Source organism: Gopherus evgoodei, chromosome 6, assembly GCF_007399415.2.
Source record: "Gopherus evgoodei ecotype Sinaloan lineage chromosome 6, rGopEvg1_v1.p, whole genome shotgun sequence".
In the NCBI taxonomy this organism is placed as follows: Eukaryota; Metazoa; Chordata; order Testudines; family Testudinidae; genus Gopherus; species Gopherus evgoodei.
Window position 1 is genome coordinate 67376608 of NC_044327.1, and position 144179 is coordinate 67520786.

General features: G+C 40.5%; 1 protein-coding gene across 15 annotated transcripts; it reads left to right on the forward strand.

The window, feature by feature from the left end:
• Positions 1-26792: 26792 nt before the first annotated feature.
• PJA2 (praja ring finger ubiquitin ligase 2) lies at positions 26793-105017 on the forward strand. Of its 15 annotated transcripts, none has more exons than XM_030565692.1 (11): positions 26826-26872; positions 35276-35383; positions 64895-65095; positions 69213-70269; positions 81955-82140; positions 89179-89364; positions 92170-92281; positions 99438-99479; positions 103041-103155; positions 103479-103600; positions 104345-105017. In XM_030565692.1, the coding sequence occupies exons 2-11, from the start codon at positions 35338-35340 to the stop codon at positions 104471-104473; spliced, it is 2196 nt and encodes a 731-aa protein (XP_030421552.1). In that variant the 5' UTR covers positions 26826-26872; positions 35276-35337; the 3' UTR covers positions 104474-105017. The 15 variants fall into 15 exon arrangements, 14 of the variants coding, with proteins under 14 accessions (XP_030421555.1, XP_030421558.1, XP_030421552.1 ...); XM_030565693.1 differs by having other exon boundaries at positions 26833-26851; XM_030565697.1 differs by lacking the exon at positions 35276-35383 and adding an exon at positions 49161-49209 and having other exon boundaries at positions 26833-26851.
• Positions 105018-144179: the final 39162 nt, after the last annotated feature.

The window sequence follows — 144179 nt, forward strand, 5'->3', positions numbered from 1 at the left end:
TCACAAAGGGGTCTTTAACACCTAGCTACCATTTCAGGCATCCAAGACCAACTTTTAGGTATCACTGGTATTCACAAAACAAACAACCACTAAGCTGCCACTTTATCCTGTAGGTGCCTGAAGTCCCCTAAACTTCTGTTGGTGGATATGCAGAAAGGTGTTTAAGTCCTGATGCCACTGCTCAGCACCTAACTCATGCCTAAGCCCTGGGGGGATTCACAAGCTTAGCATTCACTTATTGGGCCCAATCTGTTTAGGCTGTTCAGACATTGCCTAACCTTCACAAAACATAGCTGGGGCAAGTGCCCAATGGTTAGAGCACTCACCCGGGATGCAGGAGACCCAAGTTCAAATCACCATTCTGTGTGATTCAGAGCAGAGACTTGAACCTGGGTGTCCCACCTGATATCTCATGGCTTTAAATACTGGGCTATAAGAGGGTATTCTGGGGTTGGAATCCCTCCTGTTGAAACTGTCCCACTTTGACAGTATGAAATACTTACAATCACTCAATGAGCAAGAGAAGAGTGAGTATAGTCTACTGGTTAGGGCCCTCAAGTGGGAGATTTGGGTTCAAATCCCTGCTCTGAATCAGTCAGGATGAGCCTTTGAATCCAGGCTCTCTACAGAGTGTTCTAATCATTGGGCTTACGGGGCAGTTCCACCTTTTTTTGCTCTGTTTTTCCTTGAGAAAAGGGCTGACCTGGTTTAGACACTTAATTCTGGGTGTGAGTTCATGGCTGTGAATCCGGACTAGAGTTAGGCCCCTCCCTCTAGCCCAAAGTTAGTGTCTAACTCCATTTATGGGGCAGGACTTTGGCCACACACTGTTCTTGGCATTTCTTATTGGCTAGCTTAGATAAGCTAGCTTCTCTGAATCTGTTTTTTTTTTTTTTAGGCATGTACCGCTCCCCAATGCAGTGTATAGGGACTCTGGGCACCTAAGTAGGGCTTGTGAATTCCACTAGGTGACAAGGCTCCAAAAACACTTACACTCCCTTGTGAATCTAACCCTTGGAAGCTTCTTCAGTTCCACTGCCCCCTTTGGTACTTTGATTCTCTTGTCCGGCCTATCCCTGAACAGAGACTAGTAGGTTATACTCAATTACTACTTCATTGTGTCACTGAGGACCTGAGCAACAGGCAGAAGCCTCAAAAGTGTAAAGCAGTTAAAGTCTTTCCCTCCAGGTATTAAGGCAACAGTAAAGAGTCACCTACTGAAAGGTATTGATGAAAGCTTAATGATCTGATTGGAGCTTCAAGACATTGGTACCACACCTCCTATGAGAAGCACTAGCACAGAATCATCTTGATTCACTACTGTTTAAAGATCAGGGGGGTAGCCGTGTTAGTCTGTAACCACAAAAACAACGAGGAGTTCGGTGGCACTTTAAAGACTAACAAATTTATTTGGGCATAAGCTTTCATGAGTAAAACTCCCCACTTCTTCAGATGCATGAAGTGAAAATTATAAGATACGATCATAAATATATTAGCACATGGAGAGAAGGGAGTTACTTTACAAGTGGAGAAACAATGTTGATGAGGCCAATTCTGAAATGGTTGTGGCTGAGGATAAAGTCACAAAGCTCAGCCACCAGGTGTGCTGTAGCCTCATCAGAGATACTGTTCCTGACATCTTGTAGTCCATCGTCGTGTGGAATATTGGTGTAATATTGGACTTCAAAAAGAAACTGCAGAGCTACAATTCATTTGCAAACTTAACACCATTAATTTGGGCTTGAATAGGGACTGGAAGTGGCTGGCTCACTAAAAAAGCAATTTTCCCTCTCTTGGTATTGACACCTCCTCATCAATTATTGGGAGTGGACTACATCCACCCTGACTGAATTGGCCTTGTCAACACTGTTTCTCCACTTGTAAGGAAACTCCCTTCTCTTCACATGCCAATATATTTATGACCGTATCTGTAATTTTCACTCCAGGCATCTGAAGGAGTGGGAGTTTTTACCCACAAAAGCTTATACCCAAATAAATCTGTTAGTCTTTAAGGTGCCACCGAGTTCCTCATTTTTATTGTTTAAAGAGTAGTAGGTCATGTATTGTGATTTGTCTTCTGGAACTTTCAGGGAATTGAAACTCTCAAGCCTCTGTACATCCAGTTACGCTGCCTCCTGAGTCTGAGACATTGACGGATATGGGCCTTTGGGTACTTGGGACATTACTTGGGACAGATATCAAAGCATCCCCTCTGTAGGTTCTGAGGCTTCAACACAGTATCATCTTCTAAGGCCTGTCATTTCCACACTTTTGTTTCTAAGCATAGAGGCTTTGATGCACTCACCTCATGGGACAAATGTGCCGGCAAGGCTTTGTTGTACCTCTGACTCCAAATACTTAGGCTTCCATGAAATGATGAAGCCCCGACACAGCATTATTTCTGGAGTGAGGTACAGATGGATCTTTATTTCTAAGTTTGAAAGCTCCAATACGCCCTTACTGCTTGAAGCCAAAGCTCCAGCACATCTTCCCTTCTAGGTATATACACACATATATCTTTACTTCCTTTCTGAAACAGCAATACACTTTGGTTTGTGGTCCTTAAAGCCCCAGAGAATTGTAGCTTCTTGACTCCAATGCACTTTCCTTAATTTGCTGTCTGCTAATGAAGTCTGATACAGGTGCTACAGTCTAGAACCAAGACACATACATCATTCATGCACTGAAGCTCCAGAATAGCATTACTCTGGTTTCCAATGAGAGAGACTGTAAATGATGCTGGTTACAGAAACTGAAGCACTGATGTGTTTCGTCCCAAACACTGTGTTTCAGTCATAGTGTAGCCTCTGACCACTGAGATGCCAGCCAATGTTGTCTTCTGGCATTGTGGTTATGTGATGACATTGGCTCAGGAGGTCAAGGCATTCCACACAGCTTGGTCTCCAGCAAGGGATGCAGTGTTACCTCCCAAAGGTCATGCCCCATGTAACGTGCTTGATTCAAGACTGCAATATTTATCCCCTCCTATTACACTTGTAGTGCATACATCATGTCTAGGTGGGTTTTAGTTTGGGGGGACATACACTTACAGTGTTTGGTTAATATACAGCTAATGGCTCAGCACTTATGGTTAAAGGATTGAGGTCCTAGCTTCTCATTACACCCTAACTTTGTGAAGTCCAGTAGGATTTGGATTTTTGCAGTGACTATTGTACTGTTTGATTTCATTTGCAAATGCAAACGTTTAATCTTAGCCACAAACCTTTTACTGGTGGATTGAAGTGGCATCCTATAGGATATCCTGCAGTATTTTCTGCAGTGAAATGGTGAATGCAGGTAAAATATCTAAAATCCATTGCCCATTAAATCCTGCTTAGGGCAGGATCAGTCTCTATCTTATATAAACTCATATTTGATGTGTACGGTATGTTTGATCCTATGGTGCGTAACAAAATGCATCTTGGAAGGATCTCACTTTGCTGCATAGCCAGTCCTGCTGGAATAATATTTTTGCAAAGAGTAGGCAGTTTGTCAGCATGTGCTTTCATGCAGCTTCTAATTTAACTGAGCATGAAAGAATTGTCAAGTCATTTCAAGTTACAAGCCTAGAACCTTTTGCTATCTTGGCCTTCCAAGTTGTCTGTTCTTTAAATTCCCCAAATGGAGTGTTTTTTCAGTATATGGTCACTGATTGAATTTAGCTGAGTAGACATTTTCACAAGTCTTGCCATCCTGGCCCATTGCTATTTGCACTGTTTGAATTTTGTCCTTTTCTTTTCCCAAACTGGCTGATCTGGCTTTTCAGTTTCTATTAAACAGTCTGAAGCCCAGGTTGTGGGGTTTGTCAGACTAGCACAGACCAGCTCTGATCTGCCTGATCTCTTCTGTGCCGAGGCAGTGGAATTATTTTCTTCTTGCCCTGAAGACTTCTGAAGGTCTTTGCAGATTAAGGTTGTCTCTTTAGGGAAGAGAGTCAGAGAGCAGTCAGTGGATGTTGCCTCTTCTCACTCAGCACTTCTAAGATTTAAAGTTACTACTGAGATATTGGCTCATCTTTGATATGTCCATCTGATTTTGTCACTCATTAATAGCTGGATGTTTTGGAGCACTGATAATCTCAGTGGTTTAATGTAAGATGGTTTATTTTGTGCTTTAGCATTATCATTTCTCCTTCGAAATGGGAGAGTTAAAGTACATGTGGAGGCATTACTGGCGGCCTCCAGGATTTCCTCCAGACATGGTTGACTGTTGGGCCCATTGGGGATTAGTGCAACCTTGAGGTTCTTGATTCTGCACAGATTTGTAGTATGAAGGAATTAAAGGAAATAGTTTTTTCAGCATTCTGGTTGGGAACAGCTTGAATCAAAGCCTACAGGAAGCTGATTGTTAATGACAAGTTTCAGGGGTAATTGAGAATAGATTGCCTGTTCTATGTCTTAAAAGTATGTTTGTGTTTACATAACCTTATATCAGCCATGATGTTGTCAATCACCATTTCTCTACACTTGCTGCCTGTCAGCTCTTCAGAACAGGGGCCATCTTTTCTTTCTGTTTGGAATAAACACTAAGCACATTATGAGTGCTATTGAATGCTTGCCATGGGATTCACACCCTGCATTAGAGCTCCTACAGGTTATCTGAATCTCCGGTGCATGTTGGTCTGGCTGTAGTCACTTTTAATCTGCTTAGAGGTTCAGATGCTTGTACAGATCTGGCTATCTAACTCTCCCATTTACTTGGTAAATAAATGGAAAGAATCTCACTATTGATATTGATGGGAGATTGATGTTGGCAGATTTTTCTGCTGTTCAGAAATAGATGAAATGTTGTTGCGCTGGAGACATCCCTGGACTGTTTAGTTTCCAGCAGTGGGACTGTTGAAGATGCCAACCACCATTTTAAAAATGGAGGAAAACAATAAAAAGAGACCTAAACAACGGTGAGCAGTTTACATGTTAGAATAATTGTTTAAAATGAGATTAGGATTTTGTTTCCTTATAAAATGACTTGGATTGAAGGGACACACTGACCAGTCACAGAAAATTATAAGATAAGACGCTATGACAGTCAGATTTTGTATGAGTTCCTCTCTCTGCCAGGAAAGAATAGCTAGCAGTACATAATATGATATACAAAATAGGCTTGTAGAAGTTGTATACAACTTTTAGATTGAATCAATGCTCTCCTGAAATCCTGCACATTGGAGAGTATGATCCACAACCAGGAGTGCCTGGTGGATATTTACGTTTCCAAAAAAATCAATATCATTTTTGAATATACAGATAAGCCTACTACCACTCAAGACATCTTGCTAGTTTTGTTGATGGCCAATTTAACATTTTCAAGTTGTTATATACAGCAGCCATATGAAAAGCAATGGCCTTTTTTCTTCGAGATTAAGCAATATTGCAAACTAATTTGCTACTTAAATCAATAAAACGTTATAGCATCTATATATGGAACAGAATGGGGATGAATAGTTGGATAATTCCTATTGTAATCCTTAGATACACCTTGACTGGTGAAAAAATCAGCATCCATGTCATTAAACTTAAGAGTCTGCATTTTGAATTCTCATATCTTTTGTTAATGAAAATACTTTCTATGCCCATTTTTAAATAAATGTATATTTAAATAAACAAGGAAGTCTTAAATTTTACCTTCTCACTATGTAGCACCAATTTCTAAATCCATTTACTTTTTAATGCACCAAAATGAATTACCAGATGTTTCTGAAAAATCATCTTCATCTTTAAACTTTCACTGCAAAGGTACTAGTGTTCTTTGCATTTTTTGAAATTAAAAGAATGAACAAAAAGTTGGGGGGAAAAAGTAATATTTCATTTTCTGTCTCCATCCCCCCTGAAGTGAAGATATCTTCAGCAACTTATTACAGAATGTCTCCTTGAATAATTATCTTTACTATAAATAATAAATAATAATTACATAATTCATGAAGGGGAAACAAGGTCCTTTAACTGGTTCACTAATTTTATTTTTCTTTTGACAAGATTTTTAATTTGTCATAAAAATAACATCAGTGATTAAATGTAAGCAATTTAATCACAGAATTATCAATGTTTACAATTGGCATGGAACTCCTTTGCCTGCAGAAATTTTGACATCCTCTTCTTTTCCCCCAAATTAAGTCTGTTAAAAATTCTCAGTTCAATGCCATTAAAAATAATAATTCTAAAGTTCAGGAGAAAAAATGCTGAAGTGTTGAGTTGTAAAAATCAAAGAACTGCAAGATGCTGTCACTGCACTGGATTTGAGATTCCTTGCCTTCAAAAAATGAGCAGTAGAAGTTGAGAAAAGTTTGAGCCACCACAGCTGGAGGTGAAAAACCAGCCTCATGTTGACATAAATAAATGCAACCCTCCCCTCCCACAAAACAGACTATTTTGAAAATAGTCTTTGTAGTCATACGTGACCCATTAGTATACCTAACAGCTTGAAAGGCCAGATTGCAACAATTTTCTATACCTTTATATTTACTTTTAGTCATTTTAGGAGCTAGTCTTTTCCCCACAGCATGCAGTAACTGAAAGAATGTCTCAGGTACTAGAACCTCTGCCTTCTTTGAGAAGAGATCTTTCATGAATTCAAGTAGGGAAGGAAAAGGTATCTTTGAGATTTCATCTGCTGCATGTTCAAGGGTGTCAGTACATTTTTGAAGCTCTTAAATACCATGGTCCAAAATTTGCTCTGTTACACCAGTGCAACTCCTATTTACTTAAAGCAGAGGAAGACACTTCACTGTCAGGAATAAATAAACCTCACCATTGGCTCTACTGAGGACCTGCACTTGTGTAACAGAGCAGAATTTAGCTCAGTATCTACAAATACAACTGACTAACCAGTTACAACATATATCTGTATCCAGCACATCAACTAATATGTCTGAGACACACCTATATAGTTACTATCCTGTTCCTAGCATGACCATGAAATAATGCCCTGATATGCCAGATACACAGATCCTCTGCACTGGTGCAGACTCTAGTAGAGGGCTCCAGAAGGTAGAAAATTTCCCCGGGGAGATGTGCATCAATTCAAGGTTCTTCAGAGCATTCTGATCTTGGTCTGCTGCCCTCGTACTAAATCTTCAGGGGTCAGCTGGTTGGCATGCACCTTCATCAGAAGTTCACAGCGCATTTAGCAAAGTAGATCTAATTCCATTCACCTCAAATCTTCTAGGTAGAAGAAGAGAATGTCCTTAAATCTGTGCACTTTGAGGCTTCATCTTTCCTGTCCAGAGAGAATGTCTTGCTTGGGAGAAGGTTTCCTGTCCTGCTGGAGAATATGGGGCTAGGGGAGACAGGAGCGGTGGGAGGAGTGGGACTTTGCAGGATTGGACTAAAATTATTCTGTCTTCTGGCTAGGATAGCTCTTCTCTCCTGGGCAGGATGTTTCCAAGCTTCACTTTTTAATTAAGTCACTAAAGTAAATGCATAAAACACAAAAGTAGCTATCTAAGTATACCATGATGTTGGTGTCACTAAGCATAACCCTACGTAACTCGGGAGGGTGGAAGGCCACAAGAGTATGGAGCCTTCCTGGTTTTAAGCCTCAGCAGACAAAAGTCCCTCCATGTTTGAACTTTAATCGACCTAAAAGGCCAAGTGTAACAGCTGTTATCAGTTGCAACAGTTCTAACTGGTCTAAAGCAGAAATAATGAGGCCTGTGCACCTTTAGCAGAAGGACAAGATAACTTGCAGAAGGAAAACTTACTAACAAGCTGCCGCGGCCAAAATTACTTAATGCACCTGCGCTTACGTAATTGCTACAGGGGGAGGAAGGAGGAGGAGGAAGGGGAAATGGGGGATTGCTAGTCAGTGAGAAAAGTTCTCATGAATATAAAGGAACAGACTGCTTGTTTTAGGTGTGCTTGATCTAAGTCAATCTCCCTGCACCACTTTGAGATCTCAAATAAACTTGGTTTGCTTCTCCACCCTGGTGTGTTTATTGGCGCGGCACACCAGGCAACGGACCCCCCCGCTGTTGCTTGGCCTCAGGCAGTTATCTGCCGGCAACAGTTCTTGGCGCCCAACGTGGGGCATCGAGGCTAAAATTAGCCTTGCCTGGATCCCTTCTGGTGGTCGACGGATTGCGGCAACGACCGATGCCCAGCGCGCACCGGTGACTTCACCGGGGGCCTCGGCGGAGACGCAGTTTGACTGACCCCAGAGGGCACAACGGTGCAACGCGCTCGAGTAGTGGAGAAGCAGTTGAGGGCGACGGTGAGGAACCGGTCCCTTGGATAAGGTAGAAACAGTCCAGTGGTCTGGATTTTTGCCTGTTATGACCTGGGGACGCCCAGTGTCACCCTAGGATATGGGGCAGGGACAGAGTACAGGCAGGGCATGGTGTACACCCTTAGAATGCATTCTAGCGAATTGGGAAGTGCTTGGATCAGATCCACTAACTAAAAGCAAACTAAAAAGTTCTGTACAGTAGACTGGCCTCAATATCAACTAGAGGACCAGAAAGGTGGCCACTGGAAGGATCACTTAATTATAACACGATCCTCCAATTACTCCTGTTTTGTCAGCAAATGGGTAGCTTCTGAAGCTGTTTGTATGGAGAGCTCTTGTAAAAATACCCCACTGTAGCTCCAGTTCTTCCCTCTGTCTAGCAGAGTGCAAGGATCCAAAAAGCAGGTTAGGGACAGTGCAGGGACAAAGGAGGGACATGTCTAGAAAGGGGAGACCCTATGTCCTAGTGCACTCTCTCCCTGTTGTAGCTAAAAAGCAAGATCAGATACAGAATGGTACTGGGGGCCAGTGTGAGTGACTGTTACCGGAAGACACCCAGAGTACCCTGTGAAGCAAAAGCTCGTGACCAGGACTACTCTAACGCAAGCCCGGTAACTAGTGGATCTTTAGGAGGTCCGACCCATGGTGGGCTGACTTGGCCTGGCATCGTCCGGTGAGGAAGCTGCCTGGGTCTAGGAGTGTGTGTACCCATCTTCCCTTCCCCTTTCCTTTCCGTGTGGGCTACTGACAGTCTGATCATCTCACTGGATGCAATCAGAGTAAGCGGCGCCGTCTCCCAGAGACTAGCCGACGCTCTTTGCTGAAGGGAGGTGTAGGAGGGTCGTGGCCATCCTCGTTAGCCTCTCCTGTGTGAGTACCCTGTAGGGAAAAATCCTTAGTTTATGAGCCGCTAGCGCGGACAGGGCACCCTCCCTGTGTGTGTAAGTGGAAAATGGGAGGGGGGGCAGTCTAAACATTCCACTTCACCCCCTAGGGTACCCCAGCATATTACATGTACGTACATTATAGTTCAACAACCTGCAGGTATTTAAAGAAATGAAATATTTACACGCGTGAAAATCCATCTAAACAATGCCCACTAGAAGGTACTTCAATCTAAATAAGATCATACATCTAAGAGGAGCGTTTAATCACCAAAAAGCCCTGACACAGGGTGAGCAAATTTGTCTATTAAGAAAAGGAACGGGTTAATTTAAAAATCATCTTGGCCTAAGGATGGAAGGGGGGGATTGCTCTGCGTTCAAGGTCCAGAATCAAAGCAGACTATGCTAAGTACAAAAAAAAACTGCTTTCGGCCCCAGCTGGCTGTAAAGAAAAAAAATATAGACAAAGGCGAACCAAAAGCAATACAAGTTACAGAACTAAGATTACATTTGCAAAGCTTAACTGTCCAGTAAGATCCAACAGTGTGCCTTTGTGACCCCGGAGCCAGTGTGGCTTGGTGACACTGAAGAAGCCACAGGCAGCAGACCTGGACTGGAATCTCTGAAAGAGACGCTGCAGAAGATTCCAGGGTGCAAGAGAACAGCCCTCCAAAAAGCGGAAGCATGTTAGAAATTCTGGACAAGCTGTATACAGGATACTCTCCAGTCCACCTCTCCCCCCTTCTCTGAACATTATACACAGAAGTGGCCAGTCTGGACGTACGTGTGTGGGTATGAAAGGGGCTTGGGGCATTAATGTTTTCCTGAGTGATGAGGGAGCGTTCCCAACACTCTCCGTTGTTGTTTTATTATTTTATTAATAAACCTTTAAAATTCAGTTATATGGTGTGTTTTCTTTATCTTCCCCCAACGATCCTGTAGTGTCAGCCTGATCACCTGACATGAGGGATAGATTGGTAACAGAAATTTGTCACAGTTTGGTGAGCAATTAAGAAGGGGGGAGCCCTGCAGAATTTACACCATCTATTTGTTTTACCCTTGTTATTTTGCGTTTGCTTTGCTTGGTACTGTTGGTGTTATATGTTAAAAACTCCATGAGTAAAAGTGAGTCCTAATAGAATAAGAAAACGCTATCTGGTTCTGGTTCTGTTCTGTTTAACCGGTTACTGTTGTTTTTTTTTGCTCTGTTCATTTGGGCATTAGGAGTGTGGACAGAACTGAACCTCTTGTTCGTAATTCCTCGGAGTGGAAGCCATGTGTGCAAAAAAGTTCTGAGGGTAAATGGAGATCCTTCTGTCCCGTCCCCTGTAGCGGTCAGTGTATAAAAGTGAAAAAGTCTGGCTTAGACTGTAATTCCCTCTGCTCTCTGTGTAATTCTCTTTTCTGTTTAAGTGTCAAACAGATGAATAAGTCTCTGGGTAAACCCTCTAAGAATAGTCCTTTAAATTATATGTTAAGTAAATGGCCTTTGCCCAATGGGCCATGTGTTTTTGTCCAGGTGGCAAGCCTCATGAAGAAGGACTCGGGGAGTCTTGTAAGTAAAAATGTTTAAGAGAAAAGACCAGGAGGGGTGGGGGCTAAATAAGAAGCCCACCCTCCTAGCTAAACTAGTAGTGGAACAAGTTGGTGCCCATGGAAGGGACGGTTCAGCAAGAAAAGCAGGATCGGGCCCAGGCAAGCAGGCAACAACAAAAAAAAAATTAAAAAGCAGGTTAAAAAACTTTAAAAGTGTAGTAAAAAAAAAAGTCAGTAAGTGTAAGCATGAAAATTTCAAATACCCAGGACTTACTTAAAATGGTAATTTAAGTTAATAAAAGTAGCTGTTGAGAAACAAGCAAGTAATTTAAAAAAAAGTAAAAAGTTAACTCTGTAGTTGCTAAAAAAAACGGCAGTTGAACTTTGTAAAAATGCTAAAAAAAAAAAGTTTTTGGTGTCTATAAAATGTTTGTAAATAAATTCAGGCAAAGAAGTTATTGAATTGCAATCATTTGGTGTGGCTATAAACAATTTAGTTAAATTAGCTAAAAAATGTATACAGTGTTATGTAATTAAAAACCTGGGCTGCCTATAAAACAAATACAAGAAACTATGGGGTAATTCCTCTGTTTTGCCTGAAGCCAACAAAAGTATTTGTATATTTCAAGTAATAATTGTCTGCCCAGAAAGGGTGGGTAGACCTCTTGTTTTTTTGTCTTTCAAATAATCAAAAAAAACTGATGCCAGCTGAACAGCATTCAACATACCATGCATTTACTGGCACAATAAAAATTATGTTTTGTGTTCTATGTTCTGTCTTGTGGTGTTTGTCTTGTGGCCGAAATTTTTGTGTTTAATATTTTTATAAAATAGTCTAGTTTAAAATCAAACAAAAAAGTTAAATTAAAATGCAAATATTTGTTTTGTTCAATTTAAAATACAAAATGTTTAAATAAATCAAAAAAATATAATATACTAAAGTCTAATGCATTTCCTTAAGTTTAAAAAAAAAATTTCATTGGCCAAACTGTTAATTGCAAAAATTGTTGTTAAAATTTGCATACCAACAGTCTTTAAAAACAAAGACATAAAAAGTTAACCCACTCCCCATATTGTACATGGAATCTTTCTGGCTACCTCAGATTTCTAGCCAAAGGGCTGGGGATGGTGCAAGGCTATTGAACTAAAAGTTGTATTAAGTTAACTCCTCAAAGTGGATGTGCTTGTCCTGGCTTGTTGCTCCAAAGCTCTGTAATAAAGTTATTTTAGTAAAAGGGTGTGTGTGGCATATATTAAATAATAAGACTAATTACTGTATAATAACAATGTTTATGTCTTCATTGTTAAAAAAAAAGTATATAAGTAAAAATAAAAGTTTCCTTTGCAGGTTAAAAAAAGCCAAAAAAAAACAAAAAACAAAAAACTAAATAAATTAACTAAAAAAAATAAATAAATAAAATAGCAAGCTCAGGCTATAAATAAAACACTGACTCCATTCAAGGACACTGCTCACAGTTAAAACTTGGCTAACAACCAGAAAAAGAAGAGCTTGGATTTGCCCACGCAGCTATGAAATTTGCAAAACATTGCCAGGCACTAATGAAATGTGTTAAGTTTCTTTTCTCACAGGTAAAAAAGCGCTACCCAAAGACCCTAGCAGCCCTGCCACTCCTTGGAACCAGGAGACGGAATTAATGTAAAGGTCCACCAATAAAAGACTGCTTTGGCTCCATGCTGAAAAGGCCCTTATTAAGTCCTGCTACCTACCAACACCGCTGTAAAGTGCCAAAGACTGACTGCTTGAACCAAAGATTCTCACTGCAAAAAGACCCCTCCACCTCGGAAGAATTCTCCTACTAATAATTAGCCTATTTCACCTTCTAGCTCCACTGTGCCTTCTGGACAGTAAAAAAAAAGTACAAAAATGCTGCACCACAACTGTTTTAAAAAAAAAAAAAGAAACACTCGCTCCACTGAAATTGCCAAAGTCCAGAAATTCCTAACTAAAAAGGACATTAAAAACTAACCCTGGTAAAAAACAAAAAATTATACACTGGTAAAAGGACATTTGTGGGACCCATGTTTAAAAATGTAATATTAATTAAATTTTGGGGTTTATTCTACAGGCTGAGCCCTGTGTTTTAAATAAATCCTTCAGCATATATATCTCTCTCTAATTAAATTTTAAATAACAAGTACCCAAAAAGTTTGTTCTGCTACTAAAAATTTTACCCGTATTAAAACCATTCCAGTAACTAATAATGTATGCTATTAATAAAAATGCCTTTTAACAGTACCTAAAAATAGTTAAATAACAGGTGTATTATAGTACTACACCAAAAAAAATAGTATTAAATATAACTAAGGCTAAAAAAGCATTGCAGTAAAATCTAGTATGTTTAAAAATTCGCAATTTCCTAAATGACCAGCTAATGGCCATTTGAAGTAATCTTAAGTACCAGACTTAGCCCACTGCCCTTACAGACGCATCAAGAATATCATCTGATCTGTAATCATGGAGACATACTTGAACACTTCCCGGGTGGAAGTGTGGCTTCCCAGGGCTGGGTGTGCGCCCTTATAGGGGATGAATGCTGTACTTATGTCCCAGAAAGCGCACAGGATATTAACAAGCACATCCTGTCAGCCAAACAGGCTTTTAAACAGTAAAAGGCCCAGGAAAAAAAACCTACTCTTTCTGATTCCCTCTGGGGCTGGTTACTCAACCTGGAAAAACTAGGAAAAGGCATTGTTCACCTCCTGCTCACTGGTGTGGTGTTGTGTATTGTTACTCTTCTCTTGCTTGCTTGCTGTAAAGCACTCCAGCTCCCTAAAGCTTAATCACATGTTATCCTTTAAATGTAAAAACACTCAGCCAAAAGTTTGTTAAGTATTCTCAAAGGAGGGAGTTGTTGGTGTCACTAAGCATAACCCTACGTAACTCAGGAGGATGGAAGGCCACAAGAGTATGGAGCCTTCCTGGTTTTAAGCCTCAGCAGACAAGAGTCCCTCCATGTTTGAACTTTAATCGACCTAAAAGGCCAAGTGTAACAGCTGTTATCAGTTGCAACAGTTCTAACTGGTCTAAAGCAAAAATAATAAGGCCTGTGCACCTTTAGCAGAAGGACAAAATAACTTGCAGAAGGAAAACTTACTAACAAGCTGCCGCGGCCAAAATTACTTAATGCACCTGCGCTTACGTAATTGCTACAGGGGGAGGAAGGAGAAGAAGGAAGGGGAAACGGGGGATTGCTAGTCAGTGAGAAAAGTTCTCATGAATATAAAGAAACAGACTGCTTGTTTTAGGTGTGCTTGATCTAAGTCAATCTCCCTGCACCACTTTTAAATCTCAAATAAACTTGGTTTGCTTCTCCACCCTGGTGTGTTTATTGGCGCGGCACACCAGGCAACGGACCCCCCCGCTGTTGCTTGGCCTCAGGCAGTTATCTGCCGGCAACAATGACATGACATGATCCAGCTCTTGAAATACATCAAACTCTAAGACTGAAACTCATTGACAATTAATTCAAAATTATCACCTAAGTCAAACTTTTGCAAGGTCTTTCAAATGAAAGAAGAATTGCCAGACTCAAACTGGAAAACTGCTTATTGTTGCTAAAACACCTTTAAAAAAAAAAAGAAGACTCCCTTAACCTGTTTAAAAGAACAAAGACTCACTTAATCTCTCGCTCAGTAAAAAATAGTGTAGCCGCAGTCATTTCCCTCAGTTGTACTCCTCAATAAAAAAAATGAATAATTCATTTTAGGACCAAATTTACTTCTGGCCTGTACAACCCTGGTGGTTACATGAGAACATGATTGAAAGTACAAAGTCTTGAAACTCATGACAAAAAAAAATTGTTATATATGTTTAAGAACTAGTCCTATGTCATTTCAGGTTTAGGGCTTATGTCCACAATTAATTAGTGAAAACATTAATTTTCTTAGTTATGCTTATAAGATATAGAATATCCCCAATTTATTTTAGGTAAGGAAAAAATCTGAATTGCACTATCATTTGTAGCCTCACACGTGAACGTTCTAAAGATGACAACAAACTCTGTCTTCCCCATTTTAGCTGTTATCATAACCTTAATTTAGGATCTTTTCCATTCATTTTTAAAGGCCTGCGTTGAGTGCCTGGGATTTACAGGTTAAGAGATACAGCAGTAACTGCAACAAGGGGAAGAGATTAAAAAGTGATTAATTGTTTTTAAACAGGGTTTTTAAAATTGAGACTGAAAAAGTTGGTTGTGTCCTTCAGATATGTTGCAGTTAGAGAGAAAAAACAGAAACAAAACAGAAAAACCAGACACATCCATAGCAGGCATTAAGCACAAGAAATGCAAGAAACTATCTGGGGAGAGTCACAGGGGATACTGTGAGCAGTACTGCCTAGCCTATTTTCATGGTTTCCTAGTCAAAAACACATGTAGCCTGTTCCTTTTTTACCACATATATCCTTAATCCTCAGTTACCAAATTTACAAGACATAGTATAAATATGCAGAAAGAGGAACTTGTCACTCCTCCACCCAGCTCACTCTAAACTCCTCTTACTTCCTCTTCCTCCCAATTATATATCTTCCACATTACTAAGATAATTACTTCATTAGCCCAACAATTGCCACCAAGTGTCACTAAACCGCATCAGTAACAGCGGATTGACTCCAGTTAAGCCTATAGCCTTCTCTGTGCTGCAGCAACCTCAGTGACTAGCGTGCTCAAGCCTACAGACTTCTAACTCATGTAGGTGGCTGGAGCACATGTGTCATGGTATAATTCCCCACTCTGAACCTTAGCGTTCAAAAGATGGGGCACCAGCATGAATTCCTCTAAGCTTAATTACCAGCTTAGAACCTGTAGCGCTGCCACCAGCCAGGAATCAAGTGCCTGGTACACTCTGGTCCCCCCAAAACCTTGCCCGGGGACCCCCAAGACCCAGACCCTCTGGATCTTAACACAAGGAAAGTAAACCCTTTCCCCCACCGTTGCCTGTCCCAGGCTTCCCCTGGAAGATCACTGTGATTCAAACTCCTTGAATCTTAAAACAAGAGAGGAAAATGCATCTTCCCCCCTCCTTCTCTCTTCCCCTCCCAGATTCTCCCTGAGAGAGACAGTAATCCTAACACAGAGAGAAATTAGCCTCTCTCTCCCCCTTCCCTCCTTTCTCCTCACCAATTCCCTGGTGAATCCAGACCCAGTCCCCTGGGGTCTCACCAGAATAAAAAAAACAATTAGATTCTTAAACAAGAAAAGCTTTTAATTAAAGAAAGAAAAAACAATAAAAATTGTCTTTGTAAATTTAAGATGGAATATGTACAGGGTCTTTCAGCTATAGACACTGGGAATACCCTCCCAGCCTAAGTATTCAAGTACAAATTAAAATCCTTTCAGCAAAATATAAATTTGAACTCCTTCCAGCCAAACATACCTTTGAACTCCTTCCAACCAAATACACATTTGCAAATAAAGAAAACAACCATAAGCCTAACTCGCTTTATCTACCTAGTACTCACTATTCTGAACTTATAAGAGCCTGTATCGGAGAGATTGGAGAGAAACTTGGTTGCACATCTGGTCCCTCTGAGCCCCCAGAGTGAACAACAACCAAAAACTAACAGCACACACACAAACTTCCCTCCCTCAAGATTTGAAAGTATCCTGTCCCCTGATTGGTCCTCTGGTCAGGTGACAGCCTGGCTCATCTTGTTAACCCTTTACAGGCAAAAGAGAGGTGAAGTACTTCTGTTCTATTAACTCTTACTTATCTGTTTATGACACGCCCCCCAAATCACACTGGCAGTTTATGACACGCCCCAGTGGAACCACACTGGCAGTGATTTCTCCCTAGAACTCTAGAATAAACAGATCAATAAACACATGCACCCTTGCATATGCTACTAATTATGTACAACTACAAGATTTTTCACATTGTAAGGACAATTTTTAACCAGTTGATTTTGGGAAACTTTCACGGGAGAGTGCATTAACTTCTTGATCTGTTGCCGCTGCAGACGTTCCCGGGATGTGGAGAGATTCACCTCTTCCACGTCACCGTTACTTTTCCCTTCATAGTAGACACCGTCAGGCCACTCAGCGTCATCTCCTCCCTGGGCTGTAAACTGACAAACCTGTAAGTCTCTGGAATAAAAGGGCTTGAGAGAATTAACGTAGTACACTCTGGGCTTTAGGGAGGAATTGGGAAATACTATGAGGTAGTTAACAGCTCCCAGGTGCTCTCGGACTGTGAATGGCCCTTCCCATGATGCTTCCATCATATGGGCCTGTTGCACCTTCAAGACCATAACCTGGTCTCCTACCTTGAAGGAACGCTCTCTGGTATGTCTATCATACCGGGCCTTTTGCTCTTCCTGAGCATCCTTTAGGTTTTCTTTAGCGAGGGCTAAAGAGTGTCGGAGGGTGTTTTGTAGGTTGCTTACAAAGTCCAGAATGTTAGTTCCTGGAGAGAATGTAAACCCCTCCCATTGCTGCTTCACCAACTGTAATGGCCCTTTAACCTCGTGGCCATACACAAGCTTAAACGATGAAAACCCTAAACTGGGATGTGGTACAGCCCTGTAAGCAAAGAGCAACTGCTGCTACACTAGGTCCCAGTCATTGGAGTGTTCATTCATGAATTTATGGATCATGGCCTAAAGTTCCATTAAACCTTTCCACCAGGCCATTGGTTTGATGGTGGTACGGGGTGGCAACCAAGTGATTCACCCCATGAGTTTCCCACAGTTCTTTCGTGGTCCCTGCCAGGAAATTTGTCCCTGAATCCATAAGGATATCAGAGGGCCAACCTACCCTGGCAAAAATGTCTATTAGGGCCTGGCACATAGTTTTAGCCCTAGTGTTGCCTAGAGCTACTGCTTCCGGCCATCGGGTAGCAAAGTCCATGAAAGTCAATATGTACTGCTTTCCTCTGGGGGTCTTTTTTGGGAAAGGACCCAGAATATCCACAGCTACTTGCTGAAATGGGACCTCTATTATGGGGAGTGGTTGGAGAGGGGCCCTGACCTGGTCTTGGGGCTTTCCCACTCTTTGGCACACCTCACAAGACCGGAAATACTTGGCAACATCCTTGCCCATCCCTTCCCAGTGGAAGGACTTCCCCAACCTGTCTTTGGTTCTGTTCACCCCAGCATGGCCACTGGGATGATCATGGGCTAAGCTTAAGAGCTTCCCCCGTACTTAGTTGGAACCACCAACTGTTTTTGTTGATGCCAGTCTTCCCGGTGTCCACCAGAAAGAGTCTCCTTATATAAAAGCCCTTGTTCTATAACAAACCGGGATCGGTTAGAAGAGCTGAGAGGCAGTGGGGTGCTCTGTGCCGCCACCCAAGCTTTCTGAAGGCTATCATCTGCTTCCTGCTTAGGCTGGAACTGTTTCCTGGAGGCTGGAGACACCAGTTCTTCCTTAGACTATGGACTTGGGTTTGGTCCCTCGGGAAGCGATGTAGGTGATGGAGTTGTTTTCGTGGCTGGTGAACCGCTCTCCGCTGGTGCACCAGGTGGTATTCCAGGCTCGGGCTGAGCCTCTTGGGTATGGTTATCTGCTGCTTCTGCCAGTTCAGGCTCGCTGGCGCCCTCTGGCGTTGAGGTTGAAGATGCGTTTGCAAGCGCTGGCATCAGTGCTAGCAATGGTTCTGGTGCTGGTTGCGTTTCCAGGTCCGAGTCTGGGACTGGAAGTACTGTGACTGTTGCAGTCGTTGGCAGGGGATCCGGGTCCACTACCTCTGTCTGGGTCTCTGCTAACACAGACGGGGCCCCTGTGGACGGCTCAGGAACAGGGATGGGTCTGGAAGCTTGCCTGGCTTGGCTGCGTGTAACCATTCCAACCCTCTTGGGAAATTTGGCCAAGTGGGTGGGAATGGTTGGCCAAGTCTTCCCCCAGTAGCATGGGGATGTGATAATTGTCGTAGACTGCAAAAGTCCACATTCCTGACCAGCCTTTGTACTGCACAGGCAGTTGAGCTGTAGGCAAGTCTACAGCTTGTGACGTGAAGGGGTAAATTGTCACTTGGGCCTTTGGGTTGATGAATTTGGGGTCCACTAAGGATTGGTGGATAGCTGACACTTGTGCCCCCGTGTCTCTCCATGCGATAACCTTCTTTCCGCCCACTCTCAAAATTTCCCTTCGCTCCGAGGGTATTTGAGAGGCATCTGGGCCTGGGGATCTTTGGTGTGATGGTGGTGTAATGAACTGCACTCGGTTGGGGTTCTTGGGGCAGTTGGCCTTTATATGTCCCAGTTCATTACACTTGAAGCATCGCCCAGCTGACTGGTCACTGGGCCGAGGTGGGTTACTGGAGATTGGTGAGGTGAGAGAATAGGGCGGCGGTGGCTTTCCTTGGGTTGTAGGTGGGGTCTTGGGTTGCCCTCGGGTATAGGGTTTATTGTCGGTGGGCCCCCTGTGGTACTCGCTCCCCTTGATAGTACCTCTTTTCTTTTCTGCCACTTCCACCCATCTGGCTCCAATCTCCCCTGCCTTGGTGACAGTTTTGGGCTTCCCATCTAGGATGTACCTCTCTATTTCCTCCAGAACACCCTTTAAGAACTGTTCCAATTGTATTAGGAGGTGCATGTCGTCCAGAGATTTAACATTGGCTCCTGATATCCAGGCATTATAATTCTTCCCAATGTGGTAGGCGTGTCAGGTGAATGACACATCTGGTTTCCACCTTAGGGGTTTGAACCTCCGAGGGGCATGCTCAGGTGTTAGCCCCATTCTGATTCTGGTCTTGGTTTGAAAAAGTTTATAATCATTCATGTTCTCCTTAGGCATTTCAGCTGCCACCTCTGCTAGGGGTCCACTGAGCAGTGGCCTCAGCTCTATCATGTACTGGTCTTCTGTGATGCTGTACCCATGGCAGGTCCTTTCAAAATTTTCTAGGAAGGCCTCTGTGTCATCACCTGCCTTGTAGGTGGGAAATTTCTTGTGATGTGGAACAATAACTGGCGAAGGGTTGCTAGGATTGGCTGTGTTCTTCTGCTTAGCCTGTTCTAATGCCAGGGCCTGCTGGTGGATCTCCCTCTGGAGTTCTATCTGTCTTCTGTGGGCTGCCTCTTTGTCTTCTTGTTCTCTTTTCTGGGCCGCCTCTCTTTCTCTCTCAGCTCCATTTCTTTTTCTCTCAGTTCCATCTCTTTCTGTTTTATTTCTAGTTCTTTTTGTTTCTTTTCCATGTCTCCCTTGTGGTCTGCGTCTTTGATTTGTGCCTCTGCCTCCAGTTTTGCCCGTTCCTGTTTCAGGGTGTCCTTGGCAGTCATTGTTTCTGTTTTCTTGTGTTGGGGCGCCCTCTGCTGTTTACTGCCTGAAAAGCTGCTTCTTTGTTGCCTCCTTAGGGTTGCTTAGCAACAGAGTCTTTTCTTATAAGTAAGTAAGATAGATAACTCTTACTTATCTGTTTATGACAACATGACTTATGAGGAGAGGCTGAGGGAACTGGGATTGTTTAGTCTGCAGAAGAGAAGAATGAGGGGGGATTTCATAGCTGCTTACAATTACCTGAAAGGGGGTTCCAGAGAGGATGGATCCAGACTGTTCTCAGTGGTACCAGAAGACAAGCTATACCAGTGTTGGCAAACTGTAAAAGAGACAGAAACCTCAGGTGTCTGTCAGAGGTAGATGCAACTCCCTGGTTAGAGCTGTAAGGAGTGCCTCTCAGCCTGTCTCTCCCCACAGGGTTGCCAACTTCCTAGTTGCACAAAACCCCGAATACCCTAGCCCCGCCTCTTCCCTGAGGCCCCACTCCTGCCCCACCCCTTCCCCGAGGCCCTGCCCCCCACTCACTACATTCCTCTGCCCTCCATGGCTTGCTCTCCCCCACCCTCACTCACTTTCACTGGGCTGGGGCAGGGTGTTGGGGTGAGGGTTCTAACTGGGGGTGCGGGCTCTGGGCTGGGGCCAGTAATGAGAGGTTCAGGGTGCAGGAGGGGATTTTGGGCTGGGGCAAGGAGTTGGGGTGTGGGAGGGGGTGAAGGCTCCGGCTGAGCAGTGGGCCCTGGGTTGGGGTTGGGTGGTTTATAGCAGACTCCCACCACAACATCACCCTTGTTGCTCACACTTCTAAACTTAATCCAGAGACTCTCAGGTTTTTCTGCAGTTTCATACCAGAGCTCTGAGCAGTCATACTCCTCTCTTACATACAATGCAACTTCCCCACCTTTTCTGCCCTGCCTATACTTCCTGAACAGTTTATATCCATCCATGACAGTACTCCAGTCATGTGAGTTATCCCACCAAGTCTCTTTTATTCTAATCACATCATAGTTCCTTGTCTGTGCCAGGACTTCTAGTTCTCCCTGCTTGTTTCCCAGGCTTCTTGCATTCGTGTATAGGCACTTAAGATAACTTGCTGATTGTCCCGCTTTCTCAGTCTGAGACAGGAGTCCTCCCCTCTTGCACTCTCCTGCTTGTGTTTCCTCCCAGTATCCCATTTCCGCACTTACCTCAGGGCTTTGGTCTTCTTCCCCCAGTGAACCTAGTTGAAAGCCCTCCTCACTAGGTTAGCCAGCCTGCTTGCGAAGATGCTTTTCCCTGTCTTTGTTAGGTGGAGCCCATCTCTGTCTGCCTAGCTCTCCTTCTTGGAACACCATCCCATGATCAAAGAATCCAAAGCCTTCTCTCCAGCACCACCTGTGTAGTCATTCGTTGACTTCCATAATTCAACGGTCTCTATCCAGGCCTTTTCCCTGCACAGGGAGGATGGACGAGAATACCACTTGCACCTCAAACTCCTTTATCCTTCTTCCCAGAGCCATGTAGTCTGCAGTGATCCGCTCAAGGTCATTCTTGGCAGTATCATTGGTGCCCACATGGAAAAGCAGGAAGGGGTAGCGATCCGAGGGCTTGATGAGTCTCAGCAGGCTCTCTGTCACATCGTGAATCCTAGCTCCTGGCAAGCAGCGGAGTTCTCGTTTTTCTCAGTCACGGCAGCAGATAGATGACTCAGTCCCCCGAGGAGGGAGTCCCTGACCACCACCACCCGCCTCCTTCTCTTGGGAGTGGTGGTCGTGGAACCCCTATCCCTAGGACAGGGCACCTCATGCCTTCCAAGTGATGGAGTCTCCTTCTGCTCCCTTCCTTTAGATGTATCATCTAGTCCACTCTCCACATTAGTACCTGTGCAGAGAACATGAAAACGATTGCCCACCTGTATCTCCATTGCTGATACAAGGATGCTCCTCCTTCTTCTTCTGGAGGTCACATGCTGCCAAATTTCTTCACCGTCCCTCTGTCCCCTCTGTGCAACCTGCTCCGATTCTTCAGAACGTTGTGCCCGTAGAAGCATATCCTGATGTCTGTCCAGAAAATCTTCATTTTCTCTTATGCAATGCAGGGTCAATATTTGTTTCTCCAGACCTCGAACCTTCTCTTCCAATATGGAGACCAGCTTGCACTTTGTACAGACAAAGTTGCTTCTGTCCTGTGGAAGAAAGACAAACATGGCACAACCTGTGCAGGTTACAACAGCTGAACGCTCACCTTCCATAATTTCTTCCTTCTAGGAGCTTCCTCAGCTGTTGCAGCAACTCACAGAAGCACACAAGATGAAAGTCTCAGTGGGCTCTCCCAAGGTAAACTCCCTCTGTTAGCCTCTGCTGTTTGCCACTCAGCTGGTTCGCTGCTGACTGCCTTCTTATAACAGTCAGACCCACTCAAGGCGCACCTGGAACAAAGCACTCCCAATTTACACTTTTCAAACAAACAATCAAGCACATGGTCAAACTGTCAAACTGACAAATTGTCACTGCAACAGACACTCAGATACTGCTGTATGTGTCTGTGTGCTAATTGTGGAGGGGCCAGGGAGGAATGCAGCTCTGTGTGTGTGTGTCTCTGAGGAGGGGTGGTCTCTGTCTGTGTGTCTCTATGGAGGGTTGTAGCTCTATGTCTGGGTGCAGCACTAGGGGAGGAGTATAGCTCTGTAGAATGGTGTGTAGCTGTGTGAGTGACTCTGGACAGGGGTATAGAGCTGTGCAGTGGGGACTCTAGTGTAGCCCTGTGTAGCTCTTGGGGAGGAATGTAGCACTGTGCATCTATGTCTGGGGTTCTCAAGCTGGGGGTCAGGACCCCTCAGGAGGCTGTGAGGTTATTAACTGAGGGGTCACAAGCTGTCAGCCTCCACCCCAAACCCTGCTTTGCATCCAGCATTTATAATGGTGTTAAATATATTAAAAAGTGTTTTTAATTTATAAGGGGGATCACACTCAGAGGCTTGCTATGTGAAAGGGGTCACTAATACAAAAGTTTGAGAACCAATGATTTTTGTCCAGGGAGGGGTGTAGTGCTGTATGTGTATGGGTCTACACAGGGGTGTATCTCTGGTGCATAGCTCTGGGGGAGGAGTGTAGTAGCTTTGTTTGTGCATGTTGCTCTAGAGAATGGTGTAGCTGTGTGTGTGTGGTTCTAAGGAGCATTATAACTGCATGTGTGTGGTTCTAGGGAGGGGTGTAGCTTTGTGTGGGGTGAGAAAGACTCTAGGAAGGGAAGTAGATCTCTCCTTGTGTGTAGCTCTATCTTTGTGGCTCTGGGAAGGTGAGTAGCTCTGGGTTTTTCTACATTTAAAAGGCTGCAACGGCACAGCTCCATTGCTGCATTGCAGTAGCGCTTCGATGAAGACGCTACTTATGCTGACACTCAGGAAGACTTCTCCCATTGGCATAGGTACTCCACCTCCACGAGAAGTGGCAGCTCAGTTGACAGGAGAATTCTCCCATTGACCTAGTGCTGTCTCCACCAGAGGGTTAGGCAAGTTTAATTGCGTCGCTCAGGGACACGGATGTTTCACACCCCTGAGCAATATAAATATACTGACCTTACTTCTTAGTGTATACAGATCAGGCCTCTGTGTGAGTGAGGTTCTAAGGAAGGGTGTAGTTCTTTGTGTGTGGGGGAGAAGTGAAGCTCCCTGTGTGTCTCTAGGGAGAAGTGTAGGTCTATTAAAATAAAAAAAAAATAATAATGGCGGATTTCAACTATCCCCATATTGACTGGGTACATATCACCTCAGGAAGGGATGCTGAGATAAAGTTTCTTAATACCTTAAATGACTGCTTCTTGGAGCAGCTAGTCCTGGAACCCACAAGAGGAGAGGCAATTCTTGATTTAGTCCTAAGTGAAGCACAGGATCAGGTACAAGAGATGAATATAGCTGGACCACTTGGTAATAGTGACCATAATATAATCAAATTTAACATCCCTGTGGTGGGGAAAACTCCACAGCGGCCCAGCACTCTAGCATTTAATTTCAGAAAGGGGAACTACACAAAAATGAAGAGGTTAGTGAAACAGAAATTAAAAGGTACGGTACCAAAAGTAAAATCCGTGCAAACTGCGTGGAAACTTTTTAAAGATACCGTAAGAGAGGCTCAACTTAAATGTATACCTCAATTTAAAAAACATAGTAAGAGAACCAAAAAAGAGCCACCGTGGTTAAATAACAAAGTAAAAGAAGCAGTGACAGGCAAAAAGGCATCCTTTAAAAAGTGGAAGATAAATCCTAATGAGGAAAATAGAAAAGAGCATAAACTCTGGCAAATTAAGTGTAAAAATATAATTAGAAAGACCAAAAAAGAATTTGAAGAACACCTAGCCAAAGATTCCAAAAGTAATAGGAATTTTTTTTTAATACATCAGAAGCAGAAAGCCTGCTAAACAACCAGTGGGGCCACTGGATGATCAAGATGCTAAAGCAGCACTCAAAGATGATAAGGCCATTGCAGAGAAACTAAATGAATTCTTTGCATTGGTCTTCACTGTTGAGGATGTGAGGGAGATTCCCAAACCTGAGCCATTCTTTTTGGGTGACAGATCTAAAAAACTGTCCCACATTGAGTTGTCATTAGAGGAGGTTTTGGAACAAATTGATAAACTAAACAGTAATAAATCTCCAGGACCTGATGGTATTCACCCAAGAGTTCTGAAGGAACTCAAATGTGAAATTGCAGGACTACTAACTGTCATCTGTAACCTATCATTTAAATCAACTTCTGTGCCAATTGGCTGGAGGATAGCTAATGTGATGCCAATTTTTAAACAGGGCTCAAGAGGTGACCCTGGCAACTACAGGCTAGGAAGCCTCACTTCAATACCGGGCAAATTGGTTGAAACTATTGTAAAGAACAAAATTGTCAGACACATAGATGAACATAACTTGTTGGGAAATAGTCAACATGTTTTTTGTAAAGGGAAATCATGCCTCACTAATCTACTAGAATTCTTTGAGGGGGTTAACAAGCATGTGAACAAAGGAGATCCAGTGGACATAGTGTATTTAGGTTTTCAGAACCAAAGGTTCTTAAGCAAAATAAGAAGTCATGGGATAAGAGGGAAGGTTCTCTCATGGATTGGTAACTGGTTAAAAGATATGAAACAAAGGATAGGAATAAATAGTCAGTTTTCAGAATGGAGAGAGGTAAATAGTGGTGTCCCCTAGGGATCTATACAGGACCTAGTCCTATTTAACATATTCATAAAGGATCTGGAAAATGGGGTTAATAGTGAGGTGGCAAAATTTGCAGATGATATAAAACTACTCAAGATAGTTAAGTCCCAGGCAGACTGCAGAGATCTACAAAAGGGTCTCACAAAACTGGATGACTGCGCAAGAAAATGGCAGATGAAATTTAATGTTGATAAATGCAAAGTAATGCACATTGGAAAACATAATCCTAACTATACATATACAATAATGGGGTCTAAATTAGCTGTTACCACTTAAGAAAGAGATCTTGAAGTCATTGTGGATAGTTCTCTGAAATCATCCACTCAATGTGCAGTGGCAGTCAAAAAAGCGAACAGAATGTTGGGAATCATCAAGAAAGGGATAGATCATAAGACAGGAAATATCATATTGCCTCTATATAAATCCATGGTACGCCCACACCTTGAATACTGTGTGCAGATGTGGTCGCCCCATCTCAAAAGAGATATATTGGAATTGGAAAAGATTCAGAAAAGGGCAATGAAAATGATTAGGAGTATAGAACAGCTTCCGTATGAGGAGAGATTAATAAGACTGGGACTTTTCAGCTGGGAAAAGAGGCGACTAAGGGGGGATATGGTAGAAGTCTATAAAATCATGAGTGGTATAGAGAAAGTAAATAAGGAAGTGATATTTACTCCTTCTCATAAAACAAGAACAAGGGGCCACCCAATGAAATTAATAGGTAGCAGGTTTAAAACAAACACAAGAAAGTATTTTGTCATGCAACGCACTGTCACCCTCTGGAATTCCTTGCCAGTTGTGAAGGCCAATACTATAACAAGGTTCAAAAGAAAGCTAGATGGATTCATGGAAGATAGGTTCATCCATGGCTATTAGCCAGGGTGGGCAGGAATGGTATCCCCTAGCCTCTGTTTGCCAGAACCTGGGATTGGGTGACGTGGCATGGATCACTTGATGATAAGCTGTCTGTTCATTCCCTTTGAGGAAATGCCATTGGCCACTGACAGGGGCTTGATGGACCTTTGGTCTGACCCAGTATGGCTGTTCTTATGTTTTTATATCTCTGGCTCTAGGGAAGGACATAGCTTTGTGTGTATCTCTAGGATAGAGTGTAACTGTGTTGTGGCTGTTGCTCTGAGTGGAGGGGAGAGAGAGAGAGAGAGAGAGAGAGAGAGAGTGTGTGTGTGTGTGTGTGTGTGTGTGTGTGTCTTTAGAGAGGGGTATAGTTGTGTGTGCATGGTTCTAGGAGAGTGTAGCTCTGTGTGTATCTCAACAGAGGGGTGTAGCCAGGGGTGATAGGAACAATTTTTATAGTGGGGGTACTGAGAGCCATTGAACCAAACTGTAAACCATGTGTATAATGAAAATGCTGCAGCACCCTTAGTTCTAGCACCTATGGGTGCAGCTGTATGTGGCTCCCGGCAAGAATGCAGTTCTCTGTGTGTGGTTCTAGGCAACAGTGTAGCTCTGTGTGTGTGTGTGTGCGGGCAGCTCTTGGGATGAGGGTGGCTCTGGATGGACGCGTGGCGCTGTAGCGAGCGCTGTAGTTGTATGTGTAGCTTAGCTCAATCTTTTATTTCCCTCACCTGAACCCTACAACAGGCAGCGGCGGGGCAGCCCCATGGGTTCCAATCCCCTCCCCCTCTCCGCAAGGATTGGCTGGTGGCTCCGCAGCGCGGGCAGGGATTGGTCGGCTCTGGCGGTGTAGCGGGACGGGATTGGCCTGGCTGGTTCTCACTGAGGCCGGGGGTGGGGGGCAGGCTTTGGTGCCGGGCCCGGCTTGGAGGAGGCGGGTGAGTCGGGACCGGGGAGGGGTAAGTGCAGGGCCCGGGCCGGACGGCGGGCTCGGGGGAGCGGACCCCGCTGCGCGGTAGCGTGGCTGGCTCGGGAGGATCCCGGGGCGGTTGGGCCCAGCGGCTCCGTACCGCGGCCTGTCACGGGGAGCCCCGGCCCCCGGGCTGTGGTGGGCGCGACCCGTCCCGGTTCTCCGGGGGTCTGACCCCTTTGCCTGGGTGCCCGGTGCGGGGCAGGAGCGGCGCAGCCCGGCCCCGAGGGGAGCGCCTGGGCCGGAACCGCCCCCTCGGGACAGGCCGCCTCCCCTGGGCTTGAGGACGGGTCTCGGCTGCAGGCCTAGCCAGGCTTGTGCAGGCCCAGGCGGGGATCGGCCAGCGCTGCTGGCGGCAGGGCCTGGGAGGCGCGAGGGGGTGGGTGGGGCTGTGCATGGTCCAGACAGTAGGAGTGGGGTACCTGGGGGATGCGGTAGCCACCGGGGCAGGTGTGGCCCGTACAGTGGGAAATAGGTGTGAGGGGGGCGCCTGGGAGGGTGGTGGGGAGCAGGGTACATGGGGGTGAGCTCCGTACTTAATGTGTGCCAAGGCTGAGCCCTGGAAGCTGGAGGCTTGGCAGTTCATAGCCCTGGCACCTCTGGGCTTGCTGCATCAGTGTTAACTGTAAAAAAAATTACTTGAGTCACAGCACCTTTTTCATTACCAATTAAGCACTGGGTTGTGATGTCCGGGCCACAGTCAGTGAACACATTTGGGCCTCCATGTTGCAATCCCTTCCCTGTGTGCATAACTTTGGGTGTGTGAAGAGTCACTTTAATCAAATGGGGCTGCTCGTGCAAGTAATGTTAAATATAGGACCATAGACATAGAGGGCTAGAAGGGGCCTTGAGTTCATCCAGTTCTTTCTGCACATGAAGTATACCTGGACGTCTGCAGGATTGAGGCTATAAGCAGAAGCACATTCATAAATGTGAAGGCTTGTATTTCTTCTATATAAATCCATGGTATGCCCACATGTTGAATACTGTGTGCAGATGTGGTCACCCTGTCTGAAAAAAAGATATATTGGCATTGGAAAAGGTACAGAAAGGGGCAACGGAAGTGATTAGGGGTATGGAACAACTTCTATATGAAGAGAGATTAATAAGACTGGGATGTTCCAGCTTAGAAAAGAGACAGCTGGGGTTGGGGGGACAATATGATAGAGATCTATAAAATCATAATTGATGTGGAGAAAGTAAACAGGGAAGTGTTATTTACTCCTCTTGATAATACAAGACCGAGGGGTCTCCAAATGAAATTAAGAGGCAGCAGGTTTAAAACAAACAAAAGGAAGTATTTCTTCACACAACGGATAGTCAACCAGTGGAACTGTTTGCCAGAGGATGTTGTGAAAGCCAAGATTATAACAGGGTTAAAAAAAAACTAGATAAATGAATAGAGGTCTATCAATGGCTGTTAACCAGGATGGACAGGGATGCAAAACCATGCCCTGAAGTGTACCTAGCCTTTTTTTATTTCCCCAGAAGGTGAATGGGTGATGGGATGAATCACGCAATGATTTCCTAGACTACAGAACATCAGGGTTGGAAGGGATCTCAGGAAGTCATCTAGTCCAACCCCCTGCTCAAAGCAGGACCAATTCCCAGACAGGTTTTTACCCCCAGTTCCCTAAATGGCCCCCTCAAGGATTGAATTCGCAAACCATTGATCTAGTAGATCCAGGTGGTAACTGGGTCAATGGAAGAATTGAGGTGTCTGTATTGAGGCATAGGTTGACTTAACTATATTTCTCAGGGTTGTGAATTTTTTGTAGACTTCTGGGCTCGGGCTGGAGCCCTGGCTCTAGGATCTTTTAGGGTGGATCCAGCCTGAGCACTAGGACCCTCTCAGGGCCCTAGAGCCTGAGTCCTAACCTAAGACTGGAATTTTGCACAGCAGTGAAACAGCTCCACAACCCTAGCCCCCCGAGCCTGAGTTGGCTGGCACAGACCAGCCGCAGGTTTTTCTTTGCTGTATAGACATACCCCAAGTGACTTATAGTTGAATTAAAGATATTTTAAAATAAAGAACATTTTGAACACGTACATAATATCAGAGCACATACCACTGAAAGTGTTGTCACAGACGTGAGTTATACATTAATATAAATATATACGTCTTGCACAATCTCTTCATATTCAAGGATGAAAATATTTAAAAAAAAATCATCTATGTGATACTATATAGTTCACAGAGGAGCCAGGTTTCTCAGGCTTACTGACTTGTGTGGGTTTAAGGTGCTGCTCTATTTTTAATGTCTGCAAAGACACCAGTTTTCTGGTATGAATCTTGAACTGTGTTATATACACTTATCCTCCTAAACTGTGCTACCTTTGGGGCTGAAATTGTGCTGCATGTGAATTTCTTTTGTTAAATTTGTTAAGATTACATTTGACCATCTTGGGGGAGGAGATATGGTGCCTCCCAGCAGTAAAGAGAACTTTCAGATTTTATTTTTGTCCTCTGATGGCTTTTTAAAACTTCCGTACTTCATGGACTCGATGTTCATTTAAGACTAGTGATATGATTGAAAAAATGGTTTAAAAATAAGCTGTGTAAATATTCATATATTTGTGATGCAGTACACCAGATATAAACCATTTTGTTTACTTGATTATACAAGTATATATTTGAATCAGAGATCATATAGAAGTTTTTCCCTAAAACTGTTAATGCAAGGTAAATGTTTAAAAATCAACACACGTGAATGAAGAAAGTGAATTGTTTTTACTGAGGCCATATTGCAGAGATAATAAGGCAAGTGCAAATAGTGTGCAAGTGATAGAGATGACTATACGTGCAATGTGTCCAAGTTATTGTTGCTGTAGGAAGCATTGCTTTTAGATTTCTTGACTTAAAATGTCACGCTTAACATTATATTAAATAGAGCTCTTTCACAGGTATTGATTTTTGTCTATTTTGCTAATTCAGTGCATAAACAGTTCAGTGAAGAAAGTATTTGTCATTATTTTGCAAATCAAATCAACATCAAAACAAGGCACATTTTTGACCCAGTTTTATTGTGCTAGGTCAGTTGTGGAGTTTTCCCATGAAAAGGACCTGTTTTTTTCTTTTATTTTCCCACAAAAAGAATTCAGTATATTAACTGAAAAGTGTTTGATCTAGTGTACTAGGTTAACTCAGAGAATGCTTTGATGGGTATTAGTAGCAACAGTTCAGGCTGGCACCATCATCGCTTTTTATAAATACACTACTTTGCGTGGAATCAGAAGTACTTATTGCCTTGTGGGTCTTTTTTTAGGGGGGCTGGGGAGGGTGGTTTTGGGTGATTCTTTGTTCCTTTTGCTTTGGCCTGGCGTAGTCTTGAAAGAAATTAATATTATTATTACTTTATTTTGTACTGTGATAGGACCGAGAGGCCAGGACTCCATTGTGCTAAGCGCAGTATAAACATATAATAGACTGTGATGCTTCCTAGCAGTATCCAGAATTGTGAGGTACCACCCTATCATCTGCCCTTAGCATGAGGAAGCTGTGTCTATGCCTGCAGAGTGTCAGCTCCTTGACTTCACTGACCATGGGCAGCATATGCAGTCTCCTCTTAGCTTATGCAGGCTCTGTTATTCATCTGCAGGTTAGCAATAGGCATGCTCCAGCATCTGAACCTTCTGAACGTCCCCTTTGATTGTCCAGCCGCTGGTTCACTAGACACTTGGAGTTCAGAGATTCACTATTCCCAAAGGAATGGTACCCCTCACTTTACCAGCTACACCTCAGATCAGCACTCCATTTAACACACAACACTTAGATTTTTACAGGTGTCTATAGCGAAAACAAGTATTTGACAGCATACAGAGATTTGAGAAGTAGCAAATAAAAAATTTGGAAACAAGTGGTTAACTGTAAAATAAAAAACATAACACACATTCTAAAGCCTGGACTTAATTAAGAAGATCGTCTCCTGTCTAATGAAGTTTAGTTCACCCAAAGTCTTTGTAGCATTTTCATAGCAAAACCATGCTCTGAGGTGTCCTTAGCTTCTGTTTCCCAGAAGCTGGGAATGGGTTAGAGGCAATGGACCACTTGATAATTACCTGTTGTGTTCATTCCCTCTGAAGCACCTGGCATTTTGGGCACTGTTGGAAGACAAGATACTGAGCTAGATGGATCATTGGTCTGACCCAATATGGTCATTCTTATGTTCTAACTAATTTAGCTGTGACCCTGCTTTCTTAAGACAGAACACGTTGACAGTATCCTAGGTGAAGGATCTAGGGTGTACCTCAGTACCTCCAGTTATGCCCCCAAAATCCATTGTCTTTACTTGTAAACAGGATACCCCTCTGCTGCATTAGTGTTTCCTGCAGTTTTTTCTCTTGAAGATGTCACAAACTCTTGATTATCGTTCTGCTCTATCTGTGAGGGACCTCCATTGTGAAGCAGACAATATCACACATGTGACCAGCCAGAGAGAGAGAAGAGTCTCTTCCCTCCTACCTAAATGGAGCATGTTTATCATCTTCTGGTGACCGGTCTTAATTTACATATCTTAAAAATATAATTTCTGGTTTAGATACTAAACTTCTTAAACATTATCCATCCATACATTTAGAAATGATTGATAATCAGTGGGGTACTTCATATGCCACATTTTGGTGAATTATTATGTGTATACTTGAACAGAGGATCCCTATAAAACTCTATACCTTCCTGTTCAGGGCCTCTGCCAGTTGTCACCAAGATATTCCTGGGTCACAATGCCTCTATCCTGAAGAGTTTATAATGTAGGTAGATTGTTATTTACAATGCAAGATAATTGAGTTGTGAACATATGATTTACGTTTTAATAAAGTTTTATTGCAATACTTCTGAATAATGGTAATGTTTGCTACAAAATAGAAGCATAGGAAATGTGTATACACTATTTTATTTATTTATTAGAATGCTAATAAAAACCCTTCTGTGTTTTTCTGAACAGATTAAGGGCTGAAAAAAATCTGTAATACAGTCCATATGCTAGTATTGGCCCAAACTTCACCAACTTTATTACTCGCTGTGTTCCAGCATTATAGTCGAACAGTCCCTGGAGTTCAGTTTAGGATCTACTTTTTGTTAGTAGGTGAGCAAAATGTATTTGAAAGAAACAAATCTAATTTGTCCTGAAACGACTTTTAAATTATTACATATACAACTTTGAACATGTCAAAGCAAGGCAACTCAAAGATGGAGGTAGGAATGGGAACTCCACAACTTCTGATTACATTCTAGGCTCATGCTTTGCCATGGTATTTCTCACCTTTTTAAAAGGTGCAGCAGCATGATGTAAGGATGGAACTTTTTATTCTGTTTGAATCTTCTTCCTTTTGGTGGTTCCAACAACCTTAACTTTATTGACATATGGTATGTGGTCTGTCAAAGAAATGACCAGAAACATTTGCAGTAATGCCTTGCTCAGCTGATACAAGGACAATTATTGGAACTGTCAGTCATATGCTGACCCTTTAGCAGTGAAGTTGAGCAGCTCCTACCAGAAGCTTTGCCTTGGCAAAGAGAAGACTAGGCAGTAAGAGTGGTTGTTATTGTCTGATTCTTTTAGTCAGTTTTTTTCAGTTAATAGCAATAATTTCTAAACAAATGTTACTTGATATTAGTGGTTAGAGCTTTATTTTATGCTCTAAGAAAGCACTAAAAGTTGTAGGTGCTGACACAGCATGCAAGTTGTATTCTGGCATAGCTAAGTAAAAGAAAACTCTGAGGTAGAGCTAGAAGACATGGTCTGGAACTCTAGATCTAAACCACAAGTACAGGATGGGAACAAACAATGAGTATAGGTAACTCACAGATGGTTAAATATCACCAACACAGGCATGGTAAGTGCTAAAATGTCCTAATCTTTTATTAATTAATTTAACATACTTCAAAGATGTGACAGAACTGGAGTGCCACGTAAAGTATTAAGATGAATGTTCATGACAGTGGGGAAAAATGTCTCAATCTTCTCCTCCCGAAATTTAACTCTTCTGAATCAATGTTAGCATCTAAGAGGATTGTTCAAATGTGAGAAACTTAAAATAGATATTAGACACCTTATCTGAGGCCTCAGGTGTCTGACTTAATCAAATTATATAAATTCAAAGTACGAGCTCAGTTCAAATGAGAAAAAGTAGCAAGTTTTAAGAAAAGCTCTGTGCAGCAGCCCCTACCACCTCCAATTCCCATAAACCCAGAAGGAAAAATGTAGCAATAAGAAATACACAAGAAAGTCTAAGAATTCTGTTAATATTTTATTAATGTATACATAACAATCACATGATTGTGTCTTGTAACTCAGTCAAAATTATATTCTGCATTATTGGACTTGGCAGTCTTATACTCTTAATGGCTGCGTTAATTTTATTTTGAGCTCTGACTTTTGAAAAATAAATAGATATTCTCAAGTATAAAGAGACTTTTATGCCCATTGGATATTGATTTTGGAGGTCTTCCCCTTCAAATTTTAACTTCTGATAGGGAAAGTTCAACAATTTTCATGAAAATTCTTCTACGTAGCACCTTAATCCGCACCAAGTTCGCATGAAATGGCAAATGAAACATTGACTCAGCAAAAATATGCAAGGTTGTTTCAGTTTTTCGATTTGTTCTTTTCTGTATGTATCTGCAGATCTGAAAGAAAGTTATAGGTGCTTGGATCGCACTGGTTATGTATGTATACCCACAGATGTTTTTACTTGCTTATTTTCAGATATTTTGTCATGTATATAGCTTTTGTGACTCAACATCTTTAAATATTTTAAAAAATAAACAGGATTTTTTAAAAAGCAAAGATATAAATTGATTATTTTATACCATTAATTCATCCTGAAAAATGGAAGAACTGTTTCAGTCAGAATTGGAACTGTCAGGGTAGGTTACAGAGTAGTAGAGGCTTTTTCTTTCTGGATATTTTGTCTTCGTAGGGGAAGTAGGTACTTCAGAGTTCCAAATGAAATATCATCAAAAGTAAAGGAAAATGCTTCTCAGCCATCTACAAATAGCCTCTTACCTGATTAAATGAAACAAACAGCAGAAGCCATAAAAGGAGAGTAGAAGCTATCCCAACAAAGGTCATGCTACATGTATGTTACCAGGCTATAAAGCTTTGGGCATGTTTACATTACAAATGCAAGTTGACCTAAATTAGGTTAACTCACAGCCACTGCAGTAATTACTACAGTGGTTCATATCCACAGTACCCCCCGTCTGTTGGTGGTGTGCATCCTCAACAGGAGTGCTCCCATTGACTTAAGAGTAGTAGCATGGGGTGCTGAGAGACTGGGAGCTCACAACTGGGAGCCTGGCTTTGGTGGGGGGCTGAGAGTTGTGGGGGAGGGCAGCAGCCATGGAGAGCTGGGAACCTCTGAGCAGCAGCTGAGTAGGGAGCACAGGCAGCATCTGGGCCTGCAGTGCGAAGCTGGGAGGCAGCTGGACTTTGGGGAGCAGGGCTGGTGCAGCCTGGCTTAGAGTGGTAAGCCTGGGAGTAGTCATGCTTTAGCTGGAGCCATCCACCCACCTCTGTGACAGCCCGGCTTTCTTATCAATTTCAGGACTCCGTGCTGGAGCCCTGAAATTGATAAGAATGACAGCCAACAGCCAGTATAAGTAACGCAGGGTCTACATGGACACTGCATCACCCTAACTATACCGACATAACCCTTACACTTCTTCTGGAGGTATGTTGGTGTAGAAGGGCACGTGCATCCCGAGGAGCATGTGTACACTGACATAATTATATCGACATAAGCTGCCTTATGTTAACCTAACTCTGTAGACCAAGCCTTTTTGAACAGTGGACAGACTTAACAGTGGAAATCTGCAAAGTAGCCTCCTTTCTGATTAAACTATCATCTGGTGGTCTCTTCGGGGGAGAGCAAGGAAAGGAGATGCCCCAGATAGTTTTCTCAGGGGATATTGCATGCTGTAACAATGTCACCGTCAACAGGACAGATATTTGCAATATATTCACAATCTCAACTTTTTAGCTTTTGTGTATTTTGCTGTAGCTAAGGGACAATTTTACCTAAGAGCCTCAAGCATCACCACAATGCTGCTTTTTGGACTTGTATGTTTTTATGCTGTCAGACATCTCTATAGTATCTGAGCACCTTCCATATGAAATTGATAACAATGGCACTATCCTTAGTGTGCAACTTCTTTTTGGGAGGTAAAAATTCTGCTTGTGGTGGAGCCTATTATAGGTCTTTTTTGGGAGTGGGTAGAATAGACTTGGTTCAGTTGGTTGGGTAGAAAGATAGTGGTGGTGTTGTGAGTATCATAATGGAAAATATTTAAAAAGTTGGTAAAATAGCATGTGGAAAAGATTGACCTCTATTAAAGACATATCAAGGCACACAGCGTCTGAAGACTATTTTTTTTTTCCTGTGGTTATAGAAAGAACTCTGCTTATATCGGAAAGAGGTCTTGTAACAGAAATATTAAGTAGAGGAACACATATGTCAAGACTTGGGGAAAATAAAGTTAAATCCCATAGAGAACAAGGTAAGATACCCCATGTCAAAAACAGCTTCGGGTATGGGGCAGGATATCATTTTTAGACTTTCTAGATAAAACTCATTGCAGACTACTGGTTCACAGAAGAAATTTCCTAAGGCATTCCAAAGAATTCGTGAAGAGTATGCAGAATGTATTTTACCCCCTAAACTCCTTGAGATTAAAAAAAAAAAAAATGTAAGAATATGTTGACCCCTCAACTACTACCTTGAAAGAGATGCAACAAGACTGTATCAGTGGCATTTTCTGTTGTCTTGTGACTCATAAAAGAAAATGATGCTATAAATACATGCTGTGTTAGAACACAAGAATGTAAACAAGATGAGGTTGGTTTTAGTTATTTGTATTGCAGTAGCACCTAGGAGTCACAGTTATGCACTAGGGCCCCATTGTGGTAGATATTAAACAGACAAAAAGTTCCTGCACTAAAGGGCTTACTATCTAAGACAAGAGACTACATGTATATACAACAGATAAGTGGAGGCACGAGGCACTGTGATAATACAAGTTAGCTTGATAGGCAGTGGTCTCATATTGTCCCCAACAGATTAAATGACAGTTTTAGTAATGTGTATCTTTCTAGTTACAGTTGACTACCTCTCATGGATTTATCAAATGCTGTTGCCAGATGGTGTTCAAATTCTCAAATCTCTAGAATTCTTTCCAAGATTCTGGTAGCATCTTCTTTGAGAATAGCAATACCACCTTTTACCCTTCCTTGAAAATATTCTGAGAACAAGTGGCATGGGAGTCAACAAGTATAGCAGCTCAGATAACAGTATTAAAACTCAAGTTCAGGTTGTTTGTAACCAATGTGTCTTCTCAAATAGATAAGAGGCTCTTATTATAACTCCTTACAATAGTAACCTCTCATCCATTTGAAGATAGGGCAGCTAGCAAGGACAATTACTGTTCTAGGAAAAGAAGATTTATCAAATGACAAGTTCTAGAAGATGAGATAATGCATGAACTAACAGCATGCAGGAAAATATGGACAAGCACCTTCCTTTGTCTACTTGAGATAAGTTTCACATCTAGACACTGTGCAAATATGCCACCTGCAACATGTGAAGAAAGTACCTGTTAAGCTAGTTGGGGAACACCAACAGCTGCTAGAGTTCACTGTTGCAGTGATGTTGGAGGAAAAGTATTCCAGACAGTTGTCATTTTGAAAGGATAGGTAAACTTAGTGGACCTATAAATCCAAAGTTCCTGAGCCGTAGAAACACTACAAAGCAACACAGATTTTCTGGAACTGAGAGTGGCAAGATTATCTTTGACTTCTTTAAAAGGGGCATTCAGGGTCAGTCCTGCAAGACATTTCTATAATTGGAATAAGCAGGTAGGTATGAGAAGCTGTGTTTTTCGTCAAGAAGTGGTCAAGACTTGTGTTTGTGTGACACCCAGCACAATAGGTTCCTAATTTGACAGCAGCCTCTGGGTGCCAGTGTTACACAAATAATCATTAAGACAGGCAAATACAAAAGCAGATCAGTTCAACAGGAGCATTGGAACTGGAACTTCTCTTGAAAAACACTTGGAAACATGCACATGTGTTTCCAGGAACAGCTGCAATGTACTCATCTCATGACTTATAGTGGAGGAGACATACAGTGGGTTGTTTGTCAATTGTACTCTCCAGAGCTCTTGAAGAAAAGAGCATGGGGGCATCCTTCTAATGGACCCCAAATTAGCTCAGCAGAAAATGATTTTCAAACAAGACATATCAGTCAGGGATCCAATACATTTTCCAAAAAAATGTACTGTACTTCTTTCTTGAGATCAGTAGTAAAACCCAAATCTATAAATACTAATCTAATAGCTTGGCTTTTCAAAGTTTACTGTTAAACCAAAACTATTTTTTTAATGTTAGAAAGTAAATTTTTACAATTCCAGATGCTACCAGCACTATAGATGTGAGACTGATTTAACAGTTCAATCTTCAGAGATTAGTTTAGCAAACAGCTTAGGGGAACCTGCTGGCCTACAATATAAGAATAGATGAATAGTTACTTAAAGCAGCGTTTTTAAAGGCATTTTAAAAAAAATAAATTAAGAACTACCCTGCAGTTCTCTGTGATGCACACGTGCCTATGCACCTTCAAACTTCTTAAGGAGGTTTTATTATTTTTTAAAATAGCATTTCTTAATAAATACATTTTCTAGGAGAAAATGAGAGGAGGCAGTCTTGTTCTTGCTATAAAGTTGAAATAATTATGATTCCTTCTCTTGCATTCATACCAAGGCTTGCTTATTTATTTCAAAAGTCACAGGAATTAAAGACTGGCATACTCTTCATGGTAAAACTGTGTTTAAAATGTGGAAGAGTACTAAAGAATTAAGGCTAAACTATGTCTCTATTTTCCACTTAGATGCCAGAGCAATAGAGATTCAAAGTCGATATCTAAGTGCATAGAAAGAAGGGATGTAAAACATTAACCAGTATGCATTAGACTTACCAGTTAACCTGCCTTAACTGTTAACCCCTGGGCTGGCCGGCCAGCCCCAGCAGCCCCTGCGCCCGCTGGTCTCGGCAGCTGGTGGCCAAACCTGATCCCAGCCCGGGCCTGCCGGAGCAGGAATAGCCCAGCCCCTCTCCCTTTAATTGGTTAACGATTTAAATGGCATAATTTTAATCTGTGTCACAGAAGGTGAATGATGTAATGCAACATGCTAATTTAAACATAATATAGCCAGTTACATGGCATAAGAGAAAATATAAATTGTGCAGAAATACCTCTCTGAATATGATCTTTGTGCTGAGCTGTGGCTTTCGGTCATGTAAGGTCATGTCTACATTATGGAACTTATGCCAGCATAATTTTTTTTCGTAGTCCTAACATAATTGTACTGGCATAATTTTGTAGGGTAGATCAGGCTTTATATTTTCAGAAATCTGAATTCTACTTTAAATGAAATATTTTAATCATTTAAACAGTTAACTTTTTAAACAATATTTTACATCCCTAATAGAAAGAAATATTGTCACCATTTGGGAAAAGAACTTGCTTACTTTGGCAAATGAGTCTGAAGAGCAGTGACATTCTAACTTTCATACTGTTTTTTTAATAACCACAAAATTAGATCTTTTGTTTTCTGATACTGCTTTTGAAAGAAGAGTTCTATACATAGTGAAAGTGGATGAGTTACTATGTCTGCAGGAATGACTGGTACATATGGACTAAATTATGAACCTGTCTGATGTCAGAATATAAACTCTGTCATCTGCATAATTTCTTTTTGACGTTTATTAGAGTAATGACTTCTTGTTAGTATGGGAAATTCATCTTAGTTTCTCATGCATAGGCTCATCTAAAATATATTTGAGAACGATTAAAAACACTTGTGTGAGAGGAAGAGGGTCCTTAGACAATGGTTTAATGTCTGTGTTTGTTTGATATAAGGGTAAAACTGGTCTCCCAAAAGTTAGTTTTGTGTGTGGGTAGGAAGGAAGGTGTCACAGCCTCGAGGTGCAATTCAGACCAGTAAAGGGCAGTGTCACCACTTGCCCTGCAACCCTGAGTGCCTTATAATGTTTAACTGCTGTAGCTTCCAGCCTGGGAAGCTCACAGCCAGCTTACAAGCATGCATATCACATCCCTGAGTTTCTGTGTGCTAGACAGCTTTGGATCAGCAGCTCTGACCCCAGCAGTCTGGCTGCAGCCCTACTCGCTTCCATCAGCTTTATTACAACCAGCAAGGTGACAGACACCAACATGCTCTCAGTACTGAATTTCACCAAAACCGTGTGCTCTGAATTATCCAGCCCTTAGCTGGGTCACACAGAGAAATAAGGTTCATTGCTCCTCTCAGGAAACAAAAGAACATTATTAACTTGACTGGGGTAAATGCACCCTTCCCTTCAAACACAGCACTGGGTTGGTTTATAGTAAAAAAAATAAATTTATTAACAATAGGATATAGGTTAAGTGATGCCAAGTAAAAGAAATAAAAGTAGAGATGATTACAGGCAAATTGAAATGAAAACACATCTTTAAAGTGTAAAACTCAATCTAGCAAGGTACTGGCTTTGTTCAAGATGGTTTCTGTCACCAGTCTTTCTTCCCAGCCTTGGCTGACTTTCCCTCAGTCAGGACCTTCCACAAAAGTACATGATGCTGGCTCCCCTTGTCTTCTTAGGTGAATGATCTTTGCTTAAGCAGGTTTCTCACCTGTATACAGTGTCCAAAGACTTGAGGCTCCACGATTAGTGAAAGGACCCCTCTTTCTCAGCTTGCCAGGGCTCTGTTCACTTGTCTGTCTAGTGATGGTTGCCAAAGATGACTTCTGGTCTTTGCTTAGATCTTCCAAAGTTCAATGACTGTGTTTCAAGAGGCAGAATTACTTCATGCTGTTTTTTCCCTTCGTGTGTGGGCTTCCCACCCATCTGTATGTAAATTAGATTTCCATTGTTTTGATTCCACGATGCTTAATTTACATATGAGACAGGTAAATAGGTGTGGTGATCCCTCATGTGTGAGAGAGACCCATTTCTCCCTTTGTTTAGACAGAGTGTAAAGCCTAATATCAATGAGTATTCACAATTCCATTTAGAGTGTTAATACATACATTTTCCCAATGATATTAGTCACCAATGTGTCATAGGCTTTCATAAAACACCTTACTCAATAACTTTTATAATACAGTAATATTATATACAGTCAGTGAATTCAGTTGTTTCACTTGAGGGTCAGCCCCCCGTCTTTATAACCCAGATGAAGTTTCTCTTCTCTGCTAGAAGCTGTCTCCTCCCTCACTTGTTAGCTTTGTTTACCTAATACTTAAATAGACCTTCATTGTCTCTGTCTGATGGCCAGGCTGGTCAGAGAAGCAAAGACACATTCCTTTATCTAGGGCAGACCTGTTTACCAACTCTCCTTGACATACCTGTCTTAAACATATTTTAGTCACCTTTCCAACATATATCCATAACTCTTTATACACACCAAATACATATGCGAGAATAGTAATGATCAGTGATTTATCAGTTTTCCTATGACCTATTACATGACACCTTTTAGATGCAGATTATAACCATAGTCAGTTTGGGTACACTGAATTGTTCAGGCCAGCTGAAACTCATCACCTGAAACCTTTTTGGATATATGACACAACAACAGTGTATTAGGTATAGTGAGCATGTACCTGACAAGAGTTGCTGACAAAAAACAGTGAAGTACAGATGGGCCTCTGTGTCACAGGAGGTGAATGATGTAATGCAACATGCTAATTTAAACATAATATAGCCAGTTATGTGGCGTAAGACAAAAGATAAATTATGCAGAAATACTTCTCTGGATATGATCTTTGTGTTGAGTTGTGGCTTTCTGTCATGTAGGACCATGCCTACATTATGGAACCTATGCCAGCATAATTTTTTTTCCATAGTTCTAACCAACATAGTTGTATTGGAATAATTGTGTAGGGTAGATCAGGTCTTAGATTGTCAGAAATCTGAAATTCTACTTTGGAACCGTAGAGTCACTTAGACAAACATTTTATAGTATTTGTCAAAGTGAAGGTGTAGCTCTTTAAACTGTCAGGTCTCCTTGAGAGAGAATATGTAATCTTATGATGGGAGTAGCAAGACTAGGTGTAATTAATGGTCTGAGTTACAACATCTAAACTAACCTTCCCTGTACCCATTTCCTTCCTCAGACTGTGCTGCATAAAGATAGGAGAGGGCTACTGTAGGCATAGGGAGGGCCAAATGACCTGAAAGGTAGTGGGTGGGAAATATGACCTAACCTTTAATTCATGTCTTCACCTGGATCCTGTAGGCATCTCCCGTGATGTGTTGAATGCGATACAGCCTTTTTCAACACACCTTCATTGTGGGAGAACAACTCTGTCCAGGCCCTTTGACAGAGACTGAGTGGATGGTTCAAACCCACAAAAACTTTATCACTTCTTTTGAGGTTGTAGGTTACTTTTTCTCTTTGGTGACACTGACTGAAAGAACACACAACAGTAGAATTTCTTAAAATTTCTGATTAAAAACAAAATGAATTTAAAACAAACTGTTAACATATCTAGATCTATACTTTTTGTAAACTAAATAAGATAATGCCTTCTTAATGTAGGTAAGAGAAGAAAATCTAATGTGTTCTAAGAGCAAGTCCTGTCTCTGAAATCTTGTATGAAAGTTCTTGCCCCATATTCAGATTTTTCCCACCCCAGAGCCAGGTTACTTCCACCCTAATGACTTTCCCTATTTCCAAACCCAATGTATAGCACTTCCCAGCTTGTTCTCTAAGTATCTGCCTACCTCATGAAGTTGACTGGTTTCTGATGGGCCTGCCCTTTGTTCTTGAGGATAGTAGTTCCATATGACTGCATGGAGTTGTCTGTGGGGGATTGCTTGTTTACACTTAAAACACTGTGCTGTATATATGATACCTATGCTGACAGGAGGGATTCTTCCATCGGCATAGGTAATTCACTTCCCCAAGAGGTAATAGCTAGGTGGATATAAGAATTCTTCCATCAATCTAGTGCTGTCTATGTGGGGACTTAGGTTGGCTTAGCTACGCAGCTTAGTGGTGTACATTTTTTTCATACCCCCGACCTACATAGAATAGCCAAGGCCTGTGTCTAAAACTCGCCTACTTGGATATGAAATATTAATTTACTGACTATAATCTGGCACACAGACTTTCAATAGAAGAAATGTGGTTTAATTGTGAAGTAATACTAATGTGTAAGGTCCTACCAAATCCATGGTCCATTTTGGTCAGTTTCACAGTCATAGGATTTTAAAAACAATACATTTCATGATTTCAGCTATTTAAACCTGAAATTTCATGGTGTTGTAATTGTAGGGGTCCTGACCCAAAAAGCAGTTGGGGGGAGGTTGCAAGAGTATTATGGGGGGCTTGTGGTACTTCTGGGATGCATCTGAAGGCATAGACACCACCAGCAGCACCGCAGAAGTAAGGGCATGTCTACATTTACCCCTGGAGCGATCGATCCAGTGGCAGTCGATTTATTGCATCTAGTGAAGATGCGATAAATCAACTGCCAAGCGCTCTCCCGTTGACTCCGGTATTCCACCGGAGTGAGAAGTATAGGTGGAGTTGATGGAGGAGCATCAGCAGTTGACCTACCGCAGTGAAGACACCACAGTAAATAGCTCTAACTGCGTCTACTTCAGCTATGCTATTTTTGTAGCTGAAATTGTGTAACTTAGACCAACTTAGCTCGTCCCTCCCCAGTGTAGACCAGGCCTAAGAGTGGCATGGTGTGGTATTGCCACCCTTACTTCTGCGCTGCTACTTCCAGGCAGAGCTGGACCCTTGGCCAACAGCCGCCGCTCTCCAGCTGCCCAGCTCTGAAGGTGGCACAGAAGTAAGGGTGGCAATACCGCAACCCCCCTAAAATAACTTTGTGACCCCTCACAATACCCTTTTTTTTGGTCAGGACCCCAATTTGAGAAATGCTGATCTCCCCTGTGAAATCTGTATATTGTAGGGTAAAAGCACACAAAAGACCAGATTTCGTGGGGGGAGGGGGCAGATTTCATAGTCCGTGATGCATTTTTCATGGTCATGAATTTGGTAGGGCCCTATTAATGTGGTAGTACCTAGAGGCTTCAACGGTGATAAGGGCCTATTATGTTAGGCACTGTACAAACATGTAGTGGGAGACAATTCCTACCCCAAAGAGCTTATAGTCTAAATAGACAAGACAGACAGGACAGGAGGCGGAGTGGAAACGGGCACAGAACGGTGAAGTGACTTGTCCAAGGTCACAAAAGAGGTCAGTGACAGAGCCAGGAGTAGAATCCAGGTCTCCTGAGTGTTAGTTGAGTATATTAATAAATATTATATAGCATCATCACTCTATATGGTGTTGTCTAGATTTAAAAAAGACACAGTCCCTTATCCAAAGAGCTTATGATCAAAATTACATTCACGTTGCATGTTGTTTAACAGACAAAGGAATGATAGGGAACAGAGAGAGGACAGTTAAAAACACATCATTTTACATGCAGGAGTCTGATTTTTTTTTTCAGACAGAAAGCACATCCATCAATTTCAGTCCCTATTTAGGTAAAAATATACCTTTCAGTTGCAAAGCAACCCATAAGGAATGACTAGTTTAGTACACTTTATTAGTTTAGTTTTAATCTTTTGTCTATAAAAGAATTCTTCTGACAGAATTGGCGTAGGGAGCAAATCACCCAAGGCTTAGCCAATGATTGAGAGCTCTCATGGCTACCCTCATATTAGCAAAATGCACAACTCTTCTGTGGTGACTGCTGTGCAACCCACACTACGTTTTTTCTTCCTTTTTAGTTTTTTTGAACTAGAAGATGTAGATTGGTTTTCTGATGAAGAAAACTTGTCTATATTTAGATATCATAATTATTGTATATGCACAATTGTTACTTCTGAAAGCTTTTAGTATTTCAATTATTTAATCGCCTTCCTTTTCCTAAATAATAAAACAGGCTCAGTCTAAAATGTTTCATTTTCTAATCTGAGTAATTTTGCTTTATAAGTACAGAATGCTTTTGCATTTACTGTAAAATCATTGATTATAGCAGCTTTTAGAAAGCAACACATTTAAAAAAAATACACTGAAGCTGAAAATTTGTGTATGCCGTCCTCTTCCCAGAGCCATTAAAGATGTGTTGAAAGTCTCTGAATTGGTGCTTCTTTTAGGACAAATTTACAGTGGTGCAAATGTTCAATTCTTTTGCAGTTCACTTTGATAAAGGGTGCATTACTGTCAAATGAATCAGTCATGGGAGGGGAAATATCGAGATTACCAGTACTGTCGCCTATGTTCATCCCCCTCTTCTTTTGTCTTGCTGTCTCTGGAACACTCACTCCATCTCTAAAAAGATGACAACTATCCATGACTTCTTCATATCTCATTAGCTCCAGCTCCTAGCTTTCACAGAGACCTGGATCCCTTCATCTGCCACGGTCTCTGTCACTTCTTGCAAAGGCCTCTTCTCGCAAAGGCCTCTTCTCCTTTTAAATTCACTACCATGGCTCAGACACTGGGAGGTGTTGGCCTTCTCCTCTCCCATTCCTGCTGCTTCCAATGCCTCCCTCCTCCCACTCTTTCTCGTCTTCTGAACAGCACTGCATCTGACTCTACTATTCCCTTTCCATCAGCCTTGCTGACATCTACCATCCATCTAACTCCTCACACCTCTCCATTCAACCTGCAGCTCTGGATCATTTCTCCCACTCACCAAAAGGAACGTTCACTTGACTTGGTCTTCACCAAGCACTCACACTTTCTGATCCTGTTGATGAATTCCACACCCCAACAATCACCTGGTCTCTTTCAACATAAGCCATCAGCCCTTCCCCCCATACACACATCCAGGCCCTGTCACTGAGTCTTCTCATAACTCCCAATCTATCAGCACTGATTTCTCATCTGCTCTGAGCCCTCTCCTCCCTTCCCCTCTTCCCTTTATTTCATTGCTATTGTCGTTGATTCTCTCCACATTTCACTCTCCTCCACCCTTGACTCTCTGTCCCTCCTTCCCATTGCAAGATCCACTCTGCCAACCCCCAAGCCCTCGCTCACCTGCAACATTCACTTCCTCCACTCCTGTTCTCATGCTCCAGTTTCTCTCTGGAGTAAATCCTCTGAACAGACTGAATTCTTCCACTGTAAATTCATTCTCTCCTATTCAGTTCTGTCAACTTCTCCAACTTAATTGAATCTCACTCCTGCAATCTCAGTGCCTTTTCACCATCTTTTGGCACTCCTGAAAATCTCCCCTCTTCTCTCCGTACAAGATCTCATTGATTTATTTCAAGAGAAAATTGGCAAAATACATGACCTTCCTTCCTCTCCCGGACAAGTCTCTCCTCCTGTCAGAGATGCGGCACCTCAACATCTTTCCTGTAACCTCTCCACTTCCCACAGTGAGCCCATCCCACCACATTTCCCTTGCACAGACTCTCATCCCATCCCTTGCTTTTCTTTTAACCTCTCATTCTCCTCTGGGCTTTTCCCCATCACAGACAAGCATGTGTTAGTGTCTCCCATTGCAACAACCCTACCCTTGACTTCACTTGATTCTCCAACTGCCCCTACTCCAAGCTCATTGAACTCTTTGTCTACAAAAGCTGTATGGAGTTTCTGTCCTCCAGTTCCATCCTAGACTCTCTCCAATCCAGCTTCCACCTTTTCCTGGTCTCTAATGACCTCTCGCTAGCCAAAGCTCAGAACCAGTACTCCATCTTCATTCTCTTTTGACACCATTCACAATGCTCTTCTTCTTGAAATCGTGTTTTCCCTAGGCTTCTGTGCTCTGTCCCTTCCTTATTCTCCTCCTATTTCTCTAATTATTCCTTCAAAGTGTCTTTGGGAGGTACTTTCCTCATTCCCCCTCCAGCCTTCTATGGGAGTTCCTTGGGGCTCTGTTGATCCCTTTTTCCCTCTGCATCTTATCTCTAGGTAATCTTATCTGCAAACAAACATTCAACCGCCATCTTTATGCTGATGACTCTCAGATATACCACTCTCCTCTAGACCTGTCTCCTGTCCCAACTAAAATATCATCCTTATTCCTTCACATCTCCCTCATGGATGTTTACCTGTTAGATTAAGCTCAACAAGGTTGAAACTGAGCTCTCAGTCTTTCCCTTCCCCAAGCCTCTCTCCCCACCTCTCATCCCGATAACTCCATTCTCCATCACTACAAATAATCCATCCTGCCTATCACTCAGTCCTATAACCTGAGCACCATCTTCAACTTGGACTTCTTTCTAGTCCTCAAATCCAAGCAATGTATATATCTTGCAGATTCTTACTGCATAATATCTCCAAAATTCAACCTTTCCTATCCCTCTACCCAGGTAGAACTCTGACCCAGGCTCTCATCATCTTAATTTCTGCAACTTCTTTTTCTCTGACCTTGGCAAATGCAGTCTTGCCCTACTCACATCAATCAGCCTGCAGTTACAAAGATCATTTTCCTAGCCCATTGCTTTGGTCATGTCTTTGCATCCCAATCCTAGCTCATCCTTCTCTATCACATCAAATATATGCTGCTGGTCTTCACTTCAAATGCCGTTCACAGCCTATCCTCGTCCTACCTGTCACATCTCATTCACTGTCAATATGGTAGCCCATGATGCCAGCCTCCTTAGCCCACTTGTTACATTTTCAAACAAGCACCTTTGAACTTTCTCACATGGTGCCCCTCATTCTTGGGAGGCGCTCTCCATAAAAATCTGCATTATCCTCTGTCAAATCGCTCCTTTTCTATGATCCCTACAAAAAAAATTGACAATAGTTAGGCAACAATTGTCTCGTCCATTCTTTGTATTCTCCCATCTGTCTGCATCTATCTGTTTACTCGTCTTATTACTTCAATTGTAAGCTTTTAGGGGGGATTTTGTTCTGTGTTTATATAGCACCTATCTCAACTGGGTTCTGATCCATGACTGAGGCTTATAGGCACTACAATAATAAAATAATAATAGTATTCAGTAGACAATCTAAATGCTTCATATAATTTGAGGCTAAGTGTTTTATGTCCACAATAAAGAAGCTGCATTCACTGCTTGCCACTGCCAATTATCACAATGTAATTTTTAGTGCTACATTTTCTACAGTCTAACCAAGACTATATTGTTTTTTGTTTTCAGCTAGTTTACTAACAAGTTGCAATATTTCTTCTGCATCTTCTCCAGAAATATACAAGGCCCAATCCAGAGGCCACTGAAGTCAATAGAAAGATTCTCATAGATTTCACTGGGCTCTGAGTAAGGCTCAAAATTCAGAGTTTGGCCATTAAATGCTTTCCAGTGGGATGGGAAAGAATATTTCCTTGTTGAAGTACTTCTCCCCAAAAAAGTCCACTATTATACTTTTATTAGCACAAAATAAAAGAAGCTGAAGTGTAAAAGTAGAGAAGACTTACTTCCTTGCTAATGGACAGGAACTACGTTTTCCTTGATATGGTTTGTCCAGAAAAGATTAAAACTTTTTTCTTTCAGACAAAGGAGATTTACTATTGTAATACAAAGTTCCCCTTATTTACACTTTTAGAAAAAAATATCCCTGTAATCAAATTTCCTACCAGATTACACTAACACATTTCCTATTCCACTTCTTCGGAAGTGAAACTCCCTTTTGACCAAAAGAGATTATTAGTACCAAATAACAAAAAACTTAAAAAAATAAAGTCAAATATGAAAATGCTCCAATATCTGATTGATACCCTTATAAACATGATAGCATTACATCTCTAGAATGTATAACATAATCCAAGATAAATACTCTAGAAATGTGATAGAATCAAGTTATATGAGCTGAGCGTTTATGCTCAATATCATTAATTACATCAAGATTACATTAATCTCACTGCTTTCCTACCACAGATTTTAACCCCTCCTGCAACATTTACTTCAGTACCCTTCTACCACAGGCAACCCCATCATCTAATCCCATTCAAAAATTTATCAGAGGAGGTAACAAAGATTTCACAGTCGAAGTCTACATGTTCATTTGGAGCAAAACCAACAGAGTTTTAAAAACCATGCAGGATACTTTTGAACTAGACCCTGAAATGAATGAGAAGCAAGTGGAGTTAGCACAAGACAGGGATGACATCACATCAGTGAAACAGTTATTGAACAATTTAGCAAATGTAGTCTGAGAGAATCCCTGACTGCCTTCCCATGGGCCCATGGGCCTCCTCTGAACCTAGGGGGTCTTCCCTATTTTCCATTGCAGGAACCATCCCACTGGTAGCTTTATATGGAAGCTTAAATATTCAAGAACAGAATACCATATAGCAACAGAAGAGAGTTCCCTTCCCTTGAGATTGAGCATACTACTTGTGTCTGGTGCTTTTAGGTAGGCAGCGAAAGATCAAGTTATCTCCCGCTCAGCTCTCCACACCCACATCAGTGCATTGCACTGCAAAGCTCATGCTGAATACACTCAGGAGAGGGGAGTGGTGGCCACAAGCAGAAAATTAGTTTATGCTAACGCAGCACTTACCACCTCCCTCCTCTTATCTGTGCCATCACTCTGGAATGCTGGAGTTGGATTCTCCACTTCTTCCACTTTTGCCTATGCAATGTGAAAGCACAACACAGTAAAATCTCATTCTGTGGTCAGGTTAGTGATAGAAAGGTAAGGGAGGTGTCATTTGACTAATAAAAATCTACAGAATCGTAATTTCAATGGTATCGCCCTCTGTGGCATGACAGGGGACGTGCTGCTCCAAGCTCTCGGGTTGATGGAAATTTTGGTAATACAGTATCATGGAAAATGAGTCAAGTTGGGTATCATTGGAAAGCCCTTTCTCCCATGAACAGGATGGTACCAAACGTGACAAAGCTAGAACAGTCATGTAGATAAATATTTGAGAAAAATTTTTAAAAATTAATATTTTTAATTATACTTTAACACAGGGATGCATTGCTTACAGAAAAAACAACATTGATCTTGAGTAATCCTAGGGTAATCTTCCCCCCCATTTTAATTTTTTTCAGTACTTTAAAAAAATTGGTAGTACTATGTTCTGAAAGTTATTAAAAATGAACAAGTTTCTTTCATGACAAGTGTGTATATGGAAAAGCTCCAGGTATAAACACCTTTAATTACATCTCAGAAATTTTCACACAGTGCCACCACCTGCTCCCCTTGAATTCCATGGGGTAATTCCCGATGCTTTGAACGGAGACGTGATATATCTGATTATAGCATAGTATTAATTGAAAGCAAACATATATAAATCCTGATTAAAATATTAATGTTCCTTCTTACTTTTCAGCTGCTTGATAACTTTTCTTGATAACCTGGATTAACAACTTCTTGAAAAGGTTAGCTTTCTCTGTGTTTCTGTGGTTATAGATGCTTAAGATCTTTTATTCTCATTCTTATAACAGTTTAGAATTATTTTTATGGGACAAAATCCACACACAAACACTGATTGTAGGGGAAGGCACAACTCCTTGAATCTGCAGATGAATGCTAAAATTTAGCTCTAATCTAAGTAAAAGAAGGTTGTTAACATTTTAAATGTTTCACTGTTTGTATTGTTCCCCCCTCCTTGGAATTCAGGAAGAGATGGGTGTAAATACCTGCAGATATTTATATGCACTCAGATGTTCTGAGGAGAAATGAATTTGCACAATGCTCTATTTTAAAAAGTATCGTTACCCATTTTTATGTGTATTTTTAAAAAAATAACTTTTTGCTCATTTAGGTTGTTTTGATGGGACAAGTATCAAAAGGACAGTTGCCGAATTACAGCAGCATATTTCAGTTACATTACCATATAAACAGTATAGTGCTGGATTCTATTTAAATAGTAGTCTGCATTCACAAGTATGGAGTGATAATTTACATTAGCAATGATAAAAGAGAAAAAGTTTCTAATAGAGTATGTAGCTTGGGGCTTGTTCTAATAGAGTAGGTAGATTATCCTAGTTTGAAGATTCAGCCTTACATAGCCATCTCCTAAAGTAATTGTTGACTCTGGGTATTTCAAAGTTGATAGACTGGGTGGAGCAAGTAGCCACTTGCTGTCTATGTCTGATAAGTGAGTATAAACATGCTAATGCCAAGTTACGAATACACGTATGCGATCTGGTATACTGTATAGTTTGGAGTGACTTAGCTGACGAAGTTGATTATAGAGGACCCAGTCATGTATCTTCTGCAGACTTACAAAGTTTGTGGATGATACTAAATTGGGAGGCCTTGCAGTTGCTTTGGAGGACAGGATTACAGTTAAAAAATATTTTAACAAACTGGAAGTGTGGTCTGAAATAAATAGGATGAAATTCAATAACGACAAATGCAAAGCACTCCACTTAGGAAGGACTAATCAATTGCACAAATACCAAATGGGAAATGACTGCCTAGGAAGAAATACTGCAGAAAAAGATGTGGGGGTTGTAGATGATCACAAGCTAAATATGAGTTATCACTGTAAAAATGTTGCAAAAAACCCACAAATGAATTTTATTTTATTTTATTTTTTTTATGTATTAGCAGGAGTGTTATAGGCAAGGCACAAGAAGTAATTCTTTCACTCTGCTCAACACTGAAAAGATCTCAACTGGAGTATTGTGTCCAGTTCTGGGCACCACACTGTGGGAAAGATGTGGACAAATTGGAGAAAGTCCAGAGGAGAGCAACAGACTTGATTAAAGGACTAGAAAACATGACCTATGAGGAAAGATTTAAAAAATTGGGTTTGTTTAGTCTGGGGAAGTGAAGACTGAGGGGGTACATATGTCTTCAAGTATGTGAAAGGTTATGATAAAGAGAAGGGTGATAAATTATTCTCCTTGACCACTGAGAAATTACAAAAAATAATGTGCTTAAATTGCAGCAATGGAGATTTAGGTTAGACATTAGGAGAAACTTCCTAACAGTAAGGGTAGGTAAGCACTGGAATAAGTTACCTAGAGATTCCACCACCTCTATATCTTTGAAGGTTTTTAAGAACAAGTTAGACAAACATCTGTTAGGGATGGTGTAGCAAATATTTAGTCCTGCCTTGGGTATAGGAGACTGTATTAGAGGACCTATTAAGGGCCCTTCCAGTCCTACATTGCTATTATTTCTGTGATTCTGTGTGCTTGAAGTTCACAATGTCAAAACTCACTGGGTTAAATATTTTCTAAGTATGCATTAGCACACCAAATAATTTTAAATATAAAATAATCCCCATAGTCCAGAATGGACCAGGTATTTCTGAACAACCTGCTTCTTCACAAAGTATTTCACACTTATTAAATTATCTGTACAGTGCTTCTGAACTTTGATCTATTATAAAGGAAATACTGGCTTGCTGAAAGGCAGGATTCCTGATGCTTAAATTGGTCAATTGCTATAAGACATCACCATCTGCTGTTTCAATTATTAATGAAGCAGTCACTTTCTGTATATATCAGGGTTGGAAGGGACCTTAGGAGGTCATCTAGTCCAACCCCCTGCTCAAAGCAGGACCAACCCCCATCTGGGAGGTGAACCAAAAATCATGGTTTTCATTTAATTTAAAGTCAACTCAGTGGAGAGTCGGCTGCCAGCTTATTAAAATAAGACTACAGGCTGTTTTCAGCCTGGGCAAATATAGCTGAAATAAAAGGTTGGCAAGAAGAAAAAAATAATTAAGGCCTAAGAATAAATCCCTGAAGCACCCCCATTTGTTAACATCTTGGTATCTGAACTAACACTGCTTATGGAAACAACCAATGTACGTTTCTCAAGTAACCTACAAAACAGTTTTGAGTTGCCACAAAGCATAATACTCTTGAGACTATTGAAAGTAACTTACAGCTAATAAAAATCAAATACCTTAAGTACATTTTAAATATTTTCCTACAGCATGGTCCTCCCACTGCTTTAGGTAAATCCCAGGTGGCTAAGGATGATGGAATGTCTTAACTAGGAAGGTTAACTGTCCTAGAGCAAAGAGTCTACCAGTGCACATAGTGTAAAATCTGTAAACTTAGGCCTGGTCTACACTACACATTTAAACTGAATTTAGCAGCATTAAACCGATTTAACCCTGCACTCTTCCACACAACGAAGCCCTTTATATCGATATAAAGGGCTCTTTAAACTAATTTCTGTACTCCTCCCCGACGAGAGGAGTAGTGCTGAAATCAGTATTGCCATGTCGGATTAGGGTTAGTGTGGCCGCAAATCAACGGTATTGGCCTCCGGGCAGTATCCCACAGTGCACCATTGTCACCACTCTGGAAAGCAATCTGAACTCGGATGCATTGGCCAAGTAGACAGGAAAAGCCCCGTGAACTTTTGAATTTCATTTCGTTTGCCCAGCATGGAGCTTTGATCAGCACGGGTGACAATGCAGTCCCAAATCCAAAAAGAGCTCCAGCATGGACCATACGGGAGATACTGGATCTGATCGCTGTATGGGGAGACAAATCTGTTCTATCTGAGCTCTGTTACAGAAGATGAAATGACAAAGCATTTGAAAAAATCTCCAGGCTATGATAGACAGAGGCCACAGCACAGTGCTGTGTGACAAGCATAACGGAAAGCCAAAGAATCAAATGGACGCTCATGGAGGGAAGGAGGGGGTACTGAGGACTCCAGCTATCCCACAGTCCCCGCAGTCTCTGAAAAGCATTTGCATTCTTGGCTGAGCTCCCAGTGCCTGAAGGGTCAGTAACATTTTCCCGGGTGTTTCAGGGTATACAAAAGGCAAAACAGGCTCCATGGTGGCCATGCTATGGCGTCTGCCAGAGGAATCCAGGGAAAAAGGGTGCGAAATGATTGTCTGCCGTTGCTTTCACGGAGGAAGGATTGAGTGACGATGTTTACCCAGAATCATTCGCGACACTGTTTTTGCATTGGGATCTCAACTCAGAATTCCAGTGGGCGAGGGAGACTGCGGGAACCATGGGATAGCTATGGGATAGCTACCCACGGTGCAAAGCTCCGGAAATCGACGCTAGCCTCGGTACATGGACCCACACCGCCGAATTAATGTGCTTAGTGTGGCCGCATGCACTCGACTTTATACAATCCTGTAGTGTAGACATACCCTTTGACACTAACATCAATCACAACTAACTTAAAGAACTTTTGTCACAACAAGTACTTGATTTGGGAATGGCCACATTAGGGTGCAGTGGTAGGTCTCTTCACCACTCTAAAGTATTTATTTGCTCCTTTTTCTCAATATTTTTCCTTTTTTTCATCTGAGAGCAGTGAGGTGTGGAATAATCTCCCCATCAGTTTGAGCCCTGGCCAGCAAAACTGAAATAACGTAGATTTGAATCAGTATAGAGTTATTTCATTCATTCTTTCATGCTTTCAAATATATCTTCTGGAAAGAAACAATAACATTAAGTATCAGTTACTAGTTTACTGCACAGGCAGTTTAAGGAACTTGAAGACTAAGGCCATGTCTACATCTAAAATTTTGCAGCGCTGGTTGTTACAGCTGTATTAGTACAGCTGTATAGGGCCAGCGCTGCAGAGTGGCCACACTTACAGCAACCAGCGCTGCAAGTGGTGTTAGATATGGCCACACTGCAGCGCTGTTGGGTGGCTTCAAGTGGGGTTCGGGGAACGCGAGAGCAAACCGGGGAAGGAGACCAGCTTCGCCGCGGTTTGCTCTCGCGTTCCCCGAACCCCCCTGCAAACCGCAGGGAAGGAGACCTGCTTGATCGGGGGTTCGGGGAACGAGAGAGCAAACCGGGAAAGGAGACCAGCTTCGCCGCGGTTTGCTCTCGCGTTCCCCGAACCACCCTGCAAACCGCAGGGAAGGAGACCTGCTTGCTCGGGGTTCGGGGAACGCGAGAGCAAGCTGGGGAAGGAGACCAGCTTGATTACCAGAGGCTTCCTCAGGTATGCTGGGATACCTGCTTATTCCACGGAGGTCAAGAAAAGCGCTGGTAAGTGTCTATACTTGATTACCAGCGCTGGATCACCAGCGCTGGATCCTCTACACCCGAGACAAAACGGGAGTATGGCCAGCGCTGCAAACAGGGAGTTGCAGCGCTGGTGGTGCCCTGCAGATGTGTACACCTCCTAAGTTGCAGCGCTGTAACTCCCTCACCAGCGCTGCAACTTTCTGATGTAGACAAGCCCTAAGTGACGTGTCCTAGAACTTTTATTTGGAGTTATGAGGCAGTGTTTTAATAACTTCTCCAAAAAATTGCCCAAAATATGACAAATACAATTTACCAAAAACTTTAGCACTCAATAGAAGTGGCTAAATTGTTATAATCTAAGATTGTTAAAATGTCTCAAAAGTATTCATTTAGGTAGTTCTCTTCGGTTATATTGATATAATTTTTGGGAAGGAGAGAAACTTGGGGAACTAATGTTGAGACCACCGCTGTTGTTTTTGCCTTTTCATTACCACTGTTCATTTTTCTCCATTTCTGCATCTGTTACAGTTCTTCTCTGTGCTCTTTCTTCTCTTTGTCTGCTCAAGTGTATTTTCTCCTCATTTTTGGTTTTCCCAGAAATTGATTCATTTTGGGTTATTTTCTTAATCACCAGCAGCAATACATTTTACATAAAAGCTCCCATAGGAAAACTGGTTAGTATTGTACAATGCTAGGCTGCAGTCCTGAAAACACTTTTTGTATGTTTGTAACACTAAGCACATTAAAATTTTCGTTAACTTTTCTATTGCTTAATGTTACGCATTTGTGTAAGTGTTTGCAGGATCAGAACCCTACTCAGCTATTTTTGCAGAGGACTCTGTTTTAGAGCATTGCTGTGGCTGCTTCCTTAACTACTGCCTATGGTGCACCAAGGCTTATGGTGGGCAAACAACTGAGCAGAAGGGTGAGTGGTCAACAGTGAAGCAGATCAACAAAGTATAAATGATTCAGAGGAAACGTAGTACCCTGCCGTTGTGCTTTATAATTTACGGTTTGATCTTTAGCTGGTAGCTTGCATACTTTTAGTCTGTCTTCAAATGACAAATGGAGCTCAATCCAGCACATTATTTCTGATGCCTTCTAAGCCACATGGGCCTTGGAAGGCTGTGAACTCTGTGATAAGTTCTTAGTCTGCAGAAACGATCTACCTAAGGATGAAAGATCCTATGTTGTCAACTAGTTGAATTTCATAGGGGATGATAACATGAAGATGAGCTTAACAGTCCATTTCTCTTGTGATCCATAATTCTGGATTTTTCATTCTGTTCATCTCTTCATCCTAGGTTAACAGTAATTCTTTGTGTAATAGTGTTAGGGAAAGTGAGTCTTGTAAAACACATCTGTTGTCATTCTTAGAGATTACAAACTTGATTGGTAAAAGTTACTGCATAGCTGTAATATACTTCAGTTTTTATAAGGCGTTTGACTTATACCACATAATATTCTGGTTTCAGAAATTAGCACTGCACAATATCAATAAAATATACCTAAATGGATTAAGAATTGGCTAATTCGCAGATCTCAAAAAACAGTTGTCAATGGGGAATCATCAAAAAATGGGAGTGTAACCACAGAAGGGAAAACCTATAATGGCAGCCGACCATAAAAGAGACCCAGTTTGGGAATAAGAACCATTCAAGAAATAAATGTTTGCTGATGATGTTTTAAAGAAAGTCACACCAGTAAACTGGTGGAAGTCACTTAAGCACTTCGATTCAGAGACTGTTGAAGTGATTATCACTTTTAACAGCAGTAGCTTCTTTTGCAAGTGTAGAAAGAATATTTTCTTCCTTTGGACTAATTCATTCCAAACTGAGAGATTGTTTGGGACCTGAGAAAGCAGGAAAGCTTGTTTTTTCTTTTCCATATTATGAACAAACAGGAAAATGAACGTGAAGACAACTGAGTTAGCCGCAGAAGCCAATATTTTAAGTTTTTCATGTTGACTTGGCTGACATAGTCGATTTAATTTTTTTAAATATTTCATTCAGCAATTTTAGTTAAAAACAATTTTAACAAAAACAAACCTGATTTTAAAAAATGTGAACGTTTAACTAAATTCAAAAATTCATGTGCTGTTGTTAAAATATTTTGTTGACATAAGTTGCTAGTGTAGACCAAGCCTTAGAGTGGCTGGAAATATGGCAGGTAATGGGAAAAAATGAAATTATAGTTTGAATAATTGTAAAATATTGTAGATCAAAATAGTTAGTGGAACAGACGTTTGAAAAAGTGACATAGGTTTGATAGCTGACAGCAGTTTAGCTAACTTTACAATACTCTATAGCAGCCAAAAAGACCAGTGCAGTTTTGAGCTGTATAGACACTCATGTCACAGAGGAAGGATGTGATAGTCCAGCTCTATAAAGGTCTGAGCTTTCACTTGAAATACTGCATTCTGTTCTGGAATCATCCATATTATCAAGCTAAAGCTATATGGGAGGGAGTCAAGGGAAATGGCAACGAAAATGACTTAAAGTGGCTGGAAAGATTAAAATTACTAAATGTTTCTTGGTTTAGTCATAGCTAAAAATAGCAGGTCAGAGGAGAGAATATATATACCAAGAAAGGAGAGGATTTATTTAGAACGATTTAAGGGGATGAAACTAGATATGTTGGGATGAAATTAAGTAAGGGAAAACTTAAGCAGAGTATCTGGAAAAATGTCCAGAGCTCAAGATCATTTGGACTGTGTAATAATCTTTCAAAGGAAGTGGAGGAAACTTAATTGATGTTTAAAAACAGGATTGGAGGAAGTGCTGGGAATATAAAACCAGATTTTCAAGATCTCAGCCAGGGTGTGGATTGATTTAAATCAAATCAAACAGAACAGAAGACCTTGATTCAAATCATTACTTTTAATCTTTGCTTTACATTTGTACTTTTTAGTTATTTCGTTGGTGGTGACCATTAAAGCATGTTGATTTGAAACTAACTCTAGTCTTGACACTAAATGCTACTAATTCTAGCATTTATGCTAAATTTGGTGGGTTTTAATAATTAAAAGGAATGCACTATATCTTTACAAATTGACTTAAGCAGTTATAGAGCTTAACATATATTTATTCAGTCTTAAATTTTATTTTTGTATTATATTAGAAAATGATGAAGGATACATTTCTTATTTAATTAATTTTTTTACTTATGATTTGTGTGTCAAGCTCTGTTTGGATGAAAATTGGAATTCAATTAAAAATGCATACACAAAAAAGCCTCCCCCCCCCCCGTTCAGGTAACATGGGATGAGAAGGAGGGGACAGGGAGAGCATTGAGGCCTTGGGCTGGGGGCGAGGCAGAGTCATGTTGGAGGTCATGCGGGGGTGTCACATGTCCACCTCCTTAGCTGGTGTACCCCTTTGTGTGTCTCACACTAGTCACCTCTGGCAGGGCTCCAAGGTGCGCATGGGGTGGTACCAGTGGTAATGAAGGCAGCCGGGCATGTGGAAGCCCTGGCCATGCCAGAAGAATTCTCCCAGCAGCGCACCTGGAAGCTCACTGGGCACCAACCAACACGCGTGCAGCACTGCCCAAATGTCAGGCGGACTGGGGGCCCTTTGACTGTTCTGCCCTGGGTTCCGGAATTGCTATCGGCGGGCCTGGGAATGCATGAAATGCTTTTGATGCAAGTGTTTGAAAGGATTTTTGGGGCTATGACTAGAGGTGAGTGGATTGAGTAAAACGAGTGACTGAATACATGAACCATATCTATTTAACACTAAGTTGTCTTGGTTGCCCAAGTGGACTCGGCAAGTTGTGAAAATGCCTGGAAAGATAATAAGTGAAGATAATATGTGATTGACATCAAACTATATAGTCTTTTTGGACAAATAAACAATTCCTCAGATGGACTGAGGAGGCAGGAGGAGGTGTTAGTACATGATTTCTCTACTTAAAGACTCTTATGGCAGGGCTCTGCTGAGTTGCACTGACACAAGTAAGCATACAGAAGTAGTGTCACCCCCACAATGGCTTGCCTATTTCAGTAAGTGAGTTATCTATTTTGGTAGGTGAAAGGATATGGTCTGGCCTAGAGGAGTTGCCAGGGTTTCTCCTGTGCCCTTGTCAAGGTTTTTTCCCCACTTTGAACTTTAGCGTCCAAAAAGTGGGGACCTGCATGATCACTTTTAAGCTTAATTACCAGCTTAAATTTGGTACGCTGCCACCAGCCAAAAATATAGTGTTTGGCACACTTCCTGTTCCCCCAAAACCTTCCCTGGGGAACCTAAGACCCAAACCCCTTGGATCTGAACACAAGGAGAAATTAGCCTTCCCTCCCTGGGTTACCCTGAGAGGCTAGACTGATCCAAACTCTTTGGATCTTAAAACAAAGAGGAATTAACCTTCCCCCCCACCAATCCCTGGTGAGTTCAGACCCAATCCCCTTGGGTCTTAAAACAAGGGGAAAAAATCAATCAGGTTCTTAAAAAAGAAAGCTTTTAATTAAAGAAAGAAAAGGTAAAAATAATCTCTATAAAATCAGGATGGAAAATGTTTTACAGGGTATTCAGATTCATATAGCCCAGAGGGACCTCCCCCACCCCTTAGCCTAAGATTCAAAGTTACAGCAAACACATTTACAAGTTAAGAAAACAAACATAAGACTAATCCGCCTTTCCAGGCTATTACTATTTTGAAACATAAGAGACTGATTCAGAAACATTGGAGAAAACCTGGGTGTACATCTGGTCCCTCTTAGCCCCAAGAGCGAACAACGAACAAAACAAACAGCACAAAGACTTCCCTCCAACAAGATTTGAAAGTATCTTATTCCCCCATTGGTCCTCTGGTCAGGTGTCAGCCAGGTTCACTGAGCATCTTAACCCTTTACAGGTAAAAGAGACATTAACCCTTAACCATCTGTTTATGACAGCCCTTAAGGAAACTCCCCAGAAAAGTAACTCTTTACCCTTGGGAGGACACAGATTGAGAATTAGGCAGTAATCTTCAAAAACAAAATATCCTTTATTTAATGTATTAATATTCTTCAATACAATAAATGTTGAAAGGATATATTGAGAAACCAAAACATAAATCCAGTTAGCACAAGTATGCGCATTAAAGTACCCAATATTGCAATGGCACGGAAGTGGTATGTTCTACTTTCCGTGATCAATCGTGTAGGATGCTGCCATCAGTTTTAATTAAAGACTTAACTTTATACATAGCAACAAACATGCAGATACAGCCAATTTTATTATTCCCAGCATACATTCCTATGAACCTTATTTCTATTTTATTTTTTATACTATGGCTGTCCTGCTTATTTTCCACAGGCTTCTCTTCCCTCTGCTCTGCCAGGAGTTCTTCTGTTCTGTCACAAAAACCTAATCCTCTTCTACTCTCTTTAGTGATTTCACTCTTCCTTTTGATCTGCAGCTTTCTTCTTCTACTTTTCCACCTTCCACCTCTGGTCTCTTCCTTCTGCTGATTCAAGTCTGTTAGCTCTCTGCTTTACATACAATTTTTGCCTATTCTGATTGGTTAGTCCTTTAATCCTTATTATTAGCATACCTATTCTCCAATCATCTTTAAGCCCTCTCTGATTGGTTTGTTCTTATAAACCAATCATAGCTGCTAGGTGTCTGTCAATCAAAGAAAGACCTAGTTGAGAACTTGTGCCTTGCCTGATTGACCCCTCCCTTCAGGTTTTGGAGTGACCTGCCTTTAATCCCAGGCTGCATGCTTACCGTAGGCTAAATTGCTCCAAGGCCGCCATCTTAGTGTTTCTGACTGTGACTACCTCAGATTGCCATTTTTACTGTTCCTAGCTATAACTACTTGAAACTGCTGTTATAAATTGTTAAATACTTATGACTATAAACAATTCTTATTTCCTTTATACTTTCTTTATGCATCTTGATGTTAAGATCTACTGCTGCAACTCCAGTTTTTACTAATTTAATTTTATTTCTATATTTCCCTTGCTTAAGCTAATGGTGGCGGGGCAATGTTCTTAATACTGTATTCAGTAACCAGAGTAGAGCAGTTCAAAAATCTCTTGTATCAGTGGGAGAATAGAAAAGGCACGGTGTCAACATAAATGGAAAATTTAAAAATTAATTTCTGTATGCTAACTTCCTTTTTCCCGATATTAAACGTACTCTGCATGCAAGCCCCCTATGTGTCTAATCATCACATCATAGGCTGTGTATAGATGGAGGAAAAGCAAACTAATTGCTTTTTGGGCAATGCTTAAGTAATCTCAGTCAAAGTCTGTGGCAGTAAGACATTTCTGCTATTGCTGAAACTTGGGCCAGACACTTTGTTATTGGATGTGGTGCTGTATTGACACCAGTGATGATAAGATGCTGTTTGTAGCTATAAAATGTCTTAGCTATTCAGGCAACCACAGCACAGTTGTAAATAGCTAAAAGGCTTTTGTAATTTGAAACGTAATAGATGATGATTTATCTTCTTTGCTGTTGCTCCAGAGCTACACTATGGTTAGTGGCTCACTGGCAGACTCAGGCAGTGCTTTGGGAATTGGGTTGCTTTCCCAAGAAAGTGGGAAGAAGGGTGGAAACAAAAGAGGGCCCAAAGTTAGATGCTGTTGGAACTGCATATCACTTGGCCAGAGGTTTGAAAAGTCAAATGAATCTGGCACCTACAAGAGAAGATTTTTTTTTTTTAATATATATTAGGCCTTAATCTTCTGTGTAAATGTTCCTGTCTTTAAACTGTTGAATTGTTTTTCTATAGTGATGGCTTCCACAGACAGATGTGTGGTGCTATACTTAGCTAAGGTACTTGCTCAGCACTTCGGTATATTGGCAACATGACCAGGAGGGATCGTTTTATGTTTGAATGGTTCATGTGGCTGTGGTGGTGGGGAAGTATAATGGTTCTAAAACATATTCAAAAACACAGATTCAGTGAGCAAGAGGTAGTTGGAATGCTGAAAAGGATCTAGATAATGTAGTGGACAGTAAACTAGATAGGGGCTTGCAACATGATTCTATGCCAAAAAGAGCCAATGCGATACAGAGAATCCACTATAAAAAATTTGTTGTGCGTATACATTATATAAAATCTTCGTTCTGAGGTCAATAATTACTTGAAGGCTCTTATCTTCTAAAGCTGATTCATGTGAATGAGTTCATTAGCTAAATACAGTTCTTAGTAACAAAAGTGCCAACACGTCTGGCATCTTTCTTAGCAAGAGAAGCCAAGAATTGAGTGGGTAAGGAAACGGCACTAATCTCTAATCCTTAGAAGAGGCCTATCACAGAGCAGAATTCAGACATGTTGGTGGAGTAGTATAGGGAAGTTTGCTCTCCCACTGTCCGTGCTGTACATCATGGGATAAATAGAGGACCTCAGCTTCCATTACTATTGATGTTAATACCTTTCTTGAGTGCTAAAGTGACTCCAACTCTGAAAAATAAAAGGGGGAAAATGTGATCGTGAAAGTCTTTTCTCTCAACCTTCAGGAATTCCTGTAAACCTCATGAAACTTGATGTGCATGTAATCTATACGTTAAATGCACATGTAAGTTAAAATACTGCTCCAAAATGAGAATAGGTCACCCGTAATGGCTCTCCATATCTTCAGTAATGAAGCATAAATAATAAAATGATTCCTTATTTAAATAGTTTATTTAAGCTGCTATTTGCTTTAAATAACTTCTCAGAAAAAGCATAAGTAACAAGATTCAAACTCATAGTGCCTTTTCTTAGTGATGAAGTTCAAGCACAAGAGAAGTCCTTAAATTGAGAGAGAATCACCCAGTATCTTCCAAATTTGTGTTTTCCAACTTGACATTGAAGGACATAAATCCACAACGTGTAGAGGCCAAGCATAGGAGTTTATTACACACAGTGCTGACAGAGTGTTTCCTGGCTTATTAGCCTCAGAGACACTGTCAATCAATTGATTACAATAGAATATATAGATTTTCCCTGGGCGGGGGAAAGTGGCGGGGTGGGCAGTTCCACACCCCGGGATAGGTTTTGCAGCAAAACAAGATAGCACATTAGCCAATGGTTAAAAGGTTGCGTAATGTCTCCGCCCATGGTCTTAAGTTAGCAAGTTAACATTTAATTAATACTTTGATAAAATGTTATTAGTATAAAATATATATATTGAATCTTGATTTGGGGTCCATAGGAATGGAACAACTCCTCTGATTGTCCAACAGGTACATTCCTAGGGGTTAAAGCAAAGAAACAGTGAAAGTATGTGACAATAAAGATTGTCCCCTTTATGTCTTAAGGCAGGCATTTGGTCCCTGAGAAGAGAGGTGGAAGGATGCCATATCTTATACCGACGTGCCAATTTTCATAAACTCAAGGTTGGATCTGTGGGAAGAACGTTCCCTACAGGAGAGACTGACACAGTAGGAACAGGGATCCTTTGTTCAATCTGAAACATTAGATGAAACATAATTATTCAGTTACCGCTTCAACATCTGGCATTTCTACTGACCAAGCATATCTTAGTAAAGGCATGTTATCTTGTTTACCCCAGCTTTCTCTTAGCTAATCACTATTTGTTAGGCCTCTGGTTGCTTGACCTAACTCTGGACTTTGGGTCTCAAAAACAGCTGGCACAATCCATATAAAGTGCACATTGATTTTTAACCCTTCAACATGAATAATATCTTATATTTACCAGTCTGTAATTGAGGCATGACCTGGTTCTCCTTTAAGTTGCTTTATAGATGCTTTGTAACTGTGTTCCTAAGACCTAGTAAAATTATTCCATTAATGTTTATCTTGCACGTATCTTTCTTTGTTTTCACCCGCCAGAAATTCTCCAGATTCACCTTTTAATACTGAAAACAATATAACCATTGTTTTCCACAGAAAAACTTCTAGTATCCAGATTACACTTTAAAATCACGACAGTTACAGGCATTTACACTTTTCTTTGAGAATATTGACATACCTGCAGCCCAAATGGCTTCTACTGGAAGCTGTAGCCCTTAGTTTGAAATAAGAAGTCCTTCTCCATCCATTTCTTCAGTCGAAGTTTTTAAAGGGTGATATCTTAGTTGAGAGAAGCTCCAGGAAAAAAAAAATCCTTTTTTTTTTCTCTCTACATCTTTTTCTAAGGGCAGGCTCTGGCTTCATCCTGCTTGGAACAAAAAATTGCCTCCTTTGGTGTGTCTGTTGGCATAATTAATACATGCTTCAGCAGTGGTGTAGGTTTTTATGAGAGACAAAAACACCAGCACCCTATCTACTCTTAATATTTATGCTGTTACCACCTGTGCAGCTGCACCATTCCTGACAGTTAATGTATTTTGGTACTAACTTTGGTAGTGGAAAAAGTGCTTGAGTGTACATGAGGAAACCCTCTGGTCAGTGGTATATGTCTAAACAAACAACTTTATCTTGTTTGTCTCCACTGAACTGAGCATGGTTCTTAAAGAAAGAATACTTGTAAGAGCTGGGAAAAATAGAACTTCCATTTGAACTCCAAAAATATTTGCTGTCTATAAATGTGGGCTCTCAGAGAAACTAAACTCCCTCTTGTCCTTGCCCCATCTGCATTTCAATGGCATTCAAGGTTACAAAAGCTAACGTGTTAATTGAATATCCAGCAAAGTTAAAGATGGCTTATTGACTGAAAAAATTACTTATATGTAACTCCAAAGAAAGCTGCTGAACCTCTGAAATATTGGACTTTTAATTGGAGAAATTATGCAACATGAGCACTTTATATCAGGCAGACTGCAACTGGAATTATCATTTCACCAGAAACTTTTGTAGTAGCTAGTGTATCAGTATTTTTTTCCTATTTAAGTTTTCGTATACTTTTGGCTGTATTTTCTTGGTAAAGTCAGGCGGATCTATTTAGCCTGGATCTTTTTACCGTAATAGGATCCCACATGGGTTATTACTTTGCCTGGCTACGCTTAATGAAGTTACCTAAGGTAAAGAATCCATCACTACCCCTTGTGACCTGGAATGTTTATTCTAGAAGATGTGGTCTGACTACCAATGTTTTCCCCCACTGGAGAGAGACTTAACTGGAGCCAGCTGCCTTTTGTGTTGTTTCTGTTGGGTTTATTTTCAAAGGTACTTAAGTTTGTGATATATCAAATGTCAGACCCGTTAGCACCAATGCATGTCATTTAAGGAAGAGCAATCAAGTGTTCTGTGTTCTTTATTTGTAAATTTTTGCATATATAAGGAAAAAGCCTAATTACATAAACCAGAAAGTGTTTGTAGTGAAGATCTGAATTTTAGATATAATCTGTTGACCTCACACTGGTGGATTGTGCAATGTTTAGTTCTGCCCTTTTACAGTTGTTGCCTTACCTGGCTCATACAAGTAAAACATTTTCTTTGAGGCAGCAATTCTTAAATCAGCACTTAAGAAATACTGGATGTGAGCTACAGTTGTTCTTAACTCTTTTCTTAATCATGTTTTTGTAGCATATATTATGCCTTTCTGACAAAATGCTAAGTTTATATAAAGTGTCAGTACACTTTTCTTTTGCTTGGTGGACTACTGTAACTTCAGAACACTTTTTTTTTTTTGTAGTCCACATTTAATAAAAATAGACTGTTCTTTCAGCGAAGCATTTGCATAGATTATTCAGAAAAATACGTAGTTCATAGTTGTGCTTTGGATGGTTTATCAAATAACTAAACCCTAATTTTACAGTGCTGAGTGTTCCAGATTGAGGTATTCATGTCACTCGGAGATATGAAAGGGATGAGGAATGATACAGATTAGGAATAGAGCAAAATTTACTGTGTCAAACTAATTCCTGATTTCAGTTGAGTTACATTAGGGATGAGTTTGGCCCAGTGTTTGCTTTTAAGCCTTTATTTACTACAGAGTCTGTCTTTTTATCCTGATAGGCTCTAATCACTAAATATTATTTAAAATAAGGAGAAAAGTCTGATTCACGTATACTTTTATATGCTATTAGCATCAAAAGAACTAAAATTTAAGCTGGTAGTGTTACTTGATTATATATAGATCTTTTTTTTAAATTTTCTCGCCAGCACACTTCAACACTTTAAAGAGGAAAAATGGGAAATTTATAGTGGAGAATGATTCCCTGCTCAAACAAATCAAACTGTAAGGGGAAAAGGGAGAATGGATTTTTGTTTTCCCGTCCCTCTTATATAATTTGTTCAATTTTTCCTGTTTTGTCTTTTGCAGCAATGGGTCAAGAAGCTGGCAAACCTGCCTGGCCCAAACCAGCCGGAGGATATCAGACCATTACAGGGAGACGATATGGAAGAAGACACGCGTATGTCAGTTTTAGACCATCTTTGATGAATCAAGACAGAAATTCAAGCCAACAGAATGGAGAATGTGAAGGATTAGAATTAGACGATGTTCAAAAAGAGAAGTCTTTATGTGCGTGCTCTGTAATTTTAAACTGAGACACATTTTCTTTGGGAGGGAAGGGAAATGGAAATGTATAGAATGGATAAAGTCATATGAACAAACTATAGTTCATTTGTTCTTCATCAAAAACCCAATGTGAAGTTTAATGAAAATTAGTATTTATCTTAAAATGTTTAAATTTACTTCATAAAATAAATTAGAGCAACACTGAAAGATATAAATTTAATAAAATCTTATAAAACATAATTGTAACCATGAATATATTATAGAAATCTTCTGTTGTTATAGAAATCTTACCCCAGCACCAGATTCTTGAATAATTCCCATGTAAGAGAAAAATGCATCATGTTTGTTTGCTGCTACAAATAGAGCTAGAAAACAAAATACTTTACATTTCATGAGCCAGATTCTTCCATCATGTAAGTCCATTGACTTAGCAGAGCTACACCAGAAATTAATTTGACTATATATAAATATTTACAAGAAAAATATGAGAGAAAAATAAATATTGAAATAGCAAATGGACATTATTTTCCCCTTTTCATGGATATTCAGTTTTCTTTGGTTTGCTAATTTTAAACTTCATCAATAGTTCATGAGGTTAAAGTAGCATTCAGTTAGAATAATTGAATCTAGAAATTCAAAATGACCTATTAAATCATGTATAATCCCTCTTCTTTTGAGTCTATTGTATGTTAGTAAATGTTTTTGCAGTCTAGTCTTAAATGTGCCAAGTAATATTTACCACCCTTACACTTACGAGACTATTCCACAACCAGAAGATCTCACTTTTTTGGAAACTCTTCACATAATTTCATTCTATTGTTTTGAAAGCTTTTTTTATTATGCTAAGAAATTCCTGTTCCCCTTTTGTGTTTACATCTTTCAAATGTTCAGAGTGAGTTGTATGCAGATATTTACCTTATTTGCATCTTAGTTTTCTGGTAACTCAATGCTAACCACATGATTATTTTTGTTGCTTTTTTTTTTTTGTCTGAACTCATTCTAGTTTGTCACTATCTTTTTAGATAATGAAGTGCCCACATTGAACATATTGTTTCAGGTGTTCAGAGGAGGTATATGGTTAAAAGGAATATTACTTCCCTGTTCCGTGATATGACTCCTCTACAGATGTAGCTCAAACTTTCATTAACTTTTTGCTGCAATATTTCCTTGTAAACTCATGTTTAAAAGTAATGTGCTGTGCTCTATAACCCTTAAGTCTCTACTTGGCATTTCTACTTTTCATATTTTTCCCTGTCATTGAATATTTGTGTTTTGGATTATTTTATTCCCAGATGTATGAGTTTGCATGTTTCCAAGCTGATTCTCATTTTATACTGAGAGTACTGACCAAAACACAGGAGTTATCCCCTGCTAAATTCCATTCCATCTTCAATATCTACTTAAACAACCACAAGAGATAGATAGAAGGGACTTCAGTTTAATGTTTCATCAAAGGCAGCACCTCTAACAGAGCAATATCCTTTTAGTTTTGCAGTGACAGCATGCCATGTAAGCCCAAATTCTACTGTGGGAAACCATAACCCACATCCTTGTGTTCCAGAAATGAAAATGCTATCCGTTCACCCATTCTGATGTGCCGTATCTTCTTTTTCAGATAAGACTGAAGAGATAAATAAAAATGTTGGACTACCATAAATAGAGGTGGCGCTATCTGTGCCACCTATAATTCAAAATTCTGCAGAAATCTGAGTCTATATGATACAAGTATCAGAGGGGTAGCTGTGTTAGTCTGGATCTGTAAAAAGTAACGAGTCCTATGGCACCTTATAGACTAACAGATGTATTGGAGCATAAGCTTTCATGGGTGAATACCCACTTCGTCAGATGCAAGCTTATGCTCCAATACTTCTGTTAGTCTTTAAGGTGCCACGGGACTCGTTGCTTTTTATATAATACAAGTGTCTCAAGCAGCCATCTGGATTCTAATCATAGAAATGTAGGGCTGGAAGAGAACTTGAGAAGTCATCAAGTCCAGCCACTTGTGCTGTGGAAGGACCATGTAAACCTAGAGCATCCCTGACAGGTGTTTGTCCAACTTTTTTTAAAAGCTTCAAATGATGGGGAATTCATGACCTCCCATGGAAGCCTATTGCAGAGCTTAACTGCCCCTATGGTTAGAAAGTTTTTCCTAATATCTAACCTAAATCTCCTTGCTGCAGATTAAGCCCATTACTTCCTGTCCTACTTTCAGTGGACATGGAGAACAGTTGATCACCATCCTCTTTATAACAGCCCTTAACATATTGGAAGACTGTTATCAGGTCGCCCCTTGGTCTTCTTTTCTCAAGACTAAACATGCCCACTTTTTTTCAACCTTTCCTCGCAGGTGAGATTTTTCTAAACCTTTCTATAATTTTTGTTGCTGTCCTCTGGATTCTTTCCAGTTTGTCCCTGTCTTTCCTAAATTGTGGTGTCTAGAACCGGGGTCTCATCAGTGCCAAGTAGAGCAGGACAGTTAACTCCTGTGTCTTATAAACCACACTCCAATTAATATACCCCAGAATCATGTAAGCCTTTTTTGCATCACACTGATGATTCGTATTCAGTTTGTGGCCCATAATAACCTTGAGATCCTTTTCAGTAGTACTACCATCTAGACAATTATTCCCCATTTTGTAGTCATGCATTTCATTTTTTTCCTTCCTCAAGTGAAGTACTTTGCACTTGTCTTTATTGAATTTCATCTTGTTGAATTCAAACCAATTCAACTTGCCACAGTCATTTTGAATTTTAAACCTGTTGTCCAAAGTGCTTGCAACCCCTCCTAGTTTGGTGTCATCTGCAGACTTTTTCTGCATACTCTGTTTCATTACCAAGTCATTAATGAAAATATTGAATAGTATTGAACGCAGGACTGACCTCTGTGGGACTCCACTAGATATGCCCTCCCAGTTTGATAGCAAACCATTGATAAGTACTCCTTGAGTACAGTCTTTCAATCAGTTGTGCACCTACCTTATTGTAATTTAATCTAGACCACATTTCCCTAGTTTGCTTATGTATTTGAATAATGTGTAACATTTTTAACTAGAGAGATCTTTTCTTTTTTTCTTCTAATTTACACCTTATCTGTTTATGCCATATTCCCTATATATTTTTTTATACTTGGGTACATGTATTTAACCATGCATATTTCATTCTTCTTTATTCAAAACTCTTTTCTCAGATGTATACAAGCTTTCTGTGCTTCTAACAGTAGTTTAAATTTCGTAAGTGCATGCACTGAGCTGTGAATGCAACTTGAGGTTTCCATGCAAACTTGAACATAAATGTTCCAACCCTGATTTGCATGTGCACCAGTCAGAGGTAGGCAAAAATGCAAAAAATTTTTGAAGATTTGAGTCACTGTTCACTTCAGAGATGATCAGATGCTATACTTTCTTTTACTTATTCAACCTTTTTCTAGCTTTTCCCCCTCCATTTTCAAAATCTGCCATTCTTGATGTTCATTGTCATACCATCAGAGGAGTCTACTCCCAATTTTACTATTAAACCTAATTACAATGAAATCATTGTTGCCAATTGGAGCTTTTACATTTACTTGTTAATTTCTTCTTTTAAATCAAGAATGGCATTCTTGCTTGCAGGTACAAAATATGCCTATATAAAAATACCATAAATGGCTTCTTCAGATCCTAGCAGAATGCGCATTTCTGCAGTTCATATGAGTAGTCTAATTGTTAGCAGTATTATTATTAGCAGCAAATTTTCCAGTTTCTAACTTTTGAAACACAACAAATTCCTGTAATTCTCATCTCAAACTTCCATTTGTCTGAAAGCAATTTAAAAGAGTTTGCCTGCAAATGTGTTTTTGTTTATAGGTTTAAGGTTTATAGGTTTGTTTAAGTATTTCTGCTGTCATGAGAGAAGCTGAAATTGTATCATTTAGGTTTGTTCGCTTAGGCATAGTTTGATAAATGGAACCAAAGCTATATTAGCTGCAGAAAAGCACACCTGTGATAAACGTACCTGATCATTCAATTGCACTGTTGTTCCAATCAATTGCCAGCTTTTTCATGAGCAGGCATTGTTAATGAGGAACTTTACATCCAGTTTGATCACTCCAATGTATTGTTCTTTCTTGCAATTTTCTATGAAGGTCCCAGTCCATTGGTTCAAGTTTGTTCTGCTTTATCAGATGAACCTTCATTACAGAGTGGTGGATCTGAAGTTCCTGTTTGTAGAACTGTATTGAGGCAAATTGTTAAAACAAACACATCACCATTTTCTCCAGTATGCTACAATCAAACCTCAAGGAGCAGTATGAATCCTGATAAAATTCCTGAGGACTGTGCAGAGTATACTTCTGGCGACTGTAGTGATCTGAATGGTCAGAATGGAATTGCTTTTGTAAACATCGACTCCTATGAGCCAGATAGCAGTGATGGAGAGGATGATGGTGGACAAGTTGATTTTTCCTTAGCAAAAGAGGAAGCAGGCTTATTTCAGGAAACACTGGATCACATGCTTTCTGAGTTGGAGAAAGAGGTAGAGTCCTTCAGTGGCATACAGTCACGATTGTCTACTTTTAATCATAATGCTTCCAGAGAAGTTTCTGAAGAACAAGGACCAGTGTCTTCAATGAGATATTATACCATAGACTCAGATCTTGGCCATCGAAATAATAGGACATTTAAAAAATCACCTGCTGAAGATGAAGTTATAGGAAAAAATAACTTAAGTGGTAGTGCCAGTTGCGAAACACAACAGAGAAAAATTATAGCTGATGTTGCCATCAGGACCCCAGTAGGGATTTGTAATGAACTGAATACCAGTGATGGCAAGACTGACCAAGGAAATTCACCTGAACTGGTAGTGAGACCTAAAGTTAGAAAACAAAATGCTACAAACCCGTTGGATGGAAAAAAGCTCACTAGTGATGATGAGGCGAAAAGCAGTACTAGAAGGAGGAGTGAAATTTTCGAAGCCCAGCAAGGCAGTGCAGAACATGCCTTGAGAAATAGCAAAGAAAAAATGAATTCCAGTATGTTCTTTGACCCAAGAGACTATGAAGGTACTCAAAAGAAAACAGAAAATGATCTAAAAAGTAATGTAACCACCCAAGAAAGAACATCTGTAGTAGATGATAGTGCTTTCTGGGATGAATTTGAAGATTGCAGCAGGCATTTACCTGGTTCCAACAAAGATGAAGACAGGTAAGATTTTTAATGTATTCAGTATTGTAGCATCTTAAGTTTGTAAAAATAATGTACTAATCTGAATAACTTTAGCAACTATTAGGAGGTAGTAGTGGTTTAAAAAAGGCAAAGTATCCAGGGAATTAATATATAAAATGGCAAAACAAAAATTTGCTCTCTAAATTATTGGTGACCTTGTCATGAGTTGCCATCTTCCTCTTCCTCAGATTGCTGTGCAATATTTGTATCTGCTGCTGTACCGAAACCCAGCAATGCATCATTGCATATAGGGTTTTTTAATTTTAAAATATTAACCAGCCCATTTTTCATTCCACTAATATGTAACGTATTTGTGCTTCAGTCAAAATCGATCATTTAAAACCACATTGAATTATAATTTTCTGTATACAGTTTTTTGTAGAGTAAGATTATTGAATACTATTTGTAATTTCCTGCTGTAGAATAATTTCTTTTAAAAGATGTGCAGGGTAATATAGAGAAGGAGACTTAGCTGCTACAGTTGTGTATTGTACTAGGAGGTTTTAGATTTCTGAACAACTGACATTCCTGCTATGTTTCAGTGTCTCCATTCTGTATTCAGTCCAAAGTGTACTGTAAGCTAAAGCCCTCCACACACCATGAGACTCTTAGTCTTAGGCAGAAACATAGATTAACATCTGCGTTCCAAAACAAAATATTTTGAAGATTGGCTTGTGGAAATGCAGTTGGGTGAAGTAAGCATTTTGTTTTTGAAAGCCTATTTAAACTAATATAAAAAGAAATTTTGGAAGTCCTCTGTAGTAGCCTGTATAACAAGGGTGGCCAAACCGTGGTTTGTGAGCCATATGCTTCTCTTTACCATTGAACTGCAGCTCGTTGAGCCCCCCATTCTCCACCTACCAGAATGTGGGGGTTGGGGGTGGGGAGTTCAGGACCTCTGCCTTGCAGTGGGGTGGTGGGGTAGGGATGCCTGTTGGGGCTTTACCAGGAGTGAGGTTGAAGCCCCGAGCCCCAGCAGGCGCCTCCCGCAGGGCTGAAGCCCCAAACTCTGGCAGGTGTGCCCCAACTCTCTAACTTATGAAGATTGTTGTTTGTGGCTCAGAGGGTCAGTAAGTTTGGCCACTCCTGCTATATAACTTTTAGAAGACTTCTCCTTCTTTCCATAGCTTCTAACTAGTTTCACTGTCAATCAGTATAGCCAGCTGTAGACTGAAATTGATGAGTATCTTGTACCTTGCACGTTTCTTTTTCACTCTTTAGTTTGCCTGTGTACAGCAGCAAACTAGTGGCTAGTGTAGCATGACAAATCTCCAGCAAATCCACTATGCATAAGCATCTTATGCTGTGAGTAAATCTTAAATATTACAAAATGCATAAAATGTAATTTCTGTATTTGAGAATGACACATAGTATTCGCTTTTTAATTTACTCTTGTAAGAAAGACCAACTGCTGATATTATCTTCATTGAAGTTTTAATGATCATACTGATCTGCAAGAACTATAAATAGAAGAAATATCCATAGCTAGATAAAAACATAGGTGTAGTACCCAAAGGAGGAAGAATTCTAAAATGATTACTAAATTGTTGAGATCCTAAAATCTTTTTAAAATAGTCCTTCGACTTGTTGCTGTATTTTTTTATAAAGATATTAACTACCAAAACAACATTGCCTCATTATATTAAATTTAAAGACAGAGTTAAGGTTCACAGGCCATCCATAATCGTGCAGTTGAGGAACTGAGTCGCTTCGGGTAACATTTTCAAAATCACTTAAGTCCCATTAAAAGTTAGTGGGACTTAAGTGCTTTTGAAAAATGTTACCCAAAGAAGTTAAGCAGCAGGGCCAAAATAACATAAGTCTTTGGCAGAGCTGGAAATAGAAATCAAATCTCTGGAGGTCCAATTTTCAGTGCATTTAACTACCGATCTAATCTTCTCTCTTGATATATAATTGGCCTTGTATTTTTTTACTACTTTATGCTCCTTGGCCAGACCCATTTACCAGTTCACATTTTTACCACTTATGAGGGATTTACAGTATGAAAAATTGTCTGCATAAACTCTTGTAACTAAAATATTGCAAGAGAATGAAATCTTCAAGGTCTTGTAAATGGATTCAAAAGGTCAAGCCTTTTATTTAATGCCTTTGGGTGGACTTATGAGGAAAACGAACATGAGGGAGGATGGGAATAACCTGTAACAGTTGTTCTTCTTCTTCTGTTATGTGTTAGGTCAGATCCAACTCTAGATACACATGTGCCTCATGCATGCAAAACTAGAGTTTTTTTAATAGCATCTGTCAGGGCTATGCATGTGTCCTCTGCTGCCTCATGCTCCCATACAAGGGCATAAAGGGTAGGGGAGCCGCAGTACATGGGAGCAAGATAGAACCTAGCTGATGGCTGACTCACTAAGCTCCATGGCTCAATGCCTCTAATGCTTCTTCAAGCACTCTGAAATGCCTCTTTATTCTGTATTACCTAGTCTGTTCTAGCATTTGTCAAATTGAAGTTGCTTGCAGACCCTCCTGTACAACCACTTTCCCATACATAGCTTTTTTTTATGGACCCTTAGAATGGTTGGCTCGAAACTTTCAGGCTAGTAGTCAGCTAGTTCCACTGAAAGACAGGTACAGCAGGTGCTTGTTCTTGGGAGAGTCTTGCATCAAAGCACGTGCTTTGGCTGCCTTTCATTTTCTGAGAGAACCTGCAAGTTGAGGGATGCACGGCTGAAGCTCCATCTTCTGGAGTAATCTCAGAGTGGGACTGGATCCAGAAGAGCCAAGCTTGAACATCCCTTCAACAGTCAAGCCCACATCTTCCAGCCCTCCATTTGTTAGCAGGTGACTCCAGAGATTTCTGCAGAGAAAGTAGCAGCAAAGCCCAAAATGGATTGGTATTAGCATTGACACTAGTATTGACCCTGACTTAAAATTGACACCTCAGATGTTGGAGCAAAGTGTTGAAAGTGGGAACTCCAAGCACTTGGACAGGAGCTCTAGAAGGAACTCTGTGTGCTCTCTTATAAAGAGGGACACTGGAATATATCACAAGACAACCCAGCCAAATCATGTACTGTGTTGATGACAGGGCAGAAAAGAGCAGACTGTGCTTCAAGAGTTCAGAGCTGTTTAGTGAATGGATAGTGACCTATGGTCCCTGAAAATTTTCATTGTCCCTATCCTCTATGGGGAGCTGCATTCCCTCACCCTTCAACCATCATACCAGCAGACACTATGTACCCATCCTACCAGAGATAGAGTACCTAGCCAGAAAATTCACAGTTAAAACATGGGGTGTCAGTCCTCCATGAACTTGCCCCTGGACTTCTCTGCAGCAACCCACTAGCAAATTTGATGGAATGGTTGAGAGTTGCATAGAAATCAGTGCACAGAACATGACCTTTGGAAGCTTCATCACCCCATTCCCCCAGGTGTGATCTGTTGATAACATAAGACAGATGCGTATGGGAGATCGTAGCCCATGGCTACCCCATACAATCCATTGCTTACCCCCTCCCCATTCCTCTTTAGGGATCCTTCTCACAAAAGCCTATTACAAACAAGAGTGACCAGATTGCTTCACCTAGCAGCTATAGAGGAGGTTCCTCAAGAATACAAGGGAAGAGATGTCTGCTTCCACTATAACCTTAAGCCAAAGGGGGTATTTGTCCTGTCCTAGACCTGAGGAGACTCAAGATATACATATGCCTTCTCAGGTTCAGGATTGTAATACTTGCTTCCATCATGTCATCAAGCCCCAGACTGGTGCATGGTTCTTTACTTGTAGGTAAAGATGCATACTTCCATTTTGCCATCCACCTGGTCCACAGGAAATATCTACAATTCATAGTGGGGCCAAACCATTGCTAGTACAGAGTTCTACCCTTCGGACACTCTGCTGCATTAAGAGTTTTGCCGAGTGTTGAGCTGTAGTAGTAGCAGTGCACCTGTGGAAACGAGTGTTTTCCTGTGTCTAGATTGGCTGATCTGAGACAGGTCCTAAGAGGAGGCTGAAGCAGCCCTGAATCACATCCTCTTCTTTCTCTCACAGATGGGACTCCTGGTGAACTATGAGAAGCTATCTCTCAGACCAGTGCAGATGCTAAGAGTTCCAAAGAGTGTGACTTCACTTAAGTGAAAGCCTTCCTTCCAGAGGATGGATTCCAGTCCCTGCTGTAGGTAGTGTGCAAGCTACAGACAGGACCAGTGTCCACATGCACATACATGACCTTGCTTGCCAGATTTTGCTTGCTGCCTCGGTAATGCTGCTCCCCATCCGGATGTCTTATGACTAAAGGAGTCTCAGTCCCAACCCTTATTCCATGGGATCTTGAGCAGTAGCTATACCAGCTAAACATATAAAAGAAGTGGCCTTCTCAGTCTATTCCCTAACATGACATTTGTCACAGTTGTATTAGGGACAAGGTGTGCCACATGGACCACCTGCAAATGCAAGGTTCCTGGTTTCAAAACAATCGAAAACTACATATGAATGTCTTGAAATTGAGAGTCATCCTACTGGCTTATGAGGTGGTCCTACCAGTCCTTTGAAAGTTAGTGGTGCAGATCGTGAGAGACATCTTATCAGCTGCACACTGTATAAACAAGTGGAAGGCACTCAATCATTCCCTCTCTGCCTGGAAGTGATTGAGTCTGGAAATGGTGCTATGAGCATGAGGTGACTCTATTAGTTGTCCATCTACCAGAGGTTAACAATGCCCTGGCTGACTTCTAGAGCAAGAATATGGTTGCATGAATGGTCACTGCAAAATCAGTCCTGGAATTGTTATTTTGCCGATGGGAGAACTTGTACTGTAGACCGTTTCGCCATGTTGGACAGCACCAACCATAACGTGGTGTGAACTCCAGTTCCTGTGTGGATGCCTTTCTACTTTGGTGGTTTGAAGTACTACTGTGTGCCTTTCCAACAATCCCCAGGATCATTATCTAAGATCAGATTAGGCAGAGCTATGGTCATCATCATACCCCCCTGCCTGTCTGAGGTAGCTGTGGCTGTCAGATCTCCTGCATCTGACCTGCAGCTTCCTCCTGCCCCAATGCCTTCCCATCTGTCCAAAAACAGCCTGGCAGAAGTAGGGTCAAATATTGTACCTGGACCCACAGCTGTTGCAACTGAGAGCCTGGCTGTTGGGTGGTTGAGTAGGACTGAGAGAGACTGTTCATTGTAGGACCAGGAGATCCTTCTACAGAGTCAGAAGCCCTCCACCAAGAAGACATATTCTTTAAAATAGAAAGATTTTCCATACGGCCAGTGGAAGATGATATGAACCCAGTTGAGGTCCTGATAGCCAAGATTCTGGATTACAATACTGCTCCTGAAGTAAGGAGGAGTAGCCTTTAGGTCCCTTAAAGTCTATCTGGAAGCAATGTACAGAGAGCCACGCTCCAATACAATCCCACTTGGTCTTTCATGCCCTGTGATGTCTAGATTCCTCAAGAGCTTTCTCCATACCTGCCCTCTAGTTTGAGACCCTCTACCTGTGAGCTTAATGTTGTTCTCTTACAGCTCATTCGAACCATTAGCGGAATGCTTGTTATATCATCTCCACCGTCAGGACTGTCTTCTTCGTAGCTATTACATCAACATGAAGAGTCAGTGAACTGCAAGTTCTCATTCTGCTATTCTTTCACATGGGCGAAGCGGTGATGAGAGCACACTCTAAATTAATCCCTAAAATGGTCTCTCAAATTCCACCTGAACTAGTCCATCACCTTGCCAGTCTTCTTCCCAAAGCTGCACTTGTTGCCAGGAGGAAAGAAGCTTCATACTCTGGATGTGTTTAAGGCCCTGCTTTATTACATCAATAAGACCAAAGATGGCCCCCTCAACTTTCTCCACACCTCTTTATGTTGTCCAAATGTGGTGCATCAAAAGGTCAAACTGTCTTGTCTCGGAATCTCTATGTGGATTTCAAAATGCATTTCAGCCTGCTACAGGTTGTCCGGCAAGCCTCTGCCTCCAAATATCAAGGCACGTTCCACCCGTACGTAGGCAGTGTCTCCGGCCTGTTTCAGAAATATGCTGATCTTTGAGATCTGTCAGGCAACCATGTGGATCAACCCTGGAGACTTTTTGGAAACATTATGCACTTGACGAGGCTACATGACTGCCAGGACAGATGCCAAGTTTGAAAAAGCAGTACTTGAATCTCTGTTTGATACAGCCGAAACCTTGATTCTTGCCATCTGGGGACGATGCTAGTCCACCTAGAGTGGGATCCACACTGACACATACCCAAAGAAAATAGTGACTTTCCCTACAGTAACTCTGTGGTTCCTGGAGATAATGTATTCAGTGTGGATTCCATGATCCACCCTCCATCCCAGTTTTTCTGAGTCCTTAGCTATACAGGCTTTGAATTGCGAGGGCACTGAGGGAGGGTTGTGACTGTCCCACTCTTTATGCCCTCGTATGGGAGCACGAGTAGGCATGAGGCATGTTCAAGGCCCTGACAGACATGGCTATTCAAAAAATCCAGACTGGTGTGTGTGGTGCTCATGTACACCTATGGTGGGATCTGCACTGACTACACCATCTTGAACCACAGTTATTGTAGGTAAGTAACTGTATTTTACTTTCAAGGTTATATTATTGCATAACCTTCTTTTCCACAGTGCTGCTACTATAGATGTGGTGAGTAACTACATTTATATAATTTAAGCATTGGCTCCCAGGAGGCAATCTGTCTCTTTGCCTCTTTGTAGAATGGTAGGGAGGGAAAAATATATAGACCACATGCTTATGAATATTGTCTTAGTGATAATGGTAATAAATGAACCCTTAAATAATAAGCACAGGTGTTTTAAACTACAAATACAGCTTACTAGCTCTTCACTTCATTTCAGCTCTGCTATTGCTGTTACTGATGAGCATCCTGTAATAGGGCTTGGGGAAGGCCACACACCATCAATAAAATAGTGTAACTGACTCCATATGCTATAGTGTCAAACATGTAAAACAAACCACATGAGAGTGAGTTTTGGTTTTGCTATAGTACCTTGAACTTGTGACACTAATGGATCCAAACTTTTGTTTCAAGTTGACATTTCCCCATTAAAACTGGACTTCTACCACCTTAAATCATTTTTTGCCCCAAGTGGATTTCTCCATACAGGGAGCTACTACTATGAAATTTTTTTATTTTTAATGGTGTGACCTTTTTCTAGGTGCCCTGACTTAGCTAGGTCTCAGCTGTTTGCCCTTAATCTTTGGATTTGGACTCTGGATATTATTATAAGAGATCATGCCAGAATCTTTCACATGGCTGAATGGGTAGAAGAGCAGAGTCATCCTAGAACGCTCTTGTGATGGGTTGAATCACAGAACCCCTCTTGGGAACTGCCAAGTGATGTGCCAAGACTACTTCTGCCCCTGCTTTCCTTGCCAGCTTGGGACTCCAGCACCCTGTCTTGCTGGGCCAGACATGCCCGTCTGCTCCAACATAGACCTGGGCATGTCTGGCCCAGCATGTCAGGGCCTGAATTACTTGCCCCAAAGCTGCAGACTTAACTGAAAGCAGCTTACAGAAGTGTTCTTGTCTTTTACACTCAGATGCCCAACTCCCAATGGGGTCTAAACCCAAATAAATCTGTTTTACCCTGTATAAAGTTTATACAGTGTAAACTCATAACTTGTTTGCCCTCTGTAACACTGATAGAGAGAGATGCCCAGCTGTTTGCCCCCCTCCTCCAAGTATGAATACGTACTCTGGATTAATTAATAAGTAAAAAGTGATTTTATTAAATACAGAAAGTAGGATTTAAATGGTTCCAAGTAGTAACAGACAACAAAGTGAATTACCAAGTGAAATAAAATAAAACACGCAAATCTAAGCCTAATACAATAATACAACTGAGTACAGGTGAAAATCTCACCCTGAGAGATGTTTCAATAAGTCTCTTTCACAGACTGAATGGCCTCCTAGTCTGGGCACAGTCCTTTCCCCTGGCACAGCTCTTGTTCCAGCTCAGGGGGGTAGCTAGGGGATTTCTCATGATGGCTCTCCACTTTGTTCTGTTCCATCCATTTATATATCTTTCGCATAAGGTGGGAATCCTGTGTCTCTCTGGATCCCCCCACCCCATCCTCCCCCATGGAAAAGCGCTAGGTTAAAGATGGATTCCATGATCACATGTCACTGTAAGACTTCATTACACACTTGCCAGCACACATGTATACAGGAAGACTTACAGGTAATACAGAGCCATCTGCAGTCAATTGTCCTGGTTAATAGGAGTCATCAAGATTCCAAACCACAATTAGTGGCCCACAGTTTGCATAATTTCATATTTCTAGTTTCAGATACAAGAGTGGTACATTTATACAAATAGGATGATCACACTCAGTAGATTATTAGCTTTGTAATGATACCTTACAAGAGACCTTTTGCATGAAGCATATTCCAGTTACATTAGCATATTTTCATAAAATCATAAGAGTGCAACATCACAGTCCTATAAAGCACACAGTTCAAAAATACCTCAAAATCCTTCATGATGGAGGGCTCATACATTCTAGAAGTAAAGGTGTGTGTAAGCTAGTACGGCTGAGGGTGGTTTAACGAGGTATCGGGGCGCGCATCAAGCCTAGTGGTCAGAGCGGTTGTTAGGAACCAAGGATTAGGGTCAGAGCAAGAATCAGTATAAAGAAGCTGGAGTAAAGGATCAAGCCAGAGATCAGAAGCTAGATACCAGAGCCAAAGGTCAAGCCAGAGTCAGCAGTAAAAGTCAAAGCCAAGGGTTAAGCCAGAGGCTAGGAACTGGATACCAGAGCTGAGGGGCAAGCTGGACACAGTGGTCAAAGCCATGGTCAGGCTAAAGATCAGGAACTGGAATGAGCAGGGTAAGAGGCAAGGAAGGGCAGGGACAGGACAGAGGCAAGGTTGGGAGCCAGACAGGAGTAGCAGGAACAAGGTAACACAGGAGCAGGCATTGTGGTGGGTGTTGAGTAGCCAGCCTGAAGCTGCTGCTGCTGACTTAAGAGCCAGCCTGCTGGCTCCTCCAGCCAGTCAGAAGGCATGGCCAAATCAGGCAGCCTGCTGCTGCAGGCCAGCTGTACTGATGGGGCTGTTTGGAGATTAACTCTGCTGCAGGCCTGATTCCTGAGAATGTATCAGGATCAGGTTGTCTTTAAACATGGTGAAAGCACTGTTCTGTTATGTTCTGTAGATGGGGCTTTAACTTTGTCACTGTTAAGCTTTGGAATACCAGTGCTATTGGTTTGGCTATATGCTATTAACACACAAAGGGTAAATAATTTATATTCACTGAAAAGATGAATATAGATGACTGACTGTGGAAGCTTGGGAATAATTAGTTGATTTCACTCATAACTTGTCTTTACAGCATTCTCTCTGGACTTATCAGATTTCTTTTTCAAATGGGATATTGTTGAACTTCTACCTGCTGTGTTTTACTGATGACTCTTGAAGACAATTTGAATTGACATTCCAGCTTTATGGAACTATTTCCTCTGGGGAATAACATGTATCATGTATCAGATGGACAGTTAGATGTATTTATGGGACTACTTCCGAGGGGCTTCTAACTTTACTGGACACCTACTGAATAACTTTTATTTACCATTGTAGTTTCAGCATGCATGACCAGAGCCAGTATAAAACTGTGGATGTCTCTTCTGGGTGAGAATAGGGGATAAATAAATGTACAGATCCTGCAACATCTTTCCCTCAGCTTGCATTTATCATGTATAGCTTGCAATGTACTGTGCTATTTCGTTAAACATGTTCTCCAGCAAATTCTGTCAACATGGTTATGTACTATTAGAAGTAAACTTAATTCTCCATTTCCCCAAATAAGTTTGAGGGCGGGAAGAAGGTAAAATTTCAAATGTCAACTTCATAATGATTTGCAGACTAAATCCTGATCTGCAGCTGTCCCAGCACTGCCTGTGTCTTAAATAAGAAGACATTTTCTCCATCAGATTACAGACACTCTGTTTGCCTATCCATTATAGTTTCCTGTGATTTTTTTATTGAATGACTTATTCCATTATCTCTGCTTTGATCTAGGCAAGTGTCCTCTGTCCCCAGGGGCAAAAGATCCAAGAGCTATGCAAATTGCTTTACAGAAGGTGCTGTTTGACAAGTTATGTAGCCTACTTCTGGAGATTCAGCTAATGCCTCTACAATGTTAATGCTACTATAAGCCATGAAAGTAACATCCAGTCAGATACTATCTGCTGTGCTCTTTTACTACACTGTGTTGTGGGTGAAAGTTAAACTTCCTCAATCTTTACCCATTTCTTAGGAAAAACTTCTCTGCCATTGATTCTTGTAGACCAAGGGTGGGCAAACTTCTTGGCCCAAGGGCAACATCTGGGTATGGAAATTTTATGGCAGACCATGAATGCTCATGAAATTGGGGGTTGGGGTGTGGCAGGGGGTGAGGGCTCTGGCTGGGGATGCAGATTCTGGGGTGGGACCAGAAATGAGGCATTCAGGGTGTGGGAGGGGGCTCTGGGCTGGGGCAGGGTGTTGGGGTATGTGGGGGAAGTGCTCCGGCTGGGGTGCAGGCTCTGGGGAGGGGCTGTGGATGAGGGATTTGGGGTGCAGGAGGGTGCTCTGGGCTGGGACCAAGGGGTTCAGAGGGCAGGAGGGGATCAGGGCTGGGGCAGGGGGTAGGGGTACAGGAAGAGGTCAAGGGTGCAGGCTCTGGGTGGCGCTTACCTCAAGCAGCTCCCAGAAGCAGTGGCAACCCCCCGGCTCCTATGAGGAGGTGCAGCCAGGCAGCTCTGTGCACTGCCCTAGCTGAAGGTGCCACTCCTGCAGCTCCCGTTGGCCACGGTTCCCTAATGGGAGCTATAGGGGTGGTACTTAGGGCAGGGGCAGCGTGTGAAGCCTCTTGACTGCCCCTATGTGTAGGAGCCAGAGGGGGACATGCCCCTATTTCTGGGAGCCGTGTGGAGTGGGGCAAGCCCCCTACCCTGCTCCCTGACGGAGCCCCGGAGCGGGGCAAGCCCTAAACCCCACTCCCTGGCAGGAGCTGAAGAACTGGATTAAAACATCTGCAGGGCCTGGTGTGGCACCAAGCCGTAGTTTGCCCACCCCTGTTTTAGACCCATGCACCTAATAATCTTCAGTTTTTTCTCCTGTTCCTTCAATTTAGATGTCTCATTCACATAGAGATTATTTTTAAAAGTACCAAATAGTGTTTAGAAGTGGAGGATCAATGTCCGGGTGTGAAGTCTTGCATGCCATGGAAATGAGGCCATTTCCACTCACTAGTATCCTTCTGGTTCCTCTCAAGGGTCTTGCCATCCTTTTCTTTTCCCAGGGCAGCAAGAGAAAGGGTTCTTATATAGTATTTGGAGTGAATATTTTGAAGGTATTTCACGGACTCTGCAAACATGGATGGAGGAGGGAAAAATGAAAAATTGTGCGAAATAATATGGACATGGTTTTTAAAAATCATAGTGTTATAAGAAGATAAACAAATCCTCCTTTTTATAAAGAAGCAACAGCTTTATTCATGATGGTAAGATACATGAATGGTACAAAATGAATGTATTTCAGAAATATTGTTTATATTTTGAAACAGTTCTCTACCCTTTTCATGAAATAGCTAATAATGGATTTTAACTTTGGGTTTTATTTATTTTTTTTTTTTTTTGAAGCTGTCAATACTTTAAACACAGCATTGGCTTGTCTCAAATTGCAGTTCTGAATGCAGTGATGGGGAGTGGTCTGCATGTTTGCCCTCCTATTTTGCTGCTACAGAAAAAGACCAATCCTCCAGCGATGAAAGCTGGGAGACTCTGCCAGGCAGGGAGGAACGTGAACCTGAAGTGCAGAGCAACAGCAGTGGCCTAGAAGAGGAAAACACAGACTTCTGTTTCCAAGGCGGGTATGTTTATTTTTGTATTTCAGAAAGTGATTTCTACTAATAAGTGAGAATTAATAATATGATGTGTACTCAACAGTATATTTAATTTTTGCCCTTTTAAATAAATCTTAATTTACCAGCAGTTACTATGGTTGTATCAGAAAGAATGCAGTATTTGCCTATATTTAGAAGAGGAAATAACTCTGGTGTTTCATACAGACCCACTGTTGGTAATACTTGACTTCTGAATGATAGCTATAGTAATACTGTAATGCTGTTGAGAAATACTGATGATTGCACAAGCAACAAAAGAGACTTACTAGACTAAAACAGTGAGAGTGGATTCTCTATTACCTTTGTCCAAATTCATTGTAATGAACACTCTTCTTCTTTATATTTCCTGCTTTTCAGATACCTTCTCCTGCAAATCTACTTCCATAGTTTTCTGTCCAATTCTTCTCTTTACCTGGTTGCTCTTCCTCCTCTGGTCATGGAATTTGCCATCATCAGTTCTTTGTTTATTCAGTCATATATGTCAATAACTATTGCAACTTTGTTCTTCAAAGCAAACTGTGGAGGCTTCCAGCTGAGAACTCTCCTCTGAACCAGTCAGTATTATTTCTTAATTGGCTAGAGTGTTCTTCCTTGAGCGACAGTAGTCACTCCCAGTTTTTCTGCTGTTCCACACTCTCAGATCCTTCTTGCCTAGGGAAATCACTATCATTAGGGTATCTCTGTTCTGGCCTTCGTAAATTTCAGGTGTAATGAATTAGCACAGCTTTGCAAAAATACTGTTAAAAACTTACTAGTCCAGACACAAGATTTTTTCTGCCTTGACAACATTGATGGTGGGAGAACCTGACATTTTATTCACCTGTCAAATAAATCACTCGCCCTGGGAGATTACACATTTGAAAGGTTATTCACTGTGTATTTTTGGGTGAAAGTGTGTGGCTTTCCATTACACTTTTTAGTCTGTTAAATAATATTATATGTCGAGAATTTTGAACGAGTGCCTAAATTTGGTTACTTATATCTATTTGTAGGAATCTAAATCAGAATGGCTTGATTTCACAGTCTTTGATGATTGCAGGTGTTCAACACTTCAAACAATAATCTAGATGCCTAAATATGGCTATAGGTGACCAAATATAGGCACTGATGTTTGAAAATGTTGGTCTTGATTCTCTCTTTTTAAATAATTGGTACAGCTTATATAGTGCTGCTATATTAGTGACAATAATAGTGTGGTGAATAATTTACTAAATCAACACTTCTCAAACTGATCTGCAAAGCTGTTTCTGTCACAGTGGTTAAGCATGTGCAATTGAAGTAAGAGGTAATTCTGTATTCTAGAAATTTCATTTGTATTTGGAGAAGTCTTCAGGAATAGGGATCTGTTTTGTTCCTGTGTGACTCTGTGTCCAGGTTGCTGTGCAGGAATTTGCCTATTAATTAGTCTTTGAGTGTTTTTTCTAGTGTAAATTCAAATCTGATCAAATTTACTGACAAAAAATAAATTGTAAAACTTGAAAACCAGATAGTAACACTCTTCGAGGCAATTTGGAGAGACTAGAGCAGACTGGGATGTAGGGAATAAAGGGATATTTGGTACTAATAAATACTGGCTCTAAATCCAGAAAGTGGAAGTAAATAGTAGAGATACTGTATCAGATTAGGAACATAAATCCACTTTAATACTACTTAGTTATTTTATTTTAATCCCTTAATGGTGCTATAGGATGTTTTCTGTTAATCAAGAACTTAAGGTGTTGAAAGTGTATGAGATTTGAAAGTTGCAAGGGAAGTGTACTCTAAGGTGGATATTTAGTTTAAGAAGGAGTCTATAATATACAATCTCTTAAATAAAGCTGTGATTTTTCTCTTAGGGGTTATTGGTGGCCCAGGCAGGGGGAGAATGAGCTTTTTTGATAAAAGCACAAATATCTCATGAATGACAGTGAAACTATCTTTTGTGTTCTATGCAGGGCAGGGCATTTCTTGTGTATTTGTCTAAAATATGTTAAATCTGGACTGAAAACTCAAACAGCATTTGAGCATTTACTGTTTTTTTCTTTTAACTTAACATTCTGTATTTTTGGCCAGACTTTGTGTCTTCCCAATGTGCCATGGGCTTTCTTTGGGTTGTCATAGTTGGAAGATCAGTAAGCATTCGAGGTAGTACTAGAAAAGTCATTGACTGTGTAATGCAGAAGGAAATGGATTAAGAAAAACTAGGTAATTTTACTTAGGACATTCACTGTAGTGTGCATTCAATTACCTTATTGACTAAAAGGCTGCACAAGTCTTTCTCTGGACGTTTTTTCTGTAATGCAAGACATTCAAATTGCACTCTTGAGTCGGTGGCATCAACAAACTGATTGAATTATAATCTTATAATGCCCTAGGGAATACATTTTTTCTGTATTTGCTATGTGAAATAGAATAATCATGTGAATATACCCAATTTTTTTTTAGAATAGCTTTCCTGTCTGACAAGCACCAGCATTCCATTGCTGTGTTGCGAAAGATCGCTTGTGGCCAGCAGAGTGCAAGCACTCTGGCATAGTAAATTTACCACCTGAATTTTGCTTTTCATCAAAGTAGTGTCTGTGGCTTGTCATGTTGGTCATGTGTACAACAACCAAACAATATCCATAGTCCTATTAGTGGTGGTGGTCTCTTCAAGGCCTCTGCCTTCACACTTGGTGAATGAATAAAAGTGTTGCTTAACTAGCATCGGAGCAGTGGTAATAACCTGTTGCAAACAACTGCTGAGATTTAGTATGATTTATCCGCTTCATATGCTGGACTTTTTCTAAATTGGAATAAAAATATAGACATAAGGGCTTTTATCCTTTCTGTCTGAACCGTAAAACAATTGAAAGAGATTTCTGCATTCTCTTCAGAAATCACACAATTCTGCATTACATAGCCAAGGAGCTGTGACTCTTGCAGTGTGTGTCAGAAGTGAAGATTATAAAGACAGTATACAGTACAGTCTTTACAGGGGAGTTACCCTCAATAATTTCCTGAGCTGCAGCACACACAAAACTATGGCTGCCACTTAAAAAAAAAAAAAAAAAAAGAGAGGCAAACCATGGGATTGAAGGGCCCCTATAATCACCTAATTGCAGCGGGAGAAAGCACACCTACTGCCGCTGTAGGGGAAGGCCATATAGGTCTGTGAGCAGCAATTGAAAGACAGCAAAGGGCAGGTTTACACTCCCAAATACTTGAAATCCTGTATTGCTGGGAGACAGCGTACACAAAATATACTGAATAATGAGGGGAAAAGGGAGTGTGCGCCTGCAGCAATATTTCTCTTCTGCCCTCTTGCCAGACATCACCCTGGGCACTAACAACTCTGTCAGAATGTTATAGCCTCTTCAAGGAGATTAGTGAGATCTGCAGCCTACTAGATGCATGAATTTGAACATGAACTGCGCTCTCTCTTCTCCTACAAACATAGTTACCCCAATTTTTCACTGCTGTGGGGCAGCCTGTTTGAAGTAAAAGTATATAGGGAGCAGAACTGTGGGCTGTATTTACCTAGCATTCCTTGCCTATCCTTGCTCCTGTCAGACATGGATTTAGCACCACTACCCTTTTGAGAAGGCATATAGCTGAGGTGGGAGAAGCTGTTTTGTCTCATAGACTCTAGGACTGGAAGGGACCTTGAGAGGTCATCGAGTCCAGTCCCCTGCCCTCATGGCAGGACCAAATACTGTCTAGACCATCCCTAATAGACATTTATCTAACCTACTCTTAAATATCTCTAGAGATGGAGATTCCACAACTTCCCTAGGCAATCTATTCCAGTGTTTAACTACCCTGACAGTTAGGAACTTTTTCCTAATGTCCAACCTAAATCTCCCTTGCTGCAGTTTAAGCCTATTGCTTCTTGTTCTATCATTGGAGGCTAAAGTGAACAAGTTTTCTCCCTCCTCCTGATGACACCCTTTTAGATACCTAAAAACTGCTATCATGTCCCCTCTCAGTCTTCTCTTTTCCAAACTAAACAAACCCAATTCCTTCAGCCTTCCTTCATAGATCATGTTCTCAAGACCTTTAATCATTCTTGTTGCTCTTCTCTGGACGCTCTCCAATTTCTCCACATCTTTCTTGAAATGCGGTGCCCAGAACTGGACACAATACTCCAGTTGAGGCCTAACCAGCGCAGAGTAAAGCGGAAGAATGACTTCTCGTGTCTTGTTTACAACACACCTGTTAATGCATCCCAGAATCACGTTTGCTTTTTTTGCAACAGTATCACACTGTTCACTCATATTAAGCTTGTGGTCTACTATGACCCCTAGATCTCTTTCTGCCATATTCCTTCCTAGACAGTCTCTTCCCATTCTGTATGTGTGAAACTGATTGTTCCTTCCTAAGTGGAGCACTTTGCATTTATCTTTATTGAACTTCATCCTGTTTACCTCAGACCATTTCTCCAATTTGTCCAGATCATTTTGAATTTTGACCCTGTCCTCCAAAGCAGTTGCAATCCCTCCCAGTTTGGTATCGTCCGCAAACTTAACAAGCATACTTTCTATGCCAACATCTAAGTCGTTGATGAAGATATTGAACAGAGCCGGTCCCAAAACAGACCCCTGCGGAACCCCACTTGTTATACCTTTCCAGCAGGATTGGGAGCCATTAATAACTACTCTCTGAGTATGGTTATCCAGCCAGTTATGCACTCACCTTATAGTAGCCACATCTAAATTGTACTTTCCTAGTTTATCTATAGGAATATCATGCGAGACCGTATCTGCAGTAAAAATGCTGATTTCCATAGCATCTTGGGGAAAAGCCAGATTCCATGACCACAGAATTATGACTGTCACTGGGCCCAGATTTTTGGTGAATGGGTCAGGTGATACCTCTTGGAGCTATTTTCTTAGGATCCTGGCAGACATCATTGGATTCAGAGTCTAGTTTTTCTGAGTCTGAGGGTATGTCTACACTGCGAAATTAGGTCGATTTATAGAAGTCGTTTTTTAGAAATCGATTTGATATAGTCGATTGTGTGTGTCCCCACTAAGTGCATTAAGTCGACGGTGTGCGTCCACTGTACCGAGGCTAGCATCGACTTTCGGAGAGTTGTATTGTGGTAGCTATCCCACAGTTCCCGCAGTCTGCGTCGCCCATTGGAATTCTGGATTGAGCTCCCAATGTGTGATGGGCAAAAACATTGTTGGGGGTGGTTCTGAGTACATGTCATCAGGCCCCCCCCTCTCCCTCTGTCCGTGAAAGCAACGGCAAAAATGGTTTCTCGCCTTTTTTCCTGGGTTACCCGTGTAGACGACATACCATGGCAAACATGGAACCCACTCAGCTCACTGTCACTATATGTCTCCTGGGTGCTGCTGGCAGATGCGGTACTGCAGTGCTACAGAGTAGTGTCCCCTTGCCTTGCCTTGCAGACGGTGCAATACAACTGCTAATCGTTGTCATCATCCTGTGGGTGCTCCTGGCCGACCTTGGTTAGGTGGGTCGGGGGGAGCATGGGCAGACATGGGACAGAAATGGGAATGACTGCAGGTCATTCTCTTCTTCAAGTTTTGTCTGGTGGAGATTCAGTCCTGCCTGGAATATCATGCCAGCTGGAGGCTTCTGCCTCAGCCTGCTCTCCCAGTCGGGAGCACCGTGTGGTCACACCTGCCCCAGCCTACCCCTTGCTCCCATGACTTATGAAGTCTGGACAGTAGTAAGCAGCAGTTCAACTGTAGGCTGAGCAAGCGCATAATGGCGGTAGAATGTGCCTTTTGACGTTTAAAAGCTCGCTGTACAGTTTACTGACTCAGTCAGACCTCAGCAAAACCAATATTCCCATCGTTATTACTGCTTGCTGGGTGAGAGTAAGGGGGAGACATTTATGGCGAGGTGGGAGGTTGAGGCAAATCGCCTGGCCGCTGATTATGCTCAGCCAGACACCAGGGAGGTTAGAAGAGCACAGCAGGACGTGCTGTGCATCAGAAAAGCTTTGAAAACCAGTTTCATGACTGGCCAGGCTACGGTGTGAAAGTTCTGTTTGTTTCTCCTTGATGAAAACCCGCCCCCTTGGTTCACTCTACTTCCCTGTGAGCCAGCCGCCCTCCCCTCCTCCATTTGAGCTCCGCTTGCAGAGCAGTAAAGTTGTTGTTGTTTCAAATTCATGCATTCTTTATTAATTTGTCACACAAATGGAGGGATAATTGCCAAGGTAGCCTGGGACGGGTGGAGGAGGAGGGAAGCACAGGGGTGGGGTAGTTATAGTGGCACCCCCTAGAATGGCATGCAGCTCATCATAGAAGCGGCATGTCTGGGGCTCTGACCTGGAATGGCCGTTTGCCTCTCTGGTTCTTTGGTAGGCGTGTCTGAGCTCTTTAAGTTTCACACGGCACTGCTGCTGGTCCGTATTATAACCTCTGTCCTTCATACGCTTGAAGATTTTTTTCAAATATTATGGCATTTCGTCTTTTGGAATAGAGTTCGGATAGCATGGATTCGTCTCCCCATACAGCGATCAGATGCAGTACCTCCCATTCAGTCCATGCTGGAGCTCTTTTGCGATTCTGAGACTCCATGGTCACTTGTGCTGATGAGCTCTGTATGGCCACCTGTGTTGATCAGCTCGCCACACTAGCCAAACAGGAAATGAAATTCAAAAGTTCGCGAGGCTTTTCCTGTCTGCATGGCCAGTGCATCTGAGTTGAGAGTGCTGTCCAGAGCGGTCACAATGGAGCACTGTGGGATAGCTCCCGGAGGCCAATACCATCAAATTGCGTCCATACTACCCCAAATTTGACCCAGCAGGATCAATTTCAGTGCTAATCCCCTTGTTGGGGAGGAGTACAGAAATTGATTTTAAGAGCCCTTTAAGTTGACAAAAATGGCTTCGTTGTAGGACGGATGCAGGGTTAAATCAATCTAACGCTGCTAAATTCGATCTAAACTAGTAGTGTAGACCAGGGATGAGAGAGGTGCTTTTACAGCCCTTAAAAGAAGTATCCATTATTTACATTTACTTTAGCAATGATTTTCTTTAAGTTACAGCTTTTCTAATATTTGTAGGGAACAGACCTCTTTGGAAGAGGGAGAGATTCCTTGGCTGCAGTACCATGAAGAAATTGAAAGTAGCAGTGATGAGGAAAATGATCCAGTTAGCCATTTTGTGCATCCAGGATTTTTCATGTTGGATGGGAACAACAACCTTGAGGATGACTCCAGTATGAGTGAAGACTTAGACATGGAGTGGAGGTATGCATCTGTGCATAAAAGTGATGGGTTCTCTGTGTGAGACGGTATTAGTAGTTATTCTGTCATCTTGCACTTCATGCTATACTTAGGAGGCCACAGACTGAGCATTGTTCCATTCCTTAATGAAGCTGATGATACTGCAGTTTCAGGCTTAACTTGCAATAAGTGCTGTTTCTTCCAACAAGACGACTAAGACATTGCGTCATATTGATCAGGATCATATTTAAGATCGTTTTTATATATTGGAGAGCCTATGAATGTAATTTTTGGATTCATTTCCAGATTGATAAATGCCCCTATATAAATGTTGTTATACAAAATTTTGATTACATAAGAATATGTGTCTAATTGAATGTTGAAGTATATATAATCTTGGTAAAGGTTTTTATGTTGTAGTACTCTTCTGCAATTATAGGGATTTAGATCTGCATTATAAACCTTGTTTTATTTCTCTTTTCAGTGCTATGCATATAGAAATCATTATTATGATGCTGTTTAACATGTTTTTTTCCATTTCTATGTTAAGTTACTTAGAAATATTGCAAAATAGCAAGATCATTACAGTAGGAGTAGGGAGATGACTTTACCTCCATATGCCATTGATAAGACCAATACTGGAATATTGCATACAGTCTGTTGTCCACATTTTAAAAAGAAAGTTGAAAATTAGAGTGTGCAGTAAAGAGCCTCAAAAATAATTTGAGGGCTGGAGAAAATGTCTTAGAATGAGAGATTTAAGGAGTTCAATTTCTTTAGCTTATCCAAAAGGAGAGTGAGAGGTGACTTGATTACAGTGTATTAGTAGCTTTATGAGGAGAAAATAGAGGGTGCCAAAGAACTGTTTAATGTAGCACAGGGCTGGTGCTACCATTAAGGCTAACTAGGTGGTTGCCTAGTGCGCCAAGATTTGGGGGTGCCAAAAAGCGGTGCCCCCAATTTTTTTTACAGCAGTTCCTCCCCAAGCATGTGGTCGCTGCTCCACTTCTCCCGCCTCCCAGGCTTGCAGTGCCAATCAGCTGTTTGGCGCCGCAAGCCTGGGAGGAGAATTAGAGCAGGGGCGGCGTGCTCGAGGAGGAGGCAGAGCAGAGGTGAGCTGGGGTGGGGAGGTGCCGCACGGCTACCCGAGGGGGAGAGCTGCCACCGAGGGCGCCTCAGGGCAGGCGGGGGGAGCTGCCGCAGGGGGGTGCCTCAGGGCAGAGTGGAGAGGGGCAGGGAGCTGCCGCAGGGCTGTGGCTGGAGGAGGAGGGGGCACAAGATGGAAGTTTCGCCTAGGGCGCGAAACTTCCTTGCACCAGCCCTGAGCAGAGAAGGGCTTTACAAGAACCAATGACTGGAAGCTGAAGCCAGACAAATTCAAGTTAAAAATTAGTGTCTGATTTCTCACAATGAAGACAGTTAACAAGTAGAACAAACTACCAACGGAGTGGTAAATTCTCCATTTCTTGCTGTCTAAATTGAGACTGGCTAAAGCATTTTTTCTAGAAAAGCAGCCAAACACAAGTTATGCTTTAGTAAAACACAGTTTATTGGACTCAGTACAAGGGTACCTGGATGAAATTCCATGGCCTGTGATGTACAGGAAGTCAGATTAGATGATCTGATGATTTCTTCTGGCTTTAAATTATATAAATGTATCAGATAACTGAATCTGGTGACAGAGGTAGGGGGGAGTATTGGTTTTCAATTTTTTTTTAACCTTAGGAATATCAAGTCTGTTTTCCAAGATTCGAGGGACCACTTGGTGGGGGTGGCGGGTGTGAGCAAATACAGTGTTAACTTTCAGGCCTTAATTGAAAATGTGGGATGTTGAATTTTTAAAATAGTCCTCATTCAAAAATGTTAGGTGTTGAAGTTCAAAAGGGTGAACAAAAACAGAGTTTTAAGCCGCCTAATGACAAGTCCTGCCTTTACAATAGTTCACCTGTCACTTTTATTGTTGTGGTGACATCACAATCTCTTGCAGGTGAGACAGGACCTGAGTTCCTAATGTAGAAAAATAAGCAGGAAATAAACTTTTTTGTTGGGGGAGGAAGCGAGAGCTTTCAGAGTGTGGTTTAGCATCATGAAGACCTAAAAGGCACAACCCCAAGTCTTATCTCAATTTTTTGGAAAACAAACATTGGTAATATCTTTTAGGGTTGATAAGAACACAGAAGGCATATCCCTTATACCTAGCAAACGCTGATACCTGCATCTTGCAATATCTGCTCATATCAAAGCGTTGTCACTACATTATACTGATGAAATTATAAAAAGTAGCTCTAAAATAAATTGCTTTTATTTTTCATGAGCATAATGTAGAAAAGCATCAGATATAAATGCAAAAATGGTGTCAGAAGCCTGATATAGGGTTGTTCCATTGCAGAGTGCACAATTTTACTTAAAATAGAAGTAAATGTTTTTGAACAAAGACTAGACACTGTGTGTCTATACATCTCAACATCTGTATGCATAGACATGAAGCATAAAATTTTCAAATGGGCATACTCCTGACTAATTCACAAACATCCTCTAATTGACATATACAAACCCAGCTTTTATGCAGTCCTTAGGATTTGTATGCAATGTAGTTGTAGCTGTGTCAGTCCCAGGATTTTAGAGAGACAAAGAAGGTGAGCCAATATTTTTTATTAAACCAATATCTTTGGTTTAGTAAAAAGATATTACCTTACGCACCTTGTCTCTCTCATTAGGATTTGTCTAGTTTTTGTCTGACAGATCAAGTAATTTTTCAGTTGAATATTGTTAAGGCTGCACTTAAAATGGAGGCTCTTTTTCCTAATATTGTATTTTTGGTGTTTTCAGACTACTTGATGAATTTAGTGATGGCCTAGGAGTTGCTCAAGCCATTTCTTATGTGGATCCTCAGTTTCTCACATATATGGCACTGGAGGAGCGTTTGGCACAGGCCATGGAGGTATTGAAATACGGTTTCTGACTTCTGCGTAAAAATAAAAATGGAACACATTAAAATGACTAAAATCATGTCACCAGACTAGCTTAAAGGAGCCTAAAGATGACAATTTTCATTTTGTTTTGAGTGGTAATGCACCAGTGTGTTTCACAGTTATGGTCCCTGTGTGTATTGATTCATATCAACTCACTTTTTAATTACATACATTTTTACTACTTTTTATTCTTGTAAGCTTTGCTGATCTAAACAAGTATGAAACAGTGAGCTAGATGCACTTGCTACTGTGTTGCTATTTCCTAGTGCATCATTCATTTTAGATGAAAATGATCATGAAATGACAGATTTCATGGTTATATGGAAAGGAAGGATGGAGAGCAGCAGAATAAGGGCCAGTGGACTTCATAATAGAATATTTTGTAGAAAATCAGAGAAGTAGTGGGTAACGTTCCATTGGGGAAAAAATCTAAGGGAAAAAGGAGTTCACAGGAGCTGGCAGTTTCTCAAAGAAGGAGTATTTCAGGCACAACAGCAAACTATCCTGATGCAAAGGAAAGGTAATAATAATAAGAATAGTAAGAGGCCATTATGGCTCCATCATGATCTCTTTAATGACCTGAAAATGAAAAAGGAATCCTACAAAAGGTTGAAACATGGCCAGATTGCTAAGGATGAATATAAATGAATACCACAAGCATGTAGGGACAAAATCACAAAGGCTAAGGCACAAAATGAGTTACATCTAGCAAGGGTATGAGACAGTAAGAAGAGGTTCTATAAATACCTTGGGAGCAAAGAAAGACACAGGAAAGTGTAGGTCTACTACTTAGCAAGGAAGGAGAACTAATACTGGATGACACCAGGAAGACTGTTGCCTCAGTCTTCAATTAAAAAGGGGTGAATGGTGACCAGATGTTTAACACAATTAATATTAACAAAGACTAGGAAGGAATACAAGTCAGAATAGAGAAAGTACTGGTTAAAGAATATTTATATAACTTATATGTATTCAAGTCAGCAGCATATCACAAAATTCATGGTAGGATACTAAAACAGTCTTTGAACCATTAGCAATTATCTTTGAGAACTCATTGAGGATGGGTGATATGCAGGAGGACTGGACGGGGCATACAGTAAATCTCTTTTATAAATGGAAACTTCAATATCTGGAAAGATCCTGCAACGAATTATTAAACAATCAATTTGTAAGTACCTAGAGGATAATTGAATGATAAGTAATAGCCAGTATGGATGTGTCAAGAACAAATAAAGCTAGACAAACCTAATTACTTTCTTTGACATGTTTACTGGCCTAGTGGATGGAGGGGAAGCAAGTAGACATGATATATCTTGATTTTAGTAAAGCTTTTGGTGTAGTCACATATGTTCCCATAGGGAAATGTGGTCTAGATGAAGATACTATGAGGTGGATATGCAACTGGTTGAAAAACTGCACTCAAAGAGTAGTTACCAATGGCTAACTGTCAAACAAGGAAGCCCTATCTCGTGTCGTTATGCAGGAGGTCTGTCCTGAGTCTGGTACTAGTCAGTATTTTCATTAACGACTTGGATAATGGAATAGAGACTATGCTTATAAAATTTGCACTTGACACCAAGTTGTTAGGGATTGCAAACACTTTGCAGGACAGGATTCGAATTCCAAAGACCTTGACAAATTGAAGAATTGGTCTGAAATCAACAGGATGAAATTCAGTAAAGAGAGTGAAATGTAGCACATGTAAGAAGGAAAAATCCCATGCATAAATACAAAATGGTGAATAACTGGCCAGGTGATAGTACAGCTGAGTGTTATATGAGCCAGCAATGTAAGGCAGTTGCAAAAGAGACTAATATCATTGTGGGGTGTTTTAACAGGAGTGTTGTGTAAGACACAAGGGGCAATTGTTTTATTCCACTCAGCACTGTGGAGGCACCATCTGCTGTGTTGCATCCAGTTTTGGGTGCTCACACATAAGGAAAAATGTGGATAAATGGGATGGACTCCAGAGGAGAACAGCAAAAATTATAACAGGGTTAGAAAACCTGACCAATGAGGAAAGGTTTTTAAAAAAACAAACGGTGTGTTCAGTCTTGAGAAAAAGATTGAAGAGGGACATGATGAGTCTTCAAATGTGCTGTTATAAAAAGGATAGTGATTGGTGGTCCTTCATGTCTACTGAAAGTAGAACAAGAAGTAATCAACTTAATCTGCAGCAAGAAACATTTAGGTTAGATATTAGGAAAAACTTTCTAAATCTAAGGATAGTTAAGTATTGAAATAGGCTACCAAGGGAGGTTGTGGCGTTTTCTTCAAGTGTTTGCATCCATGTGTTCCACTCAAGTATGTACCACCCAGCACACCAAAGCTGGAGAACTTTGCTTAGCAGTATCCATACAGGCGGTGCTCCTACCCATATCTGCGTCAGTTCCTTCTCACTGCCCAGACCTTGAATCAGAGTGCTCATTCTGGTTTTTACCTCATGCCTTGTTTCACAGTGCTGCCTGTGGGTTTTTTCCCCCTGTGTATAGTTGTTAGTTGTAGTTCGTGTAGTAGTACCCCTATGTTTAGTTTACTAATAGTTAGGATTTTGCCTGGTGTGATGCCTTCACTGTTGTGTGGTGTAGCGAATGCTCATAGTGACCTCAGACTTGTTGGGGAAGGGCACTTTAATGAAATCTGCAGGTCATTCAAGAAGAGAAGGGCAAAGAAATGCAGATGGCCATACGCTTTCACTTGAAGCAGTATCTTCTGGAGCAGACCATGAGATTTGCTTCAGCACTAGAGACCTTAATGGTACCTTAATGGGCATCTAATGCCAGGTACCTTAATGGGCATCTAAGCCAGCACAGGCTGTGGTTTGGCCAGGTTCAGATTCCTCTTCCAGGAGAAAGACAGACTGTCTCCCTTCCTCTGGTCCTCCTAGACATAGATCTCATAAAATGTACGAGGGTCGTTCCAGAGCTAGGAGAGGTTTCCTCTCCCCTTCTAAGAGGAGTGCAGACCAAGACCATGATTCATCCGGTACATGAGATGGAGCAGGGAAGTCTACCTTTTTCTCTGATACCAAGGTGAGAGGTCTGTACTATTGACTCTGGTACTCTGGCATATTGGGCAGTATCAGACTTGTTTTGCCTGTCTGTTCCTGACTGTCCACTAATTCAGGAATGTTCAGGTGTGGTGGCTGCTTCTTCGGTGTCCTTTGCACCATGTGAAATTACTAAAGACTTGACGTTGTTGACACCTTCTTCTGCACCTCTTCCACTTTTGGGCTCAGAGTAGAGGTGCCCCGCATGTTTGGTACTGAAGGGCTTTTCAGCGCAGGTACTATCATCAGTGCATATCACGACACTGGTGCATGCTGCATCTATGGGACTGGTGCAGACCTTGGTAGGAAGATCTACTGTGGTACTGGGTGTGAGTGTAAGGCTTTAAGGACCAATTGCTTTATCTTTGTTGGCTCTGATATGCCCTGCTTGCTGGATTTTGGATGGGGCTGAGCATTTACTGGCCCCTCTGATGGTGGCTTCTCTGTTGCTTCTGGACTACTTGAAAGGTTCCTCACTCTCTGGCTTGGAGATATATTTGTCCTCTCCCTCACCTTCTCAGTATTTCTCTTGAAAGTCATCAAAACCTCCCATGCAGTCCCAATCCTTGGCTCAGTCCAGAGTGAGGTCACCTATCCACTAGTAGCTTCTCCTCCTGAACCTCCAACATGCAGCCACAGACAAGAGTTACTCCTGCTGAACTGGTTGAGCTTGAATGGTTGTTACAGACACCACAGGAGATTCCATTGGCTTAGCTTCTTCCTATTCTTCGTCTCCAGGTGCTGTATTCTTCCTTCCCCATGTTTGAGGGTTTTAAATCGTATCAGGACCTCCTGAGGCGCATGGCTTCAGCCTTGGCTGTTCAGGCTGAGTTTTTCAGGAGAGCACTCATAAGCTGCTGAATATTCTCCAGTCCTCCACTCCAGGGAGGGTAGCTTTCCCCATAATTTTAAGTGATTTTGGAACCTGCCAAGACTCTCTGAGGAACACTCTAGTAGCCTCACCACCCACAATGAAGTGCACTAATAAGAGAAATTGTGCCTATCTATGGTTTTGAGAACTTCTACTTGCATCTAGCGCCTAACTCTCATGTCATAACTTTGGCAAATGAGAGGTTAAGACAGAGGAGATATAAATCAGCACCAAAAGAAAAGGACTCTAAAAGATTGGAGTTGTTGGAGAGGAAAATATATTCAGTCTTGTCCTTACAAATATGAGTTGCCAAAGTACACGTTTATAAATTGGGAAGTGATAGCAAAATTTACAGATAAGTTGCCAGAATCCTTGAGGGAGGAGTTTAAGACTTCCATTGCAGAAGTCCATGTAGAGGCAAATATGTCACTACAATCAGTTTTGGACATGGCAGATGCTTCCTCTCGAGTTATGCCATCTGCTGTAGCAATGAGAAGGGCTTTGTTATTACAGAACTCTGATACAGCTCCTGAGGTCCAAAAAATGATGGAGGACTTGCTCTTTGATGGTCAATATTTGTTTTTAGAGAAAACTGATGAAACGTTACTTCCTTTAAGAACTCTCAAGCTACATTGTGTTCATTGGGGTTTTTTTTTTACCCCAGCGGTAAAAAGACCTAATTTCATGGGGTAAGAGCAAAAGGATCAATATCATCCTTAGCAGTTCTTGAGGTCAGATTATCCCACTAGACAGCAGGACTTCTCCAGAAAGGGGTACAAGTCAAATAAGAGGTCTTCTGGTTCCAATTTCACCCAGTCGGCCTGTCTTTCTGTTTTGGACAAGCCATCAGTGTCTCTCTCCAAGGTCAGCATTCCGGTCAGGATTCCAGTCATCAAGCTTTCAAGTCATCTCCCCTCCGTTTGGGGTGGGGGGAGACAGGCTGTCACACCTCTACAAGGCTTTGGAGTCAATAACTATGGACAAGGGTGTCCTAAGCACTGTGGGACTGGGTAATGCCATTCCATCCCCCCTTCCCACCCTGCTACACCATCTCTTTTGTGGGACCCCTCTCATGAGTCTCTGCTTCTACAGCAGGTGAAAACTCTTTGGGCTTTGGAGACCATAGCAGAGATTCCCCTTCAGAATCAGGGAAGGGGATTCTACTCATAGTACTTCCTGATCCCCAAGTCAAGAGAGGAGTGAGACCTATCCTCAATCTCTGTCATAACTATAAAGGGAAGGATAACAACTCTCCTGTGTACAATACTATAAAATCTCTTCTGACCAGAGACACCAAAATCCTTTTATCTGTAAAGGGTTAAGAAGCTCAGATAACCTGGCTGACACCTGACCCAAAGGACCAATAAGGGGACAAGATACTTTCAAATCTTGGGGGTGGGGGTGGGTGGGAAGAGAGGCTTTTGTTTGTATGCTCTTTGTTTTGGGGGCTTTTTGCTCTTGGGACTAAGAGGGACCGGACATCAATCCATGCTCTCCAAATCTTTCTGAACAAGTCTCTCATATTTCAAACTTGTAAGTAACAGCCAAGCAAGGCGTGTTAGTTTTATCCTTGTTTTCTCAACTTGTAAATGTTCCTTTTGCTAGAGTATTTACCTCTGTTTGCTGTAACTTGGAACCTAAGGCTAGAGGGGGTTCCTATAGGCTCTTTGAATCTGATTACCCTGTAAAGTTATTTTCTATCCTGATTTTACAGAGATGATTTTTACCTTTTTCTTTAATTAAGATACTTCTTTTAAGAACCTGATTGATTGATTTTGAAGGGTTTTGGATATGTGTTCAATGGGACTAATTGGTCAGGATATACTCTCAAGCCTACCCAGGGAAAGGGGGTAAGGACTTTGGGGGGGGGGGGAAGAATTAGTTTCAAATCTGCCCAGGAAAGGGAGAGTTAGAGACTTGGGAAATTTTGGGGGAAAGGCAGAGTTTCAAGTGACTCTCCCCTAAGATTTGGAACGCTTGGTGGTGGCAGCTGACCATTAACCTAAGCTGGTAAATAAGTTTAGGGGGCTTTCATGTGAGTCCTCACATCTGTACCCTAGAGTTCAGAGTGGGGAAGGAACCTTGACAATCTCCATCTCAACAAGTACATCAGATACATGAGTTTCTCTACGGTTAACCTAGCTGCTATTCTCCCTGCTTTGAACCACAAGTGGTTTCCCCCCCTTGATCTTCAGAACATTTACTTCCATGTGGTAATTTTCCCAAGTCACAGGTGGTTTCTGAGATTTGTAGTGGCAGGCCAGCGTTATCAGTACACTGTGTTGCCATTTGGCCTGTCCTTGGCTCGACATTTATCAAATGCATGGCTGTTGTAGCAGCATATCTCAGAAAAAAAACAATTCATTATTTTTCTGTACCTGGACGATTGGTTAGTGAAAGGCAAGTCCTTAGATCAAGTCCTCTCTCATATCAAATTCACTTTGCATCTCTTTGATCATTTGGCTCTGATTTTGAACAAAGGGAAGTGAGCATTAACACAAACACAAAAAATCTAGTTTGAGTGCATTCCTGACTTATGAACAATTTCAAGTAATTCATTGCCTGTGCCTGTCTTTCTACTCTCACCTTTCAACTATGATATGTGTGTGTCTGAGATTAAGTCATATGTTGCCATGCACTTATGTGGTCCAGCATGCAAGATTACACCTTCATCTTCAGGACTAGTTGAAGTTGGCACTGCCCATCACTGTTCTAGAAGATGGAGTCTAACATGATTTGACTGGCTAGTGTTACCTAAATTAAGGCAAGCTACCTAATATGGGACACTATGGAATAGGTGCAGCACCATCCCACATCTGCTAGGCACATGGTGCTAGAAATACATGTTCCTGATACTGTTTTTAAACCAAATTTAAATGATTCCTTATCTTGCTTTTAGGCCATTGTAGACAAAGTCTTTAAATGGTGCACCATGCAATTGGAAAATCTAAAATGGATGTGAAGAAAGTAAAATTAAGAAAAAAAAATCTTGGAATGGAGAATGACTTAAATTTCTCAAAATACTGGCATAATGATACAAAGGTTTTCTCTTCTATTTAGTACTGCTGTCATAATGCCCACAAACATTCCAGCCCTGGAATTACATTTTTCAGAAAAATAATCTTTTAGGTTAGCTTATTCTGAGGGTACAGACAGTTAAGAATCCTGCACTCCCCTTCACTAATCCAAGTCTTTTCAAATTCAGGTAACAAGCATGTTCATGGAAATGACTTATCATCGTCTACAGGTATCGGCAATTTCTGATTATATGCATATGCGGACTGTAGGAAATACATTTAAAATGGAATAATAAAGAGCATTTTGTTCTGTAGCATAAAAGGCAGATTGGCTGCTCTCTGTCAAAATACAGTGATGTGTGCAGGATTATCACAGTTTGGCAGCATTTTGCATGTGGGGTTAAGGGTGTTCTCAGAGTCTAACCACTGACTTGAAATATTATGTACCTTTTTTTTTATATTTGAGGAACTGGTAGGGTTGATTTTAATTATATCATCAATAAAATCGTATCTGTCTTGTGATGGTGTGATTCATTCTTTCAGAGGTACTAATTTATTTAAACCCCCTTCCCTCAATCTTCCCAAAATGTCTAATGTTCCTTATCTGAACTAGCAAATTCATTAGCCAGATATTTTTCCCTGTGACAACCTAACTTTTATCTAAATCTACTGTAGCTCAGAAGTTACTCACAAAATCTCTCTATCTAGCAAAACCAATTTGCTGTAGCTAAGGAGCACTTGAAAGGGGCATGAAACTGTAGTGCTGCAAAAATCTAAGTTTATCTCACTCTGGAAAAGGGAGAGATTGAGCTGTCACAATTAAGCACGACTCTATCCGTTTGTCTCCCCTCCAATTGGTATATTAGCCAATTGTTTTTTAATAGATTCCAGAATCTTACTGAATGTCAAAGAAAGCTCCGCTTAATCTTATAAACCATTTGTGTTAATTTTCTACCTGTTCTAATTAAGCTACAGAACAAGTGCTGGTATCTCCTTCTCCTTATTTCAGAGTACAAGATGGGTTGCAGGCACAGATAGGATGAGAGTGGAAACCTGGCTGGAAGTCCATAGAAAGGAGGTGCAAAAAAAACTTTAAAATAAGCAATAATTAGGAAACTTATCAGTTGGGGAGGATGTTGAGGCCTGTGGTTGATTCCCAGGTGTTCTCATTAACTGTTTTTAATAACATATACTACTAAATTTTGTAGCTTCAGAATAGCCATTTCTTTGGACTACTTTGATATTTGTGCTTGGGGGGAAAACATCAAACGAATTATAATCCCTTCCTCCGCTTCCCTGCGTCACCCTTCAGATTTTTATTTTCATGGTTTCCAAAATTTCTCATCCATTTCTTGATGGTTTTTTCATCCTAAAAGTATGTTATGTAATACTGCATTTAAAGTTTTAAACATTTTTTAAGATTAATACTCAAAGATAATATCTTATACAGGAACATAAATTAAACCAATTCTAACCCTTTAGAATATTGGACTGGGTTCTTTAAACTTTCTCCCTATTTAAAGATTGAGATGAACACACTCAAAGTAAATCCAAATATAATCCAGCATACCTTAGTTTAGTGTATTGAGTGCTTTCCCCTTTTATATTTTACATTAATTAATAATTAATTAGGCCACTGTAGATCTCAGTAACATTTTCTGTAAATATTAGTATTAGAGATTATTCAAACCTAATAAATTTTGTGTCCATTAGAATAAATAAATTGGATGCTGACTTCCCTCCCCAAAAGTTCATGCTTGTAACGTGTGTATTAAAGTGGCATTTTAGCTGTTCAGTTTCAATTGCTATTGTTCTATTGTAAGACTATTGTTGGGTCCATCCTACAATTGAAATCTGTCAAATTGGTTTCACAGCAAGTTGTGGGAGGCGCAGGGTGGGTTATACTATGGTTCTTCTTATCATCTAGTGTATACCTTGGGGAATAATAGATGTTAGTCTGCTTCAATCTGCTGAAGTGCCTTAGGTCAAATTGCAAATTCTTCAAATTTCTAAGTGTGTTCTTATGCAAATCTAAAGTAGTTCTTCTGTTTTTTTTCTTAAAGAAAGAGTATCATAATTATTGAAGATAGTCGGCATTAAGAGCCATGTGGTGCCAGTTTAATAAAATATTTGTCTAGATTCACTTTCCTGCTCAGTCAGCCTTGTGCCATACCAGCTACTTGAAAAGAGGTGTATGAGTTCCTGTGCAATCTCACTTTGCCTTGGTCCCAGCATAAGGAACATGGTAGGGGAGCTTGCTATATCTGTGTGATCCTCAGCTGCCAGAATAGGTTTTTGGGGCCAAGTGAGAACATAACCAAAAAGCTGCTGTCATTTATGTGACATCTAGGATTGAGGACTCTCAAAAGTGGCTTTAATGCCATCCTTGCTTCCGCCCTCTCTGGATTTGTGCTGAGCGGAGTTCAGTTGGTCCAGTGAATATGGGCTTCTGACTTTAAAATTTGTTTTTACAGACTTGCAAGGTCTGATTTGCTTAAGGGTTTTGCCTGTGATATCCCAGTATTCTTGGCTTTCTAGCTTGATTTAAGGTGTTCTGTTTTGTTTTTTTTTTTAGGATTTTCTATCTTTAAAATGTAAAATTTATTTAACATGTCATCCACTCCATATAATAGGTCAGTATTATGTTCATTTGTTTCAGCTTTTCATGTTGTAAGTGCAATAAATGTTCTTTAAGTTGGCAAATAAGAAAATAATAATAAATATACCAGTACATTTCTACTGTTCCTTTCATCCAGGAATTGTAAAATACTTTACAAACAATTGACTAAGTCTCTCAACATCATTGTAAGGGACGGTAAGTAAAAATTACATGGGGACCGCTTCTCTGTGCACTGAAATGCAGCTACACATTAGATGGAACATGTTTTACATTATGTACATAAGTTAAGGTCACAAAATAAAGAATACTGTATCTAGCTGAAACTGAAATATGAATTTTAGTTGGACAGAATGTGACTAATCATCTCATATTTGGTCAGGGACACCAGTATTAACTCCTTACACTTATTAAAAAGTTATCTCTAATGACCTTGTATTGGTCAAGATCTTAAGTGTAAGTCTTAACCAAGAGACGTCTCCTGAAAGAGTACAGTGCTTCTCCATTCACCACCATACATCAGTTGAGTAGCAAGCCACAGGGAAGAGTACCATCTACTGAAATATCCCAACTCCTTGCATTACCTGAGTCTTCCTGAAATGTCACTCATCCGCATAATGACCTTGATGGATTCTGCTTTCCTCCTGAAAACTAGTATTGCTGCTGATACATAGTCAAGCCCACTACTATTATCCTTAATTTCTCGTTTATAGTTTTAGGATATGTTGTAGTTGAAACTGGGAAATCTATTACCATGAAGCCATTGGTACTGCTTTCATAAAGTGACAATAGCAGTGTGTTACTAAGGAAACAGTCAATTCTGACCACCTGCATCCTCTAAATCATTCCTGAAAAGACATTTTTATGCCATTTTGTTCAGCCACTTTGTGATTCATTAGGGAGTAGCTTGAGACCATAACGCTCTTTGCTCATAACTTAATTGATAATTGAAACCAGGGATCCAGAAATAAGTAGCTAATCAATTAACTTTCTGTTCCATTTGACCTGTAAAAATCTAGCAATAATGCTGCTCTACATAACTTGCATAATCCTTTTGCTTAATAAAGTAACACAATAGCTATATTAATTTTTTTGTCTGTTGGGTTTTTTAAATGTGAAGTATCTCTGTCATGAGTAACGAAACGTAACTTTTAAAAAAATGTTTCCTTTTTAGACTGCTTTGGCACATCTGGAGTCTCTTGCAGTTGATGTTGAGCAAGCTCATCCACCAGCCAGCAAAGAAAGCATAGACTGTCTGCCACAGATTATTACTACAGAAAATCACAATGGTATGGAAAAACCGGCCCACAAAAAAAATTAATTTCCGCAAAATATAATATCTAAGCTCAAATTTGTTATAGTGTGGTAGTTTACATACAATATTTAAAGGAAACTCAGTTATACAGCACAATACTGAATGGTAAATTCAGAAATTATCTGTTCACTCTGAGTAGAACATAAGTGTACTTTGGAAGATGACTTGCTTAGTCTGGTAAATTACATCATATTATGATTAGCCACTGATAACGTCTTATTAACATATTTCACTTGATTTTTAATTAAACTTAAATTTTAAAATTTGTGATGGGTTTTTATTTTTTTTCCCCTCAAGCTGTTGGTCAGGAGCAGTGTTGTGCTATCTGTTGCAGTGAGTATGTGAAAGATGAAATAATAACTGAGCTGCCCTGTCACCATTTCTTTCACAAACCCTGTGTAACACTTTGGTTACAGAAGGTGAGTTCTCCTTTGCTTGCTTGCATGATTAGTGGTGAATTTGTGCTCTTCTGGTTAGAACAACATGCAGCTTTTTCAGAAAACTTATTGTGAGATTATTTCATAAAATAGTTAATTGAATTATTTTAATATTTTAGGAAACAATTTTGTTGGTGGTGAAAAGAGATCTATAGGAGTATGCAAGGAGCAAAGTTGATTAGTCTTGACCATTTGATATATTCAGGATCACCCATAAACAATTTAGACGTTGCTTGCAGTGTGTATACAATCCGAATGTTGAACTGCATCAGTGATGGTACCAATATTCTTTAGAATGACCAGCCCCTAGAACACCATACTGTGCTTTTCATTACTAGGAGGAAAAAAGAAAATTTAAATGAGTTAGATAAAAAATTCTTCTTGGGTTGGAAGAATTGACTTAAACTTGTTTAATTTTTTCTTCATAACTTGCGTAGGAAGAGAGAATAGCAAACTACAAGAGTGAAGAGTGCAATATCACTAAAGATGAGGAATTGTTTAAGGTGATTCAGAGCAATTTGACTAGAAGTAATAATATTAAATTGCACTGGAAAACTTAGGTTGAGGTCTATTTGGTGTGGAATTGTCGTCTTGGCACAGGGATGAAATCCTCAGTGGTTGAGACATTTAAAAGATGGGTGAATAAAGCAGTTGAGTATTGTTATTGGAAAACATGTAGAGTCATACACACTTTACAGTTAACTTGTTTCTTTTTGTCTCTTCTAGTCAGGAACATGCCCGGTGTGTCGTCATGTGCTTGCACCTGTACTCCCCGAAGCAGCAGCTGCTGCTACTTCCTTTCTCTCTGATCATGATTCCCCTCTTTCAGTCCACAGTGCTGCAGGAACACAATAAAATTAACCTCTGGAATGAGATGTTGCCCCAGCAAACTAAAAATGTAAATGTCTCCTGTTTTAATTACAGTGTGAAAACAATTATATATAAAATATATTATATATAAATGCTATATATAGTATATATTTTAGTTTAGAAAGAGAATGTAAAACTTTCTAAACTATTTAGATTTACAATAATAGCTAAAATTTTCAAACTGAAAGTTAGAAAAATTTGCATCAGTTTTCTGCAATAGAACATCTTGCTGTTAACCATAATATCTAAGGCTTGTATTACGTTAAATTTGTCAAAAGAATTATCATTAATGTGGCACTTTATGTGTTCAAGTTCTTGCAACTGCAGTGCAGTTGGAGCTTATTAAAGTTATGCTTATAACCTATTTTACATAATATAACTGAACAATGTGTTGTTTTTTTTGTCAAAGATAGTGGCACCAAGTGACTTTGTTATTGATCTCTCATATTTGCATCAAATGTGAAGACGTTCTGTGATCACAGCAGTAGTAAAATTTGGTTTCACTGGAAATAAACTGCATAATAATACACTTATGACTTTTTCCGTAATATTCTTTTCCCATATGTGTGAACCTCTGGTTATTTGTTATGGATATCACAATGTGGAGTTTTTAGAAAATTTTGCACTATTCTTGAGCATATGTCCTGGCTTTAAAAAAAAATAAAAAATAAAAAAAAAAATAAAAAGGGAGGGGGGTATGAAACTTAAAGCTAGGATTTTCAAAGGAGTGTAAAGAGTTAAGTCAATGGGCGTCAGATGTCTAATTCCTTTAATCTCTTTTGCAAATCCCATTCTAAAATTTTGCTCTTAGGGGCCTGAGGTGATGTTTGCTCACTCATTCAAAATAGTTTTTTGTATCTGGGAATCTTTGTCTGAAAACTGGAGTAAGGACTCTTCAGACTGAATTGAGAAATATCCAGTACAGTATAGTAACCACAATGGCAAAGGATCTGGAATATGGCAATGGAATAAACTGTTCAGTGAGATAATTATGACAGAGTCATTACTGGTAGTGTAAAGATACAGTTAGACTTCCAGTATTTCTGCCGGCTGAATGGACTGCACTAGATTTTATATTTTAAACCAAAAGCAAACCAAGAAACTGAAGGGACTGTAATAGATGTCTCAGACTGTACTATATTTCCTCAATAATCCTTCTTTTTGCATATATGGAAAGCAAATCTTTACAATGGCAGGAATGTAGGGCTCAAGGAATTGTACATTCCCTCTAACAACCAGCTCTCAAAAACTTTGCATGGTTATAGGTTAGATACATGTTTTTTACAGTGTGATTCCATGGGAACAATACATCTGGGGTCCAGTTCAGCTCCCACTAAACTCAGTGGCAATTTTTCCCATTTACTTTAATTAGACCTGGGGTAGGTCCTTGGAGAAGAGTTAGTCTTGGAAAATAACCCCCTTTTCATACAAATTCTGGTCTCGCTCTTCAGCTACTTAGAAATATTCCTGATTATGGCCCCCAATACAGTAAAAACGTGATCATCTTACAAACATTAATGTATTTTCACAACACCACTCTGAGCGAAGTATTATTCTCATTTTACAGGAGGACAGTGAAATAAGGTGACTTGTTCAAAGGTCATACATGAAGTATATAGCAGAATTCAGGGAGTTGAAGCTATATGTCCTGAGTCCTGACTCAGTGGCTTACCTACAGAACTATATCATTCCTCTGCCTTGGAGTACAGTGAAGCCAAAACAGTTGGATCCTGGTGGAAAGATGCAGAAAAGGTGGTTAGCACAATTCCACACTATGATTTTTCTTCTTGTGGAAAGTCCCTACATCTAAATCCCACTGAACTGGGCTTCAGCAGAGATTGGGGGGAGGGGGAAGAATGAGGTTTGAGTAGGTGACAACCCTTGTGCTTTTCTGCAGATGCATCAGCTTTCCTATTAGAAATCTGACCTAGATTCAATACTGATCACGAAGTACTGACTCTCATAGAATCCCTTCTAAACTGCTACTTTGGAGTCACTGGCATGTTGGACATTGGCAACACAGATCCAGATGGTACCATGGTAAAATGAGGAGAGCAAGGTAGCTGTGTGATCTTTAAGGTTCTTTCAAGGTCCACATGAATCTTGGGGCATTTGAAGATTTAGGAGGCAAGACGGGAGGGAAAGTGCAGGATTTAAAACAAATTCCTGTCCCCTTCATAGGAAAAACATGTAAAAAGGTGGATATAGTCATGTGGGGCTGAGTTTGCTCCTTGTTAATGTCATTGTTCTATATACTACTGCACCTGTGCAATTGATAATACTACAGATTTCTTGACAAGCCTATATGTATTATTTGGCTCTGTTGTATACTGGCTCTGCACTGTAAGATGCCCTTTATTTCTTTCTCCTAAAGAACAGTTGTTTCAAAGAGAGTTCTCCCAGCTTCTGTGTTACGATTTAGAAACTGCTTGCCAGTTGTTCAAAATTTTCAATTCTAAACTCCACCAGCAGTGTCAAGAGCTGCTGGGGTTTTTGTTTGTTTGTTTTTTGTTCTTGCTATCTGTTGCTGGTCTCAGCCCTTGTCTCCCTTCTATCTCTACAGAGCTGGTAAACAAAAGTTGTTCAAAAGATTACTTTTTAAAATCTGTATTTGTAGGCCTTCCTTGCATACCTTTCAAACTCCTGGTCCTTAATTGAGGAATAACACACAAAATCTCTCTTTAACTAGTGGTTGAATCAATAAATACTAGATCATAATAAAAGATTACCAGTCAAATTATATCTCAGAGGAAGAGTCAAATGATGAACTGTTCTCCAAATGTTATAGCTACTGTTTTGTTCGTTATAGAAGCAGTATCCTATGTACGTGCAAGATTCTGCTTTGAATATAAAAATATATCTGGCCAAAATAACTCCTATATGGGCATAAGTGCTCTGAAAAGCACTGTATTTTGTCCATAATCAGTTCAAGGTGACTTTTATAGGCTATAACTTTGTTCTCAGAGAATAGTCCACTCATCATCTTATAGAAGAACTCTGATCAACCACCAGACTAAATACTTCTGTTCTTCCCTGTCACCTAAAACACAACTTTCAAGCTCTTAATCTGTCTGCATGGCTAAAGAAATAACGTGACAAGTTACGCTCATTTATTTAAAAGTACTTATTCTTGGTCTTCTGTGCGTACAGCAATATATTGCAGAGTCTCCTTAAGAAAAGACCACAAAAATGAGTAGCAGAACCACAACAAACTACCCCATTTTGAATGTTTGTGTTAATAGAGTATTCATTCTCCAAAAGCAGTTAAATATATGGTATAAACTGATTGCACTTAATATTGTAATAAAACATCTCTAGTTCTAAAGTTAGAATGCAGATTTTTGTTAGCCAAAAATCTAGTATTAGTCACTTTGATTCCCCCTCAGCCCTTCCCCCTTCTTCCTTCCCTGCCAACTCCTCCCCCATACACCTTGAAAGAAAGAGACTTTGGAAAGTAAGTTCTCTATTTGTGCACAAAATAGATCTGGATGGAGTAGTGTGAGCTTTCTGGCATAGCCATAACTAAATGAAAGAAACCACCTCAAGGCACAAGAAGGTAGTTTAATCCAGTTTTCATTCAGACTCCTCTTTGCTGGGAACTGCAGTCAGACCACCAATTTGTTTAATGTGTCCTTGGTTTAAAAAAGAAATTTCATTTTGCCTTTGCTTAAACTCCTGAAAGATCCTTTTAGATTGAGATTTCTGTTTACTACAAAAGTTCATTATATGTGCCCAGATAACCTGAGAAATATATATGTTGTAAACAGATGACTTGGGGTATTTTTATCCTGAAGAAATTACACACTAGGTATCACAGCTGAAATGGCAGCCATTGAGAAAGAGGCATTGTGCTTTCTAGAATTTTTAGTTGTTAAACACACGTGTGCACTCAGACACAATCCTACAATATTAATATCCCATAACTGCCAAAACATGTTGTCCAAGGCCAGCCAACCTACCTAAACATCAAAATACTAAAATTCAAAACTGAAGTTCCAGGTAGTAAAACAAAATAATGAAAGCCATCTATTTGAGTAGCTGCTTCTGTATAATACATATGAGGGACAGTTAGGTTCATATCTCAGTTTATCAAGCTCTGAGAAGACTATATGATGATAATTGTAACCCAAACCAATGGGTTGTTTGTTTTGTTTTACTGTATTTGATACCCTCCAGAGGAAACTGTTTTTCTCTTAAATGATTTCATGCCATATTCATGGCAACTTTTTGATCCTTTTTATTAATTTTGATATGTATTTAATAGGTAAAATCAGTTATTGCACACACATTTCTGTCCAGGCCAGTCTCCTTCCAAGCCAAATAAACTATTTACATCAAGAATTATTTTAACAGGACTTTTAGTGTAGCAATACTAAAAACTTTATATTGTATTACAGTTCAAGCTATTGCATGGCATTGCTCTCATTGAAGGTTCACTGTCATTAAAGGTTTTTAAAAATATTTGCTACATGGAGGCAGATACTAACAACACGAATTTAGAAGGCGTGGTTAGATGTTGATAGATGTTTGGCTGCGTGTGCGTGTGTGTTCCCTCTGTGTGGGGCTCCAGCCCTGCACAGACAGCTGGCATGGCAGACTTTGAGTGAACTGCCCAATCACCACAAGATCTAAGGGAGGAAGGCACCCAGCCAGGGTTATTGTCAATGAAGTACAGTACTAGTATCCCGCAGACTCTACCGGACCACTAATACTTGTATGCCCATAACAATGGACCAGCTCAGTGAACGGCAGGACTTTCCCTTCCTCCCTAGGCCAGACAAAGATACTCCGTCTGAGCTACATCTTTATACCCTGATACAAACAAGTCAGTGCTGCCCGCTGACATAGTTGCTGCCTTCGACGTGGCTAGTTATTACCCATCACCTTGTACATGTTGGTTCAATTAAAACATTGCTGTTACGTACTGTTATCTTGACATTATCTTTTAAGAGGGGTCACTGTGTTCCCGTTATCCTTGGGGAATATTTTTGTACCATCCTTGATATTGGGATGATCTGGTACCACTTGATATTGGGATGTGTTTGTGTGAATACTCTGTGACTAGCACTTCTTAGGAATGTGTATTTCTGCAACGTTAACCTTGTTCTTGCCAGATTCTGTGAGCAGGTCCTGCCTTATACCAGGCCTCTAATACAAAGGCTTATGTCTCAAGCTCTTTTCCTGCTACACATAGCAGCACCATTGGAAATAGTTTTGTGCAAAGAGATCATATTTCTACTTTTGGGTCCAGCTCCCTAGTGAGAGATAGGATGGAGCTTCTCTATCTATAAAACTTTGTTAGCCCTTTGAGGTGCTGGCAAGTCAACCTCATTCTAAGACCAACTGCCTGTGTGTCTCTGCCCTCTTGAAGACTCAAATCCAGTTCTTTTATGACTGTGCTCAGCTAAGGAGTTTCCTGTCTGAAGTGTAGTCATTTAGGCTTATTTGTTCAATTTCTTGATCTCTTTGATTTTTTTCTATCAGGCCTCAAGTGGCTTCTCCATGGCATTGGTCTTCTTTGGTTTTAGTGGGGGACCTGCCGTTGTCTTTCAACTGGTGGTACCCCTCTGAAACAATGAGAGTTTTTCAGCAGCCCCAGTTCACTGTTGATTATTGTGGCCCACTCTGGGTCACTGACTTCATCATTTCCTCAGTGTCCTTTGGTGCTTGATGCATCAGGAGCTTCCATTTTTTTATTGGTAGTATCACCTTCTTACCATGTTATACTTCTGTGTTCAACACTTGCCCTAAAGTTTCATATACCTCATCTAAATTTACTAGATTTGGTTCCTTGATGTATGGTTTTGATGCTGAGTTCCCTCTCACAATACAAAGTCTATGCACAAGTGGTGTTGGTGCAGAATTCTAACTACACATTCATTCCAGCATGAAATAGTTGATCAGGAAATTAATGCATGCACTGCTCAGAATCTGATTTTGTTCACTTAAGACTGTACGGGAAGTAACTAGTTGTGTATAATTCAAATAAATATTTTTCTTGTCTGCATTCTTATAGAAGCACTTAGCATGGAAGTTGAGTGTATAACACCTTACTTCTAGTCTTCTCTTGCTATTACAGAACAAAGAGTCCAATTCTGCTCAGTAAAATCGTTCTAAATATTTTCTCTTCTGTCTTTTAATTTGTTGCATGTTTGAGTTGCATAAGGTAGATACTTGCATCTTGTAGAGACAGCTCTTTGGCTCGTTAGCTTCCAGGAGTCTGTATGGTCAAAGTTAGAATCAGGACTCACAATTTGTCAGACCACTCTGTTTTATTAGCGCAGCACTCCGCCAATAACACCCAGATAATGTGAGTGGCCGTGCAAGACCCAAACAGTCTTATTTATACAGATAAAAGAGCGGGAATTAGACAAAGGGACAAAGAAAGCAAAACAGTAAAATTTACCAGGGGCATAGCATGCATATCCTATTTCCTTACTAACTCTTATCCATCTAAGGCTAATACTTCACCAATTGCCCTTAAATGGTGCAGTTGTTCTATGTGAATGTCTGTATTCCTGACACCTGGATTGCAGCATTCCAACAGTTTTACTTAAAGGTACAGACAGCATTTCTTTAATCCTTTCTATTTTCACAATATAATTCATTCTACTTTCACAGTATGAAGCGCTACTTTAATATAGAGTGGTTATATTACTTAGTTACTGCATCTGTAATTGTTCTCTGAAGATATTTTCTTGCATCAGTAAATACCTGCTCCATTCAGTTTGCATCAAGGGTTACCATGTTATCTTGAGCCTGCAGTGGGGATATACAGCAACCTAATTTTTACAAAAACTCTCACAAAACTAGCAAGATACTGTCTAATTACAGTAGCCTAGAACTCAGTATTTTCTCATAATGGACACTGCTGTTCCCAGTTTTAAAAAGCTGTTGTGCATGTATTTCTTTCTGTAGAACAAAACAATGGGGGCAAGTTAAATATGGGTGGACCGTATAAAGGGTGTTTGAGATGAAAAGTGAATGATGAAGCATTTTAAGAAAGAGGGGAATTAGAAATGAAATATTAAGAGATGCAACCAGAACTATTAACTGTTTGGGTTGGTATCATCTGGCTCTATTGAAACACACTTTCAACCTTAATTCTTCTTATTAAGCTTTTTGATTGGGAATTACTACAATGTTTAATTTCAATTGCCTGAAAACATTTGTTTGGTTGTTGTTATTTCTTTGCCTCAAGGAAACTATTGGGCCTGGTGTGTTTACATCTGTGAACTTTTTTATATATTATCATATAGTAATGGATAGTCCATACATGAATGATCCAGAATAGACTTCTTATCTGAAGAGAATATTTCTTTCTGTTTGTCATACTCAGGATAAGAATAATCCAATTTTACAAGATCTTTTTCTAATCCTCTTTTTCTAACCTTTTTGAAGACACAGAATGCACAAATAAATGGCTTTTTTATTAACCGCGCATACATTTAATATATGGAAATATATATGGGCAGATGCTTTCAGCATTTTGTAAATAAAAGAATAAAGGAGTTACAGTTTGCTTAATAGAAAATCAACCACTGTGAAAACAGTTCTAGAACCTATGGATAGTTTCATAACAGGTAGGATCAAAGATTGAAAAGACTTGACTGAATCCATCCCTCTACAAGAAGAAAATACTATTATATAATGGAATGAATTACATATTATTTGTACTACATCCTATCTTAGCTAAATGAGAAGGAAGAAACCAAAAATGCCAAAATGAAGAGTTTTTCTCTTTGATTGCATGGTTGTTCCTGCACCTTGGAGGTACTACCCATATGACTCCTTTCTTGTGAATTCATTTTTAATGAGATTATGCAGAGTATTGAGGATCTCCACAAGGTGGACCTCCTTGAAATCAGGATTGTGGATGTCTTTCTAAAAAAATATGCTGTAACTCAGCCAGAAAAATACAGAAATTAGTAGGTGGGGTTCTATGGCCTCTGTTATCAAGATCATAACGATCTGCCTCTGGCCTTAAGAAGTATGAAACTATATCAGAGATTAGGAGCAATGGGTGAAAAGTCCCTAGTTCACACTGAAAGTCAATGGGACTTGTGTTCAACCCTCACTTAAATGCTTTTGAAAATCCCACCCAAACTAATTGAAACAAAAATTGGTCCCCATTTTGACCTTTTTCTTCTTCTGAATCATACCCACATTTTTAGAGGTCCCATATTGATGGATTTAATATTACTACTTTTTACATTTCATTTTACCTTGATTTGTTTAAAACAGATAATAGAAGTACCCATTCCAAGATCTGGTTTCTTTTTACTAAAATTAAAATTCACAACAGTAAAAAGTAAGTAAATTAAACTATTTAAATACACTGCCAGCCCCTTTCTTATACCCTGCCCCTAACCAAATCATAATTGGAACCAGCTCCAAAATCAAGTTAACTAGAGCGAAATGTAAACAATCAGAAGTTTTGTAAGTATGACTGGACTGTTGCTATTGAAGGAAAAGGCTGTGACTAGATTGATGTGGGAGGGTGTAAATATGCAAATGTACCAAAGTAACCAGGCATGCTGCTCATTAAATGACTTTTTTTTTCCCTGTTTTTTTTCTCTTTTTGATACCTGGAAGCCTCTTCCTTTCAGGGATGCTGCTTTATTGATTGTCTTGTCCGCTAAATACACCTTTGTGAGTGCAGCCTCTGTAATTGGAATTTGCAATGTACTATATACTGCATGTAGAGACTTCCTTTTTTCAATACTATAATATAGGCCATGACCCTTCTAACATACAAATACTTAAGTTTTAAAGTGCTTAATTTTAAAGTTAAAAATATGCATAAGTGTGTTTGGAGGATCAGAATCATAATGTATGATCCAAACTGCATGGCTATACTCAGAAATTCTAGCTTAAAGAAATGAGACATTTTCTCTTTCTTTCATCCATCCTTGTCTGATTATAAGATATTCTTTAGTCTTGCAGCAATATTATTACTTCCTGTGTGTTGGAGGAAAGATTAACCAATAGGGAGACAGCTATCTCACAAATACTATTTCAGATTATGTTCATTAGTTTAAAAAACAAGCAGTATTTAACAAATCAGGTGGCAACATACTAGACACTGATAAGAGAGTGGAATATTTGTTCCTATTGGACTTTCTGGAAAGAACTGTAAAACTTCTCATCGTGCCCATTTTTGCAATAACTAGATGAAACTGACATTCTGGGGGCTGCCCTAATTTTTTCTTATATTATTTTCTGTTAGAAATATGTGAATGCTCCTTGGAGGAGTTGTGATCATTTAGATGCACCTCTTCTTTTATAGTGAATGATGGGGATTTTCAAAAAGCTCAACTCTTACTGACTTCCTGTGAGAATTGCACACCTCTCTCCCTTAGGAACTTTTGAAAATCCTCACCAGTATGTCACTTTTACAAGTGTTTTGGGCAACTAAATATAGATCCAGAATTTGACCTGTATCTTATGCGCTTGTTCCATGATACGTTATTTTATTGATGGACCACAGGAAGAACTACCATCTTCCTCCACAAAAACAACATTATTAATTTTCTAGTGAATTCACCCGGCCCACCTCAGCTTTCTTTTTTTTTTTATTTTGTTGTTTTTCATGTCAAAATAATTGTATAATAAAATTTTGAACCTCAATTTTTGACTTTATCCAGTGCAGGACATTTCCTTGTACTGTACTGATAGTGAGCCTCCATCAAAAGTCTGATCCATCTGAAATTATTTGGGAGCCCTCTTTGCACTTTCTTAAGCACTGTTCAGTATAGTATGGTGGGACATTAAATCCCAAAACAATCGTTGGCTGTGTGTTTATATCAAATGCAATGATGTACATTATCTATCAGCTCTGAATACACCCTGCCAGTTCCTTTCTTCTTCAGCAGGTGTTTATTTCTCCCTTGTTTTACTTCCTGATCATTGATATTCATTTTAAATACCATCCTTGTAGACTAAGGAATTTCACCAGATGGCATCTGTATTCCTTTCTTTTTCTAGTACCATAAAAACACAGAAAAAGAAATCTGTATTTGCAAATTTTGTTTCAATGCTGAAACTCCATATTGGAAATTAAGTAATTTTTTTTAAACTATTAGTTTGAAACATTTTAGTAGGTGTATTTTTGAGGTAGATGTCTTTGTAATCATTACTGTTTAAGAAGCATATTGGTTTAGTGGTGTCTCATACATTAAAGGCTAAAACATAATGGGCTAGATTCTCATTTCCACTAAGGTCCTTCTGCACAGGTGTGGCAACATAAAACTGCATTAAAGTGGATGTAAAAGTAATTTATGCTGCCACAGCAGTATAAAGGAACCTTTATGTAAATGAGAATCAGGCCCAATGTTTCTCAAACAGCCTTTAAGCAAAGGTAAAAATAGAATTGATGGGCACAATTTTCAACAGTGAAACAGAACCATATTTCACCTATTCAGACAGAAATTTTCCCAGAGGCTTCAAAGAAGGTCAATTACACTTTATTTTAGGAGCAAGGTAATTTTTTCAAAGTTTAAGGTTGGGTACTTTGCACCAGTTCTTCTATTAAAGAAAACAAACGATGAAATATTCAGTATTTTAACAATACCTTGAATGGTCCCTGTTAACTACTTATGCTAAATAATCTGTTCCATACTGTATTTATGTGCAACATTAAGTTTCCCATAGCTTAACAAGAGCTCTGTGAAAGCTCAAAAGTTTCTCTCTCTCACCAGTAGTAGTTGGTCCAATATACGATATTATCTCACCCACATTCTCTCTCTAACACTGATTAAGAACAACTAGACGCTAGTGGCTGCTTGATAGCCCTGAAATAGGAAAACCAGATGAGTTTTTTAAAAAGTACAATAAAGGCATATTTTTGTTGTAAGTTGAATAATAGTATTCTACTGTGACCTGTTAATATGTAAGATAATGCCTGTAAAAGTGGAGATAAGCGTCACTGCACATGAGCAGAATTCTCGTAACAAAAATCTGAAGTCAGGGTTTGTTTTTCTAACGTTTCTTGAAAATTATAGTATAAAGATACTAGCTGCAACAATATTTGTATAGATTTGAAATAAATATATTTACTTATGCCAGTAAATTCCTTATAAGACAAATTCTGTCTTAAACTGACATTTTGATTACATTTGCTAGTTTAGAGAGATGCCACTGTGAGCCGTATTGGAAGTAGATTGCCCCTCTGAATTACCACAGTGGAATGCATTACAAGTGGGCTAAAGCCGTTCATGTATCTCTGATTGTACCTGTTTTAGCAAGATAGGTGGATGAGGTAATATCTTGTACTGAACCATCTTCTGTAGGTAAAAGAGACAAGCCTTCAAGCTACACAGACTACTACTTCTGTTTTGTTATTTTACTAACTTGAAGCACAAAATTAGCTCAGGAAAGGGAGTTTGGAATGTTTGCTGATTAAATCAGAAAAATGGGACCCAGTCATTCAAATAAATTAATGTAATGTTAACCTAGGGAGACTTTCCTCTGGGTTTTAAATAACTTGTTACAAATGCACCAGTCCTTAGCGTGAAAACTTTGAGAGAGGCTCTGCAACAAAGGAGTACAAATGAAGGGGCCATTTCAGTCAACGATGGTGAAGGAGGTGAGTTCTGTACAGAGTGCAGAGCACTACTCTGTTTTGTAAATCTACTTTTATAATCAGTAGTAACAATGTAAATTTATAAACCAAATTATTTTTTAAAATGCAAAGTCATTGAGATATGTATGATTAACCAACCACATGAACTTGTTTCTGACTCTTTGTGTCAGGTTTTACTTTGTCATCAAACGTTGTGTGTTTTGTCAAAACTTAGGCCTAAATCCTGCACACACTTGCAGAGGAGCATAAGTTTACTCCTGTGAGTAAAGCTCACTTCAGTGGAACTACTTGCAATACTTGAAGTTAATTCATTTGTCTGGAAAGTAACAAAATAATAATCAGTACTACTGAGGGTACTAATTCCAGAGGATCAGATTTAACCCAACATGTGTTCAGTTTAGTCATTACACATTACACAGGTTTTTAAATGCTTACAATGAGAGAGTTGGACATTTTTGGGGGGGGGGGGGTGGGGAAGTTTACTAAAGGTAAAATCCTAAATTGAAGGGGCTCAGAGACTCCCCTTCTATAAATCTTTTGGAAAAATAGATCTCTCTCAACATTTTGATGCCAAAAGGGCAACACTCTGTCTCTATTTTCACTTCCATGTTTGGTTTTCAGACCTTTCATCAGATTATTTTTCTGTCACTCTTGCATCTTCCCAATGTATAAATCTGCCATTCTGCATGTAACATGTCCTATCTGTTATTACCTGAGCCAGTGTTTCTAGAAAGATGAATTATCTGCCTCTTTACTTTGCCTTTTGTTTTCTTCCCTGTATTTTCTGGTTCCTCCTGTCTTTCTCTTTTCTCTGTTTTTTGATTTTTACTCTTCCCTTCTATTTTCCCCTGCAGTCACTTGCCTCCATTTGTAAAATATGCACATTTCAGCTCACTACCTAGGAAACCCGCTTATGTGTAAACCATTTGCTGATAGTGAACTGGATTTTATGTGGGCAATTTCTCTACTTTCTGTGCTAACCTAAATCACTATTTTAAAGTTTGGCCCTTAAATTGATTTTAATTCATGACACACAATTAAAAGCTAATTGTGTCAATCTCAGCTATGTGAGAGACAGGAAAAGATTCAACCATAACAGTAAGTATAGAAAATTTGCAAAATTCCTTACAAAAAGATCAGAACTTAAACAATGAATGTATTACTGAGTTGCGTAACTTGGGATAATGGTGAGTGGCCAAACTTCTAAAACAGTCATTGCCTGAGAAGAGGAATAACTCAAATAGCAAATGAACATTCAGTAATACTTGCCTATTGACAAATATATACACAACGTTATATGGAAAAACTAGTGTTGAAATAATAGGCTGCTATTGTGTTGTTTTTTCTTTTGTTGTGTAAGGGAAGGAAAGAGAATAGGAAAACATTTATTACTATTTACATTTCAACGTTGGATCAATTGGCATGTCTAGGCAAAAGAACGAAGCACCAATGTATATTAAAATATTTTGTATTACTTTACAGAAGACATACTGGTGAATTACAGGATTTGAGATGTTAGGAGATGAAATATAAAGGGCATAATATTATTATCTGTATAGCCATTATGCATATTCATGAGAAACGGTCATTCTGCATGAAGCTGCAGAAAGTTACTACTTTCCCACCCATATACCAGTGAGTGAAGAAAACATTTCTTTTTTTGTAGAAGTAACTCCAGACCTTAGTATTCAAAGGCAGCTTGCAGATGTTTCATCTTGACAGCTGGCAAATGTTTATTATCAGAAAATTCAATTAACAGTAATCAGATTTCTAAACAATTATAGTTTCTTCGTCCTTTGTTTTGGGTTGCAATTTGCTTTTCTTGCCCACTGAATGCCACTCACCCTTTGTATTTTTAAGCTGTCACGTCCTATAGTAAGTGCAAGGATCAGACTGTCTAGATTTAGTGCCAGTCTTCCCCTACCAGAATAAGATTAAGAAGCTGTTTTTATCCAACATGTTCTAAAACTAGAGTCTAGACACAGCAAATTTAGTAATTTTTAGCTGGGCGAGTTGAACCCTAGAAAAGAGCATGTGTAACTAGATTTGTGTGGGCAATTCTCTATCTAAAGGAGAGCCTCGGCTTCAGCTCAATTTAACACATGGTAAGTACAACCTGACCTATCTACACTGTGGTTTTCATTAGACGTCGTAACTAATGTATACTAAAAACATTTTTACTCTAGTCCAGACCTACCCAAAATGACAGAAGGTGCCAAAATCAGGAAAGCTACTTCAGTGGAACAATCTAGCTCATCAATGAGACACTGGACAGTATTTCCAGAAGCAGACAGTGGAGCCAAGTGGGCTCTGGTGACTACTAGGTTGGCAGAACTCAGCCTTTACATAATTTCAAAACTCACCAGAAAGCCTTCTGAATACTCTAACATATAATAATAGCACCTGCCCAGATTTAAATGTCTGAATAATATTTGTGACTCCCCAAATAACCTATCCTTTTAAACAAAATTTTCATTTATGCACTTCAATACAGTACAATTCCTATTTGTTGTTTTAAAGCCTTGAAGATGTTATAAATCCTAGGAGGGTTTATGTGATTGGGAAGAAAGTGCTTTTGAGGTTCAAGAAATTTACTGAAAAATAGCAAGCTGATATCACAGCAGGTAAAAAGAAGGGCTAATTTTGATGAAGTATTATTTTCAGTGAGAAGTGACCTAATGCCAATTTGAGCTAACATTAGATGGTCCTTAACAAAACTGATTTGTTCATGTACATTTTGTATCCACAGAGGAACCGAGCTTTGGTAAGGATCTAATGCTCCAAAATCCCTGTCACCCTTTTAATGAATTAAATTAGTATTTATTAATCATCCCAAATGCAAAAGGCCATTGCAGTGAGCTATGCAGAACCTCTTCAATCCCAGGTGGTCTTGGTATTGAAATAGAGCACTGTTAGAGTAAAAAAGATGCAGAGCCTTAGTTTTTATTTTTAAATTAGTAAGCCTTTTGTTTTTTTCTTAGACTTAATGACTAATTTTGTGGAATATCAGTAAATGATTTATAATGGCATTGCTTGCTGGATAACATTGTGAAAGCGGAGTTTTAAATCTTAAAATAATAGTAATTGCAAAGAAGCTTCTGGGCTTGCAAGCATTTACATTTTTATCTGTACAACATAAGGATATCTCTAGACTATACGTCTTACAGTGGTGTGTAGAGTATATATGCCACCTGTCGCCCTAGCACAGATATAAATAGCAATGTGGATGGTGAGGCACTGATTTGGCAAGTAAAATGTACACCAGAACCTCAGAGTATGTACCCTAAAGAGTGCCCAAGCAGTGCCCTCCCCACCACCACCACCATCTACACTGCTATTTTTAGCAGAGTAGTGTCCTGCTGCCAGAGCCTTTCCCCACTGAAAGGAAAGGCTCTGGCAGTGGAGGAAAAGTTCCAGCATCTCCCTGCTATACAGGCCTTTCCCTTCTGCAGGGATCTGCTACAGCCTTTCCCTACTTCCTTTCTCTGCTGCCGAAAAAGACTCCAGCAATGGGAAAAGGCTCTGGCGGGGCGGGCAGCGCAGGTTGACTCTGGAAACTCTGTGCTGCTGGAGCCTTTCCCCACTGCCAGAGCCTCCTATTGTCACGTGACAGTGTGGACACAGCCTGCTATTCACTGTGGCATGTAACTACACATTGAATTGCACACAAAGGCAGATGCCTGTAGAGGGTGCTGGAGACAAAGGCTCCTGTACCATTGTGCCCTGACACAATGAGGCATTGTGGTGGTGAGTGTGTGCACCATAAGTCACTTATAATAAAGATAAAATTTCAATAATTTATTCCTACATAGTTTACTTTTTGAATATTATATATTAATACATTCAAACACAAACCTTTTGTTGTCCACCCCTTCATTCTACATATGATTGGTCTTCTAAAATACTGTATTATGTTGACTTTGAAATAAAGTTTCAATATGAAGTTTGTTGAAGAAAATCTCTCTTTTGTTAGTGTAGTGAGACGGTGTGGCCTCTCTCCGACCTAGAGGGCAAGGGACGACTGAGGCACCACTACAGTTAAGAACTTATTTATGAGTATAGAATGTCACCTAATTTTATCTACACAAACTATATCTTTTTTATACATATACCAGTTTTGTTGCCTGAGTACACAATTTGAAAAAAGTTAAGCATTCTGTTTTAAATATTTCAGTTTTAAATGCCTTATAGTAGTGGGATTTCAAATGAAATTTTTGCCAGTGAATTTTGCACTGTTTTTGTGCAGAGTACTGAAGGTCTAAATTCAATAGTACAAAGAATTGTGATGCACAAAAGATCTACTCTAGTATATAAAAGCCCATTTTGTTTGAGGAACTGCTAGGCAAGCTCATTTATACTGGTATTGTAGGATAGTGTACGCTAAATAAGAAATAGAAAATACAATGGAATTACCAATATCCTACCTCCATCAGTGTCCTGTACAATCTGGCCATTGTCCTCTCAAAATGAAATAGCACTTAATGCTCTTAGCCATTTGTACAATGGGGGTGGGGAGTGGGGGATTCTGCTAGCAATTATCAGGAAAGCTGAAGCATTCAATGTGATTATCCTTATCTTTACTATTATCTTAGTATAATCTTCTACCTTGTGATTTCACTTGTCCTTCCTCTATAGCTTGTAGTGAGGAATTGGCAAATCTCATCAATTTTAATACCCATTATGCCTCTTTCATTCTTGCTTCTATACACACTCTCTAGCTTCTGGTTTTTTAAAGTCCCAGTAGATCATGTGACATTGATCTCACTAGCTCATTTTCTCTCCTGAACAAACACACAAAACTCACTGGACAATGCTAACCAGCTAGCAGTAAGCCCTTGGACTTTGAATAAAAATGGAAGCTGTTTTCAATGGTCTTGGAATAATGTATTGACAAGGCCTATATCAAACACTGTGTGACAGTATTTTTATATTTGGTGCAGTGGAGTTTGAAAATACCTGTTGTAGTAGGTTTGCCCAAAACAAAGTCAGGGTTCAACATGAACATGGGTCAGAACATAAATATACAAATGCAGCCACAAGCTGAGATTTTTATCTAACAGACTTATTAGTGAGCCTAGAATAGCTCCCAAAGGGCCTCTGAAGGCTGGAATGTGCCAAAGTGTTACAAACCTGTCTCTGGTACTAGCAGTCCTTGCTGCTGTCCTAACAACGGTGACGTGCACTGCCTAAAGCTTTTCTGTTAAAGTGGTGCTGGCTTCCCGCCACTAGAATGCACTGTTGTGGAGAAGGCAGGAGCCTGTATGGTAACATCTGCCCTCTCTCTGCTACTCCTCACTACTTCCCTGACTACTGGGGGTTGTGTGGCCGAATGAGAAGGAGCTGGGAGGAGCTGGCAACTGCCGCCTGCCCTTAAGCACAGCTGCTTGCAGTGCCATGAAATTATCACCATGTGGAATTACAGGGTCTGGGGTGACATTGAGGCATTGAGAAAGGCTTTATCCTCCCACCCCCAATGCACAACGCACTCCCAGGGAGCAAGAGAGAACAAGGGGGACTGAGAGGAAGAGGGAGATTGCCTCCTGAAGTGGTTGAAGGGCTGATCTCATCCATGCAATCCTACCCTAAAGAACCTGGAGCAGCTGGGAAGGACCTGCTGTCCTGTCCGAACACACTGGATGTGGGTAATAGGCCTCTGCATCCCTCATCTCCCAGGAAGACAGGTACAGATTGTGGAGAGTTTGTGGAATGCTGCCTTGGATTGTGAGACCGGATGGTTAAATTAAGTATCCAAATATCAGGTTGCTCAGTTGAACCCTAAGCCAGTAAGCCCTTTGAGGTTCAGGTATTTTTACAGCATCACACAGAAGTTTTAATGTGGGGCTGTTGTTTTTTAAGCTCCTGATAATTGTTTCCTATTTGAAAGTAGCCTTAAATTCCCCAGAATGTGCACACAGCTTCCTCCCCCGCCCCAGTTAGTAGACTTCCCCCCCCCCACCCCCCAGTTAGTGGAAGGGTTCCCTGGGGCAAATGTTTAAATGCTCTCCATGTTTTAGATCATGTTTATAACTTTCCAGTAACTTAAAATAGTAATGACTGAAAAGTCAGGAAATTAGAAGGTTATATTTTTAAAAATTGCAGCAACAACAAAATGAAGGTACCAGAAAGCATGAAAATGCTAGTTAAGGTTCCAGGTGCAATATTAATTCTGCCCTTTTGCAGTCAATCTCAATTTCCCACTTGTAGCTTTCAGTTACAAGTCTCAAAACCACAACTATTGCACTGACTAGGCTAAAAGGGAAGGTTCCTAGACCTAGCCATTTCTCAGCTATGAAATGAGAAAAAAAAATTGTCTTTTCCAAGAACAAAATACAAATCCATTTGGAAGTTGCCTAGCATGATGGCTATGTTGTTCCACCTTAAATTTTGCAATGTAATTATTCCCTGGCAGTTGAAAATTTAAACAGAATTTCTGGTGAAAAGGAACTTATTTTTTGGTGGACAATGGTAAGTTGGCCATCATTTATGGCTTTACACTGCAAAATGTATTGCTACTATACCGTGGTTACATAATTAAGAAGAGCAAAGAATAAATGAAGAGCCTGATGAATAATGGTAAATACATCATAGTGATATTTGTAAATTTGATGGTTTATGTTTCTGGAAACAGCTAACAAAATGATGCTGTTAAATTACTAAAATGCTGCTTGAAAAAGTGTTGCTTAATTCACTGTAGGTTTTATGTTAAAATCTGATCTGAATAGGTAGCCATGGCACTTGGATAATGATTTGCCCTAAGGTATAGGGAGTGGAAAGAGATTAAAGATTATTTTTCTGCTGTCAAAATGTGGATACTGCAATGTAGCTCCAAGTCTCCAGCTGGCAGTTCTGGTTTATAATGTCTATAAATTGACAGTGTCTGTGGGAAGCAAGGATATGCATAGATCACTGTCCATGAAGCTTTGTGTCAACAGTTGTGGAGATTAGTTTGTCAGGTTTCTTTTTCTATTTTCAGAATCAGCATTGCTTTTTTTGGAGGAGAAATATTGTAGATTTTCATTCATAAATAATTCTGTTCATTTAGTGAAATCATTGGAAGATAGTTTTGTGTTTCAAAGAATTATGTAAAAATGGGTATTTTTAATGCATGTAAACTTCTGTTTGAGAAAGCCTTACAAAATTGTTGGTTTATACAGATATTCGTGTAATAAAGAGTCTGTTTAGAAAATGTACCGTCTCAGAGGAACGAGTTTTAAAAAAAGAGAAAATAAGTGGCCGGCAATTAGCCAGTAACTGAAAAACAACTCAAATTGGACAGTGTTGCAGCCCTTACTCAGGCAAAATTCCCATTGAAACCAAGGTACTAAACCCCATAAATAATCATTTAAAAGCAGTGTAGCATAGCTTTCTTCACATCAGTGTAATTTAATCTAGAAACATAGCTCTTTGTTGAATTAATAGAAGCATTTAGTATTTGCCATTAACCCTAAGGCATTTGCAATCTCTCTTCCTCAATTGTTAGTCATCCTATACTATTATTTTTTTAATTATTATTTGTACTACGGTAATTCCTAGAGGTCCCTGTCAAGAATTAGGGCCCCATTATGTATGAACAAATTAAAAGAAAAAATATGAAAAAGTAAGGGTTGCTAGCCTAAGGTGCACAGAATCTAGGATTATGATAAGATGCAGTAGGTGGAAGAAACATGCAATAGGGTGGGATAGAGGGATGAGAAGATTGTAAAATAAGAATGTTTTGAATAAATATTTAATCTTTGCTTGCCACCTGCCTAACCATTATCAGACTGCAATGTTAGTCATCATGACAGAGGCTTAAGGAGGGATTTGAAGGGGAGGGCATAATAGTAGCTTTATAGATTTTGACAAGTGACTGTATTTGCTTTTACATTTTTAAAAATTCCTGCCTCAGTGGACGTTCTGAGTCAGGACTATAGAATTAGCTGCTATGGGCCAAATGTTTTGGTGCCCATAGTGAATAGTGAGGCTGTGCATGATGGTACATTTCAGGAGGTGAGAAAAGATCCTCAGGCTGCAGTGTGGCAGAGGAGATGCTCGTAGTTGCTACTGTAACCTGAGGACTGCACTAGTCCCTATGATGTTGGTCCCCTGAGCCCTTATGTGGGAGAAATGGTCATTGGGTCTGGACAGCAGTACATCCATTTGGTCCTTCAACTGCCATGTCTCAAAATGGTACGCATGGGGCTCCCTTACAGATGGGTTCTGTGGTGCCTAGAGGCTTTGTGTTACATGCATGTTCTCTAGATTTGCCCTCATGTAGAGCAGAAGTATTTATTTTGCCCAGGCAGGAAGAGGCAGAGTTTGATCCCCTTCTGTATATTTTAGAACAACTGTTGTTAGTGGGAGACTGAAAGAGTTGTTTTGTCTCTTCATTATGTTGTCATCTTTGAAAAAGTCTCATAATTTATCATCTGTCGCCTTAGGTAGCATAAAAGAGATGAATTATTGTTTAGATTTGTCTACTTAAAAATCAGTGTAATACTATGATGGTTATTCAGACAATATAATCTCAGAATAACTAAATACAATCTGTTACATTTTATATGTGCAATTGAAGTTATAGCATCTGCTTACACTGTCTGTTATTAATATACAATGTGCATCCATGCATGTAGGTATATATGAGAGAACAGTGAAATGTCAATATTAAGATGAGAAGGCAATGGAAACAGATGGCACGTTCACTTAAAAAATGTTCTGTTGCCAGCTTTGGTAGAACAAATACTCTTGATGTACTTTCATTTGTAATATTGTGTGTGTGTGTGTATAAAATGTATATGTGTGTCATATACACAAAATATTATGTGCTTATGTAATAAACACAGAAAATATTACAAATGAATTTATATCAAGAGAATTATATATAAACTAGCCCTGAATATTTGTAATCTGGAGACTTTATTCACTGAGTGCACTTAGAAAAGAAAGCATCTTCCAAAATTGCATATTATTTTTCTCAGTGATTAATGTAATATATTTTATTTTTAAATGAAAAACAGGATACCATTTTTAATATTCAATATTTTATTTGATAGCTGTACTAAAACTCTTGAATACATTGATCTTCTAGGTGCATATTTAAATGTATATGGCTCAAGATATACATAAGCTTCAATCCTTGAATTTGCATGTAATATATATATGTAAATTTTTAATAGTTGATAAAACTATGGAGATGGTTTTACTAGTTAGGTTTGCTTGTTTTTGAAACATGATTTATATGTTCTTGATCCTCAACTTTGTGGCTTCTACTTTCATCCCATGGGGAGCCATTCATCTACAAATGGCTGCAGGATCCTGAATCATTTATCCTCATGGAAGGCACAGAAAGTTGCAGATTTTTTTTTTAGCGTTTCTTATGCCACCGCTAACCTGACCACTTTTCCACCTTTTGCTAAGGTACTTATCACCATGGTATCGAAGCAACACAAACAAGTTATGCAGAAGCATAAGACTCCAGATAGCTTTTTTTTTTTTTCCTTTTTGTTTGTCCAAGTGCCAATGTGTATGTGTTTTGTGTTCAAGGACTCTTTTAAATTAAGGAGAATAAATCCTTCCCCCTTTTTTCATACCTCACTGGGACAGAATTCCTGAAGGGTTTTACTAAACTTTTTTCACCAGTAAAGGAACCTTCCCCACCAGGAGACCTCAGTGAGGTTCTTACAGGTCAAAAGAGTCTCTCCTTTTGAACCCATGGCAACCTGTTCTGTCTATGAAGACCCCTTTTTTTGGTTTCAGTTATGTCAGTGAGAAGGATTGAGGAAATACAGGCCTCTATGGCAGACCCATCTTATACCATATTCCACCCTGACAAAATATCTCTCAAACCCCACCCAAAATTCCTACCTAAGGTAGTTATGGACTTTCATTTGAACCAAATGATCCACCTACTAATATTTTCCTCCAAATCTCACTCAAATAAAGGAAAAGATATATTCTAGATGTTCAACAAGCATTAGCCTTTTACTTTGGAAGAACTAAACCTTTCAGAACATCTTTGAGGTTCTTTGTAGCAATTGCTGAGGGAATGAAAGGTTAATCAATTTCAGCTCAAAAATTTTCTAGGAGGAGTTTGGATTGTATTCAAACCTGATATTCTATGACTATGGACCTACCAAATTCATGGTTAATTTTGGTCAATTTCACAGTCGTCAGATTTTAAAAATAGTAAATTTCATGATTTCAGCTATTTAAATCTAAAATTTCATGGTGTTGTAATTGTAGGGGTCCTGACCCAAAAAGAAGTTATGGGGGGGTTGCATTACTGCTACCATTACTTCTGCACTGCTGGTGGTGGTGGCACAGAGCCACTGCCAGCAACAGTGCAGAATTAAAGGTGGCATGGTATGGTATTGCAACCGTTATGTCTGTGCTACTGGTGGTGGGGCACTGCTTTCACAGCTGGGTGCCCAGCCAAAGCCGCTGCTCCTTGGCTGCCCAGTTCTGAAGGCATCGCAGAAGTAAGGGTAGCAATACTACAACCCCCTCTAAAATAACTTTGTGAACCCTCAATCCCTGCAACTCCCTTTTGGGTTAGCACTCCCAATTTGAGAAACGCTGTTGTCCCACATGAAATCTGTATAGTATAGGGAAAAAGAGCACAAAAGAACAGATTTCATGGAGAGAGATGAGATTTCATGGTCATGAATTTGGTAGGGCCTGAGTTATAACATTGGCATTTTAGGTACTCAAGATCAGATTAGGGTTTATTGTGTTAGGGCTCAGGCAGCTTCTGTGGGTTCTTTGCAAAGTATTTCTATTTCAGACGTCTGCAAAGCAGCCACTTGGAGGTCAATATGTCTACAAAACACTGTTCCATTTGGATTGTATGCTCAGAGCTGTAGTGCAATCTCTTTTTAGCTGGACACTGAGTACCCACCTTCCTAGATAGACTCATAGACTCAAGGACTGGAAGGGACCTCGAGAGGTCATCGAGTCCAGTCCCCTGCCCTCATGGCAGGACCAAATACTGTCTAGACCATCCCTAATAGACATTTATCTAACCTATTCTTAAATATCTCCAGAGATGGAGATTCCACAACTTCCCTAGGCAATCTGTTCCAGTGTTTAACTACCGGAATCAGGTCACTGCTTTTGAGTGACCAAGAATGGAATGAACACACACACACACACAAAGTGCTTGAACACACAAATGTGCTCGAAGAAGAAAGACATTACTTATGTGTACAGTAACCGAAGTTGTTCTAACGGTATTTTACATATTCATGTTCCATGACCCGCTCTCCTTCCCCCTCTGCTATAGAGTCCTACACCATCTGGATTTTACGGTGACAAAGGACCTGAATGATGGTGGGCTGCTCTGCCCTTCATGTCCTCAGTGCAGGGCATGAGGCCACGTATGCATGTGTGGCCCCAGTACACAGTGCTGGCCAAAAGACTCTAATCCCGAGTTCTTGGGGCACATGCAAACCAAGAGTGGAATGTATATCTATGGATTACACATCTCAGAGAACTCCAGTTACTATCCAGGTAAATAACTTTTCTCTACTTGCTCTTGTCCTAACCATTTAAGACATTATTGAATGAAATGTTTTAAAAGGCTTTTAAACACAGAAAAATCTTCAACCTGTTTAGCAGTGACTTTGAAAGTGTGTGTACATACAATGGAAAGCGGCTATTTCATGATGAAGAACTGGAAATATAAAACAAGTTCTTTGGGTACTATCATCCCTGTCCTTGTTCCATCAGACATGGAGAGCATGACCTCTCCTTGCTGTCCTTATCATTTGGGACTGAACTTCATTTTGCCTTTAATTCTTAGTACCGTCTTTCTAACTTCAGCTGGTTGTTTTGGTCTGCTAACAGAGCAACAGAAATGTCTCCTTTTCAGCAGTTCCTGTAAATATAATACTATGAATTGGCAATCAAAGAGTGCTAAAAGAGAATCAAGTTTGGGCAAACCTTTCCCCCTCCTCCACTTCTGTCTGCAGTGGTGGAAAACACACAACTCACTTCCTCAAAGTACTGAGGTCATATGTCGCCCAAAGAAGAGACTTGGTGAAACTACCTTAGATCTATCACTCCTGCATTAGCAATGGAGATTGAAGCCCATGTCACCCTTTGTCTCAAAATTATTTTCATTATAAATTCTGAAATTCTTTCTATTTACTACTGAAAAAAGTGTAGATGGAAAATCTTTTACAAAGTGATACTAACATCCACGTTAACCTCTAGTTTTGTTACAATCAGTCCTGGTTCTGATTTAAAATAGGGAAAAACAACTTTCCTCAGTAAGATAGATCTGATAGTTGTATACTGTAACACTTCACTCCTGAAAGATTCTAAAAGTATTTTTTTGATACACAAATTATATGCAAGAATCACTTCATCCATCATGGAAGCGTAGGCACTTTTAGACCAAGGCAGTGTGTTTTATTTGATATTGTACAGTACTGGTAATCAGTACTTCTGTGTTATGTGCCCACATCTTTAAAAAAAAAAAACAACCCAAACCCAGCAGCAAAGAATCCTGTGGCACCTTATAGACTAACAGACGTTTTGAAGCATGAGCTTTCGTGGGTGAATACATGCATGCATCTGAGGAAGTGGGTATTCACCCACGAAAGCTCATGCTCCAAAACGTCTGTTAGTCTATAAGGTGCCACAGGATTCTTTGCTGCTTTTACAGATCCAGACTAACGCGGCTACCCTCTGATACTTGAACCCAAACCTATTCACTCTGTAACCTTGGGCCACGTCACTTAATTTCTGTATTTCATTTTACCATCTGTAACATGGAGTTAATGATACTTAACCACTTTGTAAAATTCTTTGAAATCTATGGATATGAAGGAGTAAGTATTATGAATAATCACTTTAGAGTGTAGCAAGAGTATACCAGTTTAACAGGCAAGAGAAGACCCTCAATGGCTTTTTATAAGCTTAGGACAAAATGTTCTAACTAAAATTAGGCACCTAAATCTATAATTGGGTTTCTAAGTTAGCTGTCTGATTTTCAGAGGAGCTGAGCACCCACATCTTCACGTGACTTCAGTCGGGTCACTTGTAGATTTCAGGCACTCAGGTTTGTAAATATTGATCCTAGGACATGTCACAAACAGCACCATATCATTTAAATCCTAATATCTGGTTGACAAAAGTGGTGTGGTGGAGGAGATTCTTGGGATCATCCCCTCCTTCTGATGGCAGAATTTCAACAAGGGAAGTTTTTGTCACTGCCAGTGGTAAAGAATGAGAGCTTAACATGGAACAGCCTGCCTGAATCTTTGCTGAAGATTTAAAGAAACAGTATGCACATCCTCACAAGTTGGATGGTTTCTTTGCCTCTAATGAAGAGTACCTGTTCCTATGTACAGTTTACTCATCCCTACTAAAGAGATCTCAGGGGCTCTTTAAATATTTCTGAAGAACAATATTTGTGTTTGAACCAAATAGCATTTTCCAAACATCTTCAGAGGATACCCAGGATTACCCGGTCCCTCACTCCCCTTCTCTGCACCACCCACTCCCCTTCTAGGTGGGATTTTTCACATGCTAAGAGGGGGGAATTCTGTAGGATTCCCTTGTTTAAAACACTGACAGCTCACAACTGATTGGTAGTTTGTACCCTTTTGCCTGAAAGCCATGAATTCCTGAGTTCCAAATATCATCTTTGCCAGTGGTCTGCTGTTTGCTTGGGCATAGCACCTTAACCTTTCTGTCTGTTTTTATATCTGTAAAATTGGGATAATAATGTTTGTGGACTTGAACACCTAGCACGATGTTGACCCTAGATAAATAATAGCTCACAGGAGTGTTGAGATGATTAATAATTAAACTCTTGTACAGTGCTCTGAAGATGTGGAGACAGATTTAACTCTGGGATATGCCAACAGAAACAGGATCCCCAGCACTAGAAAGACTGCCTGGAGGAAGGTGTTGCAAGGTGCCTATAGCCTCTGCTCCCGTGGGAAGCTTGCAGCTGGCTAGTGCAAGTTTTAAATCTGCAGGCTGGATACTGTTGTCTAGGGAAGGGGCAGAACCTTGTGCAGAAACAGCACACACTAATTCAGAGATACTTAGGACAGCTTTTTGCTGTGGTTGCAATTTTATTCTGACACTACCTCCTCCTTAGGTTTGAGCAATGGAGACAATCCTTGACCCACAGCTATACACACCAAGGCAGGAGACGTAGGTTGGATCCCTTGGTGCAGAATCAATGTATATAAAAATGCCTTTCCATGTATAATATAAAATTTCCTGTCATTTTGCTTTGATTTTCAGGATTCTAACATGGAAGCTGCAATGTCATTTCCTTATAGCACTCAAGGGACTTAAAATATTATATAAAGTAGAATACTGAAGTATTGAGCCATTGGATAAATCTAAATGAAATGACCGGTCATCGTCATCTAAAGTTAAATAGTTGAGGAAAAGGCTCCTTGTGCATAATATGTGCGTAACATATTCTTAATATCTTTTGAGGTCTATGACTAATATTATGACAGACTCCTCAAAACTGTTTCTGAAAGCCATTTCCAAGTTAATATTATTCCAATTGATTTTCATCATCCCTGGAAGTTTTTCTTTTCAAAAAGACCAGTTGCATCTGTTCTACCCTTAATTAAAAAAAAAACAAAACAAAAAACAAGCATCACCTCAAATGCAGACATTTACAGAAGCATAAATTAGTTCCCTAACACAGAACACTACTCAATGGCACCTATAATCCTGGTTTAGAAAAGCAGAGCCCTCTGAAAAAACAAGTTTGTATGATCCTGCTAGTCTTTCTGTGTTCTCAATCCTTTTTATTCTCTGACTGGTTTAAAACAAGGGTCCCACAGAAATTCCTGATCAGATTTCTGGTACAAATTTTGATGATATCAAGACAAATTCACTTGGTAATTGGACTTTTCAACTGAGTTTCTCATTATTTTTATTTCCTGTTATTGCTTAATTTAAAGTGATGAGCAGCAGATATATGTAGAGGCAAATCAACCTTATTACACCTCTACCCCGGTATAACGCAACCCGATAGAACATGAATTTGGATATAACGCGGTAAAGCAGAGCTCCCGGGGTGGGGGCAGAGCTGCACGCTTCAGTGGATCAAAGCAAGTTCAATATAATGTTTCACCTATAACGCGGTAAGATTTTTTGGCTCACGAGGACAGCGTTATATTGGGGTAGAGGTGTATTTGCAAGTTACCAAGCAACGATGGAGCCCTGCAAAGGGTGAAGCCTACCATTTTGGTCCCAGGGCTGGAATCAGTCTCCCCCTACAGTTGCATAACCAGAGGGAGGGAATAAAAGCTGGCACAGACTTCCAGATCTGATGTTGAACTGCAAAGCCCCCAGTAGAACAGGGCTCTAAGTGGCCTTGTGCTTCGCTTGTGTCTAAGGCTGATCCTGTAGACAGTCAGCTTCTTCCTGTATTCAGAATGTTGTTCTTTACATTCTGCAGGATTTCCAAAATTAACTGTGTTGACAGAGGAGGGGAAGTTGCAGGAGAATAAGAAGGAGACCATCAAATGTGTTTTTAATATGTTGTATTTTGATTTTGGGCCTCCAATTAGCAAATGCACAAGCAAGTCCAGTGTCACCCAAAATAATTAATAATTCCGGGTTTGCTAAGATGTGTCTGCTTAGAGTATTTGTCTGAAATGTTTTTGTGCTGATCCTGTTTGAAGGCCCACTACTGAGATAAGACTTACTGTAAATACCTCTTGTGTGGCATTCTGGAACTATGCAGCCTGTCAGCTGGAGATGTCAACCTCAGAAGAGCTGGCTAAGAAACTTTTCTTTGTTCTGGTAGATGCCTGGAAATATTGATAAGAAGTCTTTTTAAAATGAAATTTCCAGTAATTCTAGGGTTTTTCCAGGCAGGAAAAGCAATCACAACACCTTTTATTCTGAGTTATTTATTGAACACCAATAATGTGCTTGGTGCTGTACACGACAAAAATATTAAGACATTCCCTGTGTTATGGTGTAGAAAACAAAGAGAAGATACACAGAGAGCTCCAGAAGGAGGGGTTACTTTTCCCTCATCTCAATATAACATTTTGCAATTTTTTTGTTTTCACTCAGGAAGAAATGAGAACGTAGGAGCTATTTGAATGAGGAACAGGCAGGCTCTGGTGCTCTTGAGTCTGAGAGATGGTTCCATGCATAGCAGGGAGCATGAAAGAAGGCACAAATTAGGAGCAGAGCAGCTTTTCTTACTATATACTTTCACTTCCATTTCTGGAAGAGTTGTTTAAAAATTAAAATAAAAGCACTAAAAAAGTAGCAAAGCCTTTTTTAAATATCAGAAAGACTTCATTTGATTGGGGTTCTTATTTCGTTCAACCCAGTTTGTCCATCTTACTTGCCAAAAAGGAAAGTCAAGATTTGGAGGAGATGTAGGATGCTTGGTCTTGTCCTCTTGTGAAGCCGCACATAGTTTCTGGGTGTTGTAATGCTCCATGTTTATGGAAATTTCCTTTGTGGTACGCAGTAGATCAGTGGTTCTCAAACTTGGGCCACTTCTTGTCCAGGTAAACAAACTGGCCAGGCCTGCCAGGGGCTTTCCTGAATAAGAGGCAGCTCAAGTTTGAGAACCACTGCAGTAGATTATCTTCTAACCTGACTATTGAGTTTATTTTCTTTTCTGGACAGATGATGTACAGTAACCCTACTCCCAACATCATGGGAAATAGTAAAAAGCTGTGCCAGTGTGTTATAACCTTATTCCCAGATTCTGGACCTTAGCGTCCAAAATTTGGGGGTTAGCATGAAAACCTCCAAGCTTAGTTACCAGCTTGGACCTGGTACTGCTGCCACCACCCAAAAAATTAGAGTGTTTTGGGGCACTCTGGTCCCCCTGAAAAACCTTCCCTGGGGACCACAAGACCCAAATCCCTTGAGTCTCACAACAAAGGGAGATAATCCTGATTCCCTTCCCCCCTCCAGGTGCTCCTGGAGAGATACACAGACACAAGCTCTGTGAAACTACGCAGAGTGAGTCCCCCTCTCCGTTCCCAATCCTGGAACAAAAGCACTTTCCTCTTCACCCAGAGGAAATGCCAAATCAGGCTAGCAATCCAACACACAGCTCTCCCCTGATTTCTTCCTCCCACCAATTCCCTGGTGAGTACAGACTTAATTTCCCTGAAGTAAAGAAAAACTCCAACAGGTCTTAAAAGAAAGCTTTATATAAAAAGAAAGAAAAAATACAAATGTTCTCTCTGTATTAAGATGATACAACACAGGGTCAATTGCTTAAAAGAATATTGAATAAACAGCCTTATTCAAAAAGAATACAAATCAAAGCACTTCAGCACTTACATTCATGCAAATACCAAAGAAAAGAAACCATAGAACTTACTATCTGATCTCTTTGTCCTTACACTTAGAAACAGAAGACTAGAAAATAGAACTACTTCTCCAAAGCTCAGAGACAGCAGGCAAGCAGACAAAAGACTCAGAGACACAATTCCCTCCACCCCAAGTTGAAAAAATCCAGTTTCCTGATTGGTTCTCTGGTCAGGTGTTTCAGGTGAAAGAGACATTAACCCTTAGCTATCTGTTTATGACACGCCCCCCAAATTGCAGACAGTGGGGAAGCTCACTGGCGGCAATTTCCTTCTAGAACTTGAAAATAAACAGATTAATACAACACATGCACCTTTACATATACTACTAAGTATATAACTAACAGACTTTTACATTTTAAGAACACTTTTTAACTACTGGATTCTGGGAAACTCTCACGGGAGAGTGCATCAGCAACTTTGTTAGAAGCTCCTGTGATGTGTTGAATTTCAAAATCAAAATCTTGGAGAGCTAAACTCCAACGAAGAAGTTTCTTGTTGTTCCCCTTGGCAGTATGAAGCCACTTTAGTGCAGCATGGTCAGTTTGTAGTTGGAACCGCCGTCCCCAAACATATGGGCGTAGCTTTTCCAGGGCGTACACAATGGCATAGCATTCCTTTTCACTGACTGACCAGTGACTTTCCCTCTCAGACAGTTTCTTGCTGAGAAACACGACAGGATGGAAGTTGTGATCTGTTGCTTCCTGCATGAGCACTGCTCCTATACCACGCTCAGATGCATCCGTGGTTACTAGGAATGGCTTGTCAAAGTCCGGGGCCCTGAGCACAGGGTCCGACATGAGCGTTGCCTTAAGCTGGGTAAAGGCTTTTTGACACTCATCAGTCCACTTAACGGCATTTGGCTGGGTCTTTTTGGTTAGGTCGGTCAATGGGGCAGCGATTTGGCTGTAGTGTGGTACAAATCGCCTGTAGTATCCGGCCAAGCCTAAGAAGGATTGGACCTGTTTTTTTGACCTTGGGACAGGCCACTTTTGGATAGCATCCACTTTGGCCTGTAGGGGGTTTATGGTTCCTCGACCCACCTGGTGCCCCAGGTAAGTCACTCTGTTTTGGCCTATTTGACACTTTTTGGCCTTAACAGTTAGTCCTGCCTGCCTGATGCGCTCAAAGACCTTTTCCAGCTGGAGTAGGTGTTCGGGCCAGGAGTCTGAAAAAATGGCCACATCATCGAGGTAGGCAACTGCAAATTCTCCCAGTCCAGCTAGTAGACCGTCTACCAGCCTCTGGAAGGTGGCGGGTGCATTTCGAAGGCCGAAAGGAAGGACATTGAATTCATACACCCCCGTATGGGTGACGAATGCTGACCTCTCCTTGGCAGGTTCATCTAGCGGTACTTGCCAGTACCCCTTGGTTAAGTCTATTGTAGAGATGAACTGGGCACGTCCCAACTTCTCCAATAGCTCATCGGTACGTGGCATTGGATAGTTGTCCGGACGAGTTACAGCATTTAGCTTACGGTAGTCCACGCAGAAGCGTATTTCCCCATCTGGTTTGGGTACCAGAACCACTGGAGATGCCCATGCACTGGTAGATGAGCGGATTATACCCATCTGTAGCATGTTCTGGATCTCCCGTTCTATAGCAGCTTGGGCATGAGGAGACACCCGGTAGGGTGGGGTTCTGATTGGGTGAGCATTACCTGTATCAATGGAGTGGTATGCCCGTTCAGTCCGTCCTGGGGTGGCTGAGAACAATGGGGCGAAGCTAGTGCACAGCTCCTTGATTTGTTGCCGCTGCAGACGTTCCAGGGTGGTTGAGAGGTTCACCTCTTCCACGCCACCGTCTTTTTTCCCGTCGTAGTAGACACCGTCAGGCCACTCAGCATCATCTCCCTGGACTGTAAACTGACAAACCTGTAAGTCTCTGGAATAGAAAGGCTTGAGAGAATTAACATGGTACACTTTAGGCTTTAGTGAGGAATTGGGAAATGCTATGAGGTAGTTCACAGCTCCCAGGCGCTCTTGGACCGTGAATGGCCCTTCCCATGATGCTTCCATCTTATGGGCCTGTTGCGCCTTCAAGACCATAACCTGGTCTCCTACCTTGAAGGAACGTTCTCTGGCATGTCTGTCATACCAGGCCTTTTGCTCTTTTTGAGCATCCTTTAGGTTCTCTCTAGCAAGGGCTAAAGAGTGTCGGAGGGTGCTTTGTAGGTTGCTTACAAAGTCCAGAATGTTAGTTCCTGGAGAAGGCGTAAACCCCTCCCATTGCTGCTTCACCAACTGTAATGGCCCCTTAACCTCGTGACCATACACAAGTTCAAATGGTGAAAACCCTAAACTGGGATGTGGTACAGCCCTGTAGGCAAACAGCAACTGCTGCAACACTAGGTCCCAATTATTGGAGAATTCGTTGATGAATTTTCTTATCATGGCCCCCAAAGTTCCATTGAACCTTTCCACCAGGCCATTGGTTTGATGGTGGTACGGGGTGGCAACCAAGTGATTCACCCCATGAGTTTCCCACAGTTTTTCCATGGTCCCTGCCAGGAAATTAGACCCTGAATCTGTAAGGATGTCAGAGGGCCAACCTACCCTGGCAAAGATGTCTGTTAGGGCCAGGCACACAGTGTTAGCCCTGGTGTTGCCTAGAGCTACTGCTTCTGGCCATCGGGTAGCAAAGTCCACTAAAGTCAGTACGTACTGCTTTCCTCTGGGCGTCTTTTTTGGGAAAGGGCCCAGAATATCCACAGCTACTCGCTGAAATGGGACCTCAATTATGGGGAGTGGCTGGAGAGGGGCCTTGACCTGGTCTTGAGGCGTTCCCACTCTTTGGCATACCTCACAAGACCGGACATACTTGGCAACGTCCTTGCCCATCCCCTCCCAGTGGAAGGACTTCCCCAACCGGTCCTTGGTTCGGTTCACCCCAGCATGGCCACTGGGATGATCATGGGCTAAGCTTAAGAGCTTCTCCCGGTACTTAGTTGGAACCACCAACTGTTTTTGCGGCTGCCATTCTTCCCGGTGTCCACCAGAAAGAATTTCCTTGTATAAAAGTCCTTGGTCTATAACAAACCGGGATCGATTAGAAGAGCTGAGAGGCGGTGGGGTGCTCCGTGCCGCCGCCCACGCTTTCTGAAGGCTGTCATCTGCTTCCTGCTCAGCCTGGAACTGTTCCCTTGAGGCTGGGGTCACCAGTTCTTCCTCAGACTGTGGACTTGGGCTTGGTCCCTCTGGAAGCGATGTAGGTGATGGGGTTGTTTCCGTTGCTGGTGAACCGCTCTCCGCTGGTGCACCTGAGGGTATTTCAGGCTCTGGCTGAGCCTTTTGGGTATGGCTGTTTTTTGCTTCTGCCAGTTTTGGCTCGCTGATGCCCTCTGGCGTTGAGTTTGAAGATGTGGTTGCACTTGCTGGTGCTGGTTGCTGTTCCAGTTCCGGGCCTGGGACTGGAGGTGCTGTGGCTGTTTCAGTGGTAGGCATGGAATCCGGGTCCACTACCTCTGTTTGGGTCTCTGGTAACACAGACGGGGCCTCTGTGGACGGCTCAGGAACAGGAATGGGTCTGGAAGCTTGCCTGGTTTGGCTACGGGTAACCATTCCCACTCTCTTGGCCCGCCTCACCTGGTTGGCCAAGTCTTCCCCCAGTAGCATGGGGATAGGATAATTGTCATAGACGGCAAAAGTCCACATTCCTGACCAGCCTTTGTACTGGACAGGCAGTTGAGCTGTAGGCAAGTCTACAGCTTGTGACATGAAGGGGTAAATTGTAACTTTGGCCTTTGGGTTGATGAATTTGGGGTCAACGAAGGATTGGTGGATAGCTGACACTTGTGCCCCTGTGTCTCTCCACGCAGTAACCTTCTTTCCGCCCACTCTCAAATTTTCCCTTCGCTCCAAGGGTATTTGAGAGGCATCCGGGCCTGGGGATCTTTGGTGTGATGGTGGTGTAATGAATTGCACTCGCATGGTGTTTTTGGGACAGTTGGCCTTGATATGTCCCGGTTCATTACACTTAAAGCATCTTCCATCTGATGGGTCACTGGGCCGAGGTGAGTTACTGGAGACTGGTGAGGTTGAAGAGTAGGGTATCTGTGGCTTTACTTGGGTGGTATGGAGGGTCTTTGGCTGTCCTCGGTTGTAGGGTTTATGGTCTGTGTGCCCCCTGGGGTAATCGTTCCCCTTGACAGTAGCTTTTTTGCTTTCTGCCAGTTCCATCCATTTGGCTCCAATCTCCCCCGCCTCAGCGATAGTTTTGGGATTTCTATCTTGTATGTACCGTGTGATGTCTTCAGGAACACCATCCAAGAACTGCTCCATTTGTATGAGGAGGTTCACTTCTTCCAAGGTTTGAATGTTGTTTCCTGTTAACCAGGCCTCATAGTTTTTTGCAATGTAGTAGGCGTGTTTGGGAAATGACACCTCTGGTTTCCACTTTTGGGTTCTGAAGCGCCGACGGGCATGATCTGGGGTTATCCCCATCCTGTATCTGGCCTTGGTTTGAAAAAGTTTATAGTCATTCATTTGCTGCTTAGGCATTTCAGCTGCCACCTCTGCTAAAGGTCCACTGAGGTGTGGCCTTAATTCTACCATGTACTGGTCTTCGGGGATGCTGTACCCAAGACAGGCTCTTTCAAAATTTTCCAAGAAGGCCTCGGTGTCATCACCTGCCTTGTAGGTGGGAAATTTCCTGTGCTGTGGAGCAATAATTGGCGCCGGGTTGTTAGGGTTGGCTGGCACATGCAGCCCAGCTTTTGCCATCTCCAGTTCATGTTTTCTCTGTTTTTCCTTCTCTTCATTCTCTTTTTGTTGTTTTTCCATTTCTTTTTGTTGTTTTTCCATTTCTTTTTGGTGCTTTTCCATTTCTTTTTGGTGCTTTTCCATTTCTCGGCGGTGGGCCACCTCTTCTTCTTCTAGTTTTCTTTTGTGTGCTGCCTCTTGGGCTGCCTGTTCTCTTTGGAAGGCTGCCAGTTTGATGCTTTCTTCCTTTTCTTTTATCTCCATCTCTTTTTGTTTTATTTCTAGTTCCTGTTTGTGTTTTTCCATCTCTCGCCTGTGTTCAGCTTCTTTGAATTGGTCTTCGGCCTCCATTTTTGTCCTGGTAGACATGGTTCCTGTTTTCTTGTGTTGGGGTGCCCTCCGGTGTTTCTCTTTTGAACTGCAGGCTCTGTTGCCTCCTGAAGTCTGCCTAGCAACAGTGCTTTTTTCCTTTTCTCTCTCTAGCTAATGTTCAATTAAGGGAAACCAGAAAAACCACTTTATTTGCATGCATATAAGTGCTGGTACTTTGCCTCCTAATGGGAGGGCTATTGCATGACAAAAGACCCTCAACAGTCTTCTCGCTTAACATGCAAACCACAAACTGCTAGAGAGAGCAGAAAAAAAAATTTCTCTCTGGTTCCCTTTTAAAACCAAACTGTTTCTCTCTGCTAAAAAGCCCTTAGCAGAGAAAAGAAAAATATAATATTCCTACTGGCTTCTGGGTTCTGTCTATATCCCGCCGCTGCTACACCATGTTATAACCTTATTCCCAGATTCTGGACCTTAGCGTCCAAAATTTGGGGGTTAGCATGAAAACCTCCAAGCTTAGTTACCAGCTTGGACCTGGTACTGCTGCCACCACCCAAAAAATTAGAGTGTTTTGGGGCACTCTGGTCCCCCTGAAAAACCTTCCCTGGGGACCACAAGACCCAAATCCCTTGAGTCTCACAACAAAGGGAGATAATCCTGATTCCCTTCCCCCCTCCAGGTGCTCCTGGAGAGATACACAGACACAAGCTCTGTGAAACTACGCAGAGTGAGTCCCCCTCTCCGTTCCCAATCCTGGAACAAAAGCACTTTCCTCTTCACCCAGAGGAAATGCCAAATCAGGCTAGCAATCCAACACACAGCTCTCCCCTGATTTCTTCCTCCCACCAATTCCCTGGTGAGTACAGACTTAATTTCCCTGAAGTAAAGAAAAACTCCAACAGGTCTTAAAAGAAAGCTTTATATAAAAAGAAAGAAAAAATACAAATGTTCTCTCTGTATTAAGATGATACAACACAGGGTCAATTGCTTAAAAGAATATTGAATAAACAGCCTTATTCAAAAAGAATACAAATCAAAGCACTTCAGCACTTACATTCATGCAAATACCAAAGAAAAGAAACCATAGAACTTACTATCTGATCTCTTTGTCCTTACACTTAGAAACAGAAGACTAGAAAATAGAACTACTTCTCCAAAGCTCAGAGACAGCAGGCAAGCAGACAAAAGACTCAGAGACACAATTCCCTCCACCCCAAGTTGAAAAAATCCAGTTTCCTGATTGGTTCTCTGGTCAGGTGTTTCAGGTGAAAGAGACATTAACCCTTAGCTATCTGTTTATGACACAGTGGTTGCTAGCAGGGAAATGTAAAGACAATTTTAAAAAGCTCGTATAAGCTGCAATACAATTTCATCCTGATATGAGGCAATTTGGAAGCACTTTGTGGAATTTAAAATGATGATGGGGTATAAGTGCATCCCACATACTGATATGTCTTTGACATGGTGTGTTTCACACTGTGTGAAATATGTATGTATCATCTAACTATATATATGAAATGTAATTGTAATCTCTTAACAGAAGGGAGAAATGTCTATTTGTTATTTCTTGTGTAACTATAATGTTCTATTCATTATACCTGAGCTCAATGTTGCTGGTTATATGTCCAAGTGCAATATTGCTTAAAATGAAATAATGATTTTTCCAAATAGAACAAATAGCAATGTACATTGTTTTTTATTGGCTGAGTAACTGAATCCGTTTTATTTTCTGTAGGGTGTCTTTGTCTTTGCTATTGTGTTGGTTTAAAAAACAACAGGGCCTCAGAGTAATAAATTGTTCTTACATTTTAAATGAATACTCTTAAGACATTGGGCCACATTCACCCATATGGTAACTGTGTTGGATTCAGTAGGTTTACCAGGTTCAGTTTGGCTCATTGTGTCTAGCTTTGTAAAGCACCATGTGTTTATACACTTAACAGGTAAGTCTCTTTGCAGGTCAAGAAGAAATTATACTGTCCTCTGAACAGCTTCAGCAGCAAAAAGAAAATTTCATTGCAGTAAAACCCGTAAAGTGCTTTCACTGTATATAAGTAAAATAAAGAAAAACTATACACATTTTTCTTTCACAGAATAGAAATACTACATTTTAAAACTACCTTTATAGGTCCTTTGGTTTTCATCATCTTACAGAGCACTAGTCAAACATGAGTAAGAAAACTGTTTCTGAACTGAAGGACTATCATACCTGTCTCGGAGGGGAAGCAACGGAAGGGTTATAGAGTGAGTATGTGTTGGCCATGAAGTTAGGGATAGATTTTTTTTCTTTCTTTCTTTTTTTTTTTTTTTTTTTTTTTTGCTTTTCACCTTCCTCTCTGTTTTTCTGCCCTGTCTGTCTCTCTCTCAGAATTGAACAATGGGGCAGGTTTCAGTGTTGGAGTTGCTTGTAAGTTCTTAGAAAATTCATTCTGCACTCTTTACTAACACACAGAGTTCTCTCCGGTGGGGGGTGCCTTTTCCACCCTTGGGCAGAACAGAATGCATCTGTAAACGGATAAGGGCAAGGCCATAGTTTTCTTACGGAAGGAAGTCCAGTGGTATGTTTCCCAGAAGACTAATCTTATGTAAGTGGCCTTTGCACCCAAAATAGGGGCACAGGGGCATGACTGTTGGGAGCACTCATGATGTGGTGTGCCTAGGGTCACAAATTACTTTAATCCAGCCCTGCATAAACAATTGGTGAGTCTCAATGTAGAGGTTTAGAGTGATTAGTTAAATCAGACAGACTATTTATGCAGTGTTACCTATCTTGCAAAATCAAAAATCTTTTGACAAACCAAAAAATTATGGTGAGTGTTGTTGTTTTTTTAACTCTCATTGCTTGTAGGTTTGTTTCCTGATTTTTAAACTAAAAAAAAATTCACACAGATTAGCGGACCTCTTACTCCTCACAGATAATTGGACACTTCCCCCACCACACTAAGCACTGTACTCTGCCCCTTGCAGCCTTCTCCCTCCAATGGATGCTGACACATTAATTTGGGTGCAGAAAATGGGCTATAGGGGTTTACATGACCCACTCACTGTTCAGTATTCAGTAGTGTTAAACAAGATTTGGGGCTTGATATACAGAGACCTCAGCCTGCTTAGCTCCATGGCAAACACATCATTAAAAACCCTTTAAATCTTTTGTTTGAGATACAGAAAAGAAAGAACACAGCATTTGGAAAGTAAAGCACTAAATGTGGCTTTCATTTTAACCACATCGTATGTTCTCTATTCATTTACAAATAGACAGTTTTTTAGAAGGAGAAAGATTTTTTTTTTTACGAGTTTTTGACAGTCTCTTAGATGGTATTAAAGATGTTAATAACTATCCTTTGGAGAAAAGAGAAGTTAGTTGGGATGAGCTGGGGCTGCCTTTGCTGCTGTTTAAAGTCCAGTCTTAGAAGGAAAAGCCCCTTTGTTTGACTGTCTCTTAGATGGTAACAGCTATCCACTCAGGTGGTGGTTTGGATTAGCTGGAGCTAGTAGGGATGGCGATATCATCTAGGTAACCCTCTCTCTGGCCCATTCTGGCCAGGACATCTCCTGGGATCAAGATGATGGAGGCCCAGGGTCCCAGGAGCAGGTGATGAAAGCATTCCTAGTAAAAGTACCATTAGTAATGTTGCCACATAAGAGCAGGAAATATTTTTTTTGGGAAGGGAAGCTTATGAATATGGTAACTCCCATCAAGGATATTGGTGAAAATAGAGTGTGGAGAAATGAGTATTGAGAAAGAAGACCTTTGATGCACTTACTCCACCACCAGTAAGAAAATACCCTGCCTGGAGGATGTGGATTTTTTTCCTGATTTTTTTTTTTTAATACTCTGAAATTTGCTTATACACCTCTACCTCGATATAACACTGTCCTTGAGAGCCAAAAAATCTTACTGCATTATAGGTGAAACCATGTTATATTGAACTTGCTTTGATCCACCGGAGTGCACAGTCCCACCCGCCGGAGTATCTGCTTTACTGCATTATATCCAAATTCATGTTGTATCAGGTGGTGTTATATCGAGGTAGTGGTGTATGTTACAAGGTGGAAGGAAAGGAAAGACTGTCTATGTTTATATTGTGTTCTTAATTTTGATGTATTTATTTGGTATTGCTGAATAGGACTAATACTCGATACATGGTGTGGGAGCAGATTGTAGTATATATAGTATAAGTAAGTTGTGGTAGCCAATAAGGACCAATCCAGGAAAGTATATAAACCCTTTGCTGGATCAAGGCCTAATAGTTATACAACAACCTTATTGAAGAATTATTATGAAAAACAGCAAGTACAATGCTTATCAACAAAAATGATCTGATACGTTCGATGTTTTAAATTGCAGATCTCAAATATTTATTCTATTGAAATTAAATACAGACACTAGATTTCATGTTGCTGTTAGTCACGGTACTCCTGCAAAATGATTATATTTCTAATGTATCTTCCTTGTGCCATTTTTAATGGAACTATATAAACTGTGAAGGTTGAATAGCTAAATATTGCTTTTATTGAAACACAGACTGAAAAGGACAAAGAAATCCTGGTTATGTAAACTATCAACCTCCAGCCATGCAGAAGGCATTATAAATTTGTTCTCTCAACACGACATTGCATGGTTTGCTGTCCTGCCTCTACTCCTCTGTTCACTTCTGGATTCCCAAGTCCAGTCTAAATCTAATTAGAAAAAAATAAATCAAGCAGTATGTAAAGAACAGCAGATATTATGCAGTTTTGGATAATTAAATTCTGTCTTAACTTTCAAATTGAATTTTTTCACTCTCAGTAATGTGAGACATGGGCATCTGCACCTCTTCTTCAATAAAGACTAAGAGCTTACAGCCCTACATTCCAAGAAGAGAGAGACAGTAAATACATTTAGTACAGCAGTATCCTAAGATTTGTAAAAATGTAGATTGTTCTACATAGTGCATACAAAAATGTGAAAAGCTTTACTTTTGCAAAGTAAGCTGCCACGGGATAAGAGGGAAGGTGCTCTCATAGATTGGTAACTGGTTAAAAGATAAGAAACAAAGAGTAGGTATAAATGGCCAGTATTCAGAATGGAGAGAGGTAAATAGTGATGTCCTCCAGGGGTCTGTTCTAGGATCAGTCCTATCCAATAAACATTCATAAATGATCTGGAAAAAGGGGTAAATAGTGAGGTGGCAAAATTTGAAGATGATACAAAATTACTAAAGATAGTTAAGACCCAGGCAGACTGCGAAGAGCTACAGAAGGACCTCTCAAAACTGGGTGACTGGGCAACAAAATGGCAGATGAAATTTAATGTTGATAAATGCAAAGTAATGCACATTGGAAAGCATAATCCCAACTATACATATAAAATGATGGGGTCTAAATTATCTGTTACCACTCAAGAAAGAGATCTTGGAGTCATTGTGGATAGTTCTCTGAAAACATCCACTCAATGCGCAGCAGCATCAAAAAAGTGAACAGAATGCTGGGAATAATTAAGTAAGGGATAGATAATGGGTCAGAAAATATGTTGCCTCTATATAAATCCATGGTATCCCCACATCTTGGATAGTGTGTGCAGATGTGGTTGCCCCATTTCAAAAAAGATATATTGGAATTGGAAAAGGTTCAGAAAAGGGCAACAAAAATGATTAGGGATATGGAATGGCTTCTGTATGAGGAGAGATTTATAAGACTGGGACTTTTCAGCATGGAAAAGAGACGGCTAAAGGGAGATATGATTGAGGTCTATAAAATCATGACTGGAAAGTAGATAAGGAAGT

Bases quoted from the DNA above. Each gene is read 5' to 3' on its own strand.
- PJA2 (XM_030565690.1), top strand. From the start codon at position 62,147: ATGAAACATAATTATTCAGTTACCGCTTCAACATCTGGCATTTCTACT. The intron at 82,141-89,178 runs GTATGTTTATTT...TAATATTTGTAG, and splicing joins GACTTCTGTTTCCAAGGCGG to GGAACAGACCTCTTTGGAAG. The intron at 99,480-103,040 runs GTATCGGCAATT...TTTCCTTTTTAG, and splicing joins TGACTTATCATCGTCTACAG to ACTGCTTTGGCACATCTGGA.